Source organism: Aythya ferina (assembly GCF_964211825.1).
Source record: "Aythya ferina genome assembly, chromosome: 1".
In the NCBI taxonomy this organism is placed as follows: Eukaryota; Metazoa; Chordata; class Aves; order Anseriformes; family Anatidae; genus Aythya; species Aythya ferina.
Genome location: NC_140296.1, coordinates 36111528 through 36255706, shown reverse-complemented (window position 1 = coordinate 36255706; position 144179 = coordinate 36111528). Strand labels below are relative to the sequence as shown.

The following is a 144179-nucleotide window of genomic DNA, read 5'->3' as shown; positions in this document are numbered from 1 at the left end:
AGTTTAAGACATTTCTAGACATTTTTGAAATTTAGGATATGAACAAAGCAACAACAACAAAAAAAATGTTTTGTTTCTGCTGCCATGGCGGTGTTGGCAGTAAAATGTAATCAATACAGTTCTGTATGCAAACTTGATACAGTTTCAGAAAGGCATATAATTGGAGTATCTATTGAATTGTAACCTGAGAACAACTGCAGCTGTGGCTTCTTCTATCTTACTCAGTCAAGGACAGGTAAAGTATGAAGGCATGTTATTGAAAACAGGAAAATTTATTAATATGTATGTCCCATATTTTCAGTATGACTTGAATCTCCTTAAGTCTGAAATCTTAATCTTTCCTTTTCATTTTTTTAGCAGAGTAGCTTTACCTATATGAACAAAGGAAAATAGTTAATGAGAGAGGATGCAATCTAGGAATAGTCCTCTCTTCCTACTCCTCCATCCCTACCTCCAGAAATTAGATTTTTTCCTTCTACGCATTCTGCTAAGGACTAAAGAGCTCATTAGTTGTCAGATAACAAAAACAAAAAAAAAAGTCTTTTAGCTTTCACACATAAATAAAAATTAGGAACTATGCTAGCATGTCAGGCTACAACCTGGCTTTTGCAGATTAGTTGTATTAGTAGCACAAAGCAAAGCACCTAAACATTACCTGAAGTTTACCCTACAAGCTTGTCAGTCAAATTATTTGTGAAGCTCTCCCAGCTTCTTGGCTGGGTACAATATCCTAAATACAACCCATGAGTAAAATCTTTACGTCTTTTATCTACTGTCCGTTGGAGGGCGATAGAAACTTCTGTACTATTTCACAGGAACGCTGATTTTAGTAATAATAGTCATATGAGCTAATTACATAGGACTGAAATTTCCCTGAGCACTTTAACTAATGAGTTCTCAATTTAGAGAAAGGCAAAACCAGGAACTAGTGGAACTAGTACAAATATTTGAAAAGGCCACATTTGCAGCACTATCCTCCCCTAAACTCAAGCAGCTGAGACCAGAAAAGAGCCCTTGGTAGTGGTGATGGGAGAAGAACAGTTATAGGGATAATCTTTTTGTACACTAGGACATAACAGCTAAACGGGGGGAAAAAATAATAAATAAATAAATAAATAAATAAATCTCTTTGTTGCTTTCTAAAATGCTTCCTTAGTTTTGAGACCCTTATTCTTATGTGGTTGGTTGTGCGGTGTGTTGCACAGGGAAGCCCCACTACCTCTTTCAGGACTAATGCTGTCTTTTGGTAGTGAAGTGTGCATGTAGTCCAAGGCACTTCCAGGTCAGAAAAGGAATGGTGTTGAGGAGGATGAGAAGAAAGAGGATTGTGCCTTTCTATAGGCTTCATTCTATGACTCAGCACACAGCAAGACACTGTCACAGCACCTCATGCTGACAAGTCCCAATATCTCAGTATGTCATAGCCAGAGAACTACCTGCTTAGGCTTAATTTTACTACTACTACTACATCCATAACCAGCTTGGTTTTCCATGTTTATTCTGCTATTTATTCTGCTAGAGAAGTTAATATCCTGATGTACTTTTTATTGCTGGGTTATGACAGGAGCCTGTAGATGAATAACTGTAGATTTTGGAATATCCCAGTAAATATTACTGTGAAATAGTCACACCAGCAATTGGACAAGAAAAGCAGAAAAAGGCTGAAATTCCAGGACCACGTTCAAACCCACTCTGTTATTATGTTGTTTACACTGAAGCCTGTGGCTCTGCTGCTGTTAAGGGTCCTGTCAGCTTTTCCATTATTCGTTCTTATTTTAGGGAATTTGTTGGTCAGAGATTCACTCCAGGCAGAGTGTGAATGTTGAGAAACTAAAATTTGGCCAAAGGCAGAGTATATTGCTTACAGCTTATAAATTTACAGCTGGACCAACTCTCTGCTTTAACAATGTCACAAATAAATGAAGAAGTAAGCATGTCTTCCGATAACATGAAACACTAAGAACCATAGTCTTTTTGTTGTTGTTGTTTTGCTGTATCAGAACATATTAAGCATTAAAATGCTGGTGAACAAGATGAATATTCTAGGCAGAGCTTTTCGGTATGGCCATATGCATTGTCACACTTATCCCAGAATCAGGATTACAGGGTAGGAGCGAGAGTACTTTAACATCTTCATCCATAGACTCAGTCTGTATGCCTGCACATACAAATGGCATTCAGTTACATACCTAGAAGTACAATATAATCACTTCAAAAGAAAAAAAAATGTTCACAGGTCTTCAAAGGCAGCAACAATCCAGGTAAAATGGATTGTCCTAAGCTGTAAACGGAAATCAGAATATCCACAGACTTTGGATACAGTCACACTTCAGTTCACATGGCATCACTGGTATGCATGAAATCAGAAATATCTGCAAAGCACCTCTGACCAAAAAAAAAAAAAAAAAAAGTAACATTTAAGTATCACCTAGGTATACCTGCAGATAATGGTTCTCTACACTTTTATAAAAGTAATTCTTATTAAAAGATATATATTAAACAATCTGTTAAAGATAGCTATATGTTTTGTTTCATTTTTAATGATGACAAACATAAATGCTGAAAAAATTTTAGATCATCACTTTTTCAGAGAAACTATTCCAATATTTTCATCACCTGATTGCTATCTAGAAAATAAACAAATGGCAATTCACATATAAGTTTACTGAGAGACAGAGAGAGCAATTTAGGAAAAATAGTTTTTAAAACAGTGCATGTGTCTGAATAGCTTCTTAGGTTCAGAGAAGCATATAACTGCAAAGTCACAAATACTTGGATTTAAATAGGTTTCCAAGATTTCTTTTTTATTTAATCATGTCTCATGATGCTCTCTTTTTTATTTACTTTCTCATGGTGCCAGCAGGGAAAAGAACGTAACACAGGGCCGGGAGTGAGGACACCAGTTTTAGTTTCTGAATGTGCTGTTTATTTCCTTTGTGACCCCAGACAAGGTCCTCTGCTGTCCTATAAAATGGTGTCATAACAACTCTTTCTGCCTCAAGGTGTAATGAGATGTTCAGAAACAAGAGGCAGAAAATTCATCACATTAGAAAAGAAAAAGAAAAAAAAAATAAGCATGGCTAAATTCTAACAAGAAAATACTTTTTTTTCCCCCACTTTGCTCTTCAAATAAAATGACATTATCAACTCAGGGGAATACATAGAACCATTCAAGCTCTAGAAAATGCATGTTTTTTTTCCCAAGTCTTTAGTTTATAAGCAGCACATTAAAAACTATTTACCTGAATGTTTTGATTATAGTCCATTCCTGTAACACTTACAAAATAAACCATCCCAAAGCTTTTATAGAGTGGCAAATCCTCTTGGACCTCTTGGTATTAGAGCACCACAGTCATCCTGTTAGATTTGAAACCTGTGCAATTATTTACAACATCTTTTCAGCTCACCTCCAAGTTCTAAACCTTAAATCTCTAGGTTTCAACCTAGTTACCACAGAGATCTGCAAACAGTGGGAGGTCTCATGTATCATGTTAATACTTTTGGCACAGCAGCAGGAGACACTATAATTGCCTCAGCTGAATTCCTTCATTTATGTGTGTACATCACTGAAGGATTTGCAATTAATTTTAAATATCTGCTGGTGAGTCTTTTAAAATACATTTATAGAGCTAACATTTTGTGCAACTCAGAAACTATAAACTGTACAGTCTTTTCATTTCTGTTTTGTGCGTTTCACTTCACTGGCATTACAGTGTCTGTAATGTAAAGGAACCCTGGTACTTCTGGTGCGACATGAATTTTAGCAGGGTTTCCAGACCATGCAGGTATTCTTCTTCAACTCTCTAAAGGGTCAGCATGAGCTGCTGCATTTCTAGTGGGCTGTTAGGATGAAATAGAAATTATAAAGCACATAGGGTGTATAAACCAAAAAGAGTACTCCAACCTCCTGAGATTATACTCATCAGACAAGCCACTGTGCTAAGATCTCCTTCCATTTAATACGTATTCTTCATATCTTCATGATCAGGATAATTAGGAAACGTTCTCTATACTGCTCTCTCTAAGTGAAGAATATTGCACATCTTGATAGCTTTATGATACCTCACTTTGCATATTTTCATTTTTCAGGGCAAACTGGAAGGAAATATTATTAGAGTATTAAGAAGGATGAAGAAAAAATTATTCACAAGCACAAAATATCCTTTGACTGAGAACCGGGCTGAATGGGAAAGTTTCACTGATAACAAAACCGTTACAGCTGAATAATTCCAGTTCTGGTACAAGAGGAGATTTTTAAATCATGGTTTGAAGACCCTTCCTAGTAACATACATGGAATTTAAAAATGATAATTCTTTTTAAATCCCAGAATAAGTCTCAGCATTTGCAGTGGGTGGGGAGATGTGAAGGCTGCAGAAAGTTGCTTTGTGAAGCAAAAAGAAAGATGTACCACTGATGGTTTAAAAATAATTGTCAGAGTGAATAAAAAGATTCATTTGAATGCTTATTTTTGGATATCTATAGGTAGATGATAGTGAATTCCTACTGGAAGGAATCATGATTTAAAGTCAATGGCCACAGGAGAAGTATTTTTCCACCAGCTAACAGTCAGTAAAAATGTAGTGGGCTCAGGTAATTATTATGGTCTTAAAGAGAAAACCAAAGGCTACCTACCATGTTATACCATGTAAAGGGACTCTCCTGGAGAAGCTGAAATTTGCATTCGACTTCAAATATGACATTTGAAATACTATGCAATCAATGAGGGGTAGGGGAGAAGAATTTAAAAATAACTAGGTATATCAGCTAATTAAAATCCATCCTGAAAGTAGAAACAAGTATTTGTAAATAAAATGTAGAAACTGCCAAGAATGAACATTTTTAAGAGCAGCTGAAAAGTTGCAGTAGTCACAAAAACTCATTTATAATTCCTGGATTTTTCCAATGTGTCATGCCACATCTAACTCATTCCAGATGAAATGGAGGACTGTAGAAAGCTATGCACAAAGCACATCACTGACTTGCCTTCAGACACCTCACCACAAAATCACTTGAGCTTTCTAGTCAGAGCATCTTTCTAAAGCATTTTTTTTTCTTTAAGTTTCAAAAGAGACACCTGAAATCTCAACAGAAACTTAAAACTGTTAATGAATTAAATCAAGCTATTATTTTAAGACTAAATGAAATTAAAAGCAACACAACTGACCAAAAAAAAAAAAAAAATCTAAGTAGCCAACCAAGTTTAGTCACTTTCCCTTTAAAGCAATCTTAGGTAGCTTGATTATATTGAAGGTATCCACTAAAAATTATAGTACAATAAATGGAACAGTTTCAGAATAATTGCTATTACCTTTCTATTTCTATTAGCAGTGAATATATTTAGTTGCTGTCAATATGTTTAGTTTTGTGAATATATTTAGTTGTATATATTTCTTGCTTAGAAATTATCACAAAATTTAAAATAAAATTAGCACTAAGTTCTGAATCCTATTTAGCACGTAATTCGCTCGATAACAACACTGACAGGGGTGATAAAACAAATTGGACTGCGGGAATGAATCTTGCACCCCCCACATCTTTAAGCCCATTTATTCTGCTGCAAGGGAACTGCTCTGCATTGCACTGCAGGCAAGAGACAGCCATAAAACTGAGATAGCCATTAAAAAGGAAGATTACTTCAGTGCAGGGGAGCCCTCCAGTGGGACAGAGTTATTATAGCGCTTGCTATAAACTGCCTCTGGCTCCAACTTGCAGCGGTGTACTTTGATGTTCAGATGTTCATCTGTGCAGATGAACTCCCTGGGGAGTCAGTCACATCTGGAACAGTGAACACGTTGTTCCAAATCACATAGGGAATTGTCCAGCACATGTAAAAATAAATAAAGTAAATTTAAAAAAAAATATAAAAGCATTGAAAAAAATGAAAGAAACACACTTGTTTACTGAAAAGCTGTGAGCCTGTCCACAAAGAATGTGAGCCCTTTGGTTAGAAGATGTCTTTGCATTCATGACAGCAAAGTTCAAGGCCAAAGTCTGCTAGACAAATCATGCCAGAAGCCCCCCTCTCTGCTGAAGGATGGTGATCTAACTATACAGGAGAGTTTTTAAAGCAAACACATTCCAGGCAGTTGCAAATTACTGTGTAATAGTACTATATTGTCAGACTGCATGCATGTATAACTACATAAATACCACAGAATTTTCTAAGACTACAGACACCTCTTCTTTGGATCATTTTTCTCGCTGTGAGTCCTTGCCTCATTTCTTAGTTACTCCAGCCACATGTCTCAGGAAAAGCCATTAACTCTAATGACCCAGAACAGTGTCACAGATAAAACTTTTTTTTTTTTTTTTGTCAGAATTGCCGGTAGATTAATGCAAACGTCAAAAGCATTGATCAGTGTTTACCTCTCTTGTGTTAGGCAGCTTTACAAAGCTTAAGTTGAGGTCCTAAGACAAAAAAGAAAAATCTCAACCAGCAAGGGAGATCTCCACAGGAGATACCAAGAGACCAGCTCAGTCAGCTGGCATTACCAGGTATGGTGATAGTGTTTACAGATCAAGGGAATCACAGAATCATCGAGGTTTTAAGAGACCTCCAAGATCACCGAGTCCAACCTCTGACCCAACACTAACAAGGCCTCCACTAAACTATATCACTAAGCTCTACATCTAAATGTCTTTTAAAGACCTCCAGGGATGGTGACTCCACCACTTCCCTGGGCAGCCTGTTCCAATGCCTAACAACCCTTTCAGTAAGGAAATTCTTCCTAATACCCAACCTAAACCTCCATTGGCACAACTTTAGCCCATTCCCCCTCGTCCTGTCACCAGGGATGTGGGAGAACAGACCAACCCCCACCTCGCTACAGCCTCCTTTAAGGTACCTGTAGAGAGCAATAAGGTCACCCCTGAGCCTCCTCTTCTCCAGGCTGAACAAGCCCAGCTCCTTCAGCTGCTCCTCACAGGACTTGTTCTCCAGACCCCTCACCAGCTTCATCACCTTTCTCTGGACTCGTTCGAGTACCTCCATGTCCTTGTAGCGAGGGGCCCAAAACTGAACACAGTACACAAGATGCGGCCTCACCAGAGCTGAGTACAGGGGGACAATCACTTCCCTAGACCTGCCAGCCACGCTGTTTCTTATGCAAGTGAAGATGCTGTTGGCCTTCTTGGCCACCTGAGCACACTGCTGGCTCATATTCAGCCAACTATCTATCAATACTCCCAGGTCCTTCTTTGCCAGGAAGCTTTCTAACCACTCATCTCCCAGCCTGTTGCACTGCTTGGGGTTGTTATGCCCCAGGTGCAGGACCCAGCACTTGAACCTCATACAGTTGGCCTCAGACCATTGGTCCAACCTATTCAGATCCTACTGCAGAGCCTTCCTATGGCAATATTTAATCACAAAGCAAATGTGGTACTTCTGCTTGCTCAGTTTTGTCCAACTCCACTTCACTTTTTCTTCACAGTAACATTTGTGAAGGCTGTACCTAAACATCCAAGGACAAACTAGGTAAAAGAAAGAAGAGTTTGAAATCCTTTGTTTTTGTGAGCTTAGAGGCAAGCTACTTTCATAAAATAGTCCTAGCATTAAACTAGTTTTACATGCTCCCCCTCTTTGGTAATTCCACTCATTTCAATTTCATGTCACTTCAGTCACTTCAGAATATCAACCCTTCCACCTTGTGCATGTCACATGAATTTCAGTCCTCTTGCAGATGCCTTCTTGACTTCAAGAGAAAGTACAAGCATATTCAGTATATTCAGAAGTGACCCTCTGTTGTTGCGCTTCAAACTGCACATTTTACAAAGTAGAAAAACAGATGAGGTTATTCCTGAACACTGTATTTCTAAAATGCACAAATAATGAAGAAATTAGGCCTTGCTCAATTATGTGACTATTTTTTTATTTTTTTTTTTGGTAAAGCACTGGAAGTGTTATTACATTCTAAGAACAAAATGACAGAACATTGGCATTTCAAAAAGAAGGCAAAGACTAATTACTAAGGAGTCAAAGGAAAAATGTGGTTTTGTTCTACACTTTCATTTTCTTCCATTCAGCAAGAACAAGAGTTGATTGTATTAAAATATTTCATTAAGCCTTGAATTTTCAAAGGTTGAAACAAGCTGTTCAGTGTTTAAATGCTCACAATACAGGAAAAATAAGAAGTAAGTATAATCAGTATAATTACAGAGGGAAAAATAAGCTTTGCTTTCACTGATGCCAAATTCCAACTAATGTGCAAAATGAAAGGTTGAATCACATGATGTCTTAATACTGTATCAATTTATTAATATTAAATTAGAATACATGAAAACAAAATATTTATACAATTAATCTCTTCCAAACTAGACCAAATCCCAAGGCAATAGAAAAAATATAATTCACAGGGGAAAAAAAAAAAAAAAAAGTCTTATTTGACTGTAAGATGTGAGCTTTATATTTCTTATTACATTCTCACCACATGCATGGAACAGCACTCCATGCATGCATGTATTTTTTCCCTTTTTAACATCTTTATGTCTTTATCATAACTATGCCACAAAAAACACAGCTGTTGAGTTGAACTCTGATGGTGGCAGTGATCTGACAAAGCATGAACTTTCTGATTAGAAAGTCTGATCAGACCATTTTTATGAGCTAACTCCACTTACAAACTGCTTAGACTATATATTGTCTTCATACTATATCAATTGATTAATATTAAATTACAGTACTGTTAAGTAAGACCATTTTGGATACGTTGATGTTTTCACTGGGTGAACTCTGGAAAGTGCTTTAGGGTAAGTGAGATGGTTCCTAGTACTGAATATGCCAAGTTTCCAATTTTTTATTTTTATTTTTATTTTTTTTCTATATGCAGTGATACAATGTACAGTGAAATGACTCTGACAACATTTTAATTCCAGATCAGAGTCAGGCTGCAGAGACAGGAGAGAGGCTGCAGAGAATCAAATTCTGGGAGTGCATGATGCCATGATTAGGGTATAACTCATGTGGACAGAGCTCGAAGTTGATCTGTACTCTTATTTTGTTCACAACCTGCTCTGACCCCCAAGAGGATATTTTGGTCAAAAAGTTCAGAGTCCTCTCATTTCAAAATCAGCAACAAAACAATAAATAAATGCATAACCTGGGGGACTGTCAATTGCTTTTGCCACATTCGACTCAGTGTACTTATGCTAATTTACACCAGCTGAGAACCTGCCCCACTGTATTTCATTTACCCTTGTAGTCCTTTAAAAAACAGGCAAGTTCACCTGGTAATTTTCCCCAGACTTTTGAAATCAGTCACCAAACTACTTCTGAACTTCATTTTGATTCTGTTCTCTGCAGTTTCTCTGCATGGAAAAAACTTCTTTCTAATTTACAGAGATTTCAGTGAACATAGTGATTATTCCGTCTACTGTGTTATCTCATAAACTCAGCAGCAGAATCAGTGCTCTTGCCAGCCATTCCACAGGAAGCTATCATCCACACTAATGGTATATCAATATGCTTAATTAAAGACTAGAAAGCAGATGAAAGCTCATGTTCATAGAATGTTTTCAACACAAAGACAACTAGTGGATGTTTGCATCCCAGCAGACAACTTAATCAAAAGATAGCAAGCCACTAAAATAAATAAATAAATAAATAAATAAATAAATAAATAAATAAATATCACAAGACAAATAGTGATATGATCCATGCAAAACCGGCTTAAAAATAGTAAGTCATTCTACCAGTACATCAATTGAAAACATCTTTTTGAAGGACAGAGGTAAAATGGAAAAGATGGTAATAAAAAATTTGCAAGCTTGGAAGCTTATACAAGCTCACTCTCAGTGAGACTGACAAACAACTGACTCTATTATAAAGGTAAAAATACATTCTTGTGGTTTTAGCTGTAATAGCTAACTTTCTTTGCAGAGGCTCACACAAAAGTGTCTTTTGGATTTTTGATTAAAATAGTGGTGATAATTCACCATTGTTTTAGTTGTTGCAGATCTGTGCTTACACAGAGCCAAGGACTTTTCAGCTTCTTGTTCTGCCCTGCCAGTGAGAAGGCTGGGGGTGCACAAGGAGCTGGGAGAGGACAAAAAAAGAACAGCTGGCCCAAACTGGCCAAAGGGACATCCTACATGGCGTCATACTCAGCAATAAAAGCTGGGGGAAACAAGGAGAAAGGGGCACATGTGGAGTGGTGGTGATTGTCTTCCCAAGAAACCATGACATGTGATGAGCCCTGCTTTGCTGGAAGTGGCTGAACACTTACTTGTCTGGTGATGGGAAGTAGCAAATGGATTCTTTATTTTGCTTTACTTGTGCACATGGTTTCTGCTTTCCCTAGCAGACTGTCCCTGCTTTCCCTAGAGATAATGACTGATATAGGCAAATGAACATACTGAAAAGCTTTCTGCCAAAACAAAATAAAATTTTGCATTTTGTATCACCCATGATGAATAGCATTTGACTGTTGAAATCACATCCTCCATTCCCCATAAAACAAATAATTATCAGTGTATCAAAGACAGGAAAAATTCCTAATACAGACTAAAAAATTCTTTCGACTGCAAAAGATTGTGGAGAGAGGTAAGAAATATTACATCATACTTTATACTCTTCTATAGTTCCCTGGGTATGGATTAGAAGGAGCTCCTGAATCAAGGCCAGTAAATCCTAAATTGGGCAATCAAACTATTTCACCTTTGGTAAATGCATGGTAATGCTTTGGTAAAACCTAAGCCCTTTTGAAGGTTAGTGACCTTATCCTAGTTTCTAGCCTGACTTTACCCATAGCAAAATGAACACATTTGGTTCCTCTTTTACCATTCTCCTTTAATTCATTTCCTAGCATTTACCCTGGATGCATTGCCACTATGCAATCAAAGCTTCTCTTGCTAGACTAGAAAAGCCTGTTTCTTTTAACTCATTTTAGAAAGATTGGCTCTCCATTCCTTAATCATCCAAGTACCACTTTTTTGCAGGTTTTGCGTTTTGAAATCATTTGATGTCAGTGAGGTTATGTAGAAGTAGTTCTGTAATAGAAAGAAATAGAAGATGTTCTACAGGAAAGACTTAATGATACTTGTGTGCCCTAGAATATAGTTGTTGGTTATAATGGAAGGAAATAACTTTAGGTTAATAACTTGGCCTTTCTAGACTCGAGGCTTTCTTTTGTTTCCTCGCAAACTGCTTTATTATTAATTGCAAAGAGCAAATCATAATAAAATTGGAATGCATAAACTCAGCTGTGCCAAAAACTCTCCCTAACCTCAAGGACGTTTTGCCATTAGCGAATGCCTCACACAAAACTAAAAATAAAAGCATAGACTCAGCTTTCAAGATTCGCTTTCTACAGCTTCTCCACTCTGCCAGACCACAAAAACCAGGCAATAACTGTATCTACAGCATAGGATACTCTATTTCCTCTTCCTAAAGGTTATAATTGCTTATATATCAGCTTATGCTTCAAGAATTTACAGTGTAGAGTGATAAACTCCTTATTACATTATTTTGGCCTAGCTTTTTCATTCTTTGGATTATTGTTAGATTTAAATGGAAATGTATTCTCATAATTTTGTGTTCTATTTGACAGAACCCCAAAGCCTTATACTTTTATATGTGGAAACAGGTGATAAGCAGCCTCAGATGTCACAGTCTCAGATCATGTTTTCCTTGTCTTTAGAAGATTGAACTAAATTTTGCAGAAAATGCCAACAAGCCCTGAATCAGCTCTGTTGCTAACACAGGTTACACTGTTAGATCAAACTTTGCCACATGAGCAGTTCTGTCAGCAGTGGCAAAAATGTGGCATGAAGTGAATTCTTTAGTATTTTCATAGACCAAACGACTCAGATTTTAATAAGTTTCACCCTGGGTCTTTTCTATTTCTTCCTGTCAACATATAACTTTACAACCTGGATTCATACAGTTGGAAATAATAATAATAATAATAATAATAATAATAATAAAATATCTACTCCCTGGCCACATAGTTGTAAAAAACAGACACAGTAGCACAAAAACTTTAATTGACACATCAGTGGTAATTGGTAAGGAGATAAGGACAACTTATATCATCTTAGCTTTACTATGCAACAGGTAACAGACCTAGACTTGGAAAAATTTTGCGTATTTTTGTATTTAAAGTCCTTTGCTGACTAAATGAAGCTTTCAGTCAGCACGAGCAACTTGGTTATTTCATGGTATTTCAGAATCGTATACTTATTTAAGTTGAATGAGACCTTAAGAGGCCATCTGGTCCAACTGTGACACAAGGGCAGCATTGCCATTAGATCAGGTAGCTCAGGGCTTTATCCAGCTAAGTTCTGAGTATTTTCAAGCATCTTCCACACCATTTGCAGCAATGTGTTCCAATAGCTGATTGACTTCAGTATGACTTTTTTCCTAATATCTAATTAGGATTTTCCCTGAGGTATCTTGTGCCCATTGCTTCCTATCATTTCCCCATTTAAAAAAAAAAAAAAAAAAAAAGACTGGCTCCATCTTCTCTACAGAAGAAAAAAATTGTTCTCCCATTAGATAGCTGAAGACATCCATTTATACAATTTATACACAGGAAGCAGGTGGGGAGAAAAGTAAACAATACTATTTTATTGTGACACTTCAGAATACTGAAAAATCCTGTTATACAAGAACTGAGAAAAACAGGATCAACCCACAAATAAAAGCATCTGTGGGTGATTGCTAAATTAACACCAGTTAATTTCTCAAGAACAGGAAAATATTTTACAAGGTTTCCTATTTCAACAAAATGTGTTTAATAAATGGATTTTCTGTTTCAGTCCTGTTATCTTGCTCTCTGCCAACTCCAAAATGATATTGCCATCACATGAGAAGTGGAGAACAATGAGGAAAAAAAAAAAGATTCAGTGAACTTTGGCATGCACATTATTAAGATAAAACTCATACTCCTCTTTCAGCCAAGCTTTAATGAATTGTAAATTTTTCCCCTGAAAGAACAGTGATTAGCTATTGATTTAGAAAAGGTAAAGGGATGTGATTAAAAATAAACTACAAATGAATCAAATTACAACAATGTGGAATGTATTTGTATGAAAAAAATTGAACCATCCTATATACACTATATCCTATATACTAGCCTACAGCATGGGAAGAAAAAATGTAGTTCTTTATCTCAGAATGCACAAAGTACAGATAGAAGAATCATCATGTGTTGCAGAACAGGTATAATTCATTCCTGGAGTGAGCTATCTGAGGCTTTTCTCAGGATCCAGATGTATTTTATTAAGCCTCCTATTTCTTCCTCTCAATTGTGTCTTCATTTTTCTCCTGCTCAAATGATGCAGGGAAAAGAAAAAAAAAAAAAAAAAAAAAAAAAGTATCTTTTATTCTTTTCAGGAAAAAGTATTTTTCTTGAGCTTGCACTGCTCAAAGACTAAGCAGATTCAATATTTGTTTTTTGGATGGCTTGAATATCACCTCTACATGTATGTCTATATTCATAGATGGCAGGATAAATGTACTACGAATCTTAATTGGAAAGTATCCTTAAATTATGGTGGTAATCTGGCTTTCAGGAAATAGATAAAAAGCATTGAAGTGACACATGCAAACCTAAAAAATATAACATTGTTTTCTATTTGATTTCAGCTCATCTGTCTCTTTAACATCCTCCTCTCCCTCAGGATGTCTCAGTATTTTAGTAGACATGAGATATTATGCCATATTTTCCCCATTCCAAACCTGACCCCCATCTTAAAACAGCATCCTAGAGCTGACTCTGCCTTACCAGAACCAGAATCTGTCTTAACTCTGCAAAGGTTTCAGATTCCACAGATTCCACAAATAAACCAAGTCCTTCAGATTCTGATACCTCTAAACTTAAGCCCAACCCTGACTGCTAAATTATTATAGTGACTCCAGTCCACACCAGGTCTAGCCAGAGGTGACTTGTTCCCTTTAATAATATTTTGAGTAGACTGAAGTTCCACCCCACCATGCTCCCTTGACATACAATGAAGCAAATATAAATTGAAATCCAGAACTCTGTAGCGTGGAGACCTATTTTATTCTTCATGTCGGCAAAGTAATCTAGAAAGCAACAATAGGTGGTCATTAAAAAAAAAGAAAAAAGTTTTCAAGAGAAAGCTAATTTTGATTCAGAATTTGAGGTTTGGATAGTTTTTGATAAGGGTTAAACTGGAATTAGGGTTCACAACAGTGTAGGCTAATGACTTTAATTTCCTACTGGTTTATATAGAATAACACAAGACATGCTGTCATAGAAAGGTTGTCTTGTGGTCAATCCTGGGGCAGATAAGAATGCCTATATAAGTATTGGGGTTGGGTATATACAGGGTTTAAAACAGAGCCTGGAAAACTAGCTTCACTGTTACCTCTTTGTTGTAGTGCTCTATACTATAAATGTAGTCTAAGTCTATAAATGTACTATAAATGTAGTCTAAGGGTCAGAATTCATAAAAAGTAATGATTTTTAGTTATTTTTGAGACAGACCATGTTTGCAAGACTCTGCCTAAAGTTAGATTTAAATCTATAAATTCAGTAATGCTTTGGAATAATAAGAGGACACCTATGGTTTGTGGGGTATACATATCAGAGGATAGAAAAGACATGAAAAGCATATTGATAGTTTTTGCTTTAATCCTAGCCAAGAAGTATATGAGTTTAGGTTTCTATAAGGTCAGAATAGATTAAATTTACTAGTGAATCATCTGCAGCACACAGAGCTAAAATGATTTACAGCACCAACATGGACAACAAACTGTGGGATGGATTAGCCTGCTTGGTCACAGTAGTTGTACTCAAGGAACAGTTATGAGTCTGTATAACCTTCAGGGATAACCCAGATAGAACGGAGGTAATGTAAATAACAGAATTGTTTGCCTACGTAATTCTAGCCAGAGATTACTAGAATTAAGCAAAATTGAGATTAGGAATTGTGTCACCATGAGTAATAATGTTGAATCCTTCAAGACCAACATGGGTAGGATGAAAGGAGGGGTGGCAGAAACAAGACCCTCATCTGATGTTAGCAGTTATTTCAAGTGTGATTAGTCTAGAGGCTCAACTAAATAAAGATGAGGGATGGAGAACAAACATTTTTTACTGAATTGAGCAGACCTAGAAGCCGAAAGTTGTTGCCAGGGAAGGAGAATGGCTGAGATGACTTCTGAGACAGGAAAAACATAGTAGACCCTAATGTTAAGACCTGGAGTCAAGATTAAGTGTATTATTAACCTTCATTACATTTAGGGATTTATGGTAGTTCTCAGCAAATTTCTCAAGGGTCTTTCTCAAGATGAACTTCAAAACAGTATATTGCTGGTGTGTTTCAAACCTACTTTTGGTAACTTCTGATTTCCAGCCTATACATATTCATGGGCAGTTTATATAAATTTGTTGATGCATTCTGTTAATTATCCAAAGACAGAGATCACTATGCCCATGTACAAATCGTTATGTGATTAAAATCAGATTCTCATTCAAATAACCCTGTCAAACTCTCAAAACAAATGAAAGGTCTGCCTAGGTTTTACAGTCCAGACAGGTTATTTTACAGCTGAGCCACAGAGAGTCCCTACACAAGACTACCATTCATTGGTTGCTGTCAAAAGCTTGCAGGCAAGAGTCCAAATCCAGCACAACATTTTCTGCCTTGCTTTCTCTCACCCTTGTCTTTGCATACCTAACACAGCAAGAATACAAAAGGACCTGACTTTGTAGAGCCGAGCAAAGCATACTGAATTGCCTTTCGCTTCCAACCAACAGGCAAAGAGAAAAAGATCTGAACCTTCTCCCATCCCAAGAGCTAACAGCAAACTTAGACATCAGACAGCTGAGTGGGTCTTACAGGAGAAAAGAAAAAAAAAAGGAAGAAGAGTTTCTGGGACAGTTCAGAGAGACTGAAGTCTTCTCTGGGAAAAGGAAATATATAAAAATAACTTTGAGGTCGTGTAAGACTGAAAGAAAGTAAAGACTGCAACCCAAGAACTATGAAACAGACCAAAACAGCTAGAAAATACTGTTCTTACCCCAACATGAGAGATAGAACTTGAGTCTGTACATGAGACTGATTTCTTGTTGAAAACTTTTTTTTTGTTTCCTAAATGGGGAAAAAAAAAAAAAAAAACTTGTAAATATTCACCAATGTATATTCTATTACCTGTTATCAGCTGTGCCTGTTTATGCTACCCAGAAGCTCTGAATATTTTCCTGGATATTTAAAAGGCTGCATACTCTGTTATATACCTCCCAGAGGCTTCTGTAGCTCTCTTCAAATAGAATTGAAGCATAAACACTTCCTCTTTATGCTTAAACAAGCTGTTTTGCTTAACAGGGAGTATCTTGGGGATATTTAAAATTGGCTTGCAACACACAAGTAGGATACGCAGCTTCTCAGATCAGGAATTTTTCGTCATGATATTGATTAAAAGCTGACAAATGCAAACATACACTTCCAGGTTCACTTTAGTCAATAATAGCTGAAGTACTAATTGCCTGATACAATGGTACCAGCTGGCCACAACACACTTCACAAGCTACCTAGGATTTCATATAGGAATGTAACCTTTTCTCTTTCTCTATCTTGACCCATTCAGAAAGGTTATTTACTAATTGAAAAGAAACATTACATCCCACTAGTGGGTTTAGGGTTCACCAACTGTCATTTTTAACAAGAGAGAAAATGTTCCGTGCATGTTCCAAACAATGTAAAGGTTGCTCTCACAAGTTTTATTTGCATACATACACCCATGTAAAATTGTCTGAATCAATGTCTCTTAGCTTGCCTCAGGATTTAATTTGCCAGACCTCTATCCATAGCTACAAGTTACTGTTCTCACAGAGTTCAAAGATTTAGCTGTCCTTGAAGAAACACCAGCTCTGAGTTTGCAACTATAGCACCTGCATTCCTCCTCATTCACTGGGCCACACCACCCTGCAAGTTCACCACTCCTCTTCTGGTTTCTGAGCTAGGAACAAAAGCAAGACCATTTTAGGACTGGGATAACTTCTAAATTTTAGCTCATTGCCAAAGGTAGAGCAAGTTATGGTCCCTTCCCTTTCTGTCAAGTGAATCTTGACTTCCTGGTGAGAAGATACCTCTGAACCCACATCCAAAAACTACACTGTTTAAAACAAACAAACAAACAAAAAAAAAAAAAAAAAAAAAAAAAAAAAAAAAAGCAGAAGATAAAGTCAAGAAAGCCTCAGTGTGTAAGTCCCCTTTCCTACAAGCAAAATGCCTTAGAGTCTGGAATCATCTGGTGGTCTGCTGCCGAGCCATACTTTCAGCTGAATGTCTATCAGTGCTGCTGCCCTTTCTAGTGACAGTGTCCAGTTGTAGCAATCCCATTTCCAATTCCCACTTCCCTTGGGAAGTCCCAGAAGAATTTTTCTAGAATTTTTGCTTTGCTGTTTCTTAAAATAAAAGTCATCTCTGCTTATAGTCACAGGATACAGAAATTCTCAGTCTTATCAGCCACTCCTGTAGGCGTGAATTCTCAGACATATAGCCCTTGTTTCCACCAAAGCTCCTTACCTGAATTCAAGCCAAACTAGTGTAGTTATATAGTCTTTAGTGTCTCATGCTTCTCATTAGTTAATGATGTATCCCCAGCTAGGGATCCATTCCAGCTCTGGTTATAGGTACCATGGTAGAAAGTTTTTTTAAATTACCCACTGCTATGAAGACTTCCCTATCTATTGCAGATCCCTATGTCCTTGCACTCGCTTAAGGTCTCTTTTCCAGGAGCCATTAAGCAGAGCAAGAACTGCTACTGTAACCATTATATAAGTCAAGAGCTGTTACTATTCCTATCACTAGATGTTCATTATTCACTATTCTCTGGTAATTTTGACCATATTTGATTCTGCATAAATTGGTTCAATTTCCTGTTAACGACCTCAATCAGTACAACTCTAAAATGCCATTCTTTTTCTACTCAACAAGAAACAAGAAAAAAAAAAAAAAGAAAGAGAAAAAAAAAAAAAAAGAGAGAGAGAGAGAAGAGGAGGATATTTCTATCTAATTTAATCTAACCAATATAATTTTTTAAGAGAATATAACTATTTTGCTTCAAATGCAGTGACAATGTGCATTGGATCCACCTTCTCCAGCTGACTGCCTCCTTTATCAAAAGAATTATTTTACCTAAATTTTCTGCACCTAACCTGGAGAAGTCTGAAACTTTTAAATTGAAAATAAGCTTCTCTGGGCTGATTGCCATCAACTGTACCTATTTATGTCAGCAAAGGCATTTACCTTTCTGACACCTTTAAAGGTTTGGGTACTCTATTCCATAACCCTAATTCCTTTCTGTCATACCTGTGATAAGATCTGTAAAAGTCTACTCCCCACCATCACCTCATTCTTACCAAATATCTAGGTCTTCTAGGTAATTCACCAAGAATGCACCATACTCTTCAAAATTCCACTCATTACTATTTGCCATAGTTACACTAAGCTGGTCCTCATCTCTCCATTATAGCTGGAAAACTTGACTAGCTAGGAAAAAAAAAAAAAATCTAAGATCTGGTGTACATCCAAAGTAAAAACAAACAAATGAATAAAAAATCCTATTCCCCCTCCCCAGGAATTCTGAATCTACAAAGGTTAAACAGCAATGTTTGCCCAGCCATGCCTAAGGGCCTGCAGCTGTTAACAATAAAGAAGAGTAGATGGACTTGATCAGCAGTCAATCTCAAATGCTTCTGAATCAATTGGATGCTCTTCATGCTAGCTCAGAAAAAGCAATACCTATAATGGACCTGGATCGTGCAATTCTCCTTCTAGGCATGATACTATGATCTCTTTCAGTGGACAGCTCCCAATATGTAGAAAGAGCTGGTAGCTTTAAATGATCCTGGGAATGATTACATGTTCTGGTAATGATTGCCAAGGTAATGGCTCTCTGGAACCTCCTCCTTACCCCATGAGAAGCCAGCTTCTCCTTATTAAACCCACTATTAACATCAATTTTATAATCCCTGCCTACTGTCCCAAACAGCTTTCAAGTTGAACCCATTTTTGCAAGCACAAATAAGTCTAATAAGAATCCATCAGAATCAGCATAAGTTTTTGTTTTGTTTTGTTTTTGTTTTGTTTTGTTTTGTTTTTGTTTTTGTTTCATTGTTATTGGTAGAGGTTTGTTTGTTTGGGTTTTGTTTTGTTTTTCATATCAACATGGAGTTTGCACTTAGGAAAAAAGAAAGAATTAGAACAAAGGATGGAAAGCAAGCCAAACCTAAGGTCTGAACCCAGCACCAGAGACCTTGACTCACCACAGAATTCAAGGACAGGTGTAACTTTCACTTTACTCACAGCACATAGTGAAACTTTCTCTCTCTCTCTGAGATTCCAAATGCCTCAGCACCATTTGAAATAATTTCCACAAATCTGTTTCACTTTTTCATTCTCTGAGTGTATGTGCGGCTCTCCATCATACACATAAGCACTACATATAAGAAAACAAAGCACTACTGAAGCCAGTAACACTGTGCAAATCTGACTGGTTTCCAACTAATGTAGTTTGTGGAGAAAATGCCATTACTGAAATATTTTTAATGAAATTCATACATATTTTTCCTTATTGTATTATCATTATTACCTACCATAGCAGCAGAGGTAAACAATATAGCAGTTAGGCCCAGCCTAGCTCTTTCTGCAGTTCTCTTTATCAAGAAAAGAATGTGTATGCAAGGAGCTACTTTGGAGATGCAAGAGGTTCATAAAGACATAGGAATATTAATGAACTGGAAAAATAAATAAATAAAAAGAAAAAGAAAACTGCAGTTCCTCTCCTGTTCTCGAGAAAAGAGCATGAGTCATTCCCATGAACTCACTGACATTTTGAGCCAAAGAGTGAAAGTAAGCATTAGCTGTGATAGCAGTAGTGATGCCTAGGGCACAGGAAACCAAATCATGTATATCTGTGGTAAGTTAAGCAGCAGTGTGATCAAAATGCACCTCTACATCTTGCTTTTTATTTTCTAACCTCAGAACTCCATATACTGTGTTTCACAGAGTAACAAATATTGCTATGTGCAGATTTATATGCCCGCTGGTTGCCTTGCTCCCAAGATGGTTGTGTTTCTGAAAAGAACCCAAATTACCTGGACCACTAGGGGTGAATCTTGGTGAGAAACAGAGGAGCTGAAGTTGAGTCCTATCTTGTGGCAGTGGAACTGCTACAGCTACTTTGAAGAGCAAAGGATTTTGCTTAGAGCTGAAAAGAATATGCTGCTAGAAACACTAATTAAATGTCTGTAAACTCAGCAATTTGTGATAGTCACATAACACAAACATCTTAGCAAATCTTCTCGTGGAATTACTAAAATCAATTTTAATGACTTAGTTCTAATTCTAAAATCTAAAAAAATATATTCCCTTGAATGCAGACACACACAACAGATTAAATAAATGGTAGGGTTTTCCCCAATATAAAAGAAAATTTGAAGAGAAACAAGTTTTTGATTACAATGAGAGAGATAATAGGAAAAGCAGTTCTATCCTGTTGAAGTCTGCTCTATTTTATAAACCAATAAAATACAGATTAATAGATTGTGCAATAAAAATGGAAATAAGATAGGTATGTTTCCTCCTTGATAGTGATTTAAACAGAAATTTCTGCTCTGTTTTGTGAGAAGTACCTTCTTGCTGAGGACTGAAGGAATTGAGAAAGGCAAAATTTTGTGTAGCAGAAAACCAGCAAGTTATCCAAATTATACATGGTTTCCTAGAACTAATAATACCAAAGAAAGACAAACATCCTCTTGGAGTAAGAGCTACTGCTCTATTACTAGAAAAGACAAAGATCTTAAATACAGGATTGATAAAGCAACTAGCAACTACATTGGATTACACTTCCTCTACCTCACTTCCCAAATAGAATCCAGTAAAACATAATAAATCTGTGAAAATACATAATGGCCAGTTAAATTGAGACACTAAGACAGTATTATACACCTCAGCTGGACAAAAGATGTTCCATCACAAGTATTTATTCACCATTTTCTCCCTTATTGCCTGCAGCTACAGTCTTGCCTTTAATAGTAAGGTACATCATGTCAAGAGGTTAAACCACAGTAGAAAGTCAATTAGCATGCAGTGCTTCATCTTAGCTTTCAGACTAACAAGTCTAGTGATGCCCTTCCAAACGCAGGGAGAGAGAAGCAGAAAATTCACAAAAAATCTCTTGTGGGAGCCTTCCATAGACACCCATCAGGACATTCTGCACTACAGCAGGCATCCAGGGAACCTCCGACTTCCAAATGCCATTCACTTTGAGTTGTGGCTATGTGGATGCTGTGAGGATTGTTTCTTTGACATCAGGAAAATCTAAAACATTGGCTTGCACTCTTTAACTTTCATTAAGCCTCCCTGGGTAGAAGACAGGGAAGAGAAAAGGGATGGCCTTCAGTGTAGCCAAGAAGTCATACCCCAGTAATTCCTACTCACTTTTGCAAGCAAACTCTTAAATTTGCTCACTAAATGCAGTTCTATTAGTCAACAGCGATCTGTTTACTAATTATAACAAAGAACAAAAAGTTTTCATGAAAATAAAAGGTTGAAATCAAAAGCAATTAAAAAGACAACTACTGTATTTTGACTGATGCAGTGGGCACAGGCACTTTGTTAAGATAAAGCATAATCATAGAGTACAGAGATTTGGAAGGAGCTTTATAAAGGAACAGACATGAGAATACTAAGGATAGAGTTTGAACTGTTACCATCAACTGTTAAAATATAAACAGGACAATTTTAAACAGGATGGACAGAGAAAATAAATCCAGTAGTATTTTTTTCATGTTTCTGTACCTTTCATTTCAAAGAAGTATGCTCTAGAAAGCAGATGCTTTTACAGAAAGCCACGACAAAAGCATAACATCTGAGGTGAAAAAGAAATTGTAGTTGTTAGACAAGTTCATCTTAGTAGTTGTAAGTAGCATCTGCTTGAAATTATCCCTGATGAACAAGATATATTCTTAAATTCCTGTGTAATCTGTAAATCTTTGATTTAGACATTTTGACTTAGAACTTGAGGGATTCAGTTTGAAAGAGTGCCCGAATGTTTCTCCAAGTAATCATAAAATTCTGTCAAGAGGTGCTAAAAATCCAAGTAATCAACATAAACACTTTGAAGAACACACATCAGAGACCCTTACAGAAGCTTAGATATTTTTAACGTGAATAACACTGAAGAATTAAGACCTGTTTTTTTCTGACTCCAGAAAGTCCATTAATTCCCCACAGATGGATAGATTCCAACCTCACAGATGGAAAAGTGAGGCATACTGTGTTGATGAGATTGAGACAAAAACTATGTATTTGCCAGTATACATGCAGTTTCTGCCCAAGTAAATGTGATTACTCCTTCCTTTTATCCTTGAAAACATGGCTACCCTAAGCTTCCACATTAACATGTTTCATCTCTAAAGGGCAAAGGGATCTTTCTCATTACATACAGGTTAAATGGTATTATATTTAAATCAAAGTAGTTACATAACAGCCATATAACAAGGAATTTTAGGTCTGGATCTCTCCAAGTGATCCAGGATTATGAAATCTCCCATTGTTACAGGGAATGAATAAGCATTTAAAACCAGAGCTTTGGTGAAGAACCTCCCAAAGAATGAAACCATGTGAATAAAGTAATTCATGCAATCAGCAGAAGACTTTGCTCTTAGCTTAACTCAGCTGTTTCAGGGGGCAACAAAAAGAACATGCAAGGTTCCTTTCCAGTGTCTGGAAACTGTATTTTTTTTTTTTTAGCAATACGCAATGCACACATAAATGCATATGTATGGTCTTTTTAGCTATTTTTGTTTATTCTAGCCTTTTATACATACTGATAGAGAATGGTGGACTAGGATGAAGAACATTTTCTTGATTTTCTTAATTTCCTGTGCATCTCAAGAGAAAAAATAAATAAGTAAATAAATAGATAAATATATGTTTAGATTAAACCCTCCTTAATTAACTGTTTAAAAAGAAATTGTCATAAAGCGTTTCTCCTATTATTAATGGTAATTTTGAATGTTGTTTTGTAAGAAAAAGATTAGAGGTAAAATATTTTTGTATTCCGTAAGTTCATTTATTGAATCTGTCAACATTTATAATCAGTGGCTCTTTTTCAGTGTTTTGAACACAACACAAACAGCAAGCCCATTTCAAATGTTTTATTAGAACATACATTTTTAAAATCCAAAAAGGCATGGATGTTCAGACAGGAACAATACAGGATTTATTTAGGAAAAATAAAGTTATTAACTTGCTATTGCATCACAGAAGTGTGAACTTTGAGCTAACCTCATTCAACATACACATTCCATCACTTATGTCATTCAAGCCAACCTCTTCTATGTTGAGCAGTACAAAAGCCATTTAGATTTTCTTTCAAAAATCAAGCCCAATTTGCTGTGGGAATAAGAAAATTTCCAGTTACTGTTTCTACATATCCCAGAAATTTGTGCTATTTTCTGTGGGTTTAAGCCTGAAAATAAGCTTGCAGAGAAAACTTATTCCCTGGAAAAAGAGAAGTATAAACCATAGTGAACTTCAGAGTTACTGTAACAAAGAAGTCAATTCAAAGAAAAGGTATCAAAACAGGGAAAATAACGTTAAAACTGATGATAAAAATTAGACAAATTTAATTTCTGAAAATTTTTATTCTCGTGGCAGAAAGTGATGATTTCTACAATACATTTGCTGAATTTTTAAACTGTTTTTGAGACAGATGCATATTTGAAAATGTGATATTCATTGTTAGCATTTTTATATCATCCTGTATATCCTCCCAGTTCACATACAGTAATGGTAAGCTGCACTACAAAAAAAAAAATCTTTAGTATCTTGACACAGTGTTCTTGGTATTCAAAACTCTGTGTTGTTTGTAGAACTCTGAAATATTTTCAAGTGCAAAAGTTAATCTTGAGCTCTAGTTAAAATAAATGCAGTTCTTCATGTTTTCAAAAAAGCATTTAAATCCATTAATGCAAATCTGGATTCCTGGAATATGCCCTAGAAAAATGCAGAAAGTAGGTAAATGTACAGAAGCAGGGTAACAAATCAAATATATACAGAGCACATCAGGATGAATGACATTTCAGGTCTGGCAGCTCTAGATTTATCATTAATTGCTGGAGTAAAACCAGTAGCTTTTTTAAAAAATCTCCTTTTTAAATTAGAAAATTAGTGAAATACAGCCAACATTTACTCCTACTGGTTGCCAAGTTATGCTCTAATTGCAATGGAAAATCATAAGAATTATCAGGTAAAAGGCTGATTGAGCACAGTGTCCTCTGGGCTCTTTTTGCCCCTGTAGAAGCATGAAAAAAAAATAGGTTAGTACAGAGGTTAGTACAGTCCACACTAGGAAATGCAGTGTGGGTGGGACAAGACAGACAGGTCTGCTATTCTTAGACTGCTGTTACTCTATAGCCAAAGAAATATGGAGTGAAGAATGGGCAGAGCTTTCACTGAAAAAATGTTGCATGAATTATTTTGTCTATAAAGTAATGAAGAAAAAGGGAGAGATTATGATTATTATTCACAGCCCCTGTGTTGCAGAGTAGCACGGACACTTATTTTTCCACATGACAGAGGCAGCCATACACACAGTCTCAGAGCAGGGTATTTTCTAACACCTCCTGTAGCCGATGAGACAGCTCATTTCCAGCATTGCCTAACAAGCTCTCAAGAGCAGGTCCTTACACTGCTTATATGACAGAGAACATGGACACATGACACAAGGACAGGAATAAAAATCATTCTGTTTTGGCTGTACTGGTACAGCCATAGTGTACTGTAATCTGTTTCCATAAGGGAAAAGGAATGACTATATATAGGTCATAAACCACCACAAACCTTTGCAACAGGAGGGTTTCTCCCAGTATAATTAGCTAAGGAAGGCAAAATTATACCCTTATGTGATCTAGTTATTATGTAGATAACACATTTCAGTGTATTCTAAGGCCAGATTTACCAGTGCTAAGATATGTATAAAAAGCTATGTTCTATAAATATCTTCTTTGAAAAGGTAAGCACTGCTAGGCTCTAAGTCATGCATTTCTCTAGCAACGTAAATATTAAATGCCAGGCCTTAGGTGAATGAATAGTGATCTTAATCAACCATACTCAATGAACCACAGCATTATAATTTGATTTTGTTCATTACATATTACTTGAGATTAGATAAATTGTGAGTACTTTTTGAATTCACCAAGCACAGCTGAGGTTTCTCCTCCATAACTCCTTCAATTAATCACATATAGATGTTGACTTTTATATCATATTTTGGGTTATTTATCTTACTGTGTATCATATCTCATAATAAATGAACTCACAGTGTAAATTTGCATGCAAAGGAAAGTTTTAAATATGCTAACAACTTTCATATTTAGTACATTCAACGAAGCATCTGGAGGAACTGGACCAAAAAAATGCTAATAAACATAGACTTTTAAAATTTAGTCTTGCATAAATCCTCAGGTGACACTGTAATTGTGCAGCCCACAGGCAAATAGAGAGGAAGAGGTGTACTTAAAGTGATGTGGGAATCTAATAGAAAATAGGATATTCCAGTCTTTCTGATTACTCTGTGACCAGCACAGTCTATTCCAAGTTTTATGGGATAAACAGATATATGGTACTGTTCCTGCTAGTAACTGCTAGCAATAAAGCATGCTCATTGAGAGCAAGTCCTGGAGGAAAAGAACATTTATTTTTCATTAAATGGGCACTTCAGGATATGCCTAGCCTTATGATTTGTACAGTTCCAAGTTTCTTTGGAGGCAGTTAGGAGACCATGCCAGAAGCTGCCTGTTCCTCAGGTCCTGCTGCCAGGAACAGAGACATCAGTCCAGCTTCTCTGTTGCCAAGTCAATGATCATCAGACTTTGTTGATCTTCTGCCTAAGGCAAGCCCTGCTCCTGACACTGTCCAAAACATTCATTTCTATTCTACACTGGAAACGCAAGTAGCTAGCATAAAGATTTTACTGAGAGCATTAGACTATTTTGCTTCTGGGTCCTACTATATCATGCAGCGTATCACTGTCAGCAGATGGCTTCCCTGCCCTATATTAAAACACTCCAAACAGCATTTTTAAGATTTAAAAAATGCTTCAGACTGGTAATAACAACAACATAATAAGCAGCCTCTTCTTCCCCAGTTTTGGTAATTTATTGTCTGAGTTTGTGTGTCAGGTGTGCTCAACTGCGCACCTGTCTTTATATTCAGGATGGAGTTTAACAACCAGTCAGGTCAATAACTTGTCAAGAAACATCAGCAGGTTGACACGAAACTCCAATATCTGCTAGCAGAGCATGGTTATATTCTCTTGAGTGACAGTCATCCTGCATATGTGGAGTAAAAGTCAAACTATTTTAGAAAAGTATTAGAGAAAATTCACAGTAACAACACGAGGTCAGCCAGGTTTAGTGGATGTATGATCAAAGTCACATTCTTTCTATCTCAGTTATATCCTTATCTTTGCTTTCTTTAAAATATGTTATATAGCCTATTTTTGGATCTTCTCAATATTTTACAAGGGCGTGAGACACTAAGATGAAAACAAACAACAACAAAAAATCACATGTATAAATAGTAGTTAGAATAACAAATACCACACAGCATACTGTAGAACCAGGTACCTCCTGCCATACAGTCTTACTTCAAATTCCTCTTACTGAAAAAAAGTTTCATTTCTGATGTGAAGCACAGCTTACTATCTAATGAGCCCCTGGCCACTGGAATATTTACCTCGTTACCTACAAAGCATTGTCTTACCAATGTTCCTTTGTGATCTATGGCAATTAAGGAGATGACAGCAACTGTTCTGGTCCATAGCTCTCCTTCTGAGTGCTAATATGCTATGCCTTCACAGAAGAACATCAAATCTACTTCTATCATTAGCTTCATTTTTGCTAGACCTTCTATTTAGCTGCCTATCCCAGCTATTATTACCTTGCAGAAAGGTAGACACCTTCAAATACAAGATTCTAAATTAGGAAGTGATATCCATGGGACAAACCACACAGGGTTTTAAATCACACATAAAACTAGTGACTTAACCCATTAGACGCGATACTTGAAATTCTATTTTTGCTTCAAGACAGATCAATTTCATTGTGTATAGTTGTTTGAAACCTAAAATTGAAAAGCCAGGAATACAAAAAACTCTCTCCTATATTTTCAGTTGTCACATCACAGAATGGTTGAGGTTGGAAGGGACCTCTGGAGGCCACCTGATCCAACACTCCTACTCAAGCAGGACCACCTGTTGAGTATCTCCAATGAAAGAGATTCCACAACCTACCTGGGCCACCTGTGCCAATGTTCAGTTATACCCTCATAGTAATAAAATAAAATAATAATAATAAAAAATAATATATATAGTACTAAAAAAAAATAAAATTGTTTCCTTATACTCAGAGCCTCCTGTGTTTCAGTTTGTGACCACTGCCTCTTGCCCTGGCACTGGCCACCTGAAGAGGTGCAAGAAGAGTCTGGCTTGCATGCTTCCTTTATTTATCCAGATTAATGAGAATCCCCCAAGTCCTCTCTTCTCCAGGCTGAACAGTCCCAGCTCTTTCAGCCTTTCTTCATAGGAGAGGTACTTCAGTCCACAAATCACCTCCTTGCCCTTTAATTGGACAATCCACCAGTATGTCCCCAGTATGTCCAGGTCTCTCCTGTACTGGGGGGCCCAGAACTGTACCCAGCATTACAGGTGTGGCTTCACCAGTCCTGAACAGAGGGGAAGAGTCACTTCCTTCAGCCTGCTGGTGACACTTTGCCTAATGCAGCCAGTAATACTGTTGGCCCCCTTTGCCAGCTCACGTTCAACCTGCTGCCCACCAGGGCCCCCAGTCTTTTTCTGACAATTGCTTGCCAGCCTGGTGGCCCCTGCAGCTGTTCTTCCCCAGGTGCAGGGCTTTGCACTTCTTGTTGAGCTTCATGTGGTTCCTTGTCAGCTCATTTCTCCAGCCTGTCCAGGCTCCTCCAGACAGCAGCTTGACCATCTGGGATATCAGCCACTTCAACCAGTTTTGTTAATGGGTTAACAGTCTGAGGATCAAAGGATGGAACAGTCTCCCCACATTGTTAGGGTATGTGATAAAAATCCATTCACACAACCAAAAAGGGGCTCATAGACAGCAGCAGGAGGGAGAGCCAAAATAATACCCTACAGGCTACTCACACGTCCATCAAAAGAGCAAAAGGGAGCACAATGGCAGGCAGGAGCCCAAATTAATGACTCACAAGGAACAAACATTATTTCAGGACTCTTTCCAGGGCTCTTTTCCCAGCAGAGATCAGTTCCATTGTCCAGGCATGAAACCTATCAAATTGAGGGAGTAGCTCTCTCAATCAGCTTTCAGACAAAAGTAGTTTGCTGCCTCGTGGTGGGACCCATTAGGGGCTGCAAGGGAAGAGCATTTGGAGATTGCACAGGACTTTTATGGGATGTTTAGTGGAGGAATCAAAGGAGGGGTTTTGGAGATTCTCAGAGGAATAAGAGAAAATGGAGTAGTAAGGGTACTGAAAGACCTGGTTGGTGTAAATAGCTGGTGGGTCAGTGCACTTGTCCTGTGCCTGTGCCTGAAACTCTGTCTGGGTCAAAGCCTCTGCCCTGCCAGGGCAACTGCTGGGGAAAGTGCCCTGTGGCACTTCACTGCTGTACCTGAGAAAGCTTTTTTTCTGAATAAGGTGATGACCATATTCCTTAGGTACCACTGTATCTGTTGGCTGCCTCTGAGAACTGTGCTCTAGGCACATTTATATATGCCTCTTCCAAGCACCAGCCAAAAAAGGTACTTGACTCTCTCTAATCAAGCATTTGTTATAACAAAGGCTACAGGCACCCTCTGATGAAGGACAGTTGACTGCCAGAGTTACTCTTACCTTTTCCTTATCCTTACCTGGCAGCACCTGGCACCCTCCAGTTCCTCTGAGGGTTCCCAAAACCTCAAGAAGATTGAGAAACAGAACCCAGAAACTGCTGCATGTGATGGCTGCCTCTGTTAGCTAGGCTCCACAGTTAACACACAGTTCTTCATTTCTCACAGGTATTTGTCCACCATCTGAGAAACAAAGTCACTGGTGCTATTTTTACTCTCTGTGCTAGTGAGCTCCAACTTTCTTGGTTTATAACTTTTCATCATCACTAGTTTACAAGAACTGAATCATATTTTTGGAGACACTTAAATTCATCAAAGCCTTCAAGATACACAGTTATCTTTAACAACAAAAGATGAAGCAATTTAGGATCTTCACTTAATATTTCATTATAACTCTGCCCTTTCTGTTAAAAAAGATTTTTTTTTTCTTGTGTTCAGTTGGTTACATATCTCTATTTCCTGATTCCTCATAATTGGGTAGGACTTGATTCTTTCTTTAAACTAGACTGAGGATGAATTTATTTGTGAAAGTTTAGCTTCAAGCTAATTCAGGCTAAACCCTTCATTCTCTTTCTCTTGTTACAGAACAGGCACACATAGATTCTTTTTGTAGATTTTGACCCAAGTAAGAAAACTTAAGACATAACTTATATTACTAAATGAGGATTTTTAATGAAGTTTTTCTGAACATTTTCCCACAAGTTAAATTATAGAAAACAAGTTGTAAGACCATAATGCCTCTGCTTCACTGGATACACAACAGGAATATGCAAGACAGAACAAAATCTCTCTTTTCCTCACTAAAATCAGTAACGTTCACTACATCGCTAGTTGAGTCTTCCTTTAAAATCTGAAGGGAAAAGGACACCAAGTCTGAATGTCTCTAAATGATATGCTTCAATTTATTTAGAGTTTATGAGGTTGATTAAGGGGAAAAAAAAAAAAAAAAAGTTAATACACTCATATTAAAAGGACTGAACAAGGAAAACGTGGGAACAATGCTGGATGCAGCAATTTAATAACTAGATACACAGATAAGGTACTTAGTGCCTTCTGTTCTTGTCTTTGCCAGAAACACCTCTGAGGTTTCTGTGCTGAGAGAGAGTCTAAACAGAAAACAAACGAGCAATGGTGGATAAGGACTGAGACAGGGATTGCTTGAGAGAACAAGACCCTTAAGAATCCATGAGACCCAAAAGGCTGTTCCTTAGGATGCTGAGAACTGATTGATGCCTTTCTAAGGCTGCCTAAAGTTGATGGATTTTTTTTTTCCAGTTTATAGACAGTAGGAGAGCTCCTCAATAACTGGGAAAAGAGTGGGGAAAAAAAGGTGAATGTTGCAATAATTTTTGAAAAAGATTAAAAGGATAAGCCAAGGAACCGTAATGGTCAGGCTGGGGAAGTCCCGGAGCAAGGCCTCTTGGAACTTATTTCTGGGCACATGAAGAAGGCAGTGACTGGGAACAGTCACCATTAATGGATAAAGAGTGGGTCATGCCTGACCAGACAGATTGCCTTCCATGATAAAATGCCTGGATTTGCAGATGAAAGGAGAGCAGGTGTCATTAACCTTGACTTCAGCAAGCACTTTGACACTCTCTCCCAACACATTTCTGTCTCCAAGTTAGAACATTATCATCTGGATGGGTGATTAATTAAAAAGCCTGTGGGAAGGTCAGGCTCAGAGGGTTGTGGTTAATGGGTTGTACCCTGCCTGCAGGCCAGCTACAGCTGAAGTATCACAGGGTTCTCACCTGGGGTCTGCTGTGCTTAACATCTTTATCATTTTCCTGAAGGAGGTAATGGAGTGCTTACTCAAAGTTTGAAGATGACATCAAACTTGAAGGAGAACAAATTGGTATGCTTGATGCTAGGGTTACCATTCAGATGGACCTAGACAGGCTGGAGGAATGGGCAGTCAGGAATCTCATGAACTTCAAAGTGCAAAGTGCAGCACATGAGAAGAACTCCTTGCAGTGCTACAAGCTGGGGACTGAGTGGCTAGGGAACAACTCTGTGGAGAGTGACCCAAAGGCCTTGGTAGACCTCAAGCTGAATGTGAGCTAGCAGGATGCTCAGGCAGTATCCTGGGCTATAGAAACAGGAACATTTGCCTTGTGAGAGGAGACCAAGGAAACAGGTACAAGGAAACTGCTTAAAAAAAAATGACCAAGGAAACAGCTACAGAGGGACCTAGCAACAGTCTCCCTATGCCCACAGGGAGACTATCAAGACAGAGTCAGTCTCTTAACTGGTGCATAATAGGGGGACGAAATACAACAAGCATACATTGGAACAGGAGAGGTTCAGACAGGTGTAAGACAATCTTTTCCCCACGAGGACAGTCAAACATTGGGGCAGGTTGCAGAGAGATTATGCACTTACATCCCTGGATGTTTTCAGGACCTGACTGGATAAAGCCCTAAGCAATCTTGTTTGATCTCACAGCTGTTTTGAGTAGGAAGCTGTCCCAGAGAGAGAGTTCCTAAGGACCCTTCCAACCTGAACTGTTCTGTAAAATTACATAATCCTTTTTTTTTTTTTTTTTTTTTTCCTCCCTGAACACTGAAGGAAAGGCATACAAAACTACAAGTTCGATGAATTCATCAAATCAATGAAGGCATTTACAAGTGAACAGAAACGACTGCATACAATATAAGCGTGAAGGACCACCAGCCATAGAACCCCCCTGCAATAGCCCTCTGCCACCCAGCAAATGGTTATTGAAAAGGATCTGCAGAATATCAATCTTCTCTGCCCTCATTCAGCATAGCTTAAAAATCGCCTACAAATACCTCAGGGTCAGATGGGAACTGTTTATACTGAAGGTCAATGGTTACAGAAGAACAAATGTGTATAATGAAGTACGTTTAGGCTGTAATTAGAAGATTTGTAGCCTTCTGAGGAATTAAGTTCTGGAATAAGCTGGTAATAGGAGTAATTGGGAATAAGAGAGCTAAGTGGTTTTAAGAGCCAAGGAACTTTATCAAAGAGATAAGTTAATCAATGTCAAAAAAAAATTAACAAAGTTCTCACATGTGAGAACTCAGGAGACTCCCATTCACTATGCTGAAGAAATATCTGGATAAAAGTCTACAGCCTATGTGATGGAAGTCATAATTGCCTTAAAATATGTGATATTAAAATGTAAACTAGCTCTAACTACACTCCTGCCTAGGCAATCCTGAAATAAAACACTTTTCCCTATTTTACAATAGACTTATTCCACAAAAAAAAAAAAAGATAACATACCAAAACAAGAATCAATATTATTCTGTATTCCACTGGTTCTGAATTGTACTTCATAGATTGCTAGAAAAAAAAATCACAAAAAATGACTGAGAAACACAGTGGTGAAGAGTTTACAGCCTGCAGGTCAGAGATGGTCCAACTGAACAAACAGTGTGGTCTAGACAAACACCCTGGACACATTTTCTTGAGAGAAATACAAATCATCCCTTGGGCACTTGTTGCCCTAACAAAACATAATTGTACGACGTAACAAACAAATGTTACTCATCACTCGTAAATGCTTTTCCTACAGCAGGCAGTACAAAAACAATGGGCTAAGACATCAATGTTTTGGTCAGATGAGGACACGAATTCAGTTATACAAATTGTTTGAGCTTCAGCACATGACACACAATTCCTCTACATGAGGCTATGTGGCCTGGTAATAGAATGACCTCCATTAGTACCAAGGAAGTACAACAACACATAACTACCATAACTTCCAAGCACAAATCAGAAGAAAGGACAGAAATAGTCTGTGTCAGGCTACTTTTCTTGACCTACTGGAAAATAACAGCATCTCATCGACACCTGTGGTAAACAGTATTAAAGGCCTTCTGATCATTCACAACAAGATAGCATGTTATTTGCAGACCAGAAAATCAAACAAACAATGCCATTCTGGATAACACATCCAAAGGAACTTAATTTTGAGATTCTTTCTATAATATTGTGCATTCTACCCTAATAGAAGCTACTTTTTGTGAACTTAAGCGCTTTGTAGATGTCACACTTTAATGAACAAAATTAAGTTACCTTATCATCATTTAAATCCTTATCTGTCTTCTTGCCAAGTGCTGTGAGAAACCCAGAGTGTCACAGGCAACTAAAGCCAGGTTCCTCACAAGGAACACAGACTGAATGAAGTGCTAGGATTAGTTGTTCTCAAACATGAGAACATAAATATATGCATATTTTCACATTTCACAACTCTTGCAACTTTTCCTTCCTTTCTAAAGATGTATTAGGCATCAGATTCTTGCTTCAATTTCCATCACATTTTCAGTGCTTTATGTGCAGCTGTAAGAATTTATTATTTTTCCATTTGAAAATTATTTCAAAATTAAAGTATGTGAGTAAAAGGGAGCAGAATAGGTATTCTGCTGAAAAGGGAGGCTGAATTCTGGCATCAATTCTGCAGCTGCGGTGCACTGAAACCTAGCTATATCTCCTGCTCCTGAGTAATGTCAGCATGACATATCTGAACTTAGCTGGGTACAATGCCAAATCTCAAGTTTGAACGTGTTTTAATCCAACCAATTGCATATTGTCTGCACAGTACTTACCTATGTATCAATTTTAAAATAGGAACGGTCAAGTTACATAAAATATCAAGTCAGAGATTGCAAACATTTTCCTTAAAAACAGCTGCAGAATTTTCGTAGACCACCTACAGCACCCTGCTGCTCTTGTGTATCCACTTGTTTGCCATCCCACAGTTTCTAGTTATTTGAAAACAGGTAAGATTTATTTTCAATAAATACTAGATTCTGGTTGCATTTATACTGTCATAATATCCAGAATGCAATTATATCCATCAACAGCCCACATGTTGCTATGGAAACTGCCTTTTTTTTTTATGGTCTCTCAATCTTGCAAGAAAATGAAGTATTGATGTAATTTGTCTTTATTATTTGGAATCATTCTCAAAACCTCAAAACAAGATTGTAATTTAAAGCCAGAATGAGCCAATATAAGCAACTGGTACAAAATGAATATATTAAAAAATAAATAGAAAGGTATTATGAGCCTTTACCACTGCTTTGAAGGATACTAGTAATACACAAACTTTCCATATACATATAATGTCAGGACTGGGTCAGTTCTTACATGTTTGGAATACCTTCCCTGGTTTAGCTGCTCTCCTACAATAGGTTGCTCCAAGACATTTCAGAAACAAAAAGCAAGAGAACAGCTCAATAGCTGTATGACAAGTAGAAAACTGAACCGCACTAGCTAAATTGTGCAATTAGTCATTCCTAAGGCTCATGCAGTTCTCAAGAAAGATAATAAAAATTTGTTGGAGCCGGATCAAGTCACCTGATAAAAACACAATTGAATTGCAATTCTCTTTCATGAAGGCATCTATAGGCAATTATCCAAAAATGATATGCTCCTGTGTTTGCACAAAAGTACAGGAGATATTTCTGCATCAAGTCCCCTTTAACCATAGTGCTAGAAGGGGATTGTTTACCTTATGCTTCCAGATTTGTTCAGCTACCTGGTTAGGGTTAGACCAACCCTTCATAAGCTAGTTTAGCTACTGAGGAGTTCTCTTGCAAATGTCTCTCCAGCTTTACCTCAAGCTAAATCTTTTTCTTCCCTGAAGCTTTTACTCATCCTGTATCTACTCTCAAATGCAATTCAAGGATAAGATTAATATCTCCTGTGATATTACCTTTTCACTAACCAGTGGAAATATCGGTTGTTAATACTTCATCTTGCATAAAGCTCAAGCCATTACAGAGATTCTGTGGAGACTACTCCAGAAATACTTCTTAGGAAAATGGAAAGGTGCTTTGTACAGTTGTTTCCAAAGACTTTATCCTGCTTTCAGCTGGGACGGAGTTAATTTTCTTCTTAGATGCTCATATGACACGGCATTTTGGATTTAGGATGAGAGTAATGTTGATAACACACTTATGTTTTGTTGTTGCAGAGCAGTGCTCACACCAAGCGAAGGACTTTTCAGCTTCTGGTGCTGCCCTGCAAGGAAGGAGGCTGGGAGTGTACAAGGAGCTGGAAGGGGACAGAACCAGGACAGCTGGCCCAAACTGGCCAGAGTGATAATATCCCACACCATGTGGCATCATGTGGGGCAATGAAACTGGGGGAAACCGGCCACGGGGACTGCAACTGCTCAGTGAGGGGCTGGGCATTGGTCAGCTGCATCTACTTGTTTTGTGTAGTCTTGTATCATTGTTTTTATTATTTTTCCTTCCTTTTCTATCCTATTAAAGTGTCTTTATTGCAATCCACAAGCTTTATCTTTTTTTTCCCCCTTGATTCTCTCCCCCACCCAACCAGAAGGAGTGAGTGAATGGCTGTGATGCCTGCCAAATTAAACCACAACAGACTTACTAAGAAAGAACCTGTTAGTGAGAAAATATGAGCTATATTAACATAAATAATATTAAATATATGAATGTCAGAAGATGTTAGTCCAACCCAGAATTTTGAATGAAAATATGACAACTTCAATCCAGTTTTGTTAAAAGATTCTGAAAACATTTAAGATAAAAAGAGAACTTTTCTATTCTTTGTTTCAAAATGATTTTGTATCTCAATAACATAAATGGGAAAAAAATGTAAAACAATTTTATTCAATTATACTGTTACCAACTTTGCACATAACTTTTAGAACGATTGAAATCTTTTTTATTATTTTTTTAATTATTTCCATCAGGTAAAAATTTTCTATACAAGTCCATAACAAGAAAAATCTTTCATTAGAATTGCATTCCTAAAATTCAAGACAGAAATTCTCATAAACTGTATTTCTAGCAAAGGAAGTCCAGGAGGGACCTACTGGTCAAGAAACTCAGATTGCCTCATGTTCTGCTTGTAAAATGTGAAATTTGTGACAGGTTTGTCTTGAAAACAGCTAATCAAGAGTAGCCCAAAATAGCATTGGAAATTAAGCCATCAAGTAGTGTGGAGTATCGGGATGCAGTTCTCTTTCTCTGCCTTGATTTAGCAACACGGATCAGCCCCACAAAGTTCAGGACCTTGCTTTCAATGTTCTGAAGATCAATCTAGCAATGTTAACTTCTTCTGAACATAAAAGCTGGGTACATTAATGTTCTTTCACGTATGCAATCCTTACTACATTATGATTGGAACTGTATTTGTGGTTTTGATGCATTACTCAAATTAAGGAATAATTGATAAACTAGATAGGTTTATCATCTTGTTGTTTCTAGATATAGGAATCAATGAGTTTGCAATCAATTCTTGCTTTTCAGAACAGGTTGAGGCAAATAGTTTTACTCTACTCAATCACTGAATCTCCAGAACCTATAGAACAGGCAGAACTTTCATACTTATTTGAGCTGAAACCAAAATAGCAAAGGATCATAAAATGCACTAAGACAACATGTCTTGTCAAAGAGACTCTCCAGCTGCTTGCCTGCTCTGGTTTTCCAGTTCCTCAGCACCATTAAAGACCATGACATGAATGTTGGCTTTACTGTTTTCCAAACAATGTTCTCAAATATTTTTCATTTGCCTACAAACAGCTGCATGCACATTTGGTAATTTCAGAATGCCACAACTATTACAGAGGAATGCTGCATTTCTTTCTCTCTCTTTTTTTTTTTTTTTTTTTTTTTTTTTTAACAGTTCACCAAATCAGGCTGCAGTTTTCTGGATTTTATGTTTTAATTCACAGGAGGAAAGAAAGATCAGTACACCAAAGTGATTTTTAATTTCAGAGACTGCTTTGGTATACTGGTTGTAGCATTCTCATTTAATGAAATACTATTTATAAAAAAATCAAAACTGATTTCTAAAACAGTGCTATGACTGCATAGTTTATGAAACTTTAATAGCTGTTTTAAGTGGTCTTAGCAATAATTGTGGAAGTAAAGCATCCAACATCCAATGTATTAGATCTACAATTTATTTATTTCAGTGTACAATTGTGCAGAACTCACCAGGATGATTCAAAGTGTTTGGGAAATGGTCTGTAGTTTAAATCTAACAAACTTCATAAAATTTGTTTTATGTCAACTGATAGCAAAGAATTCAACATTGTGCAGCTCATGTTCTAAGCTTCCAAGTTTCTTTGAAATTGTTAATGAGTTGCATTACAATTCTCAAGAAGCTGCATTATGGCAGCAAAACATTTGCTTCCTTACTATTCTGCAAATATTCATGTGCTTGCTACCTCTGACTGCGTTCAGACAGCAATCCATATTATGTACTACAAAGACAATCAATTACATCATCAATGCATAACTTCTTTTTATCCAAACAAACAAGGTTCTGTCCAGAGTTCTGTATGAGCACTCAGAAATTCACTAGAATTAATTGTACAATTTATACCACCAACACATGTCCCAGGTAAAACTCTGTCTTTACAGAAGACAGGCTTTTTTTTGTCCATCTCAAAACATGTGCCATTTCAAACTTAATTGAACCATCCAAATAAAGCTGAAAAGGGACTTACAAGGTTTACAGATCTTGTGGTGCTTCTCAGTTAAAGAAATAGTTAAATTTCAACTATTTTTCATAATCACATAAGGTCCAAAGATATAGCTTAGAAGGAAAAGTACAGTTTGACATGTTTTTTCTTCAAGCGTCAACAATAATTGAGAACAATATAGTAATATGAAGCAATAAAAGCAGTTTAAAGCTACAGGAAAGTCAGAACCTACTATTCAACAGGTTGCATGTGTGTGTATGTGTATACATATTTATGTATGAAATATTTATATGCATCTTTCAGTATTTTTTGTTTAAACTACTTTCCTGTACCTTCTAGAATTGTTTCTATCCCCATAATATAAATATTCCTAAAAAGAAAATATTTGCCTAAAATTATTTAGGAAATGTTTTTTGAGAGCATGGAGTTTCTCTCTTTCAAACTTGTAGTTACACCTCAAAAAAAAACATAAAAGGCAAACTTGTTAATTTTGGCCTTTAGCAAATTTGAAAAAAACAAACATAGAAAACAATCAAAACATATTCAGAATTTCACTGTACAATAATTAGCTGAAAAATGTTAGCGTTTCACTAATGCTAGCCTAAAATCTAAACTCAAGGCAAAATCTAAATTCCTGTCTGCTTTTGAGGAAATAGGAATTTTACTTCTACTTTACTAGAAACAGGATTAGAACCAAAATAAATTCAAAATGAGTAAAAAACATAATACACTAGTATTATGTTTACTAACAATGGAGGCTCAGTAAAAAGAATACAAGGCAAAGAACAGAATAGTGCACTGTGGTTTTATTGATGGCAGCAATGACAATCTGCTTCTTTCATATGTAAAAAGTATTCAGCTTCACATAACTAAGAACTTTAAAAAAGTCTCCTGTGGTATCAGGTCCAAATTCTTTCTGCTCACACCAGCTTTCTTTGTCCCACCATGTTGCCTGGAAAAAGTCAGAAGTTCTTTTAGAAGTCTTCAGCAAGTTGGAGCTGCCAGTGAATTTCCCCTCACCAGGAGAAGATTGCTGAAGAGGGGAAAGAAAAAAAAAAACACAAGCAATAAGTACAAAAACGCTGCTCTTTGTGCAACGTACACTTTACTGCTACTACTTTTTTTTCTCCTCCAAAAGAGTATACATCTGCTTTTCTGTACTTACAGAGATATGTATTTAGAAGAATAAGTCAGAAGATTGCACTTCAATGCAGTACATACATGATCGCTATAATACAAGAGAAGAACACTTTCTGGCAATGACTTCTTACAAAAATTCAATTTCTCCATTGGTAAGGACTTTAATACAAATTTCATAGTAAGTTTGAAAAGGTGTAGATTAATCCTGTCACTGCACAAAAGAAGACCAAGAAACAGATAATGACCAAGTACTTATAGGTTCGCAGTCTTAGGTTCTTTCAAGCTCCTCCAAAAGCCTTGACCCTTCAAAAAACACATTTCTGATTACTGTTCCCCTTCTTTTTCATACTACCATGACATTCTACCCAGCAAATATAAAGTCAGGACATATTTTTATTGCTGTTAGACTCTAATTCTTGTATCTTTATTCTCTAGAGGGAATATCTTAACTTACAGACCTGTTAAAACTAGTATTTGACTAGTTTGACCCGAAACAACCTAGACTGAGTTCAAAGGGTCTCTGATGCAGTGCTCTGACAAAATTCTGAGTTAGTGTCCTCTACCTCACACTGCTGGATATTAATAAACCATTTCTAGGGCAATTGCATCTACAGTGAGGTATTGACCTTAACATGATTACTCTATTGCTCTGCCTTCATAGTAATCACTAAGTCAGGACTTCCCGCAAGTCTGCAGCAATTTTTCTTTATACCTGAAGTACAGAACAGCATGGTGAGCTTTTCAGAAGGACACAAATTATATTAAAAATAGTAATAAAAAAAAAAAAAAACTCAGGAATTTAGTATGTGTCAATACTAATTCCAAATTTGCAAGGGCAACTTCACCTGAACAAGTATGCTGAAAACTAATCCAGGAAGCAGTGAAGTTTTATTTCTGCGTTGTTGTACCAGTGCTAATAAGCCCTTCCTGTCAAGTGGTGCAACCCTGTGCAGGTACGTATACAGTTTTGGGGTATAGGATGATATTAATTACTGTATGAACCTCATGGTTCATCTTTGATATGTCCCTATCATACTCAATATAAACACGGCCATCAGACCTTGTTTTTAGAACAGCCTTATTTGGTTTTGAAGACAGGGCACCTTGGCATTTTTAAATGTTAAATATTGCAATATGACAATTTGCAACAGATGATTTATAATATAGTCATCAACAAGAGCTTTTCATCTCTTTTCAGGAAAAATCATTTTTACATGATAGAGAGGTACAAGGGATATAAACCTTCTTCTTTCAAGCAGCAGGTCAACGATCTGGTAAAACATCCTTCAGTGGAAAGCTCTGGTAAGATTATTTCTCACTAAATTCCTTAAAAACTTCCCCTGATAAATCATGTCATCTAACAGGTTATTGAAAACTTGAAATAATATATATATATAGATAGATACCATGTTCTCAGAAGCTCTTGGGAATAAAAAGGAAGAAACCACATAGAAATCCACTTCCAGAAACTGACATTCAATATTCTTGAGCTTTCACATATCATGACACTGTCATACAAGTCTAGGTAAGCTGAAAACAAATTAGAAAAGGACTATGTTCGATTTTCTGCCTACACTTACAATCAGAGAGGAACTGACTACATCCTCCACTTACTTTTGGTAAAGTTTAATAGATTTTAATTACTGGTTTCTCTCTAGTTCAGCTGTCTTCAACCACCTCATTAGGTCACATGTAATAAATACATTTCTAAGTTCAACTTAGTATAAAATCTATAGCAGCATGAGATGTACTATGGGGAACTGTAAGACACATCTGATAAATATAATCACCACAGTGTCAGGATGAACATTTCCTCACACCACCTTACTTATCTAACAAGGCAAATGACATCAGCTATACTGGACTCTACATAAACTTCAGGAATCAAACCTAGCAGGTGAAAGCTACTCTGTATCACACAGAAAAAGCTTTTAAATATAACATTACAATATTTTTACCACCAAAAAGACTGATGCGTTCTTAAACCGAGGAAGAATTGCCACTGTTTGATGCTATTCAGCGATACCCCCAAATGCCTCACTAAGAGAAGGTAATGGGATATTCAGTTGTTCACATATTCACTACAGCACTGTGGCAGAAGGTGGGGGTGGAAAAACAACACATTACAGATCCTTTGTAAAATTAAGGTTTGCCTTGACTAGAACTAGTATAGGAGCTAACTAAGCTTAAGTAGAGACCCCCTCCCCTGCCACCACCCAACCCTTATACAGAAAGCATGTCTTGCCTCTCCATTTTCTTCTTCTGAGTGATCCTAGCGTCAAGAATCTAAGACCAATGTATTTAATTTCATGTTGTCAACTTCTTTTTGGTGTTAACATCCCCTAGCTGTTACATTATTTCATGTTGAATTGCAATTGAGCTTAATACTGGAAATTTCCTAAATACAAACTTTTGTCTGATACGGAAGATAACTAAAATAGCTAGATATATCAAATAATTTTAATATAAAATACACAAATAGTCTAATTGAATAACTGTTACCCATTTAGAGATAGCTTCCACTTAGTTAAAATGGAAGACAATTCAGTTACTTCAGCCTAGGAAAACTGCATTTAGTATTTTGATTCAGATGGAATGAAATTTCAATCAAGAAGGAAATTGCATTTTTTCCACAATGAATTGCTGTTTACAGTGATTATTTAAGGTACATACAACTCCTTTATATTTGCAGAAGATGAAGCGCGCAATATTCCAATAAAGTAAGGCTTACAATATTAGTCAAAACTTGATCAAAGTTTAAGCTGCCAGTGATTGCACACTGCATTGGGCTAATAAGCTCAGTTTGGGATGACACATTGGTGCTAACTGTATCTTGAGTAGAGGCTGAAGGAAACTGTCCTGGGCGAAAAGAAGACAGATAAAATGCCATATTTAATCACCTGAGGAAGAGTGTTTTAAATTCGGATTAAAAAAAAAAGAATATATTTTGAAGTACTGTCAATAACAGATGTACTTTGTAAAGCAAAATAAGTAGTTGCTGAAAATTTTTATTTAGCTTTATGACAGCTGCTACTTGTTAACAAATGTTTTTCACTTAACCGACAGTATTTACCATCTGAATCAAACCCCTTTATTTGGAGATGTCTGACAGAAAACAATAGCATTTGAATGGGGTGGAAGACTAAAACTTTTTTTTGTTGTTGCTGTTTTTACAGTTGGTAGATTTTGATCTGCTGTCAGTTTTAATCAGGATCCTGCTGGAATTTTCAAAGCAAGGTGCAAGAAAACCCACACAGTACAACCTGTGCCTTACAGAAGTTGTTCCCTACTTGTCAATCATTTATTCACTCTTCTTGAGGAGTTACTATTATTCTCTCTGGATGTCTGTTTTTCCCTCTCTCCCAATCGGAGCTAAGCCAAACACTGTTTTCCAGATCTATGCTGTGCAATTTGAAAACATAAAAATTATTACCTGAAGACAAAAACAATGACAAAAAAGGTTTTGACTGCCCTCTACACTGAGCACATTTCATTAGGCTGATCACACTGACACCTCCCTGAGCTGACAGAACTAGTTTAGAACGCAGCTCAGTGCATGCACCTGAATAATTTCTGCACACTTTATAATTATTTCATGACACATTTATTGATAGTGACTGATACATTTATTAAAATAGAAAATTTAAGGATATGTACAAAAATCAGAATAATTATCACCGTGACAAGAATCAGGAATATTTTTTTTCCTTATATTGGCAGTAATCCCTTAAATGAAAAAGTTAGGTGAGCATATGATCAAAATGCAAAGTCTCATATTATTGCATGTCAGAAATATCAAAAGCTGCAGAGATCAGCAGCACCTAGTTGGAAGTGAAGGAATGGAGAAGTGAAAGAAACTAAAAAAAAAAATCTTATAAAAAATAAACCAGCTAGTACCTAAAAAATCAGATGCAAACAACAAAGACACTGAAGACATAAACCAAATAACATGCATCTTTGCAATGATTTATTCAGAACAGAGTTAATGAACTCTTGAGAATTAAGGTATTAGAAAATCCAGAAGTTAAATGAATGCAGTACAGCATATTTAATTTGGTTAGTTTTTTGTTTTATCTTTTAATGAGGAAAAAAGTTTTTCTAGTAATTAAGTTCTGTATTTGCTTGTATAATGGTAATTACAGTAACTTATTTGTTCAAGAACACTCGCGGTCTACCACCCAGTGCCAAGGGCTGTTATACAAACCAACTACTACCAAAGTTGTAGAAAGTTCTCTCACAAACTTCAGAGACTGACGAACACTTAAGTATACAAAAATTCAGATCTACCTTTCATGAAATTAAAATCCATAAATAAAATGTCATTAGTATATATTTACCTTTTAATTCTTATTAATCAGTTTCTAGCTCTTGGGGGTTGATAAAATTGTTGAGTAGGTCGTGTGGACCGCCTTGGCTGACCATCACCTCCTCTGCGGAATTCTAGAGTTTGCTCATATGTTTCTTCTTCATCCTCCTGCAGGCAAACAGCATTGTTTTAAATAGAAGAGTAGTTAAATGCATTATACATGAGTAGGCATATACATATATACACACACATATGAACGAATGCATACAATGCATACATGCATAGAAACTGCTGCTTCTGTATGGATGACCACTTAATAAAGGGAGTGAATAGTCCCTTTTTATAAACCTAAGAAAGCTAACAAAAACAAAGTGAATAAACTCAAAACCCAGTCTTCAAGGCAGCCACAGAAGTTTTAAATATTTGCAGAAAAACAGCATACATAATAAAACAAAATTATTCTCCAGGAGTTATACAGGCAACAAACCCAAGAAGCAAAACAACATCAGTAACCTGCCAGAGCAAGAGAAATATCAGCTTTCAGGAGTTTAGAAATGTGTGTGAAATGAAACAAAATAATTAGGGAATGGAAATACACAGAACAAAAATCAGGCAATATGCATTCTAGAAACACAGATCTGAAAGAGCAGATACAAATCTGTGATGCAGTAATAATCAAAAAGCCTACAAGTATACTGGACAGCAATTTAGACATGAATTTGCTACATGCAGCAATAAAAATAACCTCTGAATAATGAGACAAGAGGTAATTACATGTTTGCAATATTGCATTCACTCCTGGTTATCTCAATGCCAGAAAGATACCAACAAATTACAAAGGAGTTCAAAAACAATAGAAATAATTAAGAGACTGGAGAACAAGTTGCAAAGGAAGACTACAACAGCCACATTTTTTACTTTAGCCAAGAGATACTGAAAGGAAAATGATTCATCTGATGCAGTATTTGAAGGTGGTACAGAGTGAAGAAGACTTTTAAGAGAATCACAATTTATAACAAAGAGAAATGCAAAAACAAAATTATACACTGAAAGTAGAACAAAATGTTATTGAGCAGGCGTATGACTGTCAAATGGTTTCTCAGTCGTAATTACTTTTTTTTTTTTTTTTGATTTCTTAAAACCAGCTTCTAGCAGATACCAGGTTCCCTCTAGAACATGGTGCAAGAAATCCATTTCTGGGAAAAGTACTGAGCATACAACTCTTAATTTCCTTTTATTCACAATAAAAGAACGTGCAGAAACACAAACTAAGAATATTTAATGATTGATTATAAATTCTGCAACAATATCAACACTTAGGAACTGTCATAGAGTGTAACATGCACATAACGAAGAACAAGCAAATCAGAGCAGTAAAATATTTAATTACAAGAGGCTAGAAAAAAAAAAAAATCTACAGCCTAGGTTTCTTTCTTTTGTGAAAAATGAAATCTTACTCGAGAAACAGCACATCATTCTGAATCAGCTAAAATGTTGATAAACGTGCATTTTGAAACTGAGAGGTTCACACAACAATATTCTTTGTGATAAGGTCCGCTATTTAAAGGGCTTATCTGTGGTCACAGCTATATTTCCAGAACAGATTAGGCCCTACTAGGGAGAGTCTGCAATAACTGTAGAAGAAAAGAGAATTTCAGCATAATCAAATAGTGTATAATTGATTTAAATCTTTTAGTTTCACTGTAGCCAAAGGCTGAGAACGATGGAACTCCACAATAAAACTTACTTCTCTCAGTGTACCTCTTTTAGTGCATGCAGCACTGTTCCCTCACACGAAGAGGTTCAGAGACACTACTTATCCAAAGGAAATATGAAAGCAGAGGTCTAACCAAAAAATCCACACGTTTTGCAATAGTTAGCCCTAGTACAAACCCTGAGTATATGAAGCAATCTCCCATCACTGACAAGGCAAACAATACTCGCATCAACATTTTAAAAGGTAAACTAGGTGCCTGAAGCAATGTCAATACCTCTAGCTCCTTCAGTACACTCAAGAAGCTTCAATAGTTGAGAATAGGTTTCGTATTATTTGCCCAAAGCAAACAGCAATTGCAAGTTTTCTTAAGATTCTTTCCAAAAGCTTTAATCTAAAATAAAAGAGCTTACTCTTCAAGAGTAAAATTGTAAACCATCAACTGCTTGATATCTGGGTTCTCCAGAACTGGAAGACTAATTGACAGCTACGCATGAACCAAAAAATTAGCAATGCATACTGGTATTTTCAAGAGACTGCAGCGAACCAGACGTAAGTCGTTCCTTTGTAACCTTGTTAGTCTTAGCTCAAAAAGATCAGAAATTAAATAGTTTAGTGCATAGTGCCTCACCTGTAACAAACAGCCTCTTTCTGAGGGTAAGTATAGAAGAGTAAATTTCTACATCAGCAAATCTTCATCAAATTTCAGAGACAATGTTGTTGATCCGCTGAACTCAGTGATATCAAATTAAAACTAGAATTTGTCTTAAACATGTCTATTTCAGTGCAGTATGAAAAGCTTCAAATGCATTCCAATTCACGTATCTTCATTAAGAAGGGCAAAAGCAATGTATGAAATCACATTCACTTTGTTGAGACTTTGCATAAAATGAAAACAAGCATTGCAGCAAATCACACGAGCTAGCAACAGAACGCCTTTCTATCATTCCTTCCTTCCTATGTACTGTTGCTCTCCACAAAGTTAATGAATCTCTTTGAAGTCTGGCATCTTCATATCAGAAGATAATTTGATGTTTCTTGAGTTACACCTATTCATTTGAACCCATCTGGATCTAAAATTCACAAAAATAACATTTGGCCAAACCATAACTTCATTAAATATTGCTTCTTGTTTTACAAGTAATTGCATCTCTTCTCTTCCACCATTTCTCGTTCACTGACCCTCATCCACCACTGACGTTTTATCTCTTTTGATTGCCATTTTAGTTTATTTCCATCTTGCTTTTTTTTTTTTTTTTTTTTTTCTGGGTCTACGTCCTTCATCTCAATTTAATGTGAAATCTCTCTAACCCATGCTCAAAACTGTCTTCCCTATGCTGGAATAGCATCCAACCTAGGCAAAACTTAAAGATCACTAATGTTTACTTCCATGTTGCTTCTGTTCTCCTACCTAGCAATTTCAGCCATCTACATATCTTCTGTTACAAATCTGTAGTCACTTAAGTCACACATCTAGTTATCAACTCTATTTTTCTAGCCTTAGCTGTTCACGTTCAATTTATCAGTTGCTTGTGACTCATTATGAATTACACAATTTCCTACCTCTTTATAATGTAATGTAATATCTGCATTACATTTTATAAAGCAGAGATGGCCACAAACCTCTGATGCTGTCATTCTCTTTTTGTCAGAGTATTTTCATTCTCCAATTACCAGTACATGTTTTATACTACTGGCTTTATCCAAAAACTTGTGTTTGATTATCTCCATCCTTCAGCTTACATTGTTTGTCTAATGTTTTAGGATCAGAGACAGAGTTTTCTAGTACTTGCACAATGGCTACCTAGGGTTATGTACCCTGACCTGTCACTAAACTCAATAGCAAAAATACTGGAAACTGGCAGATTCATAGGAAAAAGCAAATAAAGGTTTATAGTGCAAACAATTAGATGCAGAAAAGTCACTGCAGCAACTGATAAAAATGACATGAGTGGTGGATTTCAGCAATTTTTAGGGATTTCAAATAAGATAGTGCACAAGGAAGCCTAAGTCATTGGGAATTGCAGCATTCATTCAAAGTTTTGCCCTAAGAATTTACTGTTACTATTGCTATTCTAACTCCCTCTCGTAAGACAGATAAGAACTCAGTAAGTATAAAACAGGAATAGCATGCTCAGTGCTTTTACGTTGGACCCAGGTATTCCGAAGAGCTTGTACCACCACCATACCTTATCAGCTGAGCTTAGTGAATCAGCAAGTTCAGTCAAGCTAAATGACTAGCTGCATGCTTTTACATACACTACAATGGATTTCACAGATGCAGAATGACGCTATAAATCCAATATTTAAAATATTTTTAACAGCTAATTTACTTTTTAAATAACACTCTTAGAGCAAAGTAAGCTTGCATTTCATAAAAGTTTTCTCAATGAATTTCCATTGTAAACTTCCATACATTAAAAATAACAGTTTAGAAACATATATATGAAGTGAATACTTATTCCAAGTCAGATCCAAAAAATCCTTTGGCACTGAACATTCTGCCTATTTTAATAAGAGTTCAGTGCTTGAACGACTTGTTCTGAACATTTTTGAGAAAGATGAATTTATAGTGACGCAAATATAGCAAATCTGCACTTAGGCTTGGAAAATCATAACCAGAGCAGTCATGTTTTAAGTTTTATTACAGCTTGCATAACTCTTGAAAACAATGAATATATGGATGATGGCAAAGAGCATGACAGAAGTCACAGGCTTTGACTGCTGCATGCTCTGCCCGTGTATATTTAGGATTGCTGTTACAAGTAACAGCTGAGCAGCTCCATCAGTGTGCTACCTACAAACATGTTTCCTCCATCTATTCCTGCTTACCAACAGAAAACTCTGTTCTGTTCACTGGGCCCTTCTGCTAAAGCATTTCAATCTGTTAATCCATGGAGAAACCTTCCAACAACAAATCGGTGTATAGCTCTCTGTGGGATACTACAGATGAGCAGCAGAGCCTGTGCAAGGATGAATGAAGGAGCAGCACGAGGCCAAGAATCACAAGAGAAAGAAGAGACAGAAGCCAAAGAAAGCATACAACATGTTCTCTTTCAGTAATGTCAAACCACTGTTTCAGTTTAAGCTGTGATTTTAACTTCATCCACATAGTCAGAGCACGGAAAACTTGCTGGATTCAGTAGAACGGTGTTAGTTTACTTGAAAAATTAACTACTCTTTCATCTGCATTTCAACTCCCATTTCATGGCCCAGATTTTATGCTTCTCTGCACTGCTCACTTTGCTGGTGACAGCTTTCTCCTGCTGTTAATACACTAAGTGATCTCTTGCTTTGTTAGTTAAATCCGTTTCTTAAAAACTTGTTTCTTTTGCCTAATCATAGAGTGTTGATCTCCTTGAGTATTTTAAGTATTGAATTTGCAGTTCCAAATCAATCAAAAATAGACTGTAGGGTTTTCCAGACAGATTAAACAAACAAACAAAAAAGTCACACTAGAACAATAATGAAAAATTCACAAATTTCCTACAAAAAGCTAAATTTAATCTTTAAAATTGCAATTTATTACATATCTGATATTTGGAAGAAAAGGCATTGTTTGAAGTGCCTATAGTATTCCCATAAACTTTTAATAAGGTTTTATCCAAATATTTAAATGGATTCTTTGAATTCCAGAACTAAGAATGAAATCAGAATTTTGAAAAATAAATAAATAAATAAATAAATAAAATTGTCATTTAATAAACACCTGAAGTTATATCTTCTTAGAACAGGGGTAGGACAATTCCAAAAATTGCTATCTAGTGAGGTGTGAAAAGTACAAATAAAGGAAATTACCACTAATGTACATTTTCAAGGATCTTAACCAAGTACTGAATTTGTGACAAGCGCATTTTTGAAGTGTCTATTACAGAATAATCCAACATATTTGCTCATAATCAATTTTCTTTGCAAGTTAGGCTTATTACTTAAAATAACACTTCCTTTTGCAAAGTAATCTTTGAGAGGGATAATCTTTGTCAGCCTGCAGATGTTCACAATTCTTTTTCATAGCAACATATCTATATTAGACTGAGCCTATAACCATACTGATTTCTCAGTTAAATTATGAATAAGAAGGACAAGTGGGATTCAAGATTACGCTGCCAGACCTGCATAGCAATAACCCTCATGAATGTCAGATGCTCAATACGCAGTTAGACCTACTAAAGTGCCTTTAAATGAGCCAGGGTAGCATCACATTTCTGGAAAAACATACTTTTAGTATGCTTACACACATGGTATAAGACATTACAGTAGTGTACTGAAACTACACGTAACTGATGACTGAAACTACACGTAACTAATTGTAAGGATACAGATGTATTTAAATCAAATAATATATCTTTAAAATGTTGTCTGTAGTAATTACATGACAAAGATTTTTTAAATTAACCTTTCAATTTAGAATATTAATGAGAAGTTGCACAGTTATTATTTTTATTTAGCTCCTCCCTGGATAATTTAGCATTCTTAAATTAGCCCCCACTGTAATTCATATCCTTCTAACACAACCATTTTCATCATACAGAATCAATTGGTTCTATGTTTCAGGATTTTACTTCTCTTAGCAAAAATAAGCTGCTCTGATTTCTTAAAAATTGAACAATATTATGATTTTTAAATTTAAAGGAATTGCAATGGATTGCAAGCAAATTTAGAAGCCAAAACATGTTGTCCAGATTTCTAATTGATTTTAAATTATCCTTAAGACCAAAACCATTAACTCTTACTAAAACAGGTACCTTTATATAGCATCTGCGAAAATAAATTGAGAGGAAGGCAAAGCTAATGATAACAATATGAAATCTGATACTTTTTCATTCTTGAATCAAGAATGAGTGTGGAAAACAATCACAAGACACATGAAAGGCAACACACATTTCCAAACTCACAAAACCAGAGCAACAACACGTAAGCTAAATATACTTTCATCCTTCCCCACTGTCTGTATCACTATCTTTCTCCATACATATATATATAGATAGACATCCAAATATATTTTGCGGAATTGATGAAGAAAGAGCTAAAGCAAGCTCTTTTTCTTTAGTTTTGGATGAGAAAGCTTTTCTGAATCTGGTATCTAGAATATTCACAAAAAAAGCTTAAGGAGAAAAAACCCTGCAGAACACACAGGAAAAGACTCTTTAAATTATTCAAATAAGCATAAAACAAAAATCCTAAACCAAAGTATTTGCTGATGTGCTTTTCCACATTTTTCCTCTCTCCCATGAAGAAAGCACTGCTACTGTATTGACTTGTGGATAGAACCACAGAGGTGGTGAACTGCAGGATATTTGATCAGTAGACTAGCCAAGACCTATTGTAATGTATGGAAACAGTAGCATTATACTAAAAACAGCAGCAAAAACAGAAAAATGGTAACAAAATGGAAGGATCACGTATATTGGATATGTTTGGCCTTCCGGTATAAATAGATATATATATATTTTTTAAGCCATAGACTTATTCTGAATTGGTAGGAATCTGTAATTAAATTAATCTGTTCATTGAATCTATCTATATATTTTTTTCTATTGGTACATGCCCCAGGAAATTTGACTTTGGCCACTTCTGATAATGAAGTGCAACTTCATCAGCAGTAGGGACTAGGGCTTCAAAGCTGCTTCTTTCTCAAGCTGTTTCTTTCAACAAGCCCTTTCTTAAGGGCTTGTTGAAGCCCTACACAGGGCTTCAAAGCTGTTTCTTAGCATCTGCAGCGTTACAGTGGCATTACTTTCTGCCTGTAAAGGACATGCAGGATACACAACTGTAAAGCATATATAGAGTATACAAACCCTTCTTGCATTGAAAGCCATGAGCCCTTAAGCATCCAGCTCAACAACCATAAACACCTAGCTGCATATGGGACATTACATGTGTTAGGTAACTAGTACAGATGACAGATCACTGTAAGACAGTGGTAACAGAAATAGCAATGTTAAATGTATTACAGAAATTACTGAGAGATTTACTACAAAATACTACAACAGCTTTGATTTTCCTTAAAGGAATAAAATTGAAGTGTAGTATGATACTGTATAGTTTAATAAAATCCTCTTCCTCATTTGAACTGTAATTTTACAATAATTGTTTGATGTCATTCCATATACAGCCAAAATAATTCCTGCCCATTTACGTACACATTTAACCTACTTTAACTAGGGCCATCTTTCTCTCCTCTGTTTCTCAAATTATGTGAGATTTTGACTTATTACACAAGTAAAACACTACATTCTACTTTCAAGCTCTGTATAAAACCTTTAACACAACAAATCCAGTTAAGAGTTTTCCTAGTGTGGGAATAGTCAAATTCAAGTCAGATTCCAGCTGAGTGTTAAACAGAGCTGATTTTCAATAGATTCTGGCAGGACAACATACATCCCGAGTTTTGAGTAAGACAAAAACATGTGATAACCAGATGCTGAACAAAAATTGTAGATTCTTCAGAAAAAAAAAAAAATAAGAAATGCAAAATAGATGGATGGACAAGGAGGAGGATTTACATACTTGGATCTGAGACTGCTAACCGCAATGCAACAGTTAACTTGGACTCAGACATCAGAACTTCTTGGTACTTCATTGCTTTTCTTCAACTCTGAAGACAAAGCACTCATTTAGTTTCTAAGCAGACTGCATTCCCATTACATTTCCATAAAGCTAGGATTGAGTAAACCCGGGGCATGATTATCCTACAGATAATTCCCTAGCTTATCTGTTCCCTTTAAGGGTATCATGCAGGTTATTCAAACTTGCCTTCATTCCCTATGGCATATAAAAATAAATCTGTAGCTTGTTGTGAAGTTTGGGCTTATGATGCAAACATTCTTTTCTGCAGGCTGGCATTATGTTCTCAGTAAACAAAACATTAATGAATCTTAAAAGTTCTTCAGAAATACATATTTAAGCCATTCACAACATACCCTAAAAGCAAAATTGAAATACTAACTTCAATTAGTAATAGCTCTTTCACATCGAGCTGTATCAACATATAACTATGAATGCTTATTTTTAATAGTTTCTAAAGGAAAAGCACTGAAGTGAATTCTACTATAGAAAGAACATTCACACAGCAGACATCAAATTTTTTTTAGCAATTCAGCAAAAACAAACAAACAAACAAACAAACACAAACTGATAAACTGGAAGTGTTTAAAAACAAAAACAAAACAAAACAAACAAACAAACAAAAAAACATGAAATCAGAGTAACTACTTTAAGGAGTTATGTTACTATAAGAAGTAACTATGCTAATTTTGGGACTACAACAGCAAATCAAGTATCCATTTCCCCCACTTCTCCTACATATAATCCCTAGCCCTTCCCTCCTCCTTTCCTTTCTTTTTTTTTTTTTTAAATTATACATCCAGTTTTTCAGAACATCAAGTTGAAAGATGAGCTCCAGAAAGGTCTCGTTTATTCTGCTTACACAGAAATAGACCTAAACATATTACCAAAAAGAGTACCTGCATAGACTTTCAGCATTCAGTTTCCTTGCACTAAGTGCATTCTTTTTAATTAAGTAAAACCACATACTTCTGGAGAGAAAACGAAGCATTTGCTGTACTGCTAAACCTATTTTGGTATGTAATTTTCTGCCAGCAAAATTTAGGAAGAAAATGCTAAATGGCAGTATGAGAGATTATCTATGCTTTTCTGTTGGGGCACGAAAACAGTAACAAAACCTGACCAGGAGATCAGTGAGCTTCCGTGACCTTTTATGCGAACCTTTTCCATTTTCAGCAGATGCTACAGATAACAAGCACTGGTTGCATTACTGCTAAGTATGTATTTCCAAACGTAGCAACATTTCTGGAAGAAATGTTCAGGAAGAAATATGTTCAGGAAAGCTACCTCTGTATTCTTCCACATATTAATTTAAAAACAGTTTTCATGGAGCATGCTAAGTATTTCAAGGATTATGTAGTATAAATGTTGGAAGTCAACACCGCTAAGATGTTAGAAATTATTCATTAAAAAAAAAAAAAAGCAAACCACAATAATAAAGGCCTTCTCTCTAGTGCTACTATTAGGGAAGATGATAGTTCTGTACCTGCAATGTCATAATCCAGTTCAAGTATCAAAATTTAAGTATATGCTTCTCAACGAGGATTCAAAACAGCAATTCTTTACATTGTTTTATAGCTAACAACTGTAGTAGTACAAAAGCAGTAGCTTTGTAGTAGAAGACTTGAAGAGCTCCTTCCATTCAGTTTGTTGAAAAAGTTAAAGGCTGTCCTGATCACAGTCTAGAGGAAAGGCTTTGACATAAGGCTCTCAAATCTAACAGCTGAACTCTGACGGCCAAAAAAGTTACATTAGGTAAACTAGAAACCATGAATTAATTTGAAATAGTAAAGATTACGAGTGACTGTAACCACTTACCAAGATACGTGATGAATTCTTCATTCCTGTAACTTTCAAATTACACATTTTTACAATTAAATTATATATTTTTAAGGAAAGCTTTCTGTATCAAATAGAAATTAAATTCAGCAGAATTCTATATCCAGTTTTATAAGGTATTAGGCTGAAAAAGCAAGTCATTTTTACACATTTCTTTTTAGTCTATTTTTTTTAGACCTGAAAGAATGGAAATATTAGAACAATAAGGAAGGCACGGAGTTGAGAAAGGTAATTTAATTACAAAAGCTTCATTCTCTGAACCATTAGTCTTCTTATCATGACTTCAAGACTCCTATGCCTCGTTTGCTTTGAGAGTTTCCTTTAAAAATCCCCCAACTACAGTTACCACATAAGAGGATCAATGAAAAAACAAGGTAAGCCTTTCTCATGCTCAAACTACGGACAAACACAGAAAGAGAGAAAATTGCCTCAAACACAGAAAGGAGAAAGCTACATTTGCACTACTAATACATACATAAATACACGTAACTTAAACTGAAGCTAGCATCTAAAGGAATAAGACTAAAATGACTTCTATCTCCTTCTGACTCAGCCTTTAAAAAAAAAATAATTAAAAAAAAGAGGGAAATACATATATATATACACACACATATGCAAAAATAGTTTTATATTTACAAAAAGACAACTTGACTAATTTAGCAAAAACGTTAACACACTTTGTGTGAAGTTTAAGCAAATATTACTTCTCTAGAACTTTGAAAATTTAGATATACCAACCAAGTTCTGAGAACACTTTTTTTTTTTTCCTTAGGAAAGTTGTCAGACAAAACCATTTCCTCATCTGTTTATGCTCCTTAGAGACATTTCAAGAAAATCTGATTAACTGTTGCCATTCTTCAACAACATGAACAATAACATCCAGCTCAGGTAATATGCTCGTTTATTAATATTTAAAATGTCTCTCTTCCGAGTGAAAGAAGCTTGCAAATGACACTATTAATATGAAGAAAAGAAAGTACCACTAGAGTCCCTGCTGTCGTTACAAGCCTTACAAAAGCTTACCCTACCAGAATAAACCAACAAAAACAGAAAGCAGAGCAGTAATTCCATATTCTTTTTAAAATTATGCAGAGAAAACAATCACTTTTCTGCAAATAACTGCTTTCACACTCAATGTGTTGTTACATTATGGAAGAGTTCTTGTTTACAGATATTGTTATGGGTAATGCTTACAAGTCAAACAAGAAGAGAAAAAAAGTCTTGGACATTAGCCATGTCTGTCCAACGAAGCCAGTGCACACATAATGCTTCAATTCAACATGTGCTGTACACAGTATGAGGGAATATGATGTAGAATGATATGCACATACTCCACTACTAATTAGGGTTGTCATAGCTTCTCTTCTGCAATACCAAGCCTTTGGTACCGTGTCTCTCTTCCCTAGAGAACAATCAGTTGGGAATACTATGCCAATTTCTCCGGTTTCCTCCTTAATTTAAATCCTTTGTATTAAGTAATGAAGGAGGACAAACTCGGTACCCTGAAACGTAAACGAAGCAGGAAAATCAGAAGAGAAACAGGTGACAAGTCCAGTCCAGACATTTTTACACATCCAACCTCTTGAACACACTTCAAGATGCAGAACGGTGCTTAAATGGGAAGAACTTGTGTTCAACCTCAACAAATCCCATACCGAGAAAGTCTTGAAATAAGAAAGTTTTTAATCACATGGTAACAGGATCGAACAATACTTAAAACAAGTTAAGCCATGCTATCCCACACCAAAACACAAGTCACTTTCAAGGAAGGTATTTAGTGAGGAACTCACTCAAAACAAACAAACTAAGGAGCCCATGTCCTGTGATCTCCAAGTAATCATCATTGTATGAAGCCACATTCAGTAACAAAAGGAAAAAACAGCAGAACAGCGTGATGCTTAAAGCATCCTATTTAAATTATCACAAATGTTTATAGTAACAACAAACTCCAAAAAGATTGCATCTTTAATCTGATTTGCACAGCTGGCAACTCGCAAGGATAGGTCATAATGAATATTAAATGCTCGAGTGGGTGACTAAGAGATATTCTGCAATGCCTGATAAGCATTTTCCTAACGATACAGACAAAAAATTGAAAGCCGTTGTTTTATGACCACTTAGCGTAAATCACTTCCTCTCAACTGAAATTTGCCTGCTTTTAGTTTGTTAAAAACTAAAATGTGCTTCCTCTAAGTGTCAATTATTACATTTCAGCCAAGGGCCAGTAACTTTCAGAGGAATAGTTAACTTCAGCTGTAATCACCTGTCTGAATTCAGCAGATACATGAAACTAAAGTCCCAAGAAAGAAAAGAAAGAAAAATGTGATTGATTTATTACAGTAAGTGCTTTCCACAATGCTTCTCTCCGAATTTAAGGCAATATTCCCAATAAGTAAAAAACTAAAAAAAGATTTTTTTAAAGAAGATTGACTAAGTAATGTTTCATCCTCAGAGGACAAAGGCAACTGAAATCACCATATATTATATATATGGAAAATGAGACCCATCACTACAAAATAGCAGCCTAAATCTAAAAATGCTTTAGTAAAGGGGCAAGATAACCCTTTGTGGAAACTAAAGTAGTAACTTTTTAGATTAAAATGATTTGGTAAGTATGTTTCACCACTCAGAACAAAGAATAGTCCCAAATCCTCAAAAACAGTCTTCATTTACTTACGTTACTTCTACAAGTAATTAGGAACTATAAAATGGTTCTAGACACTTTCTTACAGCACGGAAGCCAAACAACTATAAATACAGAGTTGTTTAGATGCAACTATTTATGGACAGTTTTTCTATGGTGATGTTAGATTTGGTTAAGTAGACTGTACAGTTCTATTTGAAGAGTCTGGTTTCTACTATAGACAATGAGGATAGAAGCAAGGTAAGAGATCCAACCAAGACACATTTACCTACTGCACCTACTTAAGTACTTAAATAGAAAGACTTCCTGCCTGACACAAAACACAGTAAAGATCATGGTGTGATTTTAAGACCATCCAAGCCAAAGAGCCAGAGCTGCCATAACAGACAGCAGCCAATACTTCCAGTCAGTTGTTATTCATGACACTGCAATGGTCATGAACAACACTAGATTCAAAGTCTTCATAAAACAGATAGGCAACAGCTGCCAGCAAAAGTCATTTCCAGCTAAGGGCACAGCTACCATTAACTTTTTACCATTTAGTGTCTGGAGGGTGGGTGGTCCAACACCTTCATAATGCTCATATAAGCTCACTTCTTTACTTACCTGAAATAGGTGATGGGTATAAGAAGGTTTTGAATTACAATTTAAGATTTAGATTTTTTTTTTTCTTTTTAAGAATTTTAAATTTAAGATTTAAGAGAATTCAGCACTGTTAGAAATATTTAAAGCTCTGTGAGGTACAAGACACAACATTACCAAATTTGAGCTCACAACAAATAAAACAAAACAGGACAAGATAAACCAAAACAAAGTAAAACAAAATGTCTGCCAGCATGAATTACCCATAGTTCAAGACTGTTTTCTTTCAACACTTTCCTCACTGGAGGACCTTAAAACAGATGAGCTGAAAAGTGGGTTTTCGGACTCCACAGAAAACAAATTACAGAAGAACTAGGATTTTACATACCTTGATAATATTTTTTGCTCCATCTCTTTAAGCAGAAATACAGTGCAAGATACAGGAAGAAGAAACTAAGCTGAACTACAGACTGCACTTTAACATTTTTAAGTGAAGTGCTATAAAGAAAAGGCTCCTATGAATTCAACTCTAGCTTGTTTTGAGAAGAACCAGAATAAGGCCATAACATACATAGGAGGAAAAACTACAATCTTTATTTCCTTCATACAACAACAGAAAACAACAACAACAAAAAAAAGTATAATCAGTGCAAATGGAGGTACGAGGCCTATCAAATCATTAAGGAAATACAGAATGTGAAAGGGAAAGCAAGGACTTGGTTTGGGGAAAAAGTGTCACAAGATTAGTACTTAGGCTATATACTTTACTTACTAAGGAAAAAATCCTACGTATTAAGAGAATAAAATTAAGACTTAAGGTTTAAAGTATTATCTTGACTTTATTTATTTGTTTCCACAGAACAGACTATTAATTAAGTCAGAAAGGCCCTTAATGTTTCATGCTTTTCAGTTGTTGGTATAATCTTACATCTTTTACAAGAAAAAGCAAGCAGTTCATATTTCTACAATGTTTTCTGGTGATGTTTTTGTTGAGATTATAATATTTTCATTAAGTGACCCTTGCTACATTGAGGGAAATAGGTTACAGTACTGTAGCATTACACACAAGATACTGAAGAACAGTGCAATCCAAATGTAATTTTATTACTAAAAATACTATGAATTGCATTCCTTAGACATATTTTGCAAGCACTAAGAAAAAACAGTTTTAGTGTTCTCATATACAATCATCAATATGGCTATTGAACGTGATTATTGAAAAAAATCCCCACTTTTTGATTTACCTTTTGTGAAATAAAGCTTTATCTTCTATACTTCCAGCAGTCAGAAAGATAAATAGCAGCACACTCAGAGGGACTGAAAAGTTGCAAGGGGTCAGGGCAAACTTGTGTGATGGACAGTATACATTCAATTATCTAAGAGTCTTAAGATCACCTAACAACACTTTTTCCATTAAAGTGGAAAGTTGAGTGTTATACTGACAATGTCAGGCAAACAGGATCTACATTCAAGGAGGGGAAAACAGAAACAAACTTTGTACTGATGCAGTCCAGTTTCGTATTATAGAGTCAATATGAGTGGAGAGTAGAATGTTAACCAGCTACAGGTGAAGTCAGTTCCCCAGTTTACAAAAATATAAAGAATTTTCATTAATTTCCTATTTTTGATAAATGTTGCCGGTAGTAAACCAGAAGCTCAGGTTTATTGCTTAAATAATATGTCATGTCACAAAAAAGGGGAGTTGTGATATTTTGGTGATTCTTTCAAGTGACTCGTTGAGCGTTGCTGGTTTTTTTCCTCTTATCCCATCGATAAACTTTCAACACTATTTTTGATGGTCAAAAATTAAATTCTATATTTGAGTACCAAAAAGTATGCTGGGAGAAGCAGCAAAGAATCATCTCACACAAAGTCTAAACTCATGCCTTTAAGTCAACCCACTACAGCTTTTCTTTAACAACTCTTTCAAAAAAAAGCCACTCTGAAAATTAGGACATTAGTACTCACATGCATTATATTTCTATGTTAGTAACAAGGCTTCAGTACACATGGCTAAGAAGGACTTAGCCCTCTCAAAGTTACCTGGAAGTATTGAAACAGAACTCAGCATAATGCCTCTTAAATGGGAGGGGAAAAAATCAGAACAAGGTCATTATTGCTGGTAACGTTGATCAAAGAAGAATAATTACTGAATTCAGTTTAAAATCTGTTTTGTTCTCTTGTAAACAGGAAACGATAAAGTTACTTAAATCTTATGACAAAAAATTAAGTATTGAGGAACACAAGAACCTCATTTTGCATTTGTGCATGCTATCTAGACTTACATGAACACTGAGACATGGAAAATTAACCAACAGTGTTCAGCTTAAAAGACAACCCTGAGTTTCAGAGCTCAACGCCAACTGGTAACTAAAAACTGCAAGTGCAGAATGAGAACTAGAGCTAGCATCTGAACACAGAAAAGTGAAAAAGCAAAATGCTAAATAACTTTCTCCTAGAAAAATCCTACAGCTGCAAGGAACTTTTAGCAAAAAGATGCCAGAAAGAAACCACAAAACTTTTGTTTACTGTGAGGATGTTGGTTGGCATTTATGTTGCATAACTTCAATGACCTAAATTTAGTTGTTTGAATTTAAGCTTTTCATCTAATCTCCCTTGAGATTAAAAGCCCCTTGAGAATGGTACCTTTTATTTCTGATGAACTAAAAGGCTTTATTTCTTCCCGGCAACAACCGAGGAAGCCTCTAACTAGAACACGATGCAGCATTACATTAAGACCATGCTATTTCAGTTGCAGAATCCTCTCTCCATACATTCTCCCACCATCTTGTGTCAGCTTTAACAAACTCTGAAATAAAACAAAGCTGGGGAAAAAGCACTCCATCTGATTCAACTCATCCTGTGGCTACATGACTGATGATAAAATATGGGAGGAGAGGGACCTGGAAGAACAGGTAGTTAGTTATCAGCAGAAACAGAAAGAAGGACCACTGCTTCAAGTTGGCACTCCACTATTAGTTCTACTTAGTCCTAACACCAGGCCACGCTCTCAGACAGAGAGCTAATTTTCAGAGGGTTAAAGGAAAATAAAAACTATTCCTTAAGATTACCATCAAGTAGGATGAAAAAAGGCTAACAAGTATCCAGGGTTGCATTAAGCAAGGTATTACCAGCAGGTCAAGGGAGGTGATCCTTCCCTCAATTTTACACTGGTGATCCTGTATCTGGAATGTTATGTCCAGTTCTGGGCTCCTCAGTACAAGAGAGACCTGAATGTACTGCAGAGTCCAGCTCAGGGCCACTGAGGTGCTGAAGGGACTGGGGCATCTCTACTGTAAGGAAAGGCTGAAAGAGCTGGGACTGTTCAGCCTGGAGAAGAAAAGACTCAAGGGGGAAGCTCGTCAATATATATGTGTGTGTATATATATATATATATATATATATATAATATATATATATATATATATATATATATATATATACCTGAACGGAGGCTGGAAAGAGGACTAGGCTCTTTTCAGTGGTGCCCAGTGCCAGGACAAGAGGCAACCGTGACAAACTGGCACACAGGAGGTTCCCTCTGAACATCAGGCAACAAGTCTTTACTGTGCATGTCTGAGTGCTGGCACAGGTTGCCCCAGAAAGGTTGTGCAGTCTCCATCCTTAGAAATATTTAAAGGACACATGGGCACAGTCCTGGGCAACCTGCTTGAGCAGGGGGCTTGGACCAGATGACCTACAGAGGTCCCTTCCAACCTCAACCGTTCTGTGTGCACAAACATAAGCTTACTAACAACCCAGAAACAGGGTCAAAATATGTACAGTCATATAGTAGGAAGTGCTGTATGATTGTAACTCAACTAATGGGATATAAAGAAATAAAAACATTCATTTCCATAGAGACAGCAAATGCATAAGCTGGGAAGAGCTTCAGATACCTTTTAAGTAGAAAAAGGCCATCTCAGAGGCCATATGGGCATCTGAGAGCTACAGGCAACGACACAAGTTAAAAGACCACTGGCAGAAGACGGTAGTTGATTGTTCAGCCTCTGCAGCAGTACTAACATGGCTATATAACCAGAGGTAAGAGCGAAAACAGGCACTCTCAGCTCATCATCAAGGATTCAATGCACAAAATACAAATACTTTCTGTGCAGCTTTTTGTAACAGTAAACAGCAAATAACTATACACTCCCCTTTTTTTTTAAAAAAAAAAAAAAAAAAAAAAAAAAACAGGATGTACCTCTATTTCCACATCATTCACAAATAAAGCCTTTTGAAATTCAACTTCCATAAGGCTAATACCTTCTAAACCTTATAGAACAGATTGAAGACATACACCTCCACCATAATATTCAACAAACAAATCATTGCAGCAAATAGAATCACAATACAAAATAAACTTGTACAGATGTGTAATTTTAGCCATACATTCACACATAGTAAAAACCTTTTAGAAAGACTGTTTTCTAGCCTTTACAGAAGAAAATACAATGTACTTGAAATGAAACAATAATAATAATAATCTTTGTTTAATAGAGGAAGCACAACTTTTAGAGAGAAAATATGCATAAAATTGGTTAGCTGACACGTCAATTAAAATATAGTCATTTTAAAACAATACAACTTAAATTTATTATACACAAAGAATACTACGTGATAACATTGATCAAATAGTAGATTCATATAGATAACTAAGAGTTGAGAATTTGTTTGTGTACTTGCCTCAACTATTTTTCTACACGTGCAATTAGCACTCTTTGCATAAGTAGGCATTCATTTGTGCAGGGTTACATATTTTGTACAGACTATGCAGTTTATATCTTTGTATACGATTTGTTATCACATACCCATGTGTCTGCATGAACAGGCCTGATGTTGCTGAGAAGCACCTCTTCGTAATTTCCATAATCACAGAACTTAACAACTGCAGTTGTCCCAGAAGAATGGAGAGCTTCAATTTCTGCCCGGTAGAACTTAAAAGAGAAATTTTCAAAGGTAATAAATAGCGTGAAAACAGCCTTTTCATTTTCACTTTCTCCTCTACTCCCCACCTGGGTCAGCATTAAGTTTTGAGTAATATTTGTACCAGATACTTATATATTAAACTTCTGCATGGCCCATGACTGCAAGGACAGGGGCTGTGTATTTAGATTATTCATTGAAAACATGTGCTGCTTATGACATTAGACTGAACACTTGTAAGACTTTTTTTAAAGGTCAAATTAATCATTAATAAAAATGCTGTTGTATACGTGAAGTGCTACTGTAAGACTTTTTTTTTTTTTAATGCCTGATAGGCACCTACTTATATATATACACTATACATACTGATACCTATTTTAGCACATACTAAAATATGATAAAATTGCTCCTTCAAAAAGTCTTCATTTTTCAGCACACTATTTCATTTTTGTGACATCTGCAAACTGATTTATATAAATATATGAAGATATTCAGTCACTTTATGACTTACTGAACACAAAGAAATCATTATCTCGTAAGACGGTTAAACTCAGTACTGTATTTTATCACACTAGTTCAAAAACTGTCCTAGATGCAAGCAGCAGCTTTTATTATACCCATCAAAAAAAATACTCTAATGCACTGAATACTTTTCAGGCAACAGTTTCGCACCTACTTATTTTGCAAGTTTCCAGAATTTCAGTACTCATCTATCAGCAATACAAAGTACTTCTCAAAACAGGAAAAAAAAACTTAATATATTTTTATATTTCAAAATAGTTCATCCACCCAAGATATACATTCTTATTTGATAGAAATAATAAAAAAAAAAAAAAAAAAACCTTTTCTTTAAAGAATTAAAAAAAAAAAAAAAAAAGAATTAAAAGGAGAAGATGATGAAAGGCAAGCCTTTTGCCATAAAAGAAAGCTCATTAACTGGAAAAACAGCTGAAGAGGAAGTATTTAAGCTTTTAAAAATTAGTAAAACAGAACTCTCATGCAATATAATTAATTTGTTCCACAAATTATGCAGCTAAATTCTTTGGTCTACTGGTGATAATAAAAAGCAATCCTTCTGCTGTCTTCTTTCTGCAATGACTGAAACAAAAGAAACATTTTTGTTGTTGTTGTTTCTTAACAGTCCTGTTCCTGCAGAATGGGTTTCCCTTGCAGTAGTGAGGGCTGCACACCGACTTATTCTACAAGAAATCTACCATCCGTCTACTATTACAGACTGTTCTGGATAGCAGAGCATCTTGGTTTTTGTTCCTTGGAAAATAACATGGGCTGCTAGATCCATGTTCATTCCTTCAAATTTTAGGCACTTGGATGAAATGTTTTAATTACAAGCTCAGTCGCCACATGTGACAGAAACAGTCACCTTGGAGACGACTTAATTTAAGCACTTTTGGGAAATGAATGCAAGCCATATCTCATTAAAATAAAACAAAACAACAACAACAAAAAACGGAACAGGAAGCTAGCCACAAAGCACAATACACAGCTGTGAACAAAACCCCATGTCTTTGTGCTGGTGTGCTAAGTCTCCCCTCCAGCATCTAAGAAAACATTGAAGATACAACTTGAAATAGTTGTTATTTTGTAAAGGCATACCTTGTTGTCTTCCCAATAAAGAGCGAAACATTCATCCCCAGGTCTCCAGCTTTTTCCATACTCCATGTGAATCGATGGTTCCATTATTTTCTCTGGTTTGATAGGCCCCGATCTCCTTTTGGGTCCAGTGTTGTAATACAAAATTTTATCATCATAAGATGGAATCGTAGTGGGTCCTGATGATTTGATAGGACCTACACGTCTTCCTTTCTGATGATGTTCTGTATCTCCATTTAGTACAGCATTAAAATTATCAGTTCTACCAGGGTTTTGGTAATCGTTGTTCACACCAAAATGTTGCTCATTTTTTACCATAAAGGTTTCGTTATTTATTGTTCGTGCCTTCCTATCACAAAAGTTTTCAGAATTGTGTATTTGGTTTTCCCTTTTCCCACGTTTCTGGTTATTGTTGTCCATAGTATCTTGAGCAGCAGAGTTCTCCTTGAGTTCTGTGAAGGACACCCCTTTTCCTATTCTGTTCTGCATGTTGTTATCCCTTTTTTTAAAAGAATTATCACTCTGGTGAGCGGCTATGGGATAACCCATATCCTTTGGCCTATCATTTCTAGGATAATGTCTGTCACTTTTAATTTTTTCATCTGTCCAATGCTCTAAAGAGCTATGCCTTTCAGGACCTCTGTTTCTGGGTAACCCCCCACTTTCCAAAGCCTGCCTTGAATTTTGAAAATCTCTTTGAAAACGAGGGGGCTTCTCATTCCTTGGCTGTCTCATATCATTGCGAGGAATATGTCTTGAATGATTTTCTCTGATGCCATTCTGTTCTGTAGTCATAACTTTGGGCTGTATTTGATGTGGTGGCTGAAATTGTAATTTTGGTTCTATAAAGAAAAAAAATATTTTAATTATTAATATGCTTCATATAAGCGTAATTTTAGACCCTAACTGATAAATCAGCAGTAGAAAAGTAAGCGGTATTTAACTTTGTGACACGGAAATGGAATTGTACAGACAAATTTAGCAGACATTTGAACTGTAATTTTTTGTTACTGGAAGACATAAGTACTGCCAAGACAAGTGTGCGTGTGAGTTATTATTAAATGAGTAACAACCACTTCAGAGAGGAAAAATAGAATTCCAGGGCGAAGAAAGGAAGAGGAAGGAAAATGAGGAGGAAAAAATACTTGTCATGTGAATTGAAATTTTCTGTAAAAATAACTTGTTAACAGCTATTCAGCATTAAAGGCAACAACTAGAAGTGATGAAATGAACACAGCAGACAACCTAGACATAATGGGAATAGTAACAAAGTCCAGAACTGTGACAACCCTAATCAATGAGCCATAGCAGGAACCGCTCAACTGTTACCTTCAAGAGATTCAGCCAGAACTCTAACTGATGATAAGGAAAACATAATTATCATGGACCTTATGAGACAGAGCAAACTTTTCACTGGATGTTGGGCAGGGCTGGAGAGAGGTGAGCAGGACAGAAAGATCATGGAGCTCTGTGAAGCTTAGCATGACTACAATCCTGATAAACATTTTACTGCAAAATTTGACATTGAAACCTGTGGTTTTTACATATGTAAAATGTAAATTTTTGTAAATTTTTATATTACTCAAAAACGAGTTTGATAAATGTTAAATTTCTTTTAAAATTAAAAGATTACTTTTTAAATCCAGAAAATGTATTTGTTGGTTGTTTGCTTTTTTTTTTTTTTTTAAATAATAAAGTCTTCCTCATAAGTTTAGAAATCTACCTCTTATCTATCCTTGGAAAGTGGAACATGAAAATATAGTGGTTTTTTGTTTTCTATCTGTAATTTTTCTGCAAGAATCACTGTTTAACTTTCCCACTTCTGTATAATACACAGGAATCTTCTCAATTCAATTTCTTCTAGAAACGTTTCTCTTCCTAATTAATTCACAAGTCTCCATTCATGACTTTATTCATTTACACATCTTGGTATAAACTGGTAGTAAAATCCTTGTGCTTCCACTCTTCCTATTTTCATCTTAAGCAGCAGTCACTAACTCTGTCATTAACATGAGGAATAACGTGTATTCCTCACGTTAATTACAGATTAAATGACTGAACTGCTTGACGACTTCCGAGTGCCTACTTCTTCACAGACACTCAGAACAAAGCATCAGACACTAAGAAGTCATCAAACACTCAAGTACTCCTGGCTTTCCAATGCCATGAACATTACTGCTGGTACACATCATTAAAGTTGTAGAAAATTCTAAAATGCTTCATTGTAAATCTTATTGTTTAATATTGTACAATATGAAATTCATTAAAAGAAGTCATTGACAGAGGAAAAGTTGTTCCAACAATAGAAGTAGAAACAGGCTGAATAGAATAGGCTGTTTGGACATTTTAATATTTTGCTGGTTGGCATGATTTTAGAATTTAAATCTTTCATCTGCAAACTTTGATCATTTTTGCAATTAAGAAGCATTTACTGAGATGGGTGTTCACCTCAGACAGCACAAGGACTACTTACAATTGCAAGACAATCACAAACCATGCAGGGCAGTTATTATCATACTTCCAGCTTTTCCTCAATGCATTAACTATACACGTTTTCTGTTGTAGCTGCAAAAAATCCCCTGAAATTTCTGTTCAATTTCACAGCATCTAGCAAGCAATTTTAGCTATTGTGTAGCCACCTTAACAAAACTACGTAGTCTTACTAGCCACCAAAAAAATCTGGATATAGTAGATCTCTGAACAGCACTTTGATTCAATGGAGTGTGAAATTGCCTCCCCAAAATGGCCAGTTGAATGACAGAGGAACATTTAGGGTATTTGCCAGTTTCCGATAAGAAGTTACAAGCATTCTCAGATGAGACCATATTTTCTGTCTTTAGAAAAGCAATAACCTTCATAATTTAAAAAGTAGTAATTCAGAACTCAAATGCTATTCACCTACTTAACATAATTATGTGCAAAATAGAACCTTAAGAAACAAGTTTCATTTAAAGTTATGAGACCCGCTATTCCCCTAAGAAGCATGGAGATTTAAAACAGTGTAACAGCTATGAAAAAAAAACAAAAAAAAACAAAAAAAAAAAAAAAAAACAATATATTTAACTGTTGACATGAATACCTCCACCCAGAATTAAGTAGATACTCCATGAGTTCACGTAATCTGTTTTTCAAGCAACGGAAATTTTAGCAGTATGTTACTATGTTAATGATTTATTTAACAACAGGAAATTTCTAACTTACTAATTGCAAGTAAACAGTAGGACTAGTGGACATTCAAATTAGTTATTGATATCCAACATAATGTGATCACAATACAAAAGCAACAAGCTTACTTTAAAGGATGTCTGATTTTTCAGTTACAGAATGCATTTTAAATAATACGGAAAAAAAATCAAGTAACACTAAATGTTAGGCACTTGGAAAAAGATTAGACAATTTCTTAACAGTGAATATACACATTTTTTTCTAGGCCTATTTACTGTGACACGTGAAAGCTGCTCACAGAACACTTGACATTTTCCAACTCTAACCTCCAGACGCATCAAATCTGATGTTTTCTACAAAGATTCAGCTATTATGGTAAAAATGCACTAGCTTCTCCGTGGACTACATCATACACAGCAGTCCTGAATTACCAGGACATGCCAATCTATCACTTAACATTCAAAAGTAATCCGTCTACGAACAAAAACTGTCAAATGACAGTAAGTGTTACTTGGTCAATAGCAGTCAATGGAAAAGCCTCAAGATAAAAATATTACAGGTTCTTCACAAAGATGGGCTGTCTGACCGAGTAGGTCTGACTGAGTAACTGAAAAGAATCTTAGGGATTCTAGAAGAAGTGAAGTGATGAAAGAAGTTATTCAGACATCGTCTCCGCTAGTAGCAGCAGCTGATTTTCACAGCATAGCTGAGGTTGGACCTTGAGAGGTCCTCTGGTCCAACCCCCTGCTCAAGTAGGGACACCTGGAGCCACTTGCCCAGGACCACATCCAGATGGCTTTTAAAATCTCCATGGAGAGAGAATCCACAACCTCTCTGGGCAACCTGTGGCAGTGCTCAGTCACTCTCAAAGCAAAGCGCTTCTTGTCATTTAGAGGAAACCTCCTTTGTTTTGGTTTGTGCTCATAAGCCTCCTGTCATGTCACTGAGCACCACCAAAAGGAAGAGCTTGGCTACATCTTCTTTGCAAGCCTCCTTCAGGGATTTACATACTTGGATGAGATTTCCCTCGTCTTCCTTAGGCTGAAGAGTCACAAGCCCTCTCAGCCTGTTCTTGCCCCACCTCCAACAAACTACTAGCCAAAGTTCCCAGAAAAGTTCCTACAGAGCAGTAACAAACACATTAATTTGGCATTTAGCACGAAGATTTGGTCTGCTATCCCGTCAAAGAGGGAGATGCCTCAGCACCGTCATTATCATTATAACCTGAAGTTGGGGAAAGCGGTCTGGAAGAAGTCCATTTCAAAATTAATGACAAGGCTTTTGTCGTCTCTTGGGTAGTTTTAATTTACCCAGGAGAAATGGTAGCAGTCTTCACAAAACTGTCACTCAGTTATTTTAGCCATTTTCGCATTTGCATGTGATGATTTATATATTAAGACTGCACAGAGCCACCACAATTCTCTCGCCTACAAGCAACCAGCAGGACCTGCTGCAGCTGGAAACCTCAGCCAATGCAATTTAAACAACACCACCCTATGTGCAATGGGTTTTCAAAAGTACACTTTCCTGTAGCTCTCTCCTGTGGATTTTTTTCATGTTTAATGAAGTGGTTAAACTCAAAGACAGTGGCCTTTCCCACACCAGTGGCAATGATATGGGTTTTTTCCTCCAATGGGAATTCTGTTTTTATGCATACCTTTATGAAAGCACATCTTTAAGACACTTACTCCCAGAGCAAGTTTTACCTCAAATCAGCCAAAAGGCTCAAAAATTAGAGGAAAATTAATAACATATTAATGTAGTAACCCTAATGTATTAATACTACATTAATGTATTAACCCTAATGACATACCTCATGTCAATTATGACACCTTATGTAAACTCCAGTTTACTCAAGAGTTTTGTTTGTCAAATTACATAAAGATCAACATTATTGTTTCTAAACTACACTATTTGGGAATATATAAAGCACAGTGGAATAAAGCATGAAAAAGATAGTTGAAGTTAGATAATATACGCCAGCCCAAAATTGTCCAAAAAAAAAAAAAAAAAAAAGTTAGCATACTAAAAACCAAACCAAACCAAAAAAAACTATGTACTACATATCCTGGTTTATCTCAAGCAAAACACTTAAGTAGGAAAAGGACAGAAATTCTAATTCAAAAGTACATAAACGCCTTTAGCCTTTGGACAACTCTGAGGCTGGATCCCCAAGTGTTTGAGTGCACGTCTTGCTGCTTGTGACAAATGTTCACTCTCCACTAGTCGTATTTCCTCTGAGACATCTCCGAGCAAATGGTTAAGAATAATACAAGACAGTAAAAAATCTGTGTCAAAAATCTGTTATAAACCCTCCTATATGGTCAGCACCTCCTTTGTCACGCATCTCCTGCGGACAACACTGGTAGCCAAGAACGTAAGGGTTACTGCAGCTAAATTAAGTGGGATGCTCATATCTTGTGTAAAGCAATAGCCCATGTGATAGTGATGTTACACATCACTCAAACCACTAAAATGCATTGTCTGCAATTATGGAATGCATATCTGAAGAAGAGAACTGATAAATGGGTTTGCTTGGAAAAGAGAAAAAGCAGTCTGAAAGAATAAGGCCTTTAATGAGAAACTAGGAAAGCTCAATCCACACAGAGCTAACACAACTGATGGATAACATACAAGTCAATTATAATTTATAAATGCCTATTAGGAAAACAAATTCTGAAAGCTCTCTTTAACAAGAAAGGCGTATTATTATATGACAGTTAGAAGCTAAGCATAGAAAAATCAGATTAGAAAAAAGATTGATTTTCTAAATGCTGATCTTAATTGCTCAAGCAATTAACCTTGGAATAAAATTATTTCACCACCTTTAAATCCCAACTGCATGTTTAAATTTGTATTTCAGTCAAAGCCTAACTATTGTCGCAAGAAACACAGACTACAGCCTAGGACTTGCTCCCACCTCCTAAAGAGCCCTTATTAAAAGAATAGATAGACGTGCCACCTCTAGCTTGCTTTTTCTGTCATCCCATTATTTTTATTATTATTTTTGCTGCACAGAAGATTCATTTTAACAGCAAGAGCATGAAACATCCACACTGAGCACAGCACCTCCCTTGGGAAGACTGTGCAGAATTGCCTCTTCAATCTGAAACTGCAAATGTTTTGGCCTGGGTCAATGATATGACCAAAAAAATTATGTTTATCACCAACTATACCAACTAATGATAAAAAATCATTTCAAAGTTAATCTTTTCTTGAATCACTCAAAGGTGTAGCTGTGTCTGCCAGAAGTTTCTGGTTTTTAGCAGGTGGAAACACCAGCTTGTTCTCTGTCCTCAAGAACCACAGAGAGATACAATATTGAAAATATGCCTGGTCCTAAGCACTTTGTCTGGTCTTCCTTAATTCTACAGTCAGAGCTCTTGGCACTGTTTTGTTCCCCCTGAAATCCCTGTGCTTACCTATTTGAGCTGGCAGAGATGGATGAACTGTTCCTTGTAACCAAAGAAAAACAGGAAGAAGATTAATGGAAAAATCTTTGTGTTCAGTAGCAGAAATAATTTAAGTACAAGCAAAGAAGTTTCCAGCAATTTTTGTCTACTTTTTTTAATCTCTCACAGTCATCTGGTTTCTCTGTCCACACAAAACTCAAGCTAGTTAAATTTAACACAAAGTTTTTCACAGGTGGCACCAATCACTGAGTTAAAAATAAATAATAAATAGATCTGCAGTAGAAGCTTTTTTTTTTTAAAGAATTCCTTGCATTTCACTTAAATGAAGAACGCTTCCTAAATACTATGTCTTACAATTAATGAACTAGCAGATCATGCAAGAGTCAGATATTTAATTGTACCTTCTGACAGCTACAATAGCTTAAAAATAATATTTCTGTTAAAAAAAAAAAAAAAATGAAGACATCAAAAACACATGATACCACAGTGCAAAAGATCCAACACACCTTATTTTCACTAATTCGTGCGTGTTAAATAACCAAGCAAGATACAAAACTGTTTTGATTTATAAGTATTTTTCTGCTTGGTCTAAATCCAAGTAGGCAAAGCTGCCAAATCAATGATAACAAATCAAGCAACTGGTTTGCAGTACCTGCTCACAAACAGAAGCACCTAGCTTGGTTACTGATAATTCAGAAGTGATTTTAGAAATTCTCAACAATGAGCAGGAAGTACTGAGGTTTCAGAGGGAATGAGAAAAGTAAAGAGACATACAGAGAAGAGCAAATCAATCCTCTCTGTGCTTGAGAAGAAACCATTTCTCTTTTTAGACACTTTCTCCCTAGATCAAATAAGCCATTTTTGAAGAAAACGTGCTACAACACCAAATTAAAAATATTTACCCCAGTTCAGCAAAACTGTCTTTTGGTTTTGCTTCTGTATAGGCACTCAATCAGTTAGAAGGAACTTAAATCTGCCTGAAAGATAAAGAAGCCTAACACCAGTGATGATGATGAAGTGGCCGTTCCAGTTAATCACATGCTCCTGAACACACACTTTAGTGTAAGGGTAAATAGTGCACACCCACGTACAAAAGCACTGTCCCTAAACAAAGAACCTCTATCAACATCTGAAAAACAAACTGGGCTTTTAGAGACCATATTGGACAGCAATGCACCAGAGATACTGCAGAACAATTAACTTTTTTTTTTTTAAACTCAGTGGAAGCTGTATTCTGTGATTCTACATAAAGACAGCAAAACCTGCCTGCCTGGGCCTTCCTTAGTACAGCTGCTCTCAGAAAATAAACAAAGGGACCCGTTACTGGGTAATGCTACATGTAATGTTACATGTTTAGTTGTTTCTAGCAGTTCCTCCAAGGCATCTTCTACTACTACTACTTTTTTAATACCAAGGGAAGATTGAATCCCAGAATGGTCTGGGCTGAAAGGGACTTTAAAGATCATCTAATTCCAAACCCCTGCCACGGGCAGGGACAACAACAGATACACGTCTCTACTGCAAACTTACAGTATCAAATGAAATGAAAAAGCAGCTAGTAACATACACACCCTGTTTCCTGCAAATGCTTGGACACCCACTGCATGAAGAAAGAAATCAGAGTGGTATAATCACCCCAGATATATATCAGGACACTGCACACAATTAATACTTGTGTCATCTCAGCTTGGAAGGAACTAGTTAAAAATTTAAATAAGAATATTTTCAATGACAACAGAGGCATAAAAATGGCAGAGAAGTAATATGTTCAATAAATGGTTTTCTAAGAAATGTTTGAATTCAAACTGCACAGGTTTTCCTCAGACTTGGCAAAGAAAAATAGGGCTTCTGAGACAAAAAAAAAAAAAACAACCTGTAATTCAGCATACGCCGATGCTTTTCTTGAAAAATCCATCTGAAGGGCAGTCTGCAAGATAAATTAAACTCTGGCATAAAAACAGAGGATTACTCCCATGGGATTCACACACTCAGTAAGGAAAATAAAAACTGACCAAATGAAACTGAGCAACCAGTGTACAGCCCAGTGACTTCCCAATAACAGGAAGAAAAGTGATTATTATTTCTTCAGAAGGGAAAAAAGGCTTTTTTTTTTCCCCAAAATAATCAGAACATGGTTTAAACTTCAAAAATGGTATCAAATTCTGTTTTTGTTTTTTTTTTTTTTCCTCCAAACAGCATGACCTCCAGAAAAGGACACCACATCAAAAATTATAATTCATAAAATGATTTTTACAAGTGTTTAAAAAAAACCTGCATGCCATGTTACAAAATATGTTACATTTTTGGCAAGTGAGCTTGGAGTCTAAGTTTCCTCAGAATTGTATTTTTCTTCCTACAATGTTTATGAAAACATTTTATTTTTAGTTAAGAGGAAAAAAATTACACAAAAGTGGAGTGTATCTATGCTTAAGACACATAAATGGAGATTATAAACCAAAGTATAAATGCTACTGTAGGCATTTTTTCTAATCAAAACCCACTATGCTTTAATACACCACAGAACATTGCCTACATATGTGCCAAATCCTAAGAATCATTAAACTCCTGCTAAGCAAAAACTATCAATCAGCAATATCATTTTAAAAGAAGCAATTCACTCCTTTCATAGTTCTTGCTAAAATACTATTACTTACTTACTGTTAAATTACTGACAATAAGAAAGGCTTACAACCCACAGGGATTATATCTATTATTTTTCCTTTAAATGTCTTCAGCCAGACATAAAAGCCTTCTCTCAAAATATCTTCTCTCTAATCTCTTGGATAAGATAAACACAAAACTTTTCCAAGGAAAATCAATTTGTGTAACGAGAAAGAAAAATTACTACCACTGTTTCTATTTCTATTCATCATAGAAATCTAATTCATCTTTGGTAAACAAAATGAGTTGCCAGAAACAGATCTCAAGCCTAATTCCCCACACGTGCTTTTGAAAATGTGATCACGTCAGCCTATGCAGCTTAAAGTTTTCATTTCTAACTCAGTAATTATTCTTAAATACAAATACACAATTAACAACTAACCATAAATTCACTGTTGTACCAAAAGATGAATATTTTACACATTTTAATACACATAAACTACAAAAATAACACATTTAACAAAAAGTTCTCTGATTCAACTAACCAAAGCAGTGATGTTCTGCTTGTCTTTGAGGTGCAGGTGCCAACTGATTTTATGGCTGTTCATGCTTTTTGCAGCAAATCTCGAACACAGCAACATTTCAGTAATTTGCATCCACACTGAATGGAAAAGCTATTTCACATACAAATTAAGTGCCTCTTTCAGTGTACATGCAACCTCATTAACTTTAATCAGTGTATATACCTTAGAGAAAAAATATTCCCACTGGTAAATTACAAAAAATGTCTTTTACTTATAAATTGTAGCCATGCAGTCTCGGTCACAGAGATTACGGAAGGCTCCAAATCAACATACCGAAAAGCACCATTCATTTCTAAAAAAGTATATAAACTTCTGTTTCATTTAAACTTTGCTTTTGAGTTGCAAACATATTTTTCATTTGAAGAATTTCCAAGCTGTAGGAAAAGCTTCCTTGCTTCAGGTGTTCTGAGTCTTTTAATGTTTCCACTATAGTACTAGTAGTACTAGTGCCAAATTAAGAGCAGGAACAGAAAACTGATTTATTATTATTATTGCTAATATTTTAAAATCAATAGCACGGGTCAAATTTCTACTCAAAGAGAATCCATATTGTTTGATTTACCAAATAATGGAACTCAGGTCTTCATTTGCAAATCAACAATGGTCTCATGCTAGAAGTATGTCAGCAGAACTCTCTTAAGACATATATTGGGAACTGCAGCAACAAGCCTGTCAACATACCCAAGTATGTTTCGGCATTGCCATTTAACTGTTCTTTAGTTTTACTTGCTTTTATGTCCCTTTTCCTTGTTTGCAGTTTTCTGGATACATTTAACAGCTAACAGCTTTAACCTTTACACCAAAAATTTAACATCAACATCTCCAAACTCAAAAAATCTGTTGACCACTTTACCTTAGACATCATACGTATCTACAATAACTGCACTTGTATATATACTTTTATATAAACACACACCTACATATATACCTATATATACCTATATATTTTCAAATGTCAATTGGATAAATTAATGCTTAATAAATTCACCGTTTTCCTCCCAGAATTCAGCAATTCCTCTCAATACAAATTAAGTATCCACCAGCTGGCTCTGTGTAAGATTAGATTTTTTTTTTTTTTTTATGTATTTATTATTAGTTACTTGTCCTTCATCATAACTTCTGCAAATTCCAAAACAGTGTGTCATTTCTCTTCAGACAGAAGTCACGTCTTGCCAAAAATTACTGGAGATACTGGTGAAAAGCAGCAGTATGCCCCTTTGAAAAAGGCAATACATGAAATTTGATTACACAAAGCACTTCTAAATCTACGGTGTAAGAAACCAGTTTCAAATAGCTGTGAAGAGTAAGCTATTTGGATCAGACCTGAAGGCTGAATTTCCCTAAACATTTAGTATATTCTGTCCATCCTGATTTTATCATACTCTCATCCTTTAAGGACATTAAGTGCCTCTATTTACTCTCTCACAATTTTAACAGCCTTTAATCAGTGAGATGGTTTTGACTGCATGCACTTCATTTTCAGTTATTGACAGAATGCTTGCTGTATACAGCCTGGCTTCTTCCAGAAAAAAAAGGCAACTAAGAGTTTAAATTACATGTAGATGAAAAAACAATATAGGAAGTTCATCAATGGCCATTTAGTAGTTCCCAGGCAGAATACAGCTCTATTTTTTTCATTAGCATTGGAAACATGACTTAGGCGAGTTGGAGGATAAAGTTATTATATTGACATTTACTGTATATCTGTCATTTATAAAATTCTGCCATTTTTTACTAGCATTTCTTATGTTTGTGTCATTAACTATTTCTGAAATTATCAATCATCTCTTAAACATTACATCTTGCCCATTCATCAGGTGTAGGGAAAAACAGGAACAAATATTGCACATTTTTAAAGAAATCTTCCAGGACAGTATTCAACAAAATAATTAGGAATCACTGCAGTAGGAAAACAGAACTAAAAAGTGTTTCCATCATTAAATATTTTCTTTTTAGTTTTTTCATGACCACCACCTTCTGTTCAGTTTTCCTCTTTTACTACAAGCCTATTTTTCACTTTTTTTTTTTAATCCAGTGAAAGTAAACAAAGCATTATTAACAGACAACAAAGACTGCATCAGAACTCAATTTGAAATCATTATATATAAATGTTGAGACTCCCTAAGTGCACTCATTCATTAGAAAACAACGGTTCATACAAAATAATACAACATTTATTTCACCCTTCAGGGAAGTGTTATTTGATAGGGAGAAAAAAATTACAACTCCATCACAAAACTTCATGTTAAATAATGGAAGCAGACATTTTCATTTCACACTGCCTACTGAAACATCTCCAAAGCCATACACAAAATAACAAATTATCTCCTTTTATTACTCAGCTTACTGTGAGTTGTACTTTAATATTACAGCAGCCTCTAGAGACCTCAAGAGGTATGAAAAATCAACTTTTTTTCTTTTAATGCATCTGTCTGTTAAAGCTTCTGAAGTATAGAATGATTTAGACATAAACAGGCATCCTGATTCATAGACTACATTCGTGTATGGCTTCTTAAGAAGGAAAAGGAAATTAAACTAAAAACCCAGGTCTTCTAAGAGATTATTTGTCTTCCTTCTTTCGATATTCCTTCCTTTTGTTCAGTCCCTACAGTTATTAAACGTGAAAACAACGAGAAAATGGTTGTTTAATATTTTAATAGCAAAAAGGTGGGGGTTTGTTTTGATTGTCAGACAGAGGGAACACAAAAACAATTGAGCATATTGCTATTACTAAATTCTAAACTGAGTGCCACACAGAATGTGTTGTTTATAAGCTCAGGAAGGAAGATTGGTGTTACCAGTTTTTCCTTTAAGTTTGAATACGAAGAAAAGCCCATTAAAGTTGCAAGTGCTTTCATCAAATTAGATTTGATAAGTGGGATTTATCCCACTTAATTTCAAAATTACTAACTTCTAAACACCTAAGCCTGAAATAAACAGCCTAGATTTACTTTTTTTTTTTTTTTTTTTTTTTTACCCTTGGCTTTTGACAGTCAAGAGAGAAATACAAACTACCACACTGAAATTTATTTGACCTTTTTTCAAAGAAGAGGAAAAGCACTCCGTTTTTTACTGCTGACTGCAACAGAACTTCTAGGAGCCACCTTCTAAATGACCAAGTTAGAAAAAAGAATGCCACCAGCTCTGCCCAATATTAGTTCCAGATGCATCAATTTCAATGACTTACCCTCTACTGTTAGAGTACCCATTTTGGATTCTAAGAAATCAAACAATGTGCTTGGTGCAGACGGTCTGGCGTTTCCTAGCTCTTCTTCGTCTTCAGGTCTTATTCGGCCTCGGCCCTTTCCTTTACCTGTAAGGGTAAAAACCAGTTATTTGGGGGGTGAGGGAGGAGGAAAATAAGAAGTATCTACACTTTTTAAAATTATTATTATACTTAAATTATAAAATGTCTGTATTCCCCATCTTAAAAACAAAAACTATCACTGACAAAACAGATGCAGATATTTTCCATGTAAGGATATTAAAATCTGTGATTTCAAATTCAAAAATTTTGAAAAGGTCATAATACATAATTCTTTTCTAATTATTATGTATTTCTCAGGTTTGCAATGCATTCTAACTTGCAGGAAAACAAATATGTATATATACCTTATATAACTATATTAGTAATGCACTGTAAACAAATTATTTTGCTCATGAACACTTTGTTTTGAAGCATTTCTTTTCAAGTTATACCTCTAGGTGGTGGTCCCTGAAGGGGTTTCTGTTTGCTACTGTTCAGAAGAAAATTTAATGCTGCCTCTAGATTGTTACTGTTATCCATAAGTGCCTGTCTTGCTGCTTCTTTACTGAAACCCATCTCTGTTATGTGTTTTAGAGCCTTTTCATCAACCTGGAAAGATACACACATAAATTATCATAAATTACAAGAGAGACTTTACAAAAACACTAGATTTGACTTTAATCTTACATTAACTGAAACACTTTTTCACATTTCATAGATAAACTTTTCAGATTTACATGATATTCACAGACAAGCTTTCCTAGTTCTAAACAACCAGCTGTTAGAGATTTTTTTTCAATTATTTCTGTTTAGTTCACTGACTTTTTGGTTCTAGTATTAGATGGTTTCAAGCAGAAATTCCTCTTTTGTACTTTTTTCTTCACTGTACAAATTTAACGTTCTTCAATCAATGTAAAAGGAATCTCTCAAAGCAATACTAGTATAACAACTAGACTTCAGTGAGACAGGAGATATAACAACTCAAATAACTTTCAAAACCATATTTTACTATCCAAAAATTACTGTAATGAGCAAGACATGACTTTGCAGAGCTTGGGTAAAATCCTTATATGCTTGGCTATGTACCCTTCATCCTTCAATGATTTCATGTACCCTTCTTAATTCCCAAATTTAACAATATTCTTTGATCAAATGTCTGCAGATTGAGTAACTGAATGAATAGCAATTAAAAAGGTCTTTAAAGTACAGTGGACTAAAACATAGTATCAATGTCTAACACAGAATCATCATCCCACTTGAATTCAACTTTCAGTTGCCTAAATAACATCTTATTTTTAATAATAGAGTATAATGCTTCCTCATCTGGGTCATTCTCCAAAATTTCTCTGCATGAGAACAAGGGTCCAAGAGAGATAATTACTGGTGCTTCGATATCAGCAAGCCTGCTTCACTCTTCTCCCTCCTGAAGTTAAGTAGCTGCTTTGAGCAAGGAGAGAACTTCTAGTTTACTCTGTATCTCCTCCTTTCAGTAATAGAAATTCTGTACACAACAGCTATGTTCATCAAAGACCAGCAAGAAATGAGGACTTGCAAATACAGTACCCGTACTATCAGCTGTGGATAAAAAAAGCCTCTTCAATAGGTTACAACTTGAAACCCAAAGGCAAGACAACTTTTCAAATACAAAGAGTTTTTGTGAAAGGAGGTAATATCTGAACTATCCATTGATGTGAAAAACTTTCCCTTCAACTCCATTTACACCATACAGATCTTGTAGGTTCTCTTATAAAAAAAATGAAAAGGCAAAGAAAATTATAGGACATACCCTATTTGTAGTACTATTAAGAGAGAAGGAGGATTGACCTGCACAATTTACTGATTATCTACAACGAAAAAGCAGGAACTACTTCTTTGGTTCTTGTTTTGTAAATAAAGATACAGTGCCTCAGGTTTCTCATAAGGTAACACACAGATGGGATAAAAACCTTTATCCTAGTTTACTGAATTATTATTGTGAAACCTCTTTCAGTCAGTCTGCTTTCATCACTCAAACCAGAATCAATCATTCATTGTTATTGTGTGCGCGCAAATCTCTGTCCTGATTTTTTTTTTTTTTATAACAAAGACTTTTTTTTTTTTATAACAAAGACTTTTTCCAAAGACTTTCAGATTGCTGAAGTGAGCAAAATAAACTTCCATGACTGCCAATCTTATACACAATTAATTCAATGCAGTGAATCGAAAGAACTCTTCTCATTTAGCATACAGTTATGAAATACACTGGAATGTGACATTTTAAATTAGGAGGAAGAGTTCAGGTTCTCCAATGGTAACCCACTTTACTCAAAATATAGTCAAAAAAAATTTGTGACTACGTCAGCATGACATGTCACTAGAAAAGTATTTCTAGCTTGGTATTTTAAATATCACAAGTACCATGTACTTTTCTCAATGTCAAATGAATGAATTCTTAAAATAAATATTAAATTAATTCAGAAGAAAATCTACACTAAAATATCATTTGATATGGTGAAATCTTCCTGCCTAAAACGATTTGATAAATGTTGACATGCGAAACTGTTGAGCTTATTTCAAGAAAATAAAACTAGACTGCAACGATCTATACCACACATAATACAGCTCTTCTTTTGTGAGGTTTTAATTTTTACTGGATAATAGGATAATAACACTTTACAAAAATCACATTGAACCTCATACCTGTCTGAGTAAGGTACAAAAGAACACTAACTGTTCTAAACAAACTTCAAAATAAATTCAAATGAAAGCCCTTTTAAAAAGGGTCTTTTATTTTTTTTGTTAGCTTTGTTTTTTAATGGTATGCATGTTTAAAGTTACTATTAAATCTTACACCTTACCAGTTCTCTGTAGACTCCTTCATTTTTTCCCTCAGGTTTTGTTATCTTCTCTTTCTGGAACAGCTCCCTGTTTCGATTCCCTCCAGCATTCACACTCAGATTACTTCTGCTACTACCACCACCTCCTCCAAATGTCTTGGTCTTTAGATAAGCAAAAAAATAACATTTCAGTAAACTGAACTTATGAAAATATGCCTTAATATTTAGCTAGTACAAGAACTGCAGTAAATTTGAAGCTGCTGTATTTTTTATGCTTATGCTTTGCATCAACAAATAAAGCACTTAGACACACAAAAAATGATGAATTTATTAAATAGGACTTCAACATTTTTCCTCTTTTGACCAAATGAGGCTGTAAAACATGCATATTATTCTAGTTTTTATGAGTTACCAAACAAATCATAATTTCCATTTCCTAAAATGGAAAACCAACAGGGGGCATAAAAAACAGACACATTAGAACAAAACTTCCTAGCTGTTTTACCAGGCTGAACAGAAAGAATCATGGGGTTTTCAGAAATGAAAAAAGCAAATGAATACTAGTAACCTCTATTGCCTACTTTGATCTTGTTAGCTGAATAGCAAAAATCACCTATTTTAATAGGGCTATCAAATCAAAATTATAGCTACAATAAAACATTAGGATGCATTTATTATCTTTATTCAAATAAAAATATACTCAACAATCCAAAAGGACTCTCTGTTTTTGATTCATATTTTCAAGAAAATCCATAAACAGAATTTTAAGAAGGCAAACATCAGAAAGCGTTTGTCAGTTAAGAGAGTTAAACTAACAAGAAAAGATCAACTACAGGAAGTAAAATGCTGCAACACATGCATTCTAACCTCCTTGCTCTTTGCTACTTCTGCAATGGCAGCTGTTCTCTGCTTTTCAAATTCATCGTTGTCAGCAGCAGGTTTTACAGTATTTGTCATTTGCAGAGTCTTTCTGCGATCGAGCTCTCTACTGTCGACTTGCACATGAGACACACATTTCTGGTAACACAAAATAAAGATTTAATTAACTCTTCTGTCTACTTTCATTTGCAGAAAAAGAAAAACAAAAACGTATTTGGAGCACAGCTTTAAATAATACAATCACATACATGTACACTGAGTACTAGCTACAGCTATAGCCTTTGCTGCAAACAACTCTGGTCCACCAGAGATGCCAAAAATAATCACTTGTACATTTCCAGCTTATTTCATGATGTAGCTAATATGATTCTCGTAAATACCTTTGTCATTTAAGAGTATAGACGGGTGCCTTCAAGACATTGCAGGAAAAATCAGAGGTCCCATACAACAAAATTTTAAGTTTGCAATCAAGAGAAAAATATTAAATATAAATTGGCACAATGAAATGACAAGATCAAAACCTATGCCCTCCCACCCATCACCTCCTCTTTAAACAAAGTCATTTTTTAGTATCCAGATCATCAAGATGTAAATGTGCATTAATAGTCTATATTTAAATGGAACTACCTCTTCCTAGATATCAGATTTTTTATGAAATGTTTTATGAACTATCATGGCTATAATTTGTAGGTTACAGCTGAATGACAAAGAAATATACTATACCTGCCCAAAAGGCACAAAAGGGGGAGGGCCACCTTCCGTTCCAATATTACTCCTATTGTGTTTTGCTAAACTCTGTAAAAGAAAATTGTTGCGTCAGTCACAGAAACAGAACACTGTGCCAGCTGGACACTACATGTGGCCTTAAGAAGAGTACACATGTTAACTTGATTAGCAGTTCTTCAGATAAAGAAAAAAGAACACGCGTAACAGTAAGCATAATCATTATTAATATTTATGGAATAGAAATGCTCTAAATAGCTAGTCAGCAATTGGTAATCTAGACCTGCAAAATACAAGCATTCTCAAATAATATAAATAACTAGTCAACAACAGAAATGAAATGGATTTGTAAGATACTGCTTTAAAATATCTGCTCATAGTCAATGTGTTGTTTCTTTCTTTACAAATCCTGACAACAGCAACAACCTGCACAAGAATGAAATTCATTGGAACTGACATAATGGTATGTGCTAGTTATTTCATACTAAACAGATATATTTGGGTCAGAACTGGATTAAGGGAAGATAGGCCCTTAATGACGATTAAGATGCTTTAAAAAAAAAAAAAATACATTTTTGCATAATGCATTTATCTTCTTCATTTCTTATTGCCCTTTTTGTTGTTATTGTTGACTTTTTTTGTGTGTTAAAACACTGGGACAGTCATGCATGGTTACATACATCACTGTAATATATATTTTAAACTTAACCCTGTATTATAACCTATAACCCTGAGTTACTTAGATGTATTTATTAGAATTACTTATATGCATTTATTATCCTGATGTAAAATTGATTTTATCTCCATCACAAAACTGCAGTATAAACGTCTATATGCTTTACGCCATTATACTACCATATATTATCAAGGAATTTCAAAAGATAACTAAGATATTAATTCAGCTAAGGTTTTACTAAGTTAAGGCTTTTGGCCCACTCTTGAAATTACCCACTTTTATTCCATAAGCAAAGAACATTTTCAGAGTCATCTATGATCATTAAACATATCCAAGGGTAAAAATAAAATAAGTAAACAAACAAACTTTTCTTCACGCCCCACAGTAAAAAAAGTTGATACAACATTCAATAAATTATTCAAAACAAAGCACTTGCAAGTGCAAAAATCATAAATTTTTGCTGCTTTAGCACCAGTTCACTTAAAAGTACCTTCTTCAAATTATGAGCTAAGCAAGGGATGATCACTGGAGCACACCAGTACATTCTTGCTGCTGCTAACTAAAGTCGCCCAGTACATTTCATGGGCAAGCTGGTTCCTCGGGGAGGTATTCTAGGTGAAGGGTAAAAAACGCCTCTACAGCCAAGCGTGGTACTTCACTACATGGCACTTCACGCATGATTCATTTCACCCAACTTTTCACAGCATCTACAACGTAAATGTCTGTATCTGAGTCAGTGACATCAGGTTCTTTTTAAGAGACAAAGGCAAACAAGGACTGCTAAGGGAATATGTCACCCTTCGGATACCTGACGCCTTAAAACCTGCCTGTTTTTCCCTACTGACTGTAAAATGACTTTAGGGTGACTAAGTCCAATAGGTATCTTACATTACAGACATCATCTGAGGTTAGCATCACGCATGCTGTCCTTACAACATGAGGCACTGAAGTCTGGCTCTGTAGAAACTATTCTAATCCCTGAAGCCACTGGTGCTAAAACAATACCAAAGAAGAAAAAAAAAAAACACTACCACCTGGCCCTTCAAATGAGGTTTAAACAACCTAATTACCCCCAGAACACTGAGAACACTATGAAGGAATGATTATTTGGAATTCTCATCTAAAGAAGTCCGTGGAGCATTGTCTTCTATTTCTAAATAATCAAGAAAAAAAGATTACATGGTAACCTTTTCATTTACTCCTTCCTTATTTATTTACTGCCACTTAAATGGTGACACTTAAAAAAAAAAATGGAAGAAATTTAAAGGCAATAATTACCTTACAACAAATTTTATTGCTACAAAGAATACAACGCTTATTCCACTTGAACTGCATTTGTTGTGTGATGACACTGCATTCATTCTGTATACACAGTATTTGTAGTACAAGTCTGTTATTACTAAAGTCTGATTCCTCCCCAAAGCAATTTCAAATATCATCCTGAATGGAACAAAACGGTAATGCAACTCTAAGCCGACAGGCAGGTATCAGGGCAATAATTTAATACTGGACAAATAATTTTAATCCCAAAGCTTTGTAAAATTCTTTGACTTAATAGCACTGATTTTTAAAGCAAATATAAACAAACTTATTTATTTCATCTTCTACACAGGAAGCCCAATTAATGCTCCTCAGATATCATAGTGGAGAAACAGAAATTGACTTGAAAAAAATTGAAATAGTCACACAAATACAAGTTTTCTGTCTTTTTATGCAAACACTGTTCAGTATTTCATTTAATCCTGACTGGCACGATTAGACAAGGAGTGGCAATGTCCTTTCTCGAATATCTTTGAGAGCTGACAGTCTTACTTACTGTCAACCATTCAGTTTTGTAAAGCTTTCTGAATGGGAAAACATTAAGTTCATGGGGAAAGTGCTACCGAAGGAGCATGTGGCTTCTATAGACTTGTTTCAGCCCTATCTGTCTAGTTGTCAGCCCGGATATAGACATGGATCTATGACTTGCAGTGGCCATGGTTCACCTGTCCAAACTGATTTCTTGTTCCTCGTAGCTTTGCAGCTGACATGGTCACATTCTTGCTGCAAACTTGGACCATGTTCTGTGAGCTGTTCAGGGAGGAGAAGAAATTGAAAGTCCAGCAAACTCTCTGCAGCTTCCTGGGGAAATGGACATGGAGGTACTCGTCTCTGCCCCCATGTAACCGAGGACAGGATGCAGGGAAATTACATAAAGCTTTGCCAGGGGAGGTTCAAACTGGGCATTAGGAAAAATTCCTTTACCAAGAGGGTGGTCGAACTCTGGAACAGGCTTCCTAGAGAGGTGCGTGACACCCCACGCCTGTCAGAGTGAAAATGCCCTCACTACCATGCTTTAACTTCTGGTTAGTCCTGAAGGGACTGGATCTTTGTAGGGCCCTTCCAACTGGCCTGTTCTCTTCTATTCAAACTGCAAAATGGAACCAGAGAACTCAGGGAATAGCAATAGGCAATAATTAAATTCCTATAATGTATCTAACAGAAAATCAGTGAAAACAAACTCTTTTGAACATATCACATAAAGTCAACCTAAGCGGCTAACAAGTGCTGAAAGTTGCCCTTACCAGCACTATGGTTATAAAAAGGTTTGCTTTATTGTAAGCAGTTGTTGTTCTGTAGTTATTTCTTGACATTGACTTCAAAAACTAATTAGTATTTACAGAACAATGTTTCTTTGTTGAAACACAGGTAGAATAAACACAAGAACTAACTTGCCAAAACTCACTAGTAAAACAAACATGAAAACAGATCGTTCAAAGTATCACTAATAAAGCTAGCTGATTCTGTAAAGCCTTCTCTTTCCAACTAATTGATATTCTTAAGAACATGTAAGATGTTTGTGTCCCTTTTTTCAACCTTGTAGCTTAATGCTTTTATTTGGAAAGAAAACTTACATGTTTTATAGTCAATATGAACAAAAATGATAATATGGGATGGTTCTGTTTCTGGTCCCAGAACCCTTTTTTTAATCAAGCAGGCAATTTCATTTAAATTCAGGATTATTAATACATTTTTTAATATTGTCAATGATAAAAGCACAAAAAGAATGCCAAGCACACTCTCCATTCTGGTTGATTCTGTATCTCATGTTCAAATTAATTTTGGCCCAGTTCGCTCGTATCTATAGAATGCAAACCAACATCAAAGAAGGCTAGCCAAAACAATAAACAACTGTGCCAAACTTTGCATCAGCAACAAAAGTACCTTACACTGAAACGGTCTTTATAAGAAGCTATTCTGTTTTATATACATGGACACAATATAGGTGTGTGTCTCTTTGTAGTAGTAGTATAAGAAGTGGTAGATGCAGCAAGATTTTGGGGCTATTTGTAGCAGGGTCACAATTTCTTGTCCTAGGCACTTCCACGTATCTGTGAGGAAGTCCACCTAAGTTTCCTGCAGCAACCATGCTAAAACAAATGAAAAAGAACTTACAAGTAGTTGTAGTTTGCTGAAGGACTTTAAAGCCTCCAATTCATGTAATCATAGTTTTACCTAAAGCACTGATGAAATCTTCAATGTAAGCTACTAACTTCAGTACTTTCTGTAAAACTACTTCTTTTTGTTGCCTCAAAAATTTACAATTACAATCTACAGACTGTACAGGGCATCATTCTTTAACATTTTCATACCATAAACCACTGTTCTGGTGTCATAATGGGAAGTGACCAACCATTAGGGAAGTAACCAAACAGTCTAGCAGACAATGCCAAGTTGGGCGGGAGCATTGATCTGCTCAAGGGTAGGAGGAATCTACAGAGGGATCTGGATAGACTGGAACAATGCACCACGGCCAACTGTATGAGGTTCAACAAGGCAAAGTGCCGGGTCCTGCACCTGGGGCACAACAACCCCATGCAATGCTACTGGCTGAGGGAAGAGTGTCTGGAAAGCTGCCCAGCAAAAAGCGACCTGGGGGTATTGGTTGACAGCCAATCACAGAATGGTTTGTGTTGGAAGGGACCTTACGCATTAACTAATTCCAGCCCTCCTGACATGGGCAGAGACACCTCCCACTAGATCAGCTTGCCCAGGGCCCCATCCAACCTGGCCTCAAACATTTCCAGGGATGGGACATCCACAGCTTCCCTGGGCAACCTGTGCCAGTGCCTCAGCATCCTCAGAGTGAAGAAAGCCAGATGAATATGAGCCAGCATCGTGCTCAGGTGGCCAAGAAGGCCAACAGCATCCTGGCTTCTATCAGTGTGGCAAGCAAGAGTAGGAAAGTGATTTTCCCTTTATACTCAGCTCTGGTGAGGCCACATCTCAAATAATGTGTTCAGATTTGAGCCCTTCACTACAGGGAAGACACTGAGGTGCAGGAGTGTGTCCAGAGAAGGGCAACAAAGCTGGTGAATGGTCTACAGGACAAGTGTTATGAGGAGCAGCTGAGGGTGCAGGGGCTGTTTAGCTTGGAGAAAAGATGACTCAGGGGAGACCTCATTAATCCCTACAACTACCTCAAAGGACGTTGTAGTGGGTTGGGGGTTGGTCTCTTCTCACACGCAACAAGAGATGAGATGAGGGGAAATGGCTTCAAGTTGCACCAGGGAAGGTTTAGGTTGAAAACTAGGAAAAATTTCTTCACTGAAGGGGCTGTGGGTCATTGTAACAGGCTGCTCAGGAAAGCAGTTGAATCACCATCCCTGGAGGTAGTTAGAAGACATGTAGATGTGATGTTTAGGGACATGGTATAGTGGTAGACTTGGCAGTGCTGGGTTAAAGGTTGGACTAGGTGATCATTGTGTTTTTTTCCAACTTAAATGATTCTATGATTACTGCACTGAAATACATTCAGTATGGTTGACAAATGTTTTCTGCCCCTGCAGATTAAAAAAGGAATCAGTTGCCATGCAAAAATAACTTCCCATTTCATTTGCAACAATATATTGATCTATTTACACATACTTGGCTTCATCCTTAAAAATACTTGGACAGTAAAGTTCTAAAAGCTTCTTGTGGAAAAGTTCACAGCTGACACATTACATTTAATGACAAAGCATAATTTGCATCTGGTAAAACAAGCATTTCCAGTGGTGTTACCTCACCCTTTGCAATTCCCACTTTTCTATAAGATGCTCCACTTCACCTCCGAGAACTGCAGTGTTACTGTCATCCAACAACAAGAATCCATTTCTCACTTCAACAATTCCTGAAAGCTTAATTTTTGTTCCAGGTGGAGTGTTCAAGCTACAAGCAGAAACAAAACCAAGTATTTCACATATGTTTATTAATATTTTGCCACCAAAAAGAACACATACAAAACTATTCCTATTATACTTTCAACATTTTCATATTTCATAATAAATGATTAGCATCAAAAACCTTTGCAATAACTCCTTCAACAGGCACCGTAGTTTTCAGTAGGTTTTTTGGAACACTTCCCATTCATTACACAAAGATGCCATATTGCAAATTAGATTCTAACAGAGATGAATGTTTGCAAATTGTCTGGTTGGTTAAAATCCAATTTAACAGTACCAAGCTAAGGATGTGATTTGTCTAGACTAACAGAAGATGTCTCAAAGTCAGTTGTCTAAGAATAAGTTCCTCATCCTAAGACTCATTTATAGTTAATAAACGGAAGATTTCCAGATGGTTAATCATCTCGTTTGTTTTAGACATTTAACTTAGGAGAAAACTAGGAACAGTTGAGAAAGATGCCTTCTATACATTGCTAACAGCCACAACTGTTCCAGAATATAAAAACCATGCACCTTGTGGTGCTTCTTCGCTCATTACTCCATGATTTAAAAGCAGATGGATGCTCTCTGTGGTCAACTCCCACAAGAAGGTACCTATCTTCTTTTCATTTGAATCTACCCTATAAAAACAACAGCAGATGCATAAAAGTATCATGCATCTCCAACTCCTAATTGAAAGATGTGGCAAGCAGCACAATCTGGAAATGATTATTTTTACAGTAAGAAACAAAAGAGGACAGTGTGTTATAACCTTTCGAGTAAGAGATAATAACCTCTTCAAAATATGCTAAAGCTGTCATTGCAGTCACAGAACCATACCACATGGTAAGGAACACTCACAGAGAAGTCAGACAATTTTAGCATTAGTAACTTAAACCTCTGCACTATTAATGGACTTTCTATATTGTTCTGACAGAAGCAAAGAAAATAAGATCAGAAAAAAAAAAAACAGACAAGAAAGAAAACAAGAACTTCTGTCACTACTACAGAAAGTGATGAGTTGTGACACTGGAGACTTCATCTAAGAACTTTTAAATTATGTCTTTTACTGGCTGTTGGTCTTGTGTGTACTGTTTGCTCTAGAATCTAATGCAGGACTCTGTTTGCCTTCCTTTTCTGCGCTTTTTATACTCGCATTGGAATATGATATTCCAAGTTGTGAGGGCTCAAGCTAAAATTAAAATATCATCAAGTACTCTACTTTTAGATCATCTTCACTCTGAACTGCAAGCTGCTTCCTACTCAGAATGAGCAGTATAACAATCAAAGACGACATTTAAAAATGAAGTTCAAAAGTTCTACGCATCTAGCAGAGACAGACAGAGGAAGAAGATGCTTTTTAAATAGAAAGTAATCTGGAATGAAGAGCAAAGCATACCATAACTCCAGAGACTACACACTGGAGATCTTTTTCAATATCTTAATGACTACACACACAAGAAATCCCCATGTTCAGCAGTAATTAGCTCTTCTGTCCTTCATTTTTAACTAAAGAAAAAATGACTAATTCGGTACAAGTTATAGCTTTGTCCATGGTAAAGCAACACTAATTGCATGAGGTTAGGTGCGTCAGGGCTGTGACATTCTTGTTATCAAGTCAGACAAAAAATCTGCGAAAAAAATTGAGATTTGTCTCAAGTTAGCACACACTCATAAGCCTGCTTGCCTTGTTAAGTCTGACTCAACAGATGGCTGCAAAAATCCTCTTCAGCATAAAGAGCATTGTAAATTACATTCATATACACTTCTGCATGCTACTTTAAAGTTCTCCTGTATTTCCAAAATCTGAGACGGAAATGAGAATAAACCAAAAAGCAAAGTTGCCCACCTTATTTTTGACATACTACTGTATTCTATAGCTGTGCAGCTTGTGTGTCCATCAGTCATCTGTAAACGTAACATTCTGGGAGCAGCCTGAGACTCTTCATTATCCTTTGGTGCAGCAACATTGCGTATTTTCTGTATTTGCAGAACACACGGCCCTTCCAGCTATTTATGCAAAACAGAAAAGACAAAAATGTTAACACCTTGAAGCAAGCACACTGTAATATCTAGACACACTAACAGATGCCCCCAGGCAAAGCAAAGTGTAATTTAATTAGGCAGTTACGTTCAATTTCTATCACTCACATACAGTATGTTCTAAAACATGTCAAAAATGGCTTTTTCAGAGAAACAGCTGTAATGATGCTTAGTACATCTCTACAATATCAATTATAGAAAAGAAGTGAAAGATTTGGAGCGAGTGTACGAACAAAAAAAACAAGACTTCAAATACTGTATTTGTGGTGGAGGATTTCTCAAAAGCTGTAGAGGTTACGTTCATTTGGAAATCTACTTAAACTTGGAGCTTTTGTATCATTTCTTTCAATAAGTGAATATTTGAAAATGATAGTATAAACAACAGTATTTTCATTCATTTCTGTCTAACTCTTATTTCTGACAGTAACAGTTAAATGACCAATCCTGTTTCTCCTGTGAATGGAGTTTTCTTTCCCCTTGATTTCAACAGAAGCATAACTGGATAATTTAATGTATAATAGGAAAACAAGTCCCCCTCTATCAACTAACTTCAAAAAAGAAGACACAAAGAGATGACGATTAATATTTTTCTCTTCTAGAATTTTTGTACAGAAAGATTATTTCTATAGTAGTGAATGACACACCACCACACTCATAAATTGTTTCAACTCATTAAGCCTGGCTTATCATAAATTAAAACTTTTTTTTTTTTAATATAAAATGTTTTCAAAGTACAAATGAAGAAGCGTTAGTTATATGAGAAGCACTCCTAAGTGACCACAACTAGATCTGGTACTCAGCTGAACAGTATCTTTATTATGATTGCAATTTCTCTCATAAATGTTAAATAAATTTTAGTTCTGGGCACGTGTTTTTGTTTTTAAATAACTGTTTGATAGACCCCTTACAATTCTGGAGCACAAAGAAATTAGAGCTAGGCTAACTATGAATATATATGCAAATAGATTCAGGTTTTCTTATACACTGTATCAAGCATGCATTACAATAAAGCACAGCTGCACATTTGACGAGCTTAGACAATAGCGTCTGCTTCTCTAATGATGAAAATTACATGTTACTTCAAAGAAACAGGTGCAGAAGAAGAACAGAAGAATGGTACTCTTAAGTAACTATGCTATATTAACAACCTATTTGTTTATACGGACTTAATCAGGTTCTTAGAGCTTCCCTGTCACAATTCAGCTCAGTCTCCCTCTCACCACATAAAACGACCACGTAGTGATGGCAGAAGTCCATCTTCCTGCAGAAGGAAGACTACCATCACAAAATTCCAGGTGAATCCAGAAGACCTATACCAGTAGTCTTTGCATGGACTACTTCAAAGAATCACTGTAACCCACCATATAAAAATCCTCTTAACTTGGCCAAGTTACAAAGACACATGAAGGCAATGTTAATATTTAAGTTTCCAAGTAGCTGTTCTCACTGAGCACAATGAAGAGTCACATGAAAACCAGTAATAGCAAGTTTTTACATTCAAGAGAGTTCATCAACCCAAAGTTAAAAGCTCTCTAGACCACTCTGCAGTACTTGCTCAAAGCTCCTTCAAGCCACAGGTTTCACACTGCTCTCTTGCATTTTTTTAAGATGAAAATCCTTAGATTCTGGTAAAATAACCATGTTGCACAATGCCAATGAAAGAGTAAACTATAACTGTACTATCTGGAACATGAATGAAGGCATTACCTAAATGATAATATGGGATTATATTATAACAGAATCATCTAGGTTGGAAGAGACCTCCAAGATCACCTAGTCCAACCTCTGACCTAACACTAACAAGTCCTCCACTAAACCATATCACTAAGCTCTACATCTAAACATCCTTCAAAGACCTCCAGGGATGGTGACTCCACCCACTTCCCTGGGCAACCCATTCCAATGCCTGACAAACCTTTTGGTAAAGAAATTCTTCCTAATATCCAACCTAAAACACCCCTGGTGCAACTTGAGCCCATTCCCCCTCATCCTGTCACCAGGTACATGGGAGAACAGACCAACCCCCACCTCACTACAGCCTCCTTTAATGTACTTATAAAGAGCGATAAGGTCACCCCTGAGCCTCCTTTTCTCCAGGCTGAACAAGCCCAGCTCCCTCAGCCGCTCCTCGTAGGACTTGTTCTCCAAACCCCTCACCAGCTTCATCGCCCTTCTCTGGACTCGCTCGAGCACCTCAATGTCCTTCTTGTAGCGAGGGGCCCAAAACTGAACACAGTACTCAAGGTGCGGCCCCACCAGAGCCGAGTACAGGGGGACAATCACTTCCCTAGACCTGCTGGACACGCTGATTCTTATACAAGCCAGGATGCTGTTGGCCTTCTTGGCCACCTGAGCACACTGCTGGCTCATAATCAGCTGACTATCAACCATCACTCCCAGGTCCTTCTCTGCCTGGCAGCTCTCCAACCACTCCTCTCCCAGCCTGTAGCTCTGCTTGGGGTTATTGCACCCCAGGTGCAGGACCCGGCACTTGGCCTTGTTGAACTTCATGCAGTTGGCCTCAGCCCATCGGTCCTGCCTATCCAGATCCTCCTGCAGAGCCTTCCTACTCTCAAGCAGATCAACACATGCACCTCACTTAGTGTCATCTGCAAACTTACTGAAGGTGCACTCAATGCCCTCATCCAGGTCATCGATAAAGATATTAAAGAGGACTGGCCCCAGTACTGAACCGTGGGGGAGGGACTGCACTAGTGACCGGCCTCCATTTTGGAGGATTTGACTCCATTCACCACAACAATTTGGGCCCGGCTATCCAGCCAGTTTTTAACCCAACTAAGCATACGCCAGCTCAAGCCATGAGCAGCCAGCTTGTTGAGGAGCATGTTGAGGGAAACGGTGTCAAAAGCCTTACTGAAATCAAAGCAGACCACATCCACAGCCTCTCCCTCATCCACTAAGTGCCATCACTTTGTCATAGAAGGAGAAAGATTGTATACAAAAAAACAGTTGCTCCAAAAAGTATTTGTTAACTGGACAGGCAACTGCACACATATTAATGAATAATCTTAGTTTTTCAATGTGAAAAGTACAGTATCATCTTCTACAATACACAGTATTGCACTAATGACATTATAATATTCATACTGAAAGTTTAAAATTTATTTATGTGAAAACTACTAGATAAATCTGAACTCTTGACCTTGAAACGGGAGAATGAGACAAAGGGTAATGACTGGAAGTTGAGGTTTAATGAATTCAAAAGCAGAAGTAAGGCATACATGTTATCAAGTGATAATGAATTTCCAGAGTAAGTTACTTTTTTCTATAACACTATTTTAAAATACTTTTAAAATTTTATAACTAAAATTTATTTTAAATTGGTGCCAAGCTGGAATGTGAAAGATGATAGAATTACTTTGTTGACAGCCCTTTCAGTTTCCTGATTTCAGTACATCACCCTTCTCTTTGATGTCTTTTACTGACTACAGTAATGTGTTTCTTTTTCATTCTACTGAGATTTTAAGTGAAGTATTTGTCAAAATCATTCAAGCGTAGACTTTTAAGACCACCTTCATAATTTCAAAATGAAGTGCATCTACTTACTTTAAGAACCACTTGTCAAGCAGACCATGATTAGACAAAGCCTAGATTTCCTCAGCTTATATTTGTAGGTGAAACCTCATATAAGAGCATACATGACTCTTGTAAAGAACAAAAAATGAAAACAGTATAAACAAATATCCACATTATAATGTGATACAATGTATTCAGGTCTTTCTAGACACAGTTTAAATAGACTAAAAGATAATTTACTCATATTTAGTTAACTCATAGGCTTCTTCCATACAAAGAAACATATTTAAGTACTTCACATTGTGTTCAGAAAAAGAGTCTGCAATATTAACTATGCACTCTGACTGGAGGGGGCTAGTAGATCAACTGTTGGATATACTATGTAGAACAAATCAAAAGCCCTTCCAGCAAATCCTGAAAGTCACTAAAATTATTTAATACCAGTGGTCTTCAAACAGTACTTACACTTGCCACAGGGTCAGCAAGTTAAGACATTGCCGCACACAAACAGGATGGCAGCAATTATCTTTAAAACAAGAGATGTTCCAGATCAAGCTAGAACCAGAAGCATACTAACTTGCCAAAGTACTGTGATCAAGGTAGAAAATCTTCTAATAAATCAGTCCCATCTGATCTCAAAGTTACAGAGGTAAAATCTGAAACAATTCCCAATAGCTACCTAATGATTTTTAGGTAATGTAACAACTAGACTATAACCTACTGTTTTCAAGATACTGCCTGCCTAGAGGCATTGCTTTGACACACTCAACCTTATCTGAAAACTAAAAAGTCAACCTTTCACAAGGACTTTGCTATATCTATTATATCTAGCATTATCTACTTTTTCTCAAAAATACAGATGGAATCATGCCTCTTTAAAGCTCCTGAAATAGGCATTAGGAGCTAAGAACACAATCAAAACACTGAAAAGGTGAAGAGTTCAAGGATGAGAGCTTACCTAAAGCTGCTAAATAGCTCTCTCTAGACAGACTATCACTCAGTTCCATCTGTCAGCATCACTGCATGCACAGCCACAAGTACCTAAGCCTGTCAAAATCATCTCAATTATAAAAGATCAATGAAAAATTCATTTTTGACATACGCAGTTTCAAACACAGAGCAATCACTCTCAATGGAAGCTAAATACAAGCACCTCAAGACTGAAACTTTTTAATGCAGATCAGTTTTAACCGGAACAGCAAATTCAATCATGCCTTAAAATAAAAAAGGCTGTAGGAAACCATGACATTCACAATCAAAGAGATGGTAGCAGGCAACTAAGCACTGTTAGTTATACTAATGTACTGGCAGAAATTGGGAAGTGTAAGAGTAACTTAAAACAAGAATTAAAATATGTAGCAAGTTATGTTCTAACTGCTTACCATCAGCCTGTCAGCATTTGGAAAGCATTTCTCTGATGTTAGAAATGAAATCCTTTCTGAACACTCGTGAACTGAATGTTTCAATTGTAATTGAGCATACATACTCAAAAGAAAACAAAGCTATACCCTAAATGTAACATCATTACTAAATTGTACATTATAACTTGTTATAACAGACTTCCTTGTATCTTCATTACATTAAAAGTACCTCACATATATGCATGGCATACAGTCATCTGGATGGAAATGCGAGGGTTCAGCCTTCTTAAATCCTATGCAAATGTGGCCATCTTGTGGTTAATGGTGGTTATATAGATTTTTAAGGCCACACAAAACAGATATAAATGAGCAAATAAAAGATTTTTGTGTATCAGTGACTAAAGTTGACAATCACATATATGGTCAACTGCCCACATTGTTTCACATTTAGACTCTATTATGTCTTTTATGAAAATATTTGCCTATCGTCTTAATGCTACAAATCAAAGTTATTTTCCATGCAAGATGAACAACAGAAATGGGTAATTTTTCTTCCCTCCTGAAGCATTTCTGAACCACAGGTACCTTCTACTGAGAGGTTACACAAACAATTATTTTTACACATCTCAAAATAGGCAGCAGCACTTACTAAGTAGGCAGATTTGCCTAACTTCACTAAACGAAAACTGTACCGTTAGGAAAGCAAAGATCAGTGTACTATCTACTAGTTTGTGCTAAAAGCTATAAAAAAGTAATTCCCAGACTTTTTCTTTACAGTCCATACTTCTTTTCTAAAGCTAGAGGATTACCTTTCTCTAGCAAAAGGTTTACAGTGTGTTTTTTTTCTAGAATAACCATCTAAAAGCTATGATTTAAATAAAAAAGTTGATTAAAGTAAGACCAAACTAAATTTTAGCAGAAGTTCACACGTAGAAAGTCCAATCTCCTTAGCAATGTCAACAGAAGCAGACAAGTTTGGAATTTAAGAAATAAGAAAACAAAAATGAATGTGCGCCACAATTTTCCTTCATCCCATTTTCTCTGGCTTCTCAAAACCCCCATCACCACTGCCAGAAGTTATCTACAAGAAAAAAAAGAAAAAAAAAAAAAAAGAAAGCTTTTTCCCCCTGTTTGTATTTTTACTCTTTATGACTGAAAATGAAAGGAATAGATACACATTGATTTCTCTCAATTACCTGACTATATGGGAAATAGAAGTGCCTTGAATCAAGCAAACTTGAATTTTAAAAAATTTGGATTGGATTAGATTCCTGCAGCACACAATCCTACTATCCAGTCTTCCAACCCCATCAACAGTAAGACAACCCCCTGCAGAAATATATCAAGCTCTATTCACTAACAACAATGACAGATGCATTAAAAAAAAAAAAAAAAAAAAAAAACCGTAACTGCTACAGGGAAGAGATGTTCCAGAATATTATTGCACTGATTATTAAGCATCTTTTTTTTCAGTTTTTAATCTAGATTTCTTGAGTAGTTTAAATCAATTTCTCCACCAAAAATTCTCTTCCAATTTAAACTAATCTTACTCCTCTTTTATTACTTCCTTCTTTCTGATATGCTTACAAACTCTGTACCTCCTCCCTGATTCCAAGTTTGCTGCCTGGAAACATACTTTCCTTTCCACTTCCCACTTATCCTAGTAATACTCCCTTGTACTCGCAGTATCTCAATTTTACCTTTCTCAAAAACAATGACCAAAATTATACAATCGTCAGCTGCAACAAAACCTCTGCAATGTCTTCCCAGATATAGAGGTGTCTCAGAACACATCTTTATTCCACTTTCCTTTTCGCAGCCGCATTGCACTGTTTACAGGCAACACCAACTTCTATAACCAAGTTTCTCTCCTCTGCATTGACTCCCAAATGAGGGAGTTCTAAGCCTACAGCAGGACTGTCAGTCCCTAAATATGTGATTTCACATTTTATACACGTAACTTTTGCTTACTTAGACACAGTAATCACAACTTCCATACACCTTCCTTATTTTGCCACAGAAGTTAGAATATCCATACTGAAAATGGAGGCAAAGTATCAAGCTAGGAAAAAAAAAAATAAAATCATTTATCTCTTTGTTAAATATTTCATTTAAGAGCTTCTTTTATACTGAAATCCATGAGTCTGGATTTTAAATCATTGAAATCACATCATTACTCTCCCTAATCATTACTTCCCTTTTATCACTCTTTTCCTTTTTCAGTGGACAATTTTGGTTCTGAACATACACTGGATAACCTTCAATTAAAAGCCTGTTGATCTACAAATTAGTTGCTTATCCTCTGGCTCAGTAAGTCAACATAAAAACAATCACCAACCACTCTTCCCCACACACACACACACACACACACACTCATCTTTTAAAATATAATAAATTTTTCACAAATCAACAAAACATCTCCAAGCATAAAGGTCACACTTGTAAGTTTTTCCTACAATCTACCAAAAAATGCATAATTTCCAACATCTTTTGCAAGAACAGCACTCTAAGTCTTGTCATCCAAGTGCAGTGACTTGCTTTTTACTTTGCGATCTGAAGCACTCCAAAAGACAAGGTCAAAAAACATTATTTCCAGTATTTCCTATGTCTGCAACACACTTAAAATTGTTTGTTTAGTCAAAACTGCTAATCTAAAAAAGTTCACTCTTGTATTTCTCACTGGAATTCTAAACGAACAACATTAAGTGAAGAGACCTTTTATGAATATGCCATCCAACATTTGGAGCTCTGGGCAATGTACATAAGTACATGAACTTTACATTCTTTTTTTACAGGTCCGATGACTACAAGACACCATACACATTGCCTACCTTGAATAGCCTCAGAAATGATTTTACAATAAACTAATATCAAGCCTATGTTTTCTGTTAGTAATTAAATTGCATAGGTGTCATAGCCCTCCTACCCTCAAGCAAATCAGCACTCCCACCCAACTTGGTGTTATCAGTAAACTTGTACTAAGAATGCACTTGATCCCCTCGTCCAGATCATTGAAAAAGATATTAAGTAGAATTGGCCCCAGTACTGAGCCCTGGAGAAACTGCTAGTGACTGGCCTCCAGCTGGATTTAACTCCATTCACAACAACACTTTGGGCCTGGCCACCCAGACAGTTTTTTACCCAGTTAAGAGTACAACCATCCAAGCCATGAGCAGCCAGCTTCTCCAGAAAGATGCTGTGGGAAACTGTGTCAAAAGCTTTAGGAAAGCCTAAATAAACAACACCCACAGCCTATTCCTCATCTACTAAGCATGTCACCTTGCCCTAGAAGCAGATCATGTACATCAAGCAAGACCTGCCTTTCGTAAAGCCATGGTGACTGGGCCTGAACACCTGGCTGTCATGTATGTTCTGCCTGATGGCACTCAGGATGATCTGTTCCATAGCCTCTACTGGCACTAAAATGGAGAAGTTACTAGGTATATTCTCAAGTAAACAGCTGAACAATTACCTCTAAAGAAACCCAACAGTAATTCAACTGTGGAGAAAAAAAAAAAAAAAAAAAACTATAAAAATCACTTCCAACTGAAAATGTTTCATTTGGAAACTAAAATAGCAAACCTAAATATGAAAAGCATTATAATGCACCCAACAATACTTGGAGAATTATATTCATCATAAAATGGTTTGGATTGGAAGCCACCTTACAGATATAGTTCCAGACCCCCTGCCATGGGCAGGGATTCCTCCCACCAGACCAGATTGCTCAAAGCCCCATCCAGCCTGGCCTTGAACACTTCCAGAGATGGAGCATCCACAACTTCTCTCAGCAACCTGTTCCAGTGCCTCACCACCCTCATAGTAAAAAAAATTTACCCTCATATTAACTAAATTTGCCCTTTTCTAGCTTAAAACTGTTACCCCTTGTACTATCACAACACCTCAGAGTAAAGAGTCCTTACCCATCTTTCTTATGGGCCCCCTACAGGTACTGGAAGGCCGCTATAAGGTCTCCCTGGTGCCTGCTCTTCTCCAGGTTGAACAATCCCAACTCACTCCCTCAGCCTGTCTTCACTGAAGTGCTCCAGCCCCACTGTCATTCTTGACTCCCCTGGACTCATTACTAGGCCCATGTCCTATAGGACATACCTACTATGTCCACGTACTTCTTATGCCGGGGGTCCCAGAGCTGAACCCAGTATCCTAGGAGGGGTCTCATAAAAGTAGAGCAGAGGGGGACAATCACCTCCCTCAACCTGCTGGCCACGCTTCTTTTGATGCAGCCTGCTTTCTGGGCTGCAAGCACGTATCACCTGCTCTGGCCCTTCAGCAACCAACACCCCTACGTCTTTCTCACCTGGGCTGCTCTCAATCCATTCCCTGCCCAGCATGTTATTTGTCCCTGGGATTGCCCTGACCAGGTACAGAGCATTGCACTTGACCTCGTTGAAGTATTTAACCAAATATGTTTAGATTTTGTCAATACTACAGGATATGAAGTGCAGAATTCAGTAATACTCAATTAAGCAACTGCAAAATGAACAGTGTAAAAACAGATGATGAGAAGTATTTTATTTGTTTTCCATACTTCAAAAACAGAATGCTGACGGGGAAGAAAAATATTCAAATCACAGATATAAGAAAAAGCCTAGATTTATTTTTTTTTTCATTTTTCTAGGTGGAAAAAAAAAAAAAAGCTTTAAGCACTGAAATATCTTTAACGGTATGTTATTCCAAATCATAAAAAGGTAAACAATCTATCAGAATTAATTCTGAAACTAACACCTTGGGAAAAAGGAAAAAAAAAAAAAGGATAATATTTAGAAGTAGCACTTGCAAAAACAGTTCCATATAGTAAGAAATAAAATTAATAATACTTCTTCCAGAAAGTTGTTTTAATAAGTAATGGGTTTCATGCATGGACTGCTGTCTGGCTAACCACTATGAACTATCACCCAAGCATGGTATCTCTCAAGTGGGCTTTTCATAGCTGACAATGATGTTCCTCTGTTGTTGTTCCAGAAGCTTGTGGTATACCAGTCACCACCCCATTCGGACAATAGCATCAACAGAAATAAATCCAAACAGCTCTTAAACAGCCTCTCTCATCAATCTTGCTTTCTCAAAAGAATGCTGCCTTGATTTATTGCTATAGTGAATTTCAACAGTAATGAAATATGTTTCTCAAGAACCTTCACATCAAAAATACAGATCATCAATACTGGGAAATTAGGGATAATGATTTGAATGGAGAACTACCAGTAGCTTTAAAATAAAAACTCCTTCATTTATCCACTCTCTTAAATGAATGCAAGGAAGAAAACAGGAAGGGTATACCAATGAGGTCAAATTCAATTTTTATCTAAACATACAGTGTATATGTCAAAAATATGGCATATCTAAACTTTGAATATAATACTACCTGTGGAATATAAAGCATTGCATCATCTGACATGGTTTATCCACATAACCCATAAGCTGCACAACCACAGGTAAATTACAAAGTTTATAACCTTAATCGTGTTTATCTGTGGATATTGTGAAGACAGTATCAACATTTATCATTGTGTATCATAATTATACAACTACTTTCCTTTATTCCTAACCTGCTTTGCTGCACTCACAAGAATAAACAAAAAAAAAAAAAAAGAACTTTTGATACTATGTCAAGATCAAAGAGGTTAAACTGTTTCTGAGCGAAAAGGAAGTTGTTAGGATCGTTCATGTTTATTTGAGCATTTCAAAGTTCAGAAGTAAAAAGTCTTCATTATAAAGCATAGTGAGCAAACTAACGTAAATATATTTATTGTATAATGCACTCAAATATTGGCTTCATTTGTATGTTGAATAATGACAAAAACAGACTAACGCAGTGCAGCAGTCTGTCATCACACAGAAATCACAACAAAAGAAGTGAAATAATATTGTCTACCTTTTCCACCTTTCCACCATTGATGTCACTGGGGAGGAATTTCTTGCCAATAGTTCTTAAATCTGTCTGAAATTAACAGAGAAGACAAGAGAATATTAACCTAAAATATCCCATTTTAAAAAAAGGTATTATAAAAAGCAAAAAGTGCATTTCTTCTATACTGCCAATCACTTGTACACTATTAAAAAAGTCCCTCTAACCTCTAACCCTCCATATAAGATGAAAAAAAATCAACTACTTAAAGTAATTTTCAACACATTTTCAAAGATAGTTAAAAATGCTTTTAATTGTTGAAAAGAAATGACTAAGTAATGCTTACTTATTAGACTCAACTCTGATGTTTAATACAGGCAAACTTCTTCCTTTTTCATCTGGCACTTAAGAGAAAAGCATTTTTAATTTTTGTGTTTTTACACATACAAATCCATCATCAAAGGTTGGGAACATTTCTGCAATTAAACCTAGAGTAAAAGTCTACATCACATTTCTATTAAATGCTTTTCACCTTAAATGTCTGCCTGATTATTTCTTTTGGAAGTGAGGTAAACAGCTATGTGACATTATTCAGCAACTATGCAACACAGCTGTTGATGGTATTTAACTGAAGAACTCATATGATCAAAGGAACAAATCTCTACACAAACACCTTCCCCTAACCACAGTTTGGACAAGCATATCAATCAGGATGATGCATGACAAAAGGATAGCCTGGATGGCTTATATGTGCAGCATGTTAAAATATGAAATGGAGTAAAAACTAATTAAACTTTACACATCAAGTTTTTGCATAGGGACCTGGACAGGTTGGATCAATGGGCAGAGGCCAATGGGAGGTTCAACATGGCTAAGTGCTGGGTCCTGCACTTTGGCCACGACAGCCCCATGCAACGCTACAGGCTTGGTGCAGAGTGGCTCAAAAGCTGTGCAGAGGAAAAGGATCTGGGGGTGCTGGTTGATGCTCGCCTGAACATGAGCCACCAGTGTGCCCAGGTGGCCAAGAAGGCCAACGGCATCCTGGCTTGTATCAGGAATAGTGTAGCCAGCAGGGCCAGGGAGGTGATTATTCCCCTACACTCTGCTCTGGTGAGGCCGCAGTTTGAGTACTGTGTTCACTTTTGGGCCCCTCAGTACATTGAGGCCCTGGAGCACATCCAGAGCAGGGCTATGAAACTGGTGAAGGGCCTGGAACACAAGTTCTATAAAGAGAGGCTGAAGGAACTGGAGTTGTTTAGTATGGAGAAGAGAAGGCTCAGGGGAGACTTTATTGCTCTCTACAAATACCTGAAAGGAAGCTGTGGGGAGCTGTGGGTTGGCCTCTTCCCACAGGTAACTAGTGTTAGGACTAGAGAGAATGGCCTCAAGTTGTGCCAGGGGAGGTTCAGGTTGGAAATTACGACATATTTTTTCTTAGAGAAAGCAGTCAGGCATTGAAACAGGTTGCCCAGGGAGGTGGTGGCATCACTGTCCCTGGGGGTGTTTAAGGAAGAGGTTGGACGTGGTGCTTAGGGACATGGTCTAGTGGGTGATAGTGGTGGTAGGGGAATGGTTGGACCAGATTATCTTGGAGGTCTCTTCTATATGAATCTTAATGATTCTATAGTGCACTTACATTTCTTAAGACTAAAAAATACAAACAAAAAAACAGTAGTGCAGACAAAAACACTTACGTTTTCTAAATTCCTTGGCTTGAAATAATTTTGTTTAAAACAGAACATGCTGCTGCAGATTCCTATATTGAAGCTGCTTATTTATTCAGGTCACAAACGCTTCCTTCTAAAGAAGAAGGGCTAAGCAGAATTGCTACTAGAACTTATACTAACTTGCCATTAACACATGCCAATGAACTACTGTATCTAGAACTGAGTAGCACTATATTTTAGCATGTAAAATGCTGCAAGCAAGTGCTTCATTCCATTTTTTTTTGGCTGAGTAACATTGGCATCCTGTAGAGAGTAAGAATAATTGTAGGGATGCTCTGCAGATATTCAGAGTGAATACAGTAAAAGAGCGGATAGATGCTCAAATTGTTTTCTATTGCAAAACACAGCCATAGAGCGATAAAAAAGCACATTTGGTTTTCAATCTGAGCCCACATGATGAAACCAATCTGTCATCTGTCAGTTATTTATCTCTGAATAGCACACAAACTTCTACAAACTGTTCTGCAATGTTCCGTATCCATACAATTGACAAGTCTCCAGCAAGATGCTTTGCAACCACAGCAGCAGGAAGGGGAAAATACTTCAAGTCTGTTGCAAGATCTTATACAAAATAAAACCATTTGAAGAACTGAAGGAATGTTTATGTCCATTTCATACTTATTTCGGCAATTCACAAAAACACCTAAACTGGCTTCTTTCTTGGTTTCTTTTGTCCAAAATTACTCTAACAGTTAATGAGAGGTGTCAGTTTTTGAGAGATGGAATCTAAAACTCACTTTTATCCTGTCTTTCAAGCCACACCACTTTCCCCTAACTTACCCAACAGGCAACTTAATCTTCTGGGCATCAAAACAACTGACAATGAAAAAACATTGATAACCAATTAAACTGGCTTTGAACACTGGCATAACATTTTTGTTTTATTGTGATTTTGATTATCCATCAAACAAGCTGGAAACACAGTACTTATTTGTGAATTTCCTTGTCAGCAGAAATAATTACGACCAATCCAGATTTCTACAGTAAATCCAGCAACTGTTTGTAGTTACATAAAAATGTACACATTGCATGCTTTAAAGAACAGCATGCCCAGAAGTCAAACTAAGGATGTTTTACTCATCCCAAACTAATAGCTTGCACTGTAATTTCATGCTCATGTCCATACATAGCAGTCCTGATTTTATTATTGCTTGCACTTTGACTTCAGATTTAAATTTGAAAAAAAAATATTTTCCTACTACAAAGTGTGTTCATTTTTCTCCCCCCAGGTTTCACAGTTTGGAATAGAGGTCACATCCACATAAAATTAAGAAATAATTCATATATGCCAGGAGGGAGGAAGGCACCTTGTCCTTTACATAAATCACACAGACAACTGTATATTTAATTAGCCTCACACACTTATACCTGACCCTTTAGATATATTGTTTTTAGCATGATTTGTCAGAAAAAAAGTTCACAATCATAACTTACATTAAGGGCAACTAGGATAATGTCATTTGTATTGACTTTTTCAGATGAACTTATACAAGCTTCGATTCCTTCATCTGAAAGATACCTGTTAAAGAAGAAAAAAAAAAAAAATATATATATATATATATTAGAATATCACATTATTTATATAACAGTCAAACATTTGTTTTGCAGGTAAAGATTATTGTTAGCTTCTATTTTCTATGCTAATGAAGCACAGCTTAAACAACTACTTAGAAAAAGACTTCATGTAGTCAGTTCCATTATACTGAGGTAAGATTAAGAGAATCATTTTTTCTTTTCAAAAAATAACAGCAACTATTTTCAACACATACCCACAACCAAGATTACAGGAACCTGGTTTAAAAAAAAAAAAAAATCAACCTCTTTCTTTACATTACCCAGTATTATAGTGACATACACATGCATTTGTAAGGAAAAAAAAATATCAAGCAAAACAAAACAAAACAAAAACAAAAAGAAACAAACCACATCTATTTCTAAAGAGCATGATGACACAGTTAAACGCTCAAAGGCTGAGCAATACAACACCACCATCCAATACAATTAATAAATAAAATTTGTTCATCTGAAAACTAAGGAAGTTAATCCATTACAAAGGGATTTGGCTAATAAATTCAGAAGGGCTGACGATGTCTCGAGGTCCCTTCCAACCCCTACAATTCTGTGATTCTGTGACCTATTATGACTTCCAAAAACACTTAGCAAAGATGTTTTTAGCTCAACTCGAGCGGTCAGAAATTGTGATATTTGTTATTTATCTTGCCTCACTTATTTCAAGCCCCTGCTTTCATTCTTACATAGCTGGCTATCTGTTTTCTCTGCAGAGCACTTAGTTTTCCTTTAAACATCACAGCAATCACTCAATAATTGATAATTGCTAGAAACTGAACCTGAAACACAGTACTTGCCCAAATTATATTCTCATACTAACTACCTAACAAGAAACCACCATTTCTCAAAGAACAACACAAGATGTATGAAAGAAAGCTTAATATGCTTTAATAAATATTAGAAATATGCACTCCAGAGTACTTCAAGAAATACTTAAAGAAAGCAACATCCAGGTGTAACATATAACTCTAATATAAACATGTGAAGGAAGAATCGATAGACCTTTTTAGTTCTAGCCCAGCTAACAGGAACAGCTCCAGCCCTGACAGCGTTGCCAGACTAATTAATGATCCCAGCTGAGCTCTAACCCAGACACCTGAGAGGAACTAGCTGTTCCCGTCAGACACTGACATCTAGCAAGTCCTGAGGGAACAGAATACCACCAAAAAAAAAAAAAAAAAAAGGCACTAAAGAGGGAGGGTGGAGAGAAAAAACACACGCATATATAACAACGTGAAAGAAACAATCCGATTTTACATATAGAAAGCACACACTTGAGAATAATAAGGTGGCAGGATTTGTTAGCCTGTGCAGGAACATAGGATTTCTCAGCAGTGTCTTGGATCTCACGTATTGCCGCCTGGGAAGGCACGAAGTGGCAATTCCTACCTGGGATTAGCAGACGGACCTCATTAGCTGGAGTAGGCGTAAAGTGGGACACAATTCCCACTCTGCCAGGGGAAACTACAACAGGTATGTCCTAGAGGGAGGACCCTGTAAACCACACTGGAAGCCTTGAGTAATTACAACAGACTTCTAGAGAGAGAAACAGCACAGGAGATACAAGTTTACCTCCTGTTATCTTCAGTACAAAGTTGAATATCAGCTGTACCAGGCTGGGAATATAAAACCCACAAGCTGAATTCGAGACAAGATGTGGAAACATTCCTCCTCCTCTGCAAATTAAGTAATTCTTCAGTTTCTGCTGAAACTAGAAGAACTGCAATTCTGTTATGAGCTACAGTCTTGTACTTAGATGTAGGCACTAACATTTTCCAGCAAGAAAAAGTATATATATTTTTAGCGAGTAAACAACAATCTGACCCAGAATTAAATTTTCCCGAGATGGGATAAAATTGATTACTTCTGCCATCATAAAATTCGCTGCTGAGTCATGCTGCAATTTCTCACTTCAAAGTGAAGACTGAAACAGTGCTGATAAAATCCCACTCTGCTTTAGTCCAAATTTTCAGTTTATAACTTAGCAGTTAGTTTGTCTCATTACTTCAGAGGGCTGTTTTGAGCCAGGAAAGATAAATACACACAAACAGCAGAAAAGGCCTTTCATTTTTGACTTACACTAGTTTAAGCAACAGCATTTTGGAGACACATTGCCCACACCTGACTGAAACCTCCATCAGAGTTACAGAGGCACCAACCTATAACCAAATGACATCTGCAGACATCTGCTACCCTGATAAAGCAAGCACCACAGCTTTTCAGCAAAAGCATGAGTTAAAAGCACAGTTTTTTAAATAGTTAAAAAATTAAAAAAAATAAAAAATAAGCTCTATCATCATCAAAGTGGGGTGATATTTTAAAAGCAAAGAACCACCACCCTAAACTATACAGGTATTCATTATTGAAAAAATAAATTAAATACATGAGAACAATTCTCAGGAGCAAAATTACTTTCAAGAAGAAAGATCAAATCAGTAATTATCTCTGCAAAACTATATTGAAGAACTTCAACAGACACAGAAGAAAATTTCTGAACTGGAAGCTTTTCAGGTGTTGCTTCTGTGCAACAGGGAGAAAGAAGTGCAGATATCACCAGAAATAAATGGTCAGGAACTGCGTAGGGAACAAATTGTAACCAGAAAGGCTGTACACACTAAGTAATCAAAACATACATTTCTCCTACCTTGATAGAAGCCTGGAACTAGGGTATGTCAGGCCAATCTTTCCTACTTTGCCCTAGTAACTCTCTTATGGACTGCTTTATACAGACAGTACTCCAAATGCACATCTAGGTTTTCTTCAAATTTTTGCAGAAAGCTCTTACTTAAGATAAAAGAATTTGTTCTCCTTACCCTCTGTTTTATCTCCTGTAAGAACTAGCTACATTTTAGTTTTGAATATTTCCTGCTACAGGTCCAGAAATTATTTCATTTAAAATAAATAAAAGGAGTATTTCTAAGAATTTTTTATTTTAAAGTAGATGCAGTTGTACAGGAAAACATATATCCATATTTCTCAAGCATTAAAAGGGAGTTACAACAGGCAAAATTAGCCCTTCAGTAAGCATAATCCTCAAAATGTATGGATTATAAATTCTGAAATTATTTTTCCAGACTCCAGAGGAAAGAGTTTCCTTTTCAATCTGCTCTTAATGTGCCGTGATGGGTATGTGATGGGTAACGTGCTTAATGGGTATGTAATGTGCTGTAGGTAGGACCTTTATAGCAAAAGGTCACTTGATCTTTTTGTTCACTCTATTATAGAAAAGAAGAAAATCTGAACCTGAACCAAACCCAGAATCAGAGAAAAATTCCTCAGAAGTCAAAGAGAACAGCCCTGGTGCTCAGTGCCTCATTGCCTGCACCCACGTTACCTGTTCTGCACATTTTGCAAAATACCACGACCTACAGCAACCCCAGATAATGCAGGGGGAACGACGAAGTGATCCTATTACACTAACCCAATGCATTTCTACTGCCCAGGGCTGGGAGGCAATCCTAATCCATCCATGAACTGTCTCACCCTGCTGGAACCTGCTGGTGAACTCAGTGCCCTGGCTAATCCCTGCTCTGCACACCTCCATCCCGAGACGTTTCTTCTCCCTTTGCTTTGAAAGGGAAGGGGGCACCAGGAACAACCCGGCACATGAATGCTGCTGGTACCACCACCTCCTTCAGAAGAAATTCCCTTGGGATTTCCCCTGAAGAAGCATTTCAGAATTACACAAATTTGCTTAAGGAGAAGGAGCAGGTAAAAGAACAGTGAAATAAATGACCACGAAGTGTGGAGTGAAAAAAGCCGAGAGTCACAAAGCCTTTTAAAAAGTAAAAGGCTAGCCAGCAGCTGGCCACTGACATCTTACACTGACAGCAAGGAGACAAATTATTTCCTTCACATGCAATGCAGATAACACTATCCTGGGTGATGAGACTGAAAGGCTTAAAAGGAGGCAACTAGCTTCCAGCTGGCAGCTTGAGTTTTGGCTCTATCCACCATACGCTTAAATAACCTAACACTATTTTTGAGGAAATTGTGTGTGCGGGTGTGTGCACACGTGTAAATCACTGAGTTTTTTAAGGAACTGGTAACGGTAATAGCATAAATTGCGACAACTTTTGGTTTCTAAGGAAAAAGTACTCACAAGGCTTGTACAGCCTCCGAAGCTATAAACTGAGGTAATGCAGACAATTGTATTGATTTCAAAGGAATTGTGCCAAGTAATGCTGTATGAGTCACACAGGGATTTTGGGGCTTTCAAACGTTAATACATATTAAAAAATAAGAAATAAAATCAGTTTACAATCGAATGGGCTCCAAGCTGCTTCATACAGCTGAGATGTTTATCCATGGATCATTCTCTTGGGAGAGGAGACCAGAAGAGAGAGGAAACACAGCAGGGAGAGGAAAATAAATGCTTCTACTGTGATTCTTCCACATTATGTTTGCCGAAACCTGAGGGATATTTGTCTCACATATTCCTCCCCCACACATCCAGATCGGCTCATCTGAGACATGCAGCAGTGCAATCCTCTTAGCAACAGCTTTCGTCAGAAGAGCATCTCCTCTTTAAACTAAAAGCACCTGTTCTTACACCTCGGGATGAGCGCTGTACCCACACTATTATTAAACAAGCCATTCGTAATGCATCAGCATTTTCCATGTGAACCATTCACATATAAACCCAAATCTGCAATTTTTCTGTCAAAATGTTCGCTATAAGCTCCTACAAAAAATAGTTTCAGTAATTCTCCCTAACACACAGAAAAACATATTCTGACTCCTTCGTTCCAAGCACGGTATCACCCTAACAGCCCCCTTTCTTTCCCATGTTACAAATATCCATTCTCCTTTTTGATATTTCCCGTTGCTGGGGGCTGTAATTCTGTAGTACCAGTCACAACTGCATCTCTAGCTATCTCATTTTATCCTCTGCTTTACTTCATCAGGAACAAATCACACCTGACATGCCCTGCACAGACAGATTTGTTATGGCTACACTATTACCACCTGCATAAAAGCAATCCCTGGTATCAAGTAAAATGCATTTTTGCTTGCCTGCTCTGTACTGCTGGATCAAATACTCTGTGCCCATACATGTGCATGTGCACACACAGAAGTTTTACAATGTTTAATTTAAAAGCTTTATTCTAAAATTAAATCCACCTAATATGCAACTTTCCTAATGCACAAGCAGCTTTCTTGAAATGCTGGGTTTGCTATTTGCAATTCACAGTTCATGGTCAACCAAAAATCTTCAGCTACCTTCAATCCTTTTCCTGTACTGCATTACAGAGGATTTCTAGAAAAGTGTATTTTCCTCCTATCATCTCTTCAATTAATGTTTTATTAAAGGAGAAACTTTCTTTAGGGAAACAAATAAGGGAAAATAACATCAATAAGCACGCTGTATAAAATTCACCTATATCAGATTCACTCCTCTTCATAAAACCACTGTGACATTAGCAGAAAATGCAAACTGCCTTACCAGTATTTCTTGTAGTTCTGTCAGCCACATGAAACAATCCCGAAGTTTCATTATATGTAAATGTAACATTGCTATTTTCTATGTGTGTGTACACAAAAATCAGAATGTTCCTTCCATTCCTTCCCACAGAAAACAGATTTATACAATCATGCCACCTACAAGGTAATCTCTTAAACCAACAATATTTGTAGAGAGCATTCACATTTCTCATACTTAGTAGCACCACGAGCGATGAGAGAACAATTTTCACAAAGCCAAGTGCAATTTAATGCACTTGTGGGAGACCACCACTGGGTGCCACTATTGCTCCACAGCAGAGCACTACATCTTACACTAGCTATTTTAGATTTGTAGTACTTGTTTGATAGGGTTTCAAAGTGTTCTGCTGAATTTCGGTTGTATAAAGGAATTAGACCACAGTACTACAAATTTTATTGAGGGACTATCATTAAAGCTGTTTAAAAAAATTACAAAACACATTTTGAAACGTTATTATGGTAAACATGAAAATCAGATTTAAAAATCAGGCTTCTTCTTGCCCCATAACCTGCATAACAACACTGGGAAAGCAACTGACGTTCTTCTTTCTTTAAATAAAACACTCAGAAGTTGAAAGGATGGTGTAGTATTATGCAAACTACCAGTGAAAATAAAACAGAACCTAAAAGGTGAAGAACGGGGAAGGTTTGAAAGGGTTCAAACATTCTGCCAAAATCAGGGCCGACTTCTTCTTTCTTTCTCCGCAAGGCAAACGTCTGTCAGTAATGACAAATAACCTCCACTGTAGTGTCAGTGGCATTCCTGGCAATTTTACGATTACTATTCAGACACCCAAGACAGTGACAGTTTCCCAACATCTAACCCCGCTGCATCACCTGCTGTTCCCTCTTGTTTTCTCCACATCTGTGGGGAAAAGACTATGCCATTGCTTTTTTCAAAGATAACGTTCAAAGACTTCTTCCCTCCCTCACATTGCTCTGTATCTTGTACATACAGAGATGATCACAGCTAGCCAGGCATGTTTTATTCTCCCATCACCCCTCCCACTTGTTAATATTACTTTGAGTCCTAACCCTGATCACTAACAGCTTTGCATTCCTAAGGAGCTTTATCTTGTGTTTAAGCCCAGAGCGTCATGCTCCATCATCCAGGTGCTTAACAACAGTATCAAATAAAACCTGACCTAGAAGATGCCTCTTGTTTTGGCGGTGAACCATCCTGTAGCCATTCTTTCTAGTCCGGTCCATGCAGTTTCATAGCTGCCTTACAGGAACTTAATCTAGATCATTTCCCTGTTTTACTCCTTAAAGATAAGAAGAAAAGTCAGAACAGACTGTATTATATCACTATTAAAAAGAAAACGTTTTAAGTATTTGCTGTCATAATTCCACTTATTTACATCATCCAGAAAGCTGAGAATTACAGAAGTTTGGCTGCAATTAGATCATTATTTAGATGAACAGACACCAAGTCTGTTTTTAAAATATTACTGACATGCATAAAACTGCTGCAGAGCCAAGTCAACACCTGAGTTCCCCATGCAACTAACCATGTCTCCAAGCTTCCTACTTTTTCACTCCTGGGCTTGTCCTGCTTTTTTAAGTGCTGTTTCCAACTCTCCAGCCCAGGTCAAGCCAACACCTCAGCAAGACATTCATAAGAAACGCATTCTCAACCTCCAGTCATCACACACGCATTTTGCTGACAAAATTTAAAGCTTAAATCTCCCTCCTATGCCTATGACACTTGACTTTATATTAAAACATTTGCTAAGAAAGACCATGTATTATTAGAACTTAAAAATGCAAGCGCTGTTTTGGTTACTTGGCGGGGCGGGGGGGGAATTGTTTTTAAACATTACATAGTAAGAACAAAATATCTGCCCTCGGTTCCCCCCAGCTTCCTTTCCTCGTGTAGGGAAGCAAGCACAAGTTAATTACCTTGGAGTGAAACCTATTTTGTCGGTGAAACTGTGGCCTAAAGAAAGCCTAGCAAATGCTCAAGAGCCCAGGGAAAGGAAAAATAAAATAAAATAACCAAAGTGCTTTAAGCAATATCAATATTGTAACTTCATCCTAAATTGCTCCCACCCTAGAAGGCTGGATAAAGACCAGGATATAAAACAAGATAAAGACCAACAGCTTCGGATCCTTACAGTCCTAAACACAGGCAATACCAGGCACCGTCACTAACCCAGCTTCTCATCCATTTTCCAAAAGACAAGGACTAATTTTATACCAAAGCTTCATTAACCACTGACAAGTTTCAGAATTATTCATGAACACGATGGACACGCAACCACAGAAGCATTAGTCCATTAGCAGTTGGCCTGACGAGTCCATCACTCCCCTCATGCCTGCCCAGACCCACACGTAATTCCTCTTCTTTATTACTGGCACATGTATTTTCCTGACAGCCTCCCTAAAATTGCTTTTCCAGAAGTGAAGTACAAAAAACAAGTTTTCAGCACACTCTACTGCATCCAGGTTTGGGGACTCCAGCACAAGAAAGATGTGGAGCTGTTAGAGCAGGTCCAGAGGAGGGCCACAAAGACGATCAGAGGGCTGGAGCACCTCTTCTATGAAGAAAGGCTGAGAGAGCTGGGGCTGTGCAGCCTGGAGAAGAGAAGGGCCCAGGGAGACCCCACTGCAGCCTTACAGTAGTTAAAGGGGACTTATAAAAAGGATGGAAAAGGACTCTTCACTTGAGTAAACAATGACAGACCAAAGGAGAATGGTCTTAAACTGAAAGAGGGTAGGTTCAAATTAGACATTAGGAGAAAATTCTTCACTCAGAGGGTGGTGAGGCCCTGGCACAGGCTGCCCAGAGAAGCTGTGGATGCCCCATCCCTGAAGGTGCTCAAGGCCAGGCTGGATGGGGCCCTGGCCAACCTGGTCTGGTGGGTGGCATCCCTGCCCATGGCAGGGGGTTGGAGTTAGACAATCTTTAAGGTCCCTTCCAACCCATTCTACAATTATTCCACAACAGAGAACACACACCTTAAAACACTTTAACACTTCCATTAACGAAGTATTTATAATAGCATGTCCCATAGTGTCCTGTCTGTGGCATTATGCTTCTCCCACGTCTGTTTTCTTCTCTGAAATTACTACTGCAGGGAATGCAAATCAATTTCTTAAGACATAAAAAGGTTCAAAATTCTGTTATGAGACTGGCATGACATTTTTCACAAGCATTTCACAACAGAAAAGTTAACTTAACTTTGTGGTTTATTGAAACTTAAAACCAAGCAACACCTGCAACACCTTCGTTACTCATCACCAATGACAAAACCATCAAAAAAAAAAAAAAGACAGACTTAATCCTCTATTTCATATGCCACATCTTGTGTAAACCATGAAAACAAAACTGAAGACCAGAATCAACTCCCCTTTTTTAACCTCAGTTATCAACAGGCAAACACCAAATAACCATCCGTAAAGCCCTGAGCAAGAGTCAGGGATGGCAGAAGCCAGAGCACGCTGCATCACCCCGTTCTGCGAGGGGCTGGACTTGGGATGTCCACTGTCCTTCTCCAGGAAACCCACTGGGAAAGGGTACACGGGTACGGTGAGCCCACGTGAGCAGACAGGAGGCTACTAAGCAGGATCCTCTCTGACAGAGCTGTGCAGCTGCTGGATTTACTTCTCTGCGCTTCCAAAAAGCTCCGACCAGACGGCCTCCGGTGAATGCTGCGATGCTCATCTCTTGTAGCCGGCATTTGTATGCGGGGGAGAATCGAAGAGCTGAGAAATCACTGAAGCACAGGATAAAAACTACCAGGTTGCCTGATATGCATGCGGTAACTTTTAATAAATGTTATGACTGCGCTTTCAAGGTATTATTTGTGATATACTGGAAGTGCTGTTAATGCAATTTTAAAGTATACACCAAAAGTAACTGCCCTCCAGGCTTATATAAACTTAAGTAAACAGCTACTTTATTTTCAGCTCTGTAACAATAGCAAAAGCTATTGAGCAATGCTTTGACAGTTGGTTTACATTAAAAATGATCCAACGCCATATAAACGTTTCATATTAAACTTGTCAAAATCCGAAGCGCTTTGTAGGAATTAGGGAATTAAGTGGTCTGAAAGGATGAAAAACAATGGGATTTTCCCCCAATAAAGAATTGGGGATGAAAAGCCAACAGAATTTCCTTCCCCCCAACCACCAGCTGCTTAGCATCAGCCTAGAAGGAGCTTTTGCCTCTCTCACACAAGCCTGTTTCCATTTGTTCAGTCCCTCGTGAACACAGGAGACAGAGAGCATAACTTTCTTTACTGGAAGCATCAAACCCCGTGCCCCAACCCAGAGGAAACCCTGGGTCACAGCACAACGCAGACACCGAAATCACTTACTTTCCCCACCACGTCGGTAAGGCTGGGAGTGTCTGGGTCACGCTGGGAACTTGTTCCGCTCCCGTGGCTGCACGCTGGCTTTTTATTACAAAGACTACACGGCGGAGAGAAGAGCTATGCACATTTTTAGATAGCTACACACAGAATCCCATAGATACAGAAAATGTTACTATCAATTTCGAGAAACAGCCAAGAGCTCAGGAAAAAAAAAAAAAATACTCAAGATACTATCAAAAATTAAACTGTGGAAAATAAACATTTCATGATGAAAAATGTGCTTCGTGTTTTTGTGGCTTCCCAGAGCTTCATTCCAATGCCGTTGTTACTGATGGCTCGGGCAGAAGAGTAACGTGGCAGCGAATTTTACACGTAAAAAACAAACTAGCAGGCATGCTTCAAAGGAAAAGGGAGGTCAATTATGCCAACCACACAAACTAAAAGAAGGCAGCACGAAGAGTGATCAAAAGAATATTCTGGAGGATTAATTTGATAAACGGTAACAACAAAATAAGATGTTCAAAGCAGATGCGAGAAGCTTGACAGATGACAAGGCTGATAAGTGACTGACACGCAGAAGGAACGATCAAGAAAGCAAGCTGTAATGCACAGGCTGAACGTTTCCCTTTATTTCTAAACCAAATCTCTACAACTGAGACTTGGAAGGTTTCCAAACTAAAGTTACTGTTGAAACGTGTACCTAAGCAAATTGATATTACAATAGGAAAGGTTTCAGAACAGCAGCAGTAACAAAACTGTTTGCCCATGAGCTCAACAAGAGCCCAAATACAAACTGCTAACCTTTTTAAATCAACACCTGTACCACAAGAACAGAAAACAGCATAAACGCTGCACAGTGTTTTTGAAAGGAGCAATCACTTTTAATCCTAGAAATTAGAGACCCTGGTGTGCAAACCTGCATAAACCACATGGAAGACCATAATTTGTAGGCTTGTGAGCATGTGCGTGAAGACACTACTTCTTGCAGAGGGAAGACGTCCCCCACAGAGCTGCCAGACAGACCTCTGGGCAGGATGAAGAGAAGAAGCAGGAGGGCAAGGTGGCAGAGAAGATGTGAAGGAAAGACTGCTGTAAAGACAGCTTTTGATAGGATTCTGCACCAAAAGGTCTTAAAGAAACTGTATGGTTAAGCCAGAAGGAGGAGGAATCCTCTGCCAAGTACTGAAGTACAGGAAAGGAATAAATGCAATGGGGCTCTGCCCCTGAGCGTTAATTAATGAGATATATCACGTCTCATATGTATGTGTCAGATCAGGTATCTGAATCTGAAATCTAAAGCTCACTGCCCTCTATGACCACTCAACAAGATGTCAGGAGGATTTCAACATTAATAAGTGACAAGTATTGCACATGGAGAAGAAAACAATTGTACCACCACATGCACAGTACTAAGCTCTACCTCAGTTACCATTAATGAAAACAACACAGTCCCGTAGTTATTTTCTGGACACTAACTCATAGCTCAGCAGCAGCCCGAAGCACACAAAGCACACCAGGATCTATTTCCAAATCAACACAAGACAACAGTAGAAAACCACACAAATCTGACCAGAATTAAGTGCCGCCGTGGCTGTACATAACTTTTAGTCACAGATGCTGCAGAAAATAGCGAGTTATTTAATTTTCAATGCAAACTGCCACCACAGGTCACAAAGTGCAGCACAGGAACAGGTTCCCTGGAGTGGCTGCAAGCCCCTTGGACTTGCTGAACACACAGCGAGGTGAAGTTACAGCTGACCTGATCTACAGTCTTACTCAGAGCAAAAGCTTGAAGGAAGATGACTTTAAGGACCCCTTCCAAACAACCTATTATCTCAAGAACCCAATCCAATTAGCAAGTCTACCTGAAACATTACATTTTAATATGCAAACACAGTCTTGGTTGTAAATGAGAATGGCACTAAACTACTCCAGGGGAGGTTCAGACTAGATACCAGGAACGATTTCATTACCGTGAGGATGGTCAGACACTGCAACAGGATTCCTAGGGAGGTGGTCGAAGCCCCATGCTTGTCAGCGTTCAAGAGGCATTTGGAAAATGCCCTCAGTAATGTGCTTTAACTTTTGGTTAGCCCTGAAGCGGTCAGGCAGTTGGACTAGCTGATCTTTGTTGGTCCCTTCCAGCTGAGCTACTCTAACTCCAAGTAACCTAAAATTATGCTGCCTTCAGTTAAAGCATTTTACTCTCATTTCTGTGTATGTTTTGTTTTGATATATAATTGCTTTTATTTTCACGACTTTCAATTCAACTGGAAATGCACCACTATTTCACAGATATATTGATATTGGACCTTTAGGTCAGCAGATTTCCTTCCCTCCCCCCGCCCCCATTTTTTTTCATACCTTGGAGCTATTTAGCTTCTTTAAGTTAATTTGGTAATTAATCCTTTTAGCAAATAATTAACATACACACTTTACATTTAAGTAAAGGAGAAAGTAAAAGTCACTTGCTGACCCTGTTACAAAGAGATAAAGATATCAGAATGCATCCAGCACTTATGCACAGGAGGTTTTCTGCCTTTTCCCTGGGAGCATGAAGTGCTCTACCTGAAGCTCTGCTGAGGCAAAGGTTCAAAACTCATTGAACTGACTTGAACTGTGTTCAAAACTTATAAAAGTGTGGCAACATGCTATCCTGATTCACTGACATTTGTGAGACACACAGCAGAGTTGACAGGTATGTGTAACCAAGCTGATTACAAGGCTCAGCGTTCCATAAAAAGCCAGACAAGAATTAAACGAGACCAGATCTCAACTTGAACAATAGAACTGATCAAGTGGTAATTTACTGTATAGGAAGCTAGTATGTATTTTCATCAACTAATGACTTGGGAAAGAATTGAGAATCAATAATGGTTCCAATACTGAAACCGACCTGCAAGAAACTATCACATAAATAAATGTAGGCAATTGAATCTTGGTGTTACTGATATTGATTTTATTATTTTTTTTAAATCATTCACAACTACAACTTCTAAATGTTATAGAACTACTTTTAAGAATCTGAATACAATTTTGCAATTGATATTTTTGCTGGGTTGTATGTTTGGTTTGTTTATTTAAAGGTTGCTTTCCTCAACATCCAGTAGGCACATGGCCGTTTATTCCAATCTAGCATCATCATCAAAAGCTAAGATCTCACCACCACGGAGTGGACTAAATGACAGAAGTCTGCAGTTTTGTGACACAGAGCACCCTCCACCACTAACATCACCCTCTCAGATGACTTTAATTGAAAAAGTTGACCAGACAGAAAAGCAATGAACCCCTTCACCTACAGAAGCCATTCTCTTCTTCAAGATGAGCACAGAAGAAAGCAAAAAATTTTAGTGAAGATATGGAGAAATATGGTAGCAAGTTCATCACGTATTACCAGCAAGATTTAAAAAATAAAATCTTCATGTGGGTATGAAATAACATGAATTGTAAGTCATTGTCTTGCTGTCAAATTTTGGGTTGCATCTTAAGCACATTTTTGTCAATATATTTTGTCAGTAGATCCTGAACCACTTTGGTTATTTTGTTTTTAAATCAATTTAGTACTGTTTCTCTTTTCTCAAACTGATGTTACAGCCTTCTAAATTTATGTAATTTATAACCATGTTTTTCTAGATTATGAAATGAAGGTAAATACAGCAATTATAGTGTTTATGCTAAATTATTATTGCAAGGTACAAAGTGAGGCTGCGATGCTTCTGGCATTCCACTGCACAAAAAAGCCAAGTCTACCAGAAAACAACTTGTTCTCTGCCAAAATAAATGGAAACATTTTAAAACTTGATCAGGAAACATAACAGCAAAACAAATTCCATTAGCCATACCAAAACTCAGACAAAATAAAAGCAGATCCAACACAAATGCAAACATGAGTTAATTACCAATTTTTCTCCCTTGTAAAATAATGGTTAAAATATTTGTAATTTCTGAAGTCTACGAATTGTTTTCAGAAATACTTCCTAATCATTGAAATCATATTTTTACCTTCTTTTTTTTTGGACCTCAAAACTAATACTGTATTATTAATAGATTTGAACATCTAAACTATTTAAAAAATGCAAAACCTTTTATGTTTTGAGATTTCAGCTTAGCAATGTCAATAAAAGCAAGGATCTCCATAGAAACTCTCCCCTTTCTCACCTGCCCATTTATTTTGTTCATTTGTTTCAACAATGACACAAGCATAGCCACTATTTCTCAGTACTTTTATTTAACCCATAAGGATGACAAGGTTCATCATCAGCATACAGAGAACTTTTATCAAGGAAAGGGTTAATTTCAATTTCTTTCTCTTTCCTATCTTTCTCCTCCTCCCTGTGGACGTAAACAGCCCTTATTCACAAACCAAAAGACTGCAGAAAAACTCTAAGTTGATCTGGTGTAATAACAATAACACACAACAAGGCAAATAAGATACCTTGGTTTTATGATCGAGGTATGGCACGACAGCTTTCAAATTGGCAGTTCACAATATTCCCAAAGAGAAAAGTACAGCATATAATTATGTTTTTCTGAAAGCACACAGTTCTCCATGATAATGTAGTACTGTTACACTTGTATATATGGGATTTATGCCCTAGCCTGTAAAGCATCACCAAAGCAGAGAATGGCTGAGGTTGGAAGGGACCTCTGAAAAGCCTCTGCTCCAACCTCGCTCAAGCAGGGCCCCCCACAGCAGGGTGAACAGCATCACATCCAGGCCACTTCTGAAGATGCAGAAGGAGGAGACCCCACAGCCTGTCTGAGCAGCCTGGGCTCCCTTCAGGAGCACCTTCCCTTTACAGACACAGACAAGATCCTCCTGAGCCTCCTCTTCTCCAGGCTGAGCAGTCCCAGCTCTCCCAACCTCTCCTCACAGAAGAGGTGCTCCAGGCCCTTTGTCATCTTGGTGGCCCTACATGAGATACTTCCCAGCACATCCATGTCTCTCTTGTACTGGGGGGGGCAGAACTGGACGTGGCACTCCAAATGCTGCCTCACCAATGCTGACTAGAGGGGAAGGATCACCTCTTCACCTGCCAGCATTACTTTGCCAAATGCAGCCAAAAATACCATCAGCCTCCTTTGCAGCAAGGGCATGCTGCTGACTCTCGTTCAATTTGGTGTCTACCAGGACCCCCAGGCCCTTTTCCAGAGCTGCCTTCCAGCTGCTCCCACAGCACACCATCATTTATCCACTCAACACTATTTTTATCCTCAATATTTGTCTCTCATGTCCCACATTAACTCTAAAAGCTGAGCCAAATTACCCAACTATACTTTGTGGGAGTAGGTAGAGCAGCCAGGCGAACGTCCCTTGAGCACCCCTTGCCTCTTCCTGCTCTTAAAGCGTTACAGACAGCTGGGAGAGGAGAACGTAGCTTTTAGGTATTAGGACAATTGGGTTTCCTGTGCTTCCCTCTTTAAACCATGTGCCCCCAACCCTTTTAGCCTTTCCCAAGAAGGTCATGGTGTTTTCTCATTCCCTACTCATCAGTCTTCTTTTTCCTTGCATCACCTTCTCCTCACCCACACATCTTTTTCATGAAGCGCTGCACCCAAGCTGGGCACTAACTCCAGCCCTGAAGAAAAAGAAAGAACATTTTCAGGCATCTATTAACACAACATTTGATTAACAGCCAAAACAGTTGTCTTCTCTACCCTATTCAACAGCATGATACTACATCATACTGTGCATGGGGTGTAATGAATAACAGGAAATATATATATAATTTTTCCCCCCTCTGGAGAACTGCTATTTACGAATCCTGTTACACAGTTGATTATCCCACACTCACACAAAATAACTTACAAACAATTGTGCCTGCTATATATAAGCCACACTTCCCCAAAAAAATAAGGAAAAAATATTACGCGTACAGGACAAAACAGTGTTTTCTTCTTGTCACAACTTGTCATGCCTCGTTCTTAAATTTGTGTTTGCTGTTGCTTGTCATCCGATTACATTTGTTTATGAAACCGCTGAAAAATTATCAAACTGTTTACAGAACATAATGTTCGCCTGTTTTACAATTCTCATTTTCGCATGGAAAAAATCTGAAGAGGCAGTAACAATGGCTAAAGCTTATGAATTCTTGCTACCACCAGATTTACAAAAGCATCAAGTATTAATCATTCGGTTTTACATATAGTGAAAAGGAGGCATTTCACAGGTAATCTTGTTATCCAACTTTCAGCCAACAATTTTAACCTAATCCTTCAACATGGATGAAGATAATCCAGATAAATAAATCGAAGACACGAAATGAGAAAAGAGAAACACTTCATATAATAAGAGCCCCACCTCACCCTATAGCACAGAAGTATCACAAGAACAAGAGGAGATTATGAAATGCCTTCTGGAAAAAAGCCTATTTCTCACCACTACTTGAAGTGGATTTAGAGGGGAGAAAAAAGTAGAACACTTTACTAACTTTTCTCTTGGAAGACTTGTCCTACAGTTCAGATTTAGGAAAGCGTTTGGTCATCTGACCTTCCCCTGCATGCTAATTGCTAATGGCTGGACCGCAGGTCTATCTTGAGAGCTGGCCTTCACGTACAGCACTTGGTGTTTAACTGATGCGAGCCTGCAGGAGGCTCAGCCATGTTTACAGTCCTCCCACGACATCCTGGATCACAGGTCACAACATCCTTCACTTGAAGTTTGTCAGTTATAACTCCGGTCATATATCAGATGAAAGCGAACTGGCATGACCTGTAACTCCTTAATGCACATGACAAAAAGAGGATTTACTTTCTTCGAGGGTAGTTTCTCAGTGACATTACCTCAAAGTGAGGAAGCTTCTTGGCAACAACTGCTAAAGACGTGAACTCCACAGCTTGCATGCCAGCCACCTAATACAGGCAGAATATTCCTATAAATAGGCCAGATTTGTTCCACGCAGACGGCGTGTGCTTATTTGAGGTGGGTTACAAAGGTTAACCCACACACAGCTTGGCAGCAGAACTCGACGCAGGCTATTCTTGTTGCAGGATGGCAGCCAAGTGGCTGCTGGCAGCACCTTACAACAAAATTATTGCTATGACGAATTCAGGTGGCTGAGCCAGTAAAATAGAGAAGAATAAATGTGTCTTTCCCAGGAGAAAAAGAAGGGAAAAAAAAAGAAACCATGCCTATCTGTAGCAGTGAAATTCGGGGCAAAGATTATCTGGAACCTCTCAGTGGCAGCTCCAATCTTTTCTATGGAGACATAGCACGCATTGCCATCAAATTAGCAGCTTACAGTTAGTTCAAGCAGCTACAGCCACCTTTATCTCCAGAAGGTAAATTAATTCCCTTCCTTCATTTAACAAAGCATTGTATTTGTGCTATAAAATATCTTAGCTTGTGAAAGCCCTTTTGTAAGCTCGTTAGGCAATTCAGCACGTTTCCCCAAGCCCAGCCCCTATGAACTCCCAGGAGCTGACTGATTTTCACTGGAAAGTCAGGACTTATCTATACTTCTTAAAGGACATTTGTCAAGCTTTGTATCAAGGTGAATTAAAAACATTGGCTCTAACCTGCCCTCCTACAGCTCAAGAAGAGAAATGTTCACTTGTTAGCCTGAGCTGTGTTAGAGTAAAGAGCTACTTCTCATCCTACCACAGCACAAAGGGAACACACTAAAGCAAGTTAGTTTCCAGCATACCGTAACAGCTCTGCATTGCTGGAGATATGCTCCTGTATGCTGAAGTTTATCCCCTTCTGCTCAGGGCATGCCATGGCAAAACATCTCAGAACACCACTTCCCGATTTTACACACAGGTACAGCGTTCCTGAATATTTATCTGATTCCTGGAACCACGGCATGCGAAGCAAAGGTATGCTCGCATTTTGAGAGCTTCAATGTATAGAAGAAAAACTTCACAGACGAAACTGAACTACTGCACCCTAGAAGGAATTCAGGCAATCAATACCAAGAACTCACAGACACGAAGGAGAACCTCCTTCATAAATCAGCTACCCAACCTCCAAGTCTCAGGCTCGATCTTCAAAGAAAGACCGCCCCTGCTCCCATCTTTTCCTCCCTCTGCCTCCTGGGTGCTGAATTCCCTTTTCTCTCGGAAGACCTGAGGTATAAATAAAAGCTTAGCTGCTGATCCAACAACAACCGTAGCTACATTGATCTGTGTTTACCTCACATTTTGCTCATTGTTAAAAACTAATGAAAGGATTTGCAGCCCAAAGGATTGTTCAATTTCTCCTAATTCATTACCTCTTCCTATAAACCTTGCTTCTCTTTTTACCCTTAGCCCATCTCTAATAACAGTAACTAGCTACAGTAACACCGCTACTACAGACAAAAACACTTCACTTTCAAAGAGTCCTCTGGATAACACTATGGATACACCATAGGATTTGTTTATACACTGATCACCTCTTTCCAAACAGATTTTGGCAGTAATTCTATATGTACATTACTTTTATCCTTCTACAAAATTGTTGTTTCCTACCCGAGCTGCAGACTATGAATGGTAATGGTGAATCAACGCTAAACAGCTCGTTGCAAGTAAACGAACAGGGAAATTTAGCTGCTCTTTGGTTCGTTCCTAAGTTGCAAAAACAGTTTGGGTTAACAGAAACATGCTGATCCCTGCATTGGAAGCCAATGCCACAAAGAGCAGTCATTCACAGTAGCTCACTGAGCTGGAATTTCATTTCTTTCCACAGTTCATGCATCTTGACAAGAAACACATGCATGACAGCTACTGTTAATACAGATAAAAGGGTAAAGACAAAATATAAGGTTTCAGAGCATTCAAAAAACACAGAAATTACACAAGATGAAGGAGAAAAAAAAACACAGAGCTGGCTTTTCTTTCAAGACTTACACTGGATTGGATCCAAAACCAAGATAAATTATTAGGCAGCAAAAGGCTCTTACAGTAACTGACAGCCTGGAAGAAGAGTTTTCAAAGACAGTCCTTTGAGCAGGGACATACAGCATACAACAAATTCAACGCCTCGAAACAGCAACAGAGAAACAAAAACACCACACAGGCATTTCTCAGCAAGAAAACAAGACATTTCTGGAAATTTAATTCAAGCCAATTCTTATCTTCACCTGAGCTTGCCTTGAAACATTCTACACATGGCAAAAAGTAGGACTGGGTGTCCTACCAACAGAGCACCATGAGAGCCCTCAACTACATTTCTCAGACTCTTATCCTTGTCCGGTGTTTTAATATTATGAAAAGTAACTTTCAGTTTCACATCCAGTATTCAGTACGAAATACAAACCATTTTGTTATGGTTATAGCTGTGATCATTTTCAACCAATGCTCTGATTTATTTAGAGGGGAAAAAAACAAAGATTTTTGCTGGTTGTAGTGACCCTACTCACATCTGTCACCAGCCCAGTTCAGGTAACACCCTGAAGTTTTTGGTGTCACTGTTTTATATTCCTACACACAGAGGTCAACATAGAAACTGTTGTCAAAGTATTTGCTCCATTACAATACAGATGACTTACAATCTCAGGATTTATGAACTTGAGGTTATGCAGCATCATTCCTAACTAGCAATCTGATTATTTTCAGAGGTGATCACACCACAGCATACCTTTCCTCTAGAAGCTGCACATCCAGAAGGTTTACCATATCAATTACACCAGCTTAATTAGGAAGTAAAACTTTCACATCTAGCTTAGCCTTAAATTGTCTTGCGTAAGTACAGGAGAAAAACTACAAACATAATTTAATGTCAGAATTTTTTTCACTAAGTAGTGGAAAATGAACTGCAATACATTAAAACAAGCATTTACTTCATTTGCAATTAAATATTCCTATATTTCTGCTGTTATCGATAAACAAAGTAACATCTGTCATGTCAAGTCACAGCACAGTGAGCTCCAAAAACTTCAGCCCCAAGCTGTTACTCTCCAAGTCAAAATACATCAGGATTGTAACAGGATAGGCTGCATGGTTTTAGATATGAGAGAAGCCATGTCTGGAAAAAAAAAAAAGAGTTATATTTTCTTTCTTTAAAGCTATTTTTTAGTTTTAGAAGTTTCCTATAAAGAAAATAACATCATTTATGAGCCAATGTTAATAAAGAAATCATGCAAAAAATTTTCAGTTCAGGTTGAAGATTTTATTTTTCCCCAGAGAATTGGGGGCAATCAAATGCTTCAAAAATCTGTCAAAAATTAAGCTCTTCCAGTAACAGGGATCTTGAAACCTTCATTCAGACGACTTAAGGCATCTAGTACCACCTGAGACACCGACAGCTTCCAGTTCGGATGTGTGCTGGGCTGCTGTAAGCCTCGTGCTGTACCTGCCAGGTAGCAGAGCCTCTGCTGCAGCTGCCTCGTAAAGGAGCGATAAAAACATTTCTCTGCCTCGTAAAAACACCAAAGGGGAGATCGAATTTGAAGTGGGAAGCATTTCGAAGCAGAAGGTGGATATTTGGATGAGCGATTTTGTAGTCTTTTTAATCCATGTCTAAACGTGGAAAGCAAGACGGGTATTTACACCTCCTGTGCAGAAACACTGCAAGGACCACACGCACAAAACACACTCCTTCCTCTGCCATCTTCTTCCGCATCCTCCAAGGCACAAGAGAGAGTGTTGATTTTATATACAGTGATTTATTACATCTGTTGCTATAATTAAAAACATAATTAAAAAGCAAAACCAATTAATATTGTCGACCACAGTCCAAAAATAAATAAATAAAAATCACTGGGCTGTGTTACACATCCATCTTAGCTACAGCCTGAACAAGCCAGACAACAAATGCTCCTTTAAAAACAGCTCAGGTGGAGAGGAACATTTTACCAACCGCCACGGATCCTCTGAGCTGGGCCCTCAAAACCAGAGGGTGAAGCAAACAGCAGCAAGTCATCCAGAGCCTCAGAGGCACACAGAAAAGGCTAATCTACACTTAGAAAAAAAAAAAATATATATATAGATATGCTTCTTTGGGTTTCTAGCTGTGGAACCTGCAACCACACCAGACCCATCCGAAAAACTGGTGAGATTCAGTGACCCCAGCTGCAGGGGCCCTTCAAGCTGTTTGAATCCAAACGAGGCACTCCCTGCTCCGTCTGCAGTCCCCACAGCAATTTGTCTTTCTTACCTTGGGCACCTGGCTTAGAAGGAGATGAATGGCCCTTTGGAGGTAATTATTTCTGTAAATTTAATGGAGACTTAAGAGCAACCTGCTCAATATGGACATCTAATTTTTAGATAACTGAGTTTGGACAGAGAATTAAACTTCATGTCTGCTGTTGGAGCGCAACTCCTAACTATGCATTCTTTACAACAGGCATCATGAGCTCAAATTTCTGAATCACAGCTTAAGATTTACCCAATATACAAAGGCAAAAGTGCCTTTTGGTTTGTCAGGATGGAAGATACAGTCTGCAAAACAAACAGAATCTTAACACTAAAAAAAAAGAAATTCTTTGCCCAGAAATAGCAATTAAAAGAATTAAAAATATGTATAAACATATCCTAAGTCTTCTGAGAATCCAAGGAAATCCCCTCCTGTTCTTTGAACATCAAAAAAAAAGTATTTCTGTTAGGAGGAGCTACACTCTTTCCTACTCTCTTCTCTAATAGGAAGATGGAAAGTGCTACTCCACAGACAGCCTTGTAGAGGACGTTCCCAAGAAGGTATTGAATCATATTACTGTCCTACACTCTGATGACTGGACCTGTTGCCTCACGAGAATGATACGGATTTATCTGGACAATTCCAGCTGCTTCAGACACTAAGTTACCTTTACACCTACAGCACCAAGTGCTGCGATAGATTCACGAAGCATGCCGAAGTCAGACGGCATGAAGTGAGAATGCCTGAGTTATGTCCCTTCTGGAGATCGTCACCTCCAAGCACACGCGCTACAGCAGCTCTCACAGCCAACAGGATGACAAAAGCCATAAAGTGCTCACATAGTCCAGTCCAGAATATTTTACCGTCAGCAATTACAGTAACAAAAAAAAAAAAAAAAGTCTCTCCCTGTAGCTATGACAAATGGAGCACGCATTCCTGAGTGCTGATCATCTGTTATTAGGACTGTTTGTTGTTCTTTTTTTTTTTCTCCTGTTTGTTCCTTCTTAAAATGCTTAAAAGGTGTAAGTAAAGATACAAAACATGCAATATCTCACCTTCCATTCTATAACAATCCTGAAAAACTTCTTTTTTTTTTGCATAAATGAAGCAAGCCAAAGCATGTATTTTTCAATTAAAAAAATGGAGAAATGTACATATTTTTTTTCCATTGTTACCCTGAAAATTAAGGGACTTGCAAATACTTGCAAAGCTCAGTAAAAGCTCTCAAATTGCCCTACCAAAACTATTATTCCCCTATACCAAATCCTTAACTGTCAGTACAGCTTTCATTTTTAGTTTTACTTCCTCCAAAAATGAGCTACATCATAAGATTTGTAACAACAGGAACACCACAGCAAAGTTAACCGTGTGTTCAGTACTGGAGTGGTTCTAAAACAGCAATAGTGAAAGTTTCAACAAAAACATTTCTAAGCATGGTGACAGAAGCATCTGGTCCACACAAAAACTTCTACCAATAAACTTATCTTGTTTTGATCCCTTCTCACCAAACCTCATCCTTCTGCACGAGGCTGTTTTTTCTGTTCCTATGTTGCTTCCAGAGCAATCCAAACAAAACAAACAAGCGAGCAATCCCCACTCCTCCCCCCCTCCAAAAAAAAAAAGACACTGTTTGAAAGAAAAAAAGCTCTCCTCAAACAGATGAGACTTTACTAAATGACTGCCTCAGAAGGGAGATACACTAGAGATGGAAAATCATAGCAGCTGAATACCGTACAGAACTGTAATGCCTCTGAACTTCTGCAAATGCATGTGTTTGTTTTCAGCAAAAATTGCCACTATTTTTTTCACTGAAGAGATGTCAGCCTGAACTTCTATTTTGCCTACCACAAGTTTGCAGCAAATGGCATGCAGCCAGTTAGTTAATAGTAGCAATAATGTAAAGCCTCTCTTACTTCTCTCAAGTCAACTTTATAACCACACTTCCACATCTAGACAGAAAACTCAGGAATAGAAAATGAAGTTCTTAATAACACACAGATATAATATATATAGATATAATGAAAATCTACAGGTCGCTTTCAAAACTATGTATTACTTCACATGAAAGTATATTAAAAATGCAGTAGGGTTTCAAAGACAATACTAGAAAAGAGAGAAAACTAAACATCAAGGTCAAACTCAGTCTTTTTTTTTCAGTCATTCATGACATGGTAACATTTCCACAGGACCTCACACACACACACTTCACCTCGGGCAAAGGCAATACCATAATCTGCACTCTTTATTTTTAACAGCTGCTATTTGTACTCCACACTCAACACAAAATTATGCTCCCCCTAAGCTTTTTTATTATTATTACTGTTAGGGTTTCAGAGAATTCATCTGAAAAATATTAAATAATTAAACCTGCCTTCAAGTGCTTCTGTGAGGTGAGATGACATTACCTTCCCTTCACGATACAGAATTAAGCGCAGCAAGATTTTGGCTAAAAGTGTCAAAAAAAAAAAAAAAAAAAAACATTAGCTTTAAATGCCCTGCTTGAAACTAACTTCTTCTCTGAGCAAATAGTATTTTCCTCTGAACTTGGGAACATGCATTGAATGTACAATAGCCACAAGCTGCATGTACCTGAAAATACGCACTCTAGCTCTCCTTGGAGCCCTGCTTGGATCCATCCCTACGCAGAATTAACACCCTCCCACTTCCCACCCAGCCTCCTGTACCTGATAAGCATCAGTCTCCTCTCAATCACTGTCCACAATTAAGGAGAAGTGATACAGAGGGACTTGATAACAGTTAGTGGGAGGCAGGTAAAGAATATACCTTCCTAAGTATATTGAGAATATACTTACAGGCAGGTTGGTATCTGGCTTTATTTGGGCAACATGTAGCATTTTCTTTGTTTCATAATGTCAAATACACATTATAAAGTTTCCTCAGGACCTTAGAGGTTCAAACATGTTTTCTATAAACCAGAACTCTAACTCACACCAGACACAGAAACATATTTTTATGCAATCAACTGAAAGATTGTATGCAAGACATTTCTCTTCTCCCTTCTCCATACTTGATCAATAAGCTGTAAATGCCTACCCAAGCGACACAGTAAGGGACTCTGTCTTCCTGTACACTCACTGTGCTTACCCTTCATGCTCATCTACTTGTCTTTACAGATTTCATTAAGGATCTACCCCACTTCTCCTCAAGTCTACATTCCTCAAGTGAGTCTTGAGTCCGTCTCTAAAGAGGACTGCCCCCATCTCTTTGGCATTACAGATAACCCTCTGAAAGATTGAAAGTCACTTCCTGCAAGGCTTCTGGCAAGGCTATTACTCCGTTACCCTCTGTTAATTTCTCTGCGGTAAATGGTTTGACAAGAAATTTGGCTTTCACGTTCTTAAGTCTGTTCAAGTATCCACATCACACACAGCACCGATCTCAAGCCTGCTTTGTCCACACACTGGTGTTCAAAGAACCCGTTTTCTTTCCTGAACCAGGCACTATCTTGCTTTTCCACAAGCAGCACCAACTCCTCACTATCACAGAGCGTCCAAAGGAGGGCAAAGATGGTGAAGGGTCTGAAGGGGAAGACGTATGAAGAGCGGCTGAGGTTCCTTGGTTTGTTCAGCCTGGAGGCTGAGGGGAGGAAGCACTGTGTGGGGCTCCTAGGACCCAAAAGTTCAGTGGATTAACTGAACTCCAACTCTATCTTCTGGAGGTAACGTGACGATACATAAGCAAAACCTGTGAAGCACTGTGTGGGGCTCCTAGGACCCAAAAGTTCAGTGGATTAACTGAACTCCAACTCTATCTTCTGGAGGTAACGTGACGATACATAAGCAAAACCTATCCAACAATAAATACAAGCGTATTCACAGCTCCCCCTGTGTCTACCAGTGAGGTGAGATGTGATAACTTGTGAGCAAGCCACAGTGTGGGGGGTGTTGTACAAGGAGTAACACCAGAGATGTTGTACCTGAGACACCCAGCTTCAGCCATCAGTAGCATCTACTTACTGCAGCTTTCCTTTGACTGAAAAAAAAAATAAATCTCTTTAAACAGCTCATAAGACCAAACACTTCAAGCTTTGGTACAAAGAAACGTAAAGGGCCATGAGAAGTGACATATAAGGACAAACAGCAAAGCTAGAAGAAACTGAAAACAAACAAACAAAAAAAAAAAACACCCTACAGAAGACCCTATTTTTTGCTGATATCACTTCAACCAAGGCCATTCAGTTGCCTTCTGAAGCCCTGTGCTCTTTCAACAGTATTCAGAAATGATATCTAAAAAGAACAGAACAACACAAAGTCTTTATTGTAGTAAATAGGTAAGTATCCAGTTTTGTCAGAAAACTTGTTGCTTTGTTAAAATGTTTTCCTCTCCTTTTCTGCCTTTTTATTGCTTTTTCTCTTCTTGCTTTAGAGCTATTTGACTGGAGTTAATACACCTGCAAATGTAGAAATGTGGTGACAGGACACCCATGTTCTCGTTAGCTTTTCAGTGTATCACAGATGAAATGAAACTTAAAATTAATTGTAGTTCTTCATGAATACTCATCCCCCTCCCATCACCTACTTCAGATTCCCCTTTTTCTACAATTTTTACACACAGTTAAATTCCAATCTACTTCCCTCTGAAGAGTTGAAAGCTAAACACTGTAGTATGCACCTGCTGTGATGTCTGCCACAAAAGAGATGGGTAGTAGCAAGAAAAATCTAGTGGAGCAAAATAAAGAGAGTAGTTAAGTTCCTAACTTCTGCTTTCTGAAAGAGAACAACATGACTAACTGAGAGCTAGGACAAGTCACTGTGCCTCCTCATAAAGGGAAAAAATGTTTTTCAAACTTCAAGTTAACACCCTGTTCTTAATTATTTTTAAGACATTGCCTCAATCAAGACAAGATGCACTAAAGCTACTGTTTGCTATGAAGAGAATCTTCTTCCAAATTATTCTCTTATGCTTTGCAGAATAATTATCTGCCAATAACGCTGTAAGAGAAGTACACCTACCTCTTAGCCATTATTGTTTTGGACAAATTCTGATAAAATCCTTTCTGCACCCTCTGAAATTTTATCTTTCAAGACATACATAAAAAGCTTTTTATGTCTCACAAGTCTTTCAAGAAATGGTCCAAATGCTCCAGAGGTTAAAATACACACAGAGACAAAGGGGGAAAAAAACACCAGACTGACTCACTAACCCTAAGAGGTATTTTGCCTGAGATGCTGAGACAACTCCGAAGGAAGTTTGATTATTTACAAAAAGTGGAATGGCATCAAAGAAGAAAGAGTATTTCTAGAGTAGTAGACCGAGCACTGTCCCAGAATAGATGGTTCAAATCCCCAGGGCCTGAGCTATCCATTTCACCTATTCTGAAACAGTATCTGTTGAACTAATGAGCATAGGGAAGTAACAGACACTTTTGCCAAATTTATCCTCCCTCCTTCTGCATTCAGTGCTTTGAAAAAGCAAACACTTCTCACGTGAAGTCTAGTTTCTTCATGTTCATTTTACTGAACAAACCAAAAAAGTTTTTAAAATGCAGCGGAATTCAATTGCCCCTAGAAAATGATGATTATATATTCATGGAGTCTGTCCAGCAGCCCTGTCACACTGACAAATTCAAATCAGGCATGCAAATTTCAGCCAAATTTGAGAGAAGCAGAGGTCTCAGGCACCAAGTTCCCTGAAGTTTCACAGAAATCAGCTGCCAGGTAGAAGTAAAACATAGGAAAATCTGCAGTTGGACTGTGGAAAAGGGAAACAGAACCTGGCTCTCACCCACTTTGAGCAGCAGCAATCAACTGGTCAACTGAAGCACCTGCCTAGCTCCAAAACAGCCATAACACACGTCGATGCTTGCCAGAGGGTTAGGTGAGAGGAAGCCAAACATATTACGGGGTAGGACAGGTGAAAAGGAATTGAAATCATGATAGTACACAGGCATTAGAGGGCACCAAGGGCAGTGCAGCAAACAGTCACAGGACGCAAAGGGGAAAGTTCATGAGTTTAGTTTTAGGAGTGGAGGGCACAGTCAGATGACCGTAACTCTCAAAAGCTTATTTTCAGCTTGGTTTTTATTTCATCAAGCCAAGTAATCATTTGACACTATGACTCAAAACTGGAATTACTTACCATAATACGCAATTTACTTGAAGTTTATGCCATAAAACTCTGATTGAAAGTGAAATCAAGTGTGTGGTGCATTTAAGAAGTAATACTAATTTGTTTTATTTTTTTAATATTAATTTAAAATATTTATTTTATAGTAATATTAAGCTAAACAGTACACAGTGAAATGCGTATCTGTATTCTGTAGAAAAACACACATCGTGGTATGTGATGGGGTCAGGACTTCAATGGATGCAGACAGACAAGCAAGAGCCTAGATAAGGCATCTCAAGAAACAACTGCCTCCCTGCTGAGAACAAGCAACTGATCACACTTTTCATCTGGTGAGAAGCAGAACAGGCATATTGTCTTCACAGGGAGAGGTAGCATGATAAAGCTAGATCTTACTCCGCATGTTTAACATACCCACCAAGTCTCATAAAAGCCTGTATAAGCCAAGCCCCGCGTCTTGTAATCGCAAATGGGTGTTCACACTCCTGCACTCACTCTTCTGTCAAGGTTCATATACCCAAGGGGCCAAAAGGCACCATGCAATCAAAGACCACGCACTTGTAATTTTGAAACTTGCACGTAATTTATCATGCATTACATTTAGCTAAATAAGCTGTAAATTAACTTCTTTGCTGAGAAGAGGGGGGAGTAAAAAATACCATTTCTGTATCACATCACATTTTCAGACACTTCGTACTTCCCTCTGTAATGATAAAGACTGAATAATACGTATCTATAATGTACCTGCCTTCATTTTCTTCTTTCTCCCTGTCTTTGTTAGATCACATATTTACCTAAACTCTCCCTGCTTTGAGGATCCTGTTTTCTGTCCACCCTTCTTAATTTGACATGTACAAATTGGATCAAATACAAAACACCTTTCTTCTGAAGATTTAGTACACACAGAATAGGGTTCTTCACTACGAAAAAGGCTGAAGAAGGGGTTTAAACATATCTATATGGCCACGAGTAATATTAAGGAGATAAAATGGATTGGTTGTTCGGTGTCTCTAAATTAGCAACAAGGAAATACAGCAAATTTAAGAAAAGGGGTTTTCATACAACATTGTATGAAGAATATTGATTGAAATATTCTGTGGCTACTAAAATTTTACATGGGTTCAAAAAACAACTGCACAGATCCATCCAGAAGAAATATATCAAGATCTATTTAACAGAAAGGAAACATCCCTCTGAGGAAATTGCTGAACAACCAATAGCTAAAAGCTGGGAAAACATTCTGAGGAATTATCTCTGCGTGTCTGCCACACTCTCAGGCTGCTCTATAGGCATCAGTTATTGGGCATGACTGGAGCCACAATATTGGGACAGACTTTGATTAACACAGCAAAGGACAGCACAAGATCATCAGCTGTAGAGACTGAGCAAGAAATAACGTGCGTGGGAACAGAACAATTCACGTTTCTTGGATCTGTAGCAAAGTTCACTCAAAACACTACTTCTGCGCAAAATGAAGAGATTGTTCAACTTTTGTATTAGTCTCAAGTTCATAAATCTGATAAATCAGAAGTTTAAGTAGCTGCCAGACCAAAAAAGGCATTCCAGTAATGGTTCAAATTAAGTACTTACATTCTACACATCGCATTTTCTGTAATGAAGTGGTACATCAGTTCTTTTACTACACATTACCATAGCTTAAGCTTGTATAAGCATGTCAAAACTACATTAAACGCTGCACAGTCTAAAACAGATAGATGTACAACGCTTTTCAGTGGGAAATATGACCATTTTTCCCCCTTCAGGGGAGGTGGACACAGGGGAATGATATGCTGGTAAAAACACGAGTAGGTAAGAAGCATCACCACAGTGGTTCCTTGGCCAACAGGATCATGACACAGCTCAATAGTGAGCACTGAGCCATATCCCTTGCAACAACTAAGGTGGAGGAACGGCTGGACAAAAAGCAGATCATGATGAACAAAAAAATTTGAGCATGGATCAGTGTGCCCATACAGTGGTAAAAGACTAAAAACATACTGGGGTGTTATTAGATTTTGCAGTCAGCTAATCAGGCGTTGTGATTGATCCCCTCCTCCCAGTGCAAAGGCACATCCAAAATACTGCACCCAGTTTCAGGGATCTCCATTATGAGAGAAGACCCAAAACTGGAGACAGGCCACTGAGATTTTTTGGGGGCTGGAGTATATGTCAAAGGAAGAGAATCTGTGAGAGCTTTTTTTTTTTTTTAAATGTTTGTTCAGCCTGGAGAAGTGCAGGCCAAAGGAGGTTCTAACTTTTCCCCCCATTACCTGAAGACAGTGTAAGGAGACAAAGACAATTCCAAGAAGTGTGGAGTGACATGACAGCATCCGAGAGAGAAACACTTAAACACATGAAATTCCCACTACACATAGGGGAGGAAAAAAAAATCTTACCAAAGAGTGGCTATGCAGAGGAGCAGACCAATTTGCAGATACTCAAGGCTCAGCTGGACAACACCTTTAGCAAGCAGATCCAACAAGGAGTCAGTCCTGCTCTGAGCAATGGGTGGGACTGGGATGACCTCCAGAGGCCTCTTCCAAACTGGTTGGTTGATTGCTTTGCTTTTTATATTTTGAGTGTCTCAAAAGAAAGTAAAACCTGGCATCTTTATACAAAGTAATTCCCTAAAATGCTTCCTCCAACCACTATTTTGTATTTTTTTCCAGCAATGATACTTAAAAATTAATGATACTGAGACTGGAATAAGTAACATACACTGTTCATGCATATGAGTAACAAAAGATTATATTTTTAGTAGTTCAAATATAATTTTGATCATATTTAATCGCCTAATTTAGCTTATCAACAGTACTCATGAAGGAAACGATTAATATTTCTCAATTCAAGCTGTAAAATCTCACTTTATTACCAGAGAAAAACAGCACTGAACCATAAAACTACAAAATGAAAATTGGAAACATTATTAATTGGTATTTTGTTATTAAAGCACATCTTCCATATCACAGTTAAAGAGCTGGACTACTTCTGCTCGAAGACACTTCGTATTAATTTCAGTAATAATAGAAGCTTAACATCCCCAGTGTCTGCTGACTCACAAAGCAAGTTGCTAAGCAAATGACTCCAGTTGTATTTGAAATATTTAAAACAGGTTTTTATCACCAACCCAGAGTCCCCAAGAATAGCTGCTGTAGGGAGGAACTGTTCTTACAGAACTGGTTCTAGTGCACTAAGTAAAAAAACAGAACTTTTGAAGACATCCCTCCCTCCTAAACATCAAAACAGACAACAAATGACATTATAATCTACTGAAAAGACAAGGATGAAAGATGAGTACTCATCACGGAGACAAAGAGGTGTATTTATAACTGAAATTGCCAAGCAGAAAGTAATTTTTTTACAGCTGTGGTCACTGATGCTTAAAATACAGATATACCTATTACAATCATTGCATAATTTTAACTCAGCATATCACATGTTCCTGCATGCGGGTAATTTTTTAACCAGGCAGAAGTGGCAGGTTTCTTTTTATTCTACTTTATGATAAAGTAGCCATTTCTATATACCTTTAACACTAGATTTGTAGTACATTTACCAAAAAAATCACTCAAGATATGTATAGAGATGCATACTTGTGCAATGTAAAAGAGCACACTAAAACCGCGTTTACAAGCAACTCTTTGAAAAGCTTGAAGAGTGCCAGCAGATTGGTAAATGCAGCCTTGTTAACAACGATCGAAGAAGGTAACTGCCTACAGCCACAGATTCATATATTTCTAAAACTGGAAAACACTACTGCACCCATTAAAGGGCTTCCAAAACTATTTCTGAGTTTCACTTTATCAGCTGCACGCGCAATGCCGTTTAACCACAGACTTACAGCTATACGTCTGTAGAGGATCAGCCAAATTACTGCTAAACAGAAGTCAGTACCCATAACTGCAGTTTGAACATATAAACAGATGAACACTTTCCCTCACTGGCAGTATTTTTAATTAAAATGCTTCGAGCTACAGCAGCAAAGTTTTACTATAGCACTTTTTTTTTTTTTTTTAAAGTTAATAAGAATAAACCAGACTGGTTTAGCTTTTGAATATCAGGTATATATTAAGTATACAACTTGATACATCTGCTTCCCTCAGTTACTCGGAATGTCATAGTTACAAAAAAAAAAAAAAAAGTTATTATTTTGGACCAAAAAAATAGAAGAAGCAGCATAGACAGCAATCAATCGAAAAGTTGCAGAGGAACTTAGGAAGTACTCTCCACAAGGCAGAATCCCCCCAGGTTGTTTCTTTGACTAGCTGAACTGCAACTCTCCAGACTATCAATAATTACATAAGTGTATCACACAGATTTATATCCATATGTTATAGGGCTGTTACATCTGCATTAAAAGCCACACCAGCGAATAGGTTTTGCAAACCAAGAATCATGACGGTGCTCATTATCCAGTCTGTTTTCAAGGAGCACGTGTTTGATGGATCATGTTTTTTACATAAGTGCCCTCTCAGCACTCCCAAGCAGCTCATCACTTCAACAGAAAACGTAACTCATTCAGATACCACTGCCATGCACAGCGTCAGAACCAGACCCCTGGAAACCACCCACCTTCTCTCCAGTTCCTTCAACGACTTTCTTCCTCTCTCCCCTCCAAATAACAGCTAAACAAGAACCTCAGCACTTGCAACACTTTCATCTATAAAACAGAACATGTTCTAAGAAGTTGGAAAATGTAATGCTTCATTAATATTACCATTCTAAAAAGTAATTAAGAATTTAACACCTCTGCATTGCATTTAAAGCAGTCTTGGATGCAGATCTCAATCTAACAAATAAAAAAGTTATCCCCCAGCAAACTCACACTACCCTGATGCCTTTGGAAGCTTCCCCAATCCCCACCACACAACAGCCCTCACAGTAATTACGGCAACATCACCCAAAAGAAAGTGTAAACATGCTTCCATAATAAATGGTGTTTCAATTTCTACTCTTCTGTGAAGAAATAATACTTAACAAGATGATCTAGCTGTTTAAAGTAGTATTTTCCGCATTCAGTATATTGACATCGATACCAGGGTTAAGTAAGTGACTTTGTATTTTCACAAAACGTGGAAATAACGTTATTAATGCATTTGGTAAGGAACCTGGACAGTACGCACTTCTGGCCTGTGCTTTAATGACATATCCTGATTTACATCTATTAAAGTATTTTAATATGGAGGTAACTATATATTGTTATATTCTTTTACTGTTGCAAAATGCAGAGTAAAATTTCACCAGATTCCCCCAAAAAATGTTAACGTGACTCAACACAACTACTTAATCGAAGAGAGATTCTGTGATAAGTGCACACACGGTTATCTGGCAGTAATGGTGGTAGTACAAAACCGTCAAGCCTAAATCTGGAGATTAAATCTAGAGATTTTACCAAGTAACATACAGAGACATGTCCAAGATAACCTCGCTAGCCCCAAAGCTGGCTAAGATAACCTTTTAGCAAGTGGCACTGCTGTGACATGGTGGATGCTACAAACAGTCCCTGCAGCCAGAAAGCACTGGACAAGAGCTCTTGCCTGTTTTGCTCCTTGAGGAGATCTGACCCTCCGTCATTTGTAACAGACCAACACAATTGGACATACAAAACACACAACGTAAAGAGGGCTGTCTTTCTTTTTATAATGATTTTTTTTCCTTCTCCTGAGATACAAGCTGTGAATACTATTTCTCACTCATATTTCCCCAGGAAAACGTTGGCAGCCACCCCGAGGCGTTAAACTGAACACAAATATCCTAAGGCTGGGCCTGTGCCAATGACACAGCTGACAGCGCACCGAGAGTATCTTGAAACTGTCTGAGCACACATGGCTTTTTCCTCTGCTGGCTTTCCTCAACAGCTTTTTTCCAGACGTGACACAACAGGAGACGCTCCTGGCTGTTCCTGGAGCACTGTATGAGGCAAACAGCAGGAAAGGAAAAGCCGATCTTGACCACGCTCCCCAAGCAGCACACACGATGTCAGCAGGCGGCTCTCTGACTCAGAACAAGCCTTGTGCTGTCAGTGTTGTTACTCCTATCTCTAATACCTATGCTAAACTTCTCAAAGTGAAGTGTTCAAAATGATCCCATTGCAAGAATGCCCATCATGCTTCAATTACTTACCAGTGATGCAAAGATGATTTAAGACAGCAACTTCTTTTTTCCCTTAGGAGCACAAAGCAGCTCCATCGAAGGTTGTACATCAGTCCTAGAGCTGCCCAGCCTTCCTAAATTCTGACACCTCGCAACTCTGCATTATGTTAAGTGCATGCAATCTGATTAGAAACACTCACATACTATTCGCCTCCCCCAGAGAGCCTTTCCATCTTTCCATCAGCAGTACTAGAATTAATTATATTGGAATTCAACATCCTCCTTTTGCTCTGAAAAAGCAGAAAATGTACTACTCTTGAAAATATGTACAACATGAACAGCTTGGAGATTCGGTTAAATTTATTTTAACTATATTATTGCAACTACCACAGAACAAGCAAACCATGAAGCATCAACTAATTGTACGGGATATTTGAAATCCAACATTTCTAAGCGTAATTCTACCTGTTAAATTAAGCTTCGGGACAGCTGCCGTCTCTCTACGTACTCCTCCATGTATTACTATGTTAAACCATATTTTATCCAGAAGAAGTGACACTTATGTAAAATATGCAAATATAAAACCCCACTGAACACCAGTTTGTTCATGGTCCGAATGACAGCACCACCTCACCCCAAAATGGGCAGCTACCCTCCCGACAGCTCTCTGCTCAGGGGTCCGGGATCTGAGAAGTGTGAGCACACAAACTGCACAGAGCAAACCCACGAGGTCTCAAACCCACAGGTCTCAAGTCTCAGAACATGCTTTCTGGAAGCAAATTCTTTGCAAAGGGCTTTCTTCCGACACCTTGTTCATTTATAACCAACAACTAGTCCAGATGTCTGAAATTTCCACGTTCTGGAAGGTGCAGGCTTTCTGACCAACAATTTTAATCTCCAGTCAGATTTGTGAGAGGGAAGAGGGAAATCAGCCCCCAGAAGTCATTGTGTAACAAGCTCCATCCATTTACCCTGTTTAAGTGCTGATAGCAACTAGCTTATCAGTAGACTAACTGATAAAAATATTACAAAACTCAGCAGACATTTCAGTCTCTGGGATAACGTGCGCTGTTTCACATTAGGTCAAAGAGCATGTGGACAAAGAGGCAGGAAGAAGGAAACTACTACGAGTCAAACCCTCTAGGTGACATTGGCCTTATCTGCACCTCAAAAAGAAAGCAAAGCCTACAAATTTCCATGACTATGTGACTTCTGAAGTAAGATTAAATACACACAGCATCTCCAAAGTCTCAAAAAGGAGACAAGCCTACATGCCCCTACAGAAAGCATTCATGGGAGACAATCAACCTTAGATACACTACACCAAAAAAAAGCAAGGCCACTGAAAAGATGGGTGTTGGAAAACTGTCCGTCACAACTTCCACCTTTAAATTTGTTCCATGTAAACTAAAACTTTTTCTTCCCCCTCCACTGTGAACCCTTTACTCAACAAGTAGCAATATTCTTCATACTCTTCACTCAAATTGCAACAGTTCTGTTAAGTCAAGGACATCTCATGCTAGTGCTTCAGCTTCTTAGCAGACTCTTCAGAGGAAGCCAGCAGATAAAGGCTACGTTCCCAAGAAGGGTGTATAAATTGATTTGAGATCTGGTATATCAAGGTGACAGGAGAGGCTCTCCCAGCAGCTAATAAAATCCTGGAGGCTGAGCTGCGGTAAGACAGCAGAAATCACAACGGAGACAGGGTGCAAAGGGGACTGCCACACTTACTTTGGCTTCTCTGTCCTATTTCTCAAGGCCCTGTTCATTTGTCTCAAAACTCCCACTCCCAATTAAAAGGAAAAAGACCTTTATTCAGTAAGACTGCAGCGTGAAAAACACTTACCTACAACAGAAAAGTAAGAACAGAAATGGTGCTCACACTTAACCAGTCTAGGTCTAACGAAGTTCCCCTTCCTCAAGGGTGGCCAGAGGCAGATGATTCAGATAAAGAATGTAAAACAGCAAGTATCTGAAAGTGCCCTGAGTAATTCCTGGCTTCCAGCTATTTGAGGGCTAGTAGATAAGCTCCATCCCAGAGTTACACTTTCAATGCATCTACCCCTACCTGATTTTGTCAAATTCATATTTTAACCCACTTGTATTTTTCTGTATTTTATAATATAATATGTATTTCTGTATTTTACCTCCCTTATATCTTTCTGCTCCAAATTATCACGTGCCAATTCCGTTCCACGATTTAATTACACATTGCTTGAGAAGCTACTTCAATTTTCATCAACTAGCACATTTAATTCACTGGGTGGCCTAATTCTTGTGTTAAGAAAAATAGCTGTCTTGCTTTCTATTCATCATTTCTGTATGCTCTGCAGATTTCGCAGACCCCTGTCACCTCTCCCCTTATTGTTCTGTTTCTCAGGCTAAAGATCTCCATCTTCCCAGCACAGAGGACCTTCCACACCTCTCATTTACTTTTTCACTGTCTACAAAACCTTTGCTCTGCTGGGACAATTACATTAGCGCATACCACTAAAAATTAGGACACGCCATTCATATACATAATGACTTAACAGTTATTTTATTCTTTGTGAAAAATTCCCAACAGCTTTCTTTGCGCTGCTTTTTAACCATTAATAATAGCCATATACCAGTTTATTGGAAAAGCTCGTAAGATTACATCCAATATCACTCATTTGTTACCACTTAACAGCCTCTTTAAAAGGAGTTTCTTGTCTCCCTTAACAGAAGGTACAACACTGGACTTGTTCTGCTCCTCCAGATTGTCAATGACATCAAGAATTCAGTTTATGTCTACCCACTATTCGTGATCGAGCTAGAATCAAACCGATCACACCAGACAGTAAGGGATACATGTGAATGACACAAACAAAAAAATGCAAAATTGCAATGATTGCAGCACTTTACTTTGCTACAATTTACCAGCACTTCGAGCTTTCACAGTACCAACCCAAGCTCATAAAAACATACAGTGGTGTTAAGAAACCCAAAACAGAGATGCTTCTCCCCTGTGAATCATTGTTATCCCTGTGTCTAAGGGACATCTTCTACCCAGACTGAGCTTGCTCCATATGCAGGGACCAAATTCAGCCATGCCTGCCAAAGGAGCTTCAGCGGAACAGCAAAACAACGTGTAGGAAAAGCAGATTGCCTTGCAGGATCCTGGAACCAACTGCTTCCCCAAATTCCTGCTGCGCTCTTAGAAAGAAGAGTCAGATTGTCCCTGCAGGCATTCCCTACCTTTGCTTCAGAGCTTGGATCATGTTGTCATTAGTCCTATAAGGAAAGGGTTACAACAGACTAACTTAAATCAACTGTTACCCAGCATGCAGCACATTACTTGCTGAAATAGATGAAAGTCAATTTAAAGTAGCTCAGCATACACTAAGTACACAGCTTTCATTTACAAAACATATAAAACCAAAATTACACTGATCGAAGTTTTCTCATGGACTTCTAAACACTACTCTTTTGTTTCCAAACAACAAATACAATTCTGATTCTTCTTCATCTCCAGAAATAACCTTTTATAGTCAGAACACTGTCTACATAACTTTGAAAAATATATGAAGTTTTACAAGACTATGTGCTTTTCCCATAGACCTACTAATTTTTACACTGCAATAATCTGTACTACTCAACAAGCAACTCACTTGTACATTTAGCTGTACTAAGGAATTCTTTAGCTATCCAGTTTGCATGTCTTTCTCTCCCATGTTCAGAGATCAGTCATCAGACCTGAGACCAGGGGCAGCTAAACCTGCAGTAGGGCACGACACACTGCTTGTTTTCAAAAACATATTGGAATTTATTACATCAAAATGCCAAAGTTCTGTGAAGGTCTAGGACATTGAAGAAGCTCTGGGCTGTCAACTTCTCTTATGAAGTGAAACCTGGGTGACTTCCAAAGGTAAAAATTGTTGTTGCAAGTCAGAGAAGTGTTCTGTGATTCATGGTTTGCATAAGGAGTGTGTACTCCGCAGTTCTTTTGGACTCCACAGCTAGTAAGAAAACTGGGTTCTGTAACTCTGTTCCATTTAGGCCTATATTTTAATGTGAACACTGGAAATTTGGTTCCAAAACTCATGAACAGAACTATCACAATACAAGAAGGCAACTTTCTTTGCGTGTCTGATAATTTAAAAAAAAAAAAAGTTAACACAGAACTTCATGTTCCAAGGCAGATTAACTTTTCCACTGCAAAGTAATACAAACACACCTTATCTGAGCTCTGAAGTTGGAGACAGTATCACATCCTGAGAAGCAGCACCCAAGGGAGTGTGCAAGGAAAAGTAGCCTCAAAATATGTGCAAGTCTAAAGACTTGGTCAGTGTGCAAGTCTAAATGTGCAAGTCTGAAGACAAGGACGTCTTCTCTTCAGGGAAACAGCTCTGCATGCTCACTACAGGGGCCTTTCACCCACTTTCATGAAACACTACCACAAAGTAAATAAATAAGTAAACTTTAAAAAAAAAAAACATTCATTAGCTACCTTAGCTACCACTCTTACATCTACTACATAGGGGAACTTTATCTCTCAGAAGCTTAAAAACCATAACTGATATACTGAAACAAACTTAAAAGGCAAACATTACAAATTTCCAGGGCAGTGGATGACTTTAACAACACCGACTTGAAATATATATAAATAAAATATATAAATATATGTAATACTATCTTAACTAAGTTTTGTTAATGCTTTATTTGAAAAATAACTTTACTTCATATTCAGTTATAACAAAAAAAATAATTGCAGAAATTCACACAAGCATGTGTCTGTATCAACTTTTCTTACCACTTTTCTTACCTTTAAAGTTCTAAGAAAGTTACGGTAAAATCTGGTTGGAATAGGCAGTATCTTACAAACTAGAAGATTTGCAACTTTGGAAGAACAACGTTCTTCCAAAAAACAGTTTGCTTTGTTGGAACACCAAGTGGTGTTGCAGTAGTTTAAATGTGGACCAAAGTCAATGCATAAACTCAGTTCCACTTTTGTGCTAGAAAACATACTACTTTGACATGAGTAGACAGCAACACTAGGAATAAGTTTGGGACTGAAAGTGATTCAACCACCCGTGTAGTCAAGTATAGTGAGAAATCTACTGCATCAAGTATCACAACTTAAGGCTCAGTCACACGTGTTATGACTTTAAGATCTACTAATAACAAGCGGATAGAGAAGTCACATGCATAAGAGCAACAGAACACTGAAGCGCATGGATGCCTACGTTATTTTTTCAAGGACAAGAACACTTTGCTGACGGTTTCTGAAGCATTATTTCCTTTTCCACTCCTCCTCAAAAGTGTAAGCATTCATGCTGCCCTTCCCAATCCAAGTAGGCCAAGGCATAACTCCAGTGTACCGGAGTATCATCCCACTACTGCCCGATCATATTTCAGTCACTGTCTTTGGATCGCACCTGGCAGCACTGCAAGAATAACAAGTGTTTATTGCCATTCAACAGAATATGCCCCAAGGACAGAGGCAAACACTGTGGAGTAACAGAGAGTTTCAGGGGGTACCTCATATTTTGGACTGCCAATCCTTAAAAGCAGTTTACCCATGGCCCTCAATCAACTGACTATATGGTAAGACACCCAAGAACTGAAAATTATGTGATAAAATTTTGGATGTATAATAGAAAGCAAGAGAAGAAAAATCACTAAAGTAAAAGTTACTTTTATGGAACCTTTCTCCTTTTTGAAGAGCAGTAAGTATATGGGAGAGGTGTGAGCATCAAGTTACAGCCAACACTTCCCTTTAAGAAAACTAATCTTATGAAAGTTAGCACGAACACTTTTGATTCTTTCAGCTCACCAACAGGCAGGAGTCACAGGATTGTGTACTCTAGAACTGCTTAGATCAGTATTTTTGAAACATGATACACTCATCCAGACCTAAAGACGCTAGTTTTCCCAGCCTGCTTAGTATTATCACAAAGCAATGCTGGAGAAACTACCTAAACCACACGATGCTGTTTTAGTGCTTTACGTGTTAGCCATAAATGAAAGCACAATCCAGCAAAGCCACTAGATTAAACATTGCAGTAAAAACATCCACAAAATGCCATGGGAAGTAATGACATTTCTCTTTTAAGTTAAACAGTTTTTCCTCAATTACAGCTAAACAAAGTTGTGTTGCGCCTTGGTAATCAACAAGGAGCTTTTGCTTTGAGAACGACTTGCCAGTCGTTAAGGAGGCAGAGTGCTGACTAATAAGGGAACTACACTGATCAATTAAAAAATAAATAAATCCGCTTCTAGTCAATAGTGCCAAAAAGCCTCCAGGCTAGCAAACAAGATGCAGAGATAGCACTATTCGGACTCATTGAAGCGCGCTCTTCCAAAGCACACAAAACGTTCAACTCGGGACTAACTGGGGAAAAAAAAAAAAAAAAAAAAAAAAAAAAAAAAGAGAGAAAGAAAACCTGGCTTCAAGCGTTTGACTCCACTTGTCCAACCTTATTGACCACCACAGGGTTAGTTAAAAGGAACAACGCCACCCCAAAGCCACAGCCCTCAGCCAGGAGGGTGCAGACCCGGGGGAAGGGCAGGCAGGCAGCAGGGGCACGTCCCGGGGCAAAAGCCCCCTGCCAGCCCTGCTGTGAGCTGTGCACACACCGGCCCGGCCCCAGCTGGCCCCAAAGGCCAACAGGAGAGGCCTAAAGGGCCCCACACACACCCGTGGGGAGCCGCCGGGACACGGGGGGGGCTGGAGCCTGAAGGGGGGGGGGGGGGGGGGGGGGGGGCGGCCATCGAGCGCTTCACGGCGCGAGTCGAGACACAAAAGAAGCGAGCCCCCCCACCCCAAAATAAATAAATAAACGGATAAATAAAACACCACCGCAGCACGCGCTGATATAGCGAGTTACGCCCCAAAGCCAGCAAGCAACGGAGGGGCCGGGGGCCACGGCGCCGTGCCCGGGACACGGCAGGGTCCGGGTCCGGGTCCGGGTCCGGCCCCCGCGACATGGCGGCGGGCGCCCCCACTTACCAGCCCGACTCCCCGAGCGCCGCCCTCGCCCTGTCGGCCATGGCGCCTCCCTCCCGGCCTGCCTGCCTGCCTGCTCGCTGCCGGCGGGGCGGGCAGCGCCCGCTCGGTTTCCCCCCCCGCCCCTCGGCCCGCTCCGGGCAGCCGGCCCGGCCGGCTCTCGGGCTAGGGGAGGGCGATGGAGGGAAGGGACGGGAAGGGAAAGGGGGGGGGGGGGAGGGGAAAAAAAATAAATAAATAAAAAATAAAAAAAAATGAGGGGGAAGGAAGGGGAGGAGGCGGCGCAGGCAGCGACGAACAAAGCCCGCGACCGGCGCCAGCCCCGCTCCACACCCCCGTGTGGCCGCTATGGGGAGGAGGGAGCCCGGCTGGAAGCCGCTGCCGCCATGGCGGGGAAGGGAAGGGAAGGGAAGGGCTGAGGGCACGGCGGGAGGAGGAGATGGCGGCGGGGCCCTGCCCGCGGCGGGGCTCTGCCGTGTGGCACCGGCCGCCCCGGGTCCCTCGGCCCGGAGCCTCCGTCCCGGAGCCGCTCTCGCACGGCTCCTGGTCGGGATTTGTGTGGGGAAGGGGGTGGCCGAGGACCTCATTTATCTCCAGTGGGAAGAGTGTAAATAAATACGGGTAGCACTAATAGCGTCGGGTAGGATGAGTCCCCTCGATGTCCTCGGGGTGGGTGGTGGGGTGAGAAGTGGGTTTTCGGGGCAACAAGATGTAAAAGAGGCTGTTTCTACGTTTGTGTCTCTCTTAATATTTTGCCCTGAAATGAGCATGGAATTTTATGGTCTGCCTTTTTAATGGGTTTTTATAACTTAAAAATATGGCACTGTTTATTTTTCACTGGTATATGTATCTCATTACTTCAGGCTACTTCAGTAATTGACAAAAAGTGTTTGTTGTTTTTTTCTTTACCTATATGCTCTAGTATTCAAAGAAATAAGAAAAAAAAAAAAAAAAAGAATGTGAGCAGGTCATCAGTTAAGAAAATGCCTATCTTAGTCTTGGTCCTCAAGGTTTCTGCCTGCAGGTCAGTGCAGCTGCCTTTTGAAAGACCATGACAATTAACATTAATCAATCGTGTCTATGTGCCGTAGCCAGACAATGTCAAATGTTAATTCTTTTGTGCTGTATGGAAGTTCCAAAACTTAGGTACCAACTTTGTGTATTATGTATGGGTCATTCTCATCCTTGGGATGTTGCAAGTTTCGTTCTTCTTCAAATCAAAACTTGCTGTTTTTTTTTGTTGTTGTTGTGGTTTTTTGTTTGTTTGTTTTTATCCACCCAAAAGCCTGGCATTGCCAAACTGACTACCAATCACTCAGAAGAAGATTTACATGTCACAAGCTGTGACTTCTGCTGTACTGACCAACACTGTTGTCTCCTGTATGCTTTGTCCTTATTCATACTGCATTGAATCGTCCTATGTAATATACAGATATAAACTCTTGGACAAAGGTTTTGTTGCCAACACACAGATTGTCCTGCGTGGCTCCTGTTTTTCAATAAATTACACTTTTTTTTTTTTTTTCGAACCAGTTACAAAAACTTGATGCAGAAAAAGAAAACAAAACCTACATTGTTGAGATGAATCTGAGCAATTTTTTGTGTTGTACATATAACTTGAAGATTTTCTGATCTGGAGCCTTAGCAGAAAGAATATACTCTAGCCCTCTAATGAGATTCTACTTAAAGTAGACTGACACATCTTTTCTGGCAAAATCTCAAAACAATGAGTGTCAAGTCATGGAAGTTTCAATCCACATGCTGGTCATTTAAAAAAAAAAAAAAAAAAAAAAAAAAGGAAATACTAAGTAGGAAACTGCAACAACACATTTTTGATGGAAGTGCATAGCAATCACCAGAGCCATCTACGCAGATCTGAATAAACTGAGCCAACCCAGTCATGTTGTTTATGGAGTGAATAACCATATGACTTCGGGATTTTTAAAGTTTATACAGTCCCATGTCATGGCAAGACTCCAGATGAACAAGAGTTTCCAAAGCGGTAATACCAAGGAGAAGTAAAACAAGAGCCCTGAGATATACCTACTGTGTGCCTGTACCAAAGTTCTTAAATTAGTAGCCTGACATCAAGAGAGTCATTCTGAAATGTTAGTGGCTGAGTCACACCCTTCATTCCAGCAGTTTTGCATGATGAAC

General features: G+C 37.5%; 1 protein-coding gene across 2 annotated transcripts; it reads right to left on the bottom strand.

The window, feature by feature from the left end:
* Nucleotides 1-38085: 38085 nt before the first annotated feature.
* On the bottom strand, nt 38086-142222 carry TDRD3 (tudor domain containing 3). Of its 2 annotated transcripts, none has more exons than XM_084520362.1 (14): nt 142026-142222; nt 101879-101963; nt 98745-98810; nt 87760-87920; nt 85776-85917; nt 80052-80123; nt 79317-79466; nt 78471-78611; nt 76086-76242; nt 75574-75699; nt 62627-63465; nt 60898-61023; nt 42772-42908; nt 38086-38327 (listed from the first exon to the last, which is right to left on the bottom strand). In XM_084520362.1, exons 1-13 carry the CDS (start codon nt 142064-142066, stop codon nt 42789-42791), a joined length of 2226 nt encoding a protein of 741 aa, XP_084376488.1. In that variant the 5' UTR covers nt 142067-142222; the 3' UTR covers nt 38086-38327; nt 42772-42788. The 2 variants fall into 2 exon arrangements, with proteins under 2 accessions (XP_084376488.1, XP_084376489.1); XM_084520363.1 differs by having other exon boundaries at nt 98745-98806; nt 142026-142221.
* Between the last annotated feature and the right edge of the window lie 1957 nt (nt 142223-144179).

Excerpts from the sequence above, each read along its gene's own strand:
- TDRD3 (XM_084520362.1), bottom strand. The coding sequence starts at position 142,066 with ATGGCCGACAGGGCGAGGGCGGCGCTCGGGGAGTCGGGCTG. Across the intron at positions 101,964-142,025 it reads GCGCTCGGGGAGTCGGGCTG|GTATCTTTCAGATGAAGGAA; the intron begins GTAAGTGGGGGC and ends CTTCTTTAACAG. Across the intron at positions 98,811-101,878 it reads TTATCCTAGTTGCCCTTAAT|ACAGATTTAAGAACTATTGG; the intron begins GTAAGTTATGAT and ends TGTTAATTTCAG.